Source organism: Acomys russatus, chromosome 13 (genome assembly GCF_903995435.1).
Source record: "Acomys russatus chromosome 13, mAcoRus1.1, whole genome shotgun sequence".
Lineage (NCBI taxonomy): Eukaryota > Metazoa > Chordata > Mammalia > Rodentia > Muridae > Acomys > Acomys russatus.
In genome coordinates, this window is record NC_067149.1 from 19,367,155 (window position 1) to 19,509,209 (window position 142,055).

Consider the following 142,055-nt stretch of genomic DNA (forward strand, 5'->3'; position numbering starts at 1 on the left):
TAGCCCATGGTGAGAGCTTCACCCTGAGTTCAGCACCCCTTTCCCACACCCCTTTCCCGCAAGCCAGGAAAGCTGGCCTGAATGGCCAGGCTGGACCAAGTCTTGTCCTGGATGACCAGAACTTCTGATAAGTTCTAGAAATTTCATCACACCAGGCAGCTGGAATGGTAAGATGAATCAGTAAGGAGCTGAGCCACAGAGGTGGAAGCCTACCATTCCCAGACAGAGGCGTCAGGCCATCATCAGCTTTCCTGGACTGTGCAGTGGACTCAGGGAAGAGTAATGGCTCCCCACCTCCCCAGGGGGTTCATACACTTCAGACTCTCTGAGCACATTGTCGAGGGGCACCTGGTCCCTGTTCACAATGCCTGGGACCATGGATGAAGGACAAAGTATGGTGCTTGCATGGGGCCCTTCAAGAGTAAAGCAGGAACAGTGCTGAAAATCTGAACCTTGTGAAATGTGGGGAGGGGCCTGGGAAGTACATGGGCTGCACGTGGTAGCCATTTTGCCTTATGGAATCAAGTTTTTCAGCTGAGCTTTTCTGAACAAGAATTTGTCAACAAGGAGCTCCTGGTCAAATTGGCCAAAGCCTCAAATGAAATAACTATTTCAAAACATCACCTCAGATGGGCAGAAGCTTCTAGTAGCAAGTATTTACTGGTCCCTGTAGTGAAAGCCTGAGAATGTATGGCTCTAGGCTGAGCTTAAGCATCTGCTATCAGGAGTCACTCCATAGTTTCTGGGATGCTGAGAGCTGATCTCTGTTCATTCCTGGCCTGTCACATGTAAGGTAGTAGCCACAAACTCAGTCTTCAACAAGCACCAGGCATAAGCGTTCTCTTTGGGGTCCCTGCAGAGCCCTTACTTGGTTACTTTCCTTCTCTGATTCAACCATTGACAGCTGGGGATAAACATCTCTAAAAGGGCACACCTGGGCCAGGTGCCCAGCCAGGAAATTGGGGATTCTCTCAGTCTGAATGCATCATGTGGACCCAGGATAGAGACAGGAAGGTTTTGCAGAGGCCCTAGCACCTGGGCATGTACCCAGGCAGAAAACTGAAGTGCAAATCACAAAGGTGTTGTACAATCCACAAGCCCCACCTCCAGCTCCCCCTCAACCACACTGGAGACTCGTGTGTACAAGTACTGCACTTCTGGGCTCTTTAAGCCAAGATCTTAGTTAGGTACAGGCCAGGCTGCTATAATAAAGGGGCCTGTGCTTTAGTGCCCAAGTGAAGGGCCAGAGCACGAGGGCAACCTGTGATATCCAAGATCTCCTTCCACGCACGCAGGGCATGGCCTGTGTCCAGCTAGCTGGAAGTAAAGAAAAGAGCGGGTTTGTTCTTTCCTGAAACTGGTAATTGCTGTTTCTCTCCAGTGGTCCAGAACACTTGCGGCTGTGGCAGAAGGAAATAGGCTCGTGTGCCTATCTGAAATGAAAGGTGGGGGGGGGGGGGGTGAGGGGGGTAGGGTATCTAGTTCCTGCCACAGGTGGAAAGGGTTGAGGTTGAGAGGATGTTCCCAGGACATCTGTTCTTACATTTTAGCCTTGAGGATGGGAGTGTGAGTAGGTGAAGGGCTACAGAAGTGACCAGAGAGGCCCTGAACCTGGACCTAACCACTGACTGTGTTCCTCTGTGGCTAAGCCTTGCTCATGTCAAGTGCTAGTTCCTGCCCAGGTATCCCTGGGGCCTGAGACGCACATCGGCTGGTAGTGCAGCCACTCTGGGGAGGAGGCAGAGTGAGGGAAGGACATGTACAGGCAGGAATCCCAGGTGCTGGCATCTAGAAGGTTGACAGGGGGTGGGGGTGGCGGGGGTGGGGGGCTCAGGGTAGCCTCAGGGGGGCTCCAGGTGGCCGGTGTCCTTTTTCTTGCAGACTCTCCTCTCTTTCAGAATGGATAAATCTGGGAAGGCCTTCTGCCCTGCAGTGGTATACCTATCAGGTGTGTGGGGATTACTGAGAATTCAGATGCTCCACTCCACCCACTGCACTTAGGCGGTGGAGACATTTGTATTTCAGATAAAGACATAAAGTACCAGAGTATTCTGTTCATTGTCATACATGGCTGTCTGGGGTAGTGGTGCCAAGTGTCTTTGGGGGACAATAGGATGGTGGGGGAGGGGGTGTGTGTCAAACCACCCCAGGTGGGTAGACTGGCCTCTGGAAAAAAAAAATCACTGGCCACCATCTCTCAAAGTTATTTCATTTAGCTTCTGCTGCTGTATGAAGAAAAGAGTCTTATGTAGCTCAGAATCGGGGAGAGCTGAGATTACTGGGCCAGCATCCTGGAGAGGGCCCCTGGGCTACACCACATCATGGCAGAAACTCTGTGAGAGGGACGGATCACATGTCCAGACGGGAAGCCAGAGGGGGTGGGGGGTGGCAGGCAGGCAGGGTCTTAACAACAAAGTCTCACTGAGCAGTGCCTGAGAGAGACTCATTAATCCCATCTGAGGGCAGAGCCCCCACAACCTAACCACGCTCCACCAGGCCCACTTCCTGAGGATTCTATCACTGCAATGCTTTAGCCTCCAGATCACCTCTCCCCGGGAGCCCCAGGGATACTCAGGGCTCATGAGCCCAAGGACACTCAAAGGGTATTCAAGCCACAAGAACTGGGAGACAGCAGACTCCCCTGGAAAGTCTTGGGGGCACTAACATCTACTGTCCTCCTTGTCTGCACTGCAGCTGGGGAACCAACAGACTGGTGCAGAGCGGGTCGGAGTATGGACGAGCTAGGACATCTCTCCACAAGAGTCCTGGATCCATGCTTTCTATACCAGGATGACAGCATCTGGGTGGCCACGGTAGCTCTTTTCTCTCCGAGTTTGAGTCCTGATAACATTTATTACACCTTTTCTCCCATAAATGGCCCAGGATGAAGGTTTAGGATGACTAGACTAGCAGCAAACATGAAACCGAGGGCTTAGCACATTCAATCGCCACTTTTACCGTCATCTGCATAACTGCAGTGTCTCCAAGAGAACCACTGAAGCTAAGACTAAGGGCTACTCAGAAAGGACTTTAAGCCAAGGCTGTCTCGCCTCAGAGCCCGCCTTCCCAACGCTTAGATGGTGTCTTGTGGTCTTCCTGAGGCCACCAGGTATAGACGCAGTTTATTCCCCCAAACACTCTGAGTCTTTTGTCCCTATCCAGTTGGCCAGGTGGTATAGGTGATCTCCATGCCTGCTGGCTCTGGCGCCTCAGTGCCCAGGGAGGCACTGTGATCTACGCTGGTGTGAATAACACCTCTGCCCCCTGTGACACCCTGTCTGGGCCTTATCAGACTATAACTTCCTCCAACTTTGTGTCAGCCAAGCCCCAGCCCCAAATTCCTGGTGGGTGATGCATACTCTGTCTTCGATAAGAGTCCTGGCAGGCTCTCGCTGAGCCACAGTTCAGGCTCAGATGACGGAGGTGGGAAACAACCTCTGCTTTATCTGGTGGAAAGACAGCCAGGCCTGGGCTCCTTGTCTGCTGCCTGAGCCTGAAGTTTGGCTGCTTGCTGTCCTCCCTGGACCCGGGACCTGTAGTGGGAAAAGGGTCCATGCTTGCTGTATTTTTTTTCTCTTGGCCATAGAAGGAAAGATTTCATCTGCTGTGTATTCTCATATGCTATTTACTGAGCACACCCCTCTGGGGGTTTGGGATTTCAGCTCAAACCCTTGATATAAGCTTTGATGTCTTCTTGTTCAATTTGCAGTTGAGAAAGTAAGTCAAAGCTCAGAGGGAAGTGACTTGCCCAAGGACACATAGATGCATGTGACAAAAGTCTTACCTGATAAGTTATTCTACCAATGATCATTGATAAATCAATCTCAAAAAGGCAACCAGCTCCCCCCCCCCCCCCACCTCTGATTTTTTTTTTTTTTTTTTTTTTTTGAGAGAGGGTTTCTTTGTGTAGCCTTGGCTGTCCTGGACTTGCTTTGTGGACCAGGCTGGCCTCCAACTCATAGTGATCTGCCTGCCTCTGCCTCCTGAGTGCTGGGATTACAAGGCTGTGCCACCGTGTCCAGCAAAGCTTCTTTTCTTTTTTCTTCTTTTTGGTTTTTTGAGACAGGGTTTCTCTTTGTAACAGAGCCCTGGCTGTCCTGGACTCACTGTGTAGACCTAGCTGGCCTTGAACTCACTGAGATCTGCCTTCCTCTGCCTCCTGAGTGCTGGGATTAAAAGTGTGTGCCACCTCCCTGGGCTTTTACATAAATCTCAAAGCAAGGATGAGCAAGCCCTGGGCTCCTGGGGGGACAGGTGTTCAGGTAGAGGTTAATAGCACTTGTACATGCAAAAGCTTTGAGAGAGGCTTTGAAAGGACCCACAGAGTGAAGGCCTGTCAAGTTTAGAATGAAACCGGGCCAGCCTGGGCCAGACTTTTCCAGTTGGCTTTGGTCCCCACATCCCACTCTGGTACCTCTGTGAGTCCCTGGCTCTTTCTGGCTTCATCTATGTAACCCTAGGCAGCGAGCCTCCCTTTTCTATCTTTTTATTTGCTTTTGCTTGCCTCACACCTATCCTGGGCCACAAGGGTCTTACTCCTGGGCCACAGCTGCTGCTAGGATGCGAGGTGGTGGCTGGAGGGGCATGCATCTCTAGCAGGCATAGGAGGCGTTTGTAGTTTTGGATCCCAACAGGGAGGCTCACTTACTGCTTTCTGTCATACACAGGCCCTGCGTTAGCTGAGAGTGGACAGTCATAACCAAACACTAGGATCTCTGCCTCCTTTTGGGGGCAGGGAGCCAAGGACTCAGTAATGATATGGTTTGAGTTTATATCTTACAGAGCGTTGACCGCCTGTTGGGCACTGTGCTGTGGATGACAGGGTTCTCCACATCTCCCTACGCACATGGGGTCAAGGGCACTGGCTGAAGCACAGACTGAGGAGAACTGAGGTGGGGGTGAGTCCACACTTAGTTTTTGCAGGCCCGTCCCTGGGCACCTCTGGCAAGTCCAGCATACTCTACGGTGCTGTGGCCAGGAGGAGAAGCTGAAGGGTGGTGCGGTACTGAGAGATCTGAGATTCCAAGTGTAGCCAAAGCGTGGAGAGGGGGCGCAGAAAGGGGGCTCAGAGGCTGGGATAGGAGAGCCCAGGCTCTTAGGCTCCCTATGCGCGCTGGAGCCTTGGGCTGGGCTAAGATGTCTTGGCAAAAGCCGAGGCCCCGCCCTGAGGCGGGACCTATGGGGCGGGGCCTCAAGGGCTGGCTTGTCCCGCTCTTCTTCGCCCGCACCGGCGGCGCGCAACCCGGGCTCTGTTTTCACCGACTGCGAGTGCAGGGACCGTGCAGGGACCGGACGACGGACGGCGGAGCAGCGCAGCGCAGTACACCGGGTGAATACGCCCCTCCTCCCCCTGCGTTTTTAAGCCGCTCTCCCTCCAGGTCGGTCATCTTCTCTTAATCTTTGGCTGAGTTCCCCCATCCTCCAACCCTCTAGCCTTGTCCCTCAGGGTCTCCCAGGGTCACCACTTCCCCCCAGAGCAGGGAAGACAGGGCCTCTTGGTCTGGTACAACCCCACCGGCAATCACACACTGCCACACACGCACTCATGCTGGCAGAAGTTACTACAAGCTTGCAGAGGCACAGGCCACCCCAACCCCCAGTCCAAAATCTCTCACGCAGGGGCTGTGTGCACTCACCTCTCCCACATGCCTCTGCACTCGCGTGTGCTTCCACACACACACCAGCCTATCATTCAGGCATCCCTCAGACATGCAAATGTGTCCGTGTTAAACACGGGTGTGTTCCACACGCATAGAAAGTTTGGCCCAACACTGCTTAGTGTGCTGTGCTTATCTCCATCTGCTGCCTCACACACATCTCCTACACAGGCCTGTGTCTGACACAGCCTCCACACTCAGGTGCACAGTCAGCATCATGGTCCCTAGCACCTGTGGTTCTCCTGGTGAGTGGGAGCCTCAGCTTAGGGAGAAGGAGGCGGCTGCTAATGTTAGTCTTGGCTCATTCTTGCTGTGGCCTGGGGGGCCCAGGAGGGGTTCAGTCTTCAGGGGTGGGCTTGGCTCCTCACCACCTCTTGTTTCTCCACTCCGTCACTCCAGTCTTCTAGGCAAGAGTCCGTCCCTTCTTTCTCTGCTGTCCTGAGACTTTTTTTTTTTTTTTTTTTTTTTTTGCCCATCTGCTTTGTAGTGATGGGCACTTGGGTCAGTCAGAAGGTAGTTGGAGCCAGCAGGTGTCCTGTGACAGGCCAGCGAGACAAAAAGAAATTTGTGGTGTGGGTGTGTGTTGCTCAGAGGGTGCTGAGACGGGCCTCTCCAGGAGAGCCTGGGGAACTCGGGTGGCAGCCGAGGGCTGGTTCCCTGGGCTTGGCACTGAGTGAAGCTGGTGCATATTTGTGATGGGATGACTGACAGGAGCTCTGTGCCTCACCTCCCGGAGGTGCCAAGTGTGTGTGGGAGGGTGCAAGACCCCCAAGAGGAAAGGCAGGAATGGGAGTGTTGCCAAGGGCTGGTAGCCCTTTGACTTCCCACCCACCCTTCCATCTAGTATGCAGAAAGCATTTGACGTGAGGCACAGGCCCGCCAGCCCCGCCTGTGACTGGCTCTGCATGTTTTGCTTGGCTCTCAATATGCTTTTATTGTTTTTAAAAATTTAATTAGGTGCCAGCATTTACTAACTGGCAGCTTTCACAGAAAAGTCCGGATTTCCGTCTTTTCTTGAAAAACACAAGCTCCGAGGGCTCCGGATTCATGTGCTTTTGTGGCATGCTTCGATTAGTCCTGCTTGCCTACCTCCCTTAGGGATGGGCCATGTACACCTTCGGTCTTAGTCCCCACCAGACCCTCCTTCTGGGCTCCTGCCTGGCTTTTGGAGACCTGTTCTGGCTGTAGCCCCTTGAATGCATTGCTGCCTCAAGCGTAAGGCCAGGCTAGCTCTGCCATGCCTTAAGTAAGCGTCCTACCATTCAGGGCCTTGAACACTATATAGGTAGGTGTGTTCAGGACTCAGGTCTCCGAGGGATCCTTGTGATTGAGTAGATCTTTTGTGCTGGTCCACAGAGGTGATGGCTGGGTGTCCCCACAGGAAGAAGATCAGAGATCCTGGTGGAACTAAAGTTGGCCTCACATAGCATTTTTTCTTCTTGGATCCTGAGAGTTACTCTGTGAAGTCACATAGGTTCTCCTGACTGACACACGGAGAAGGGAGGCTCAGAAAGAATTCAGCAAGCAGGAGAGAGTTTTCATCCTTTGGAACAAAGCTTCCTGCCCGTCTAGGATTGACTCCTGAGAGAAGGAGACCTTGATGTCAGTGACTTGGAAGTTTCCCGAGTATCATCCATAAGTGACTCACAATAGGCGCTCAATAAGTGCTCCCGGCATGCTTAAGGCAAGGAAACTTCTCCTTGGGGTAATGGTGGAGCAGAACTCAGGGCTCAGGAGTCTGGCCCTTTGATGTCTGATGAGAGTGACAGCCTACTTCACTGTGACTCCTGTGGCCATCAAGTGGAGATCACAAAGTCTGGGTAAATCTGTGGCACCACTGAGGTGCACCCTCTTGGGCATCTGCTGGCCTTGTTCCTTACATTTAGAAGCTAGGCTGTGAGCAGTTTTTTTTCCTTATTCCCCTGGTTGGCCTTGGCAAATGTGATGCCACACAGAGAGGGACTCAGGATACCATGCAAGTCAAGCTCATGTGCCTGCAGGCAGCTGCTGGATGGACAGGTTAGGGTGTGGTGGCCACTGTGTTATTCTAAGCTGAGATTTCTGTGGCCTTCCATGCTCTTCCTCTGCATGTGGCTGATTGTAGGTATGCTAAGGCCCCTGTGATATGTGGTTGCATGTCCATGGCTCCAGAGTGAGCAGTCACTCACTGGCCTCTCACTGAATTTGGAGATTTCCTGCTAGGGAGGTGGTCTAGAGCCGGGGCTCTGTACTGCCCCCCCTTCAGCACCACCCCTTCTCCCCCCTCCTCTCCCCCTGCCACCTCAGATCCCTGGGCTTTGGTCTTCTTTCTCGTATGGTAGAGATTTCTTGCATTTTCCAGTGCTTGTGAGCTTGCAGTGAGGAGGCAGGGATGGGAGTGGCTGTCTAGCATTTTGTCCTGGCCAGGTACAGATGCAGAGCTCATGGGAGCTGAGGGTGGCTGAAGCAGATGCTCTGCCTGCTGCCATGCAGCTGGTTTTTTAACTGGAGGAGTGGGGGTGGGGATTCAGACGAGAACATATTGTAGAAAGAGAGAGACAGCCAGGCATATATGGGAGGGGTGGGGAGGGGAGAGAGAGAGGGGGGGGGAGAGAGAGAGAGAGAGAGAGGGAGGGAGAGAGGGAGAGAGAGAGAGAGAGAGAGAGAGAGAGAGAGAGAGAGAGAGAGACTGTGTGTGTGTGTGTGTGTGTGTGTGTGTGTGTGTGAGAGAGAGAGAGAGAGAGAGAGAGAGAGCGCTTGCGAGCTATGTAGAGGGATGGCCTAGACCTTACTCTTACTCTGGCTTAGGGGTCGGCGTAAGGGGCTCTTTGAGGAAGGGTTTCTAAACAGAGATATGGTAGCAACGGTAACAGCTAGTGCAAGGGGCCTAGGGTGAGATTCCCTTTGATGTCTGTGAGGGAGGAAAAGGGAGGAGGTGGAGCTTTTGTGGGAAGGGGATGGTTGGGACGAAGAAGGTATGGGGTGTGCAGCAGGGAGTTTGAAGTTTTGTGTTTGTTTTATTTTGTTTTTTGAGACAGGATCTTGCTATGTAGCTCTGGCTGGCATCAGCTCACTATCTGTAAGTTGGCCGCAAAGGCCCAGAGATCTGCCTGCCTCTGCCTTTCTACTCTTCCAATTAAAGGAGTGTACTAACATGCATGCCTCAGAAGTTCCTGGAAGTGTTGATCCAGGAGGTCCCAAGATGCAGGTCCCTGTAAAGGTGCTCTGGATGTATCCAGGTTCCAGAGGCTTCATGCCTCTGCAGAGTGGCTCCATGTGGCCATTGAGCCAGGCCTGGGGTTAGTAGGGCAGGCCTCATCTTGTGAAAATACATGCTGGGCCTGACAAGGAACGCTAAGCTTCCTGTGACATGCCGTGGCCAAATAGAGGCCAGCACAGTTTTTTTTTTTTTTTTTTTTTTTTTTTTTATAGCATACTATGCAGCTGTGAAAATTACAGAGTAGGTGCGTGGAGAGATCTAGAAGGTCTGCTGGGGCATGAAAATGGGGAGCCACTGTGTTGCCATGCTGCTGTGCGTAAGGTCAGAATACACGCTCACATGGGTCTGCATATGCTGCAGCCAGTATCCTGAGAGGAAAGGTGTGACCTGTGCTTACCTGGGAGGGGACAGTGCAAGAGAGGTGAGTCTTTCCACTGTGTGCCTTGCTATATTTGGGGTTTTGGGCCTTGTCAGTGTTGTAGGCTGAGGACATACAGGAGAGGCCGGGGGTGTTACCAGTAGCAGCAGAGGCTGTGGTTAGCGTACATAAGGCCCCGGGAGCCACCCCAAGTGACACAGATGGTAAACCTCCAAAACATTACACAAAACTGAAAGCCATTGAGCGGGTGTTCACTTGTGAGTGTTGGGTGACAAGTGAGAGTTGCTGCTCACATGCTTGTGTTCAGGACCTCGTTGAACAGACTGACTTCTCTCTGGCACAACCTGTGAAAGTTTCCACGGTGATTACATTGTATGGTGCCAAAGTCACACTTGGCAAAGTCCAGCCAGTGAGCAAAAAGGAAATCCCTCCCCTCTCCCCCTTCCTGATCTCTCTCCCCCCCCAGCCCCCCTTTCCTCTTGCCTCCTTTCCTGGGGTGTGCGCTCCTGCTTAATCCCTGAAGGCTGTCTGGAATGGGCACTTGGCATTTGACTGGAAGCCTGTGTCCTCACTTGTCCTAGGCACAAAGCCCAGCCTAGGGGGCTGGCTCAGACCCCACTCTTGCATGGTGAGAAGCTGGTGCAGAAAAAAAAAATCCCACTTGGCCTCCTACGAGGTTCACTCGCAGCTCTCTGCCCAATTGTATTTCTTCAGGCTCGCGGCTCACTCAGCATCTGAGCCTTGGGTGTCTTACTAGGAAGTGGGCATTGCAGTCCTTCTCGGTTTTGTCAGAGAAGACATGCCTTCATGCAGCAGGTGTTCCAGGGCACCCACTGTGTGAGGAATAATTCTGAGTGCTGAGGATAACAGTGTGACCTGGGACACTTCTTCCACACCTCCCACCACTTGATCTGGTGGGAGACACAGACGTGACACAGATGGTACACATGTCTCCGTGAGCAGAAGGGTCGATGAGCATGCCCAGGACAGGGACTGAGGGTGGGCTCACCGTTAGGGATCCCACCCTGAGTACTGCTGCCAGGAGAGACATTCAGACAGAAAACTACAAGGAACAAGTGACCAGCATCGGCTACAGGATGAGACCTGTCCCTACCCCATGACTGATGGTTATAGAGTTGGACAGTCATGGGGGGTGGGCGCGGCTGGCCACTGGAGATGCCGCACCGCTAGGACATTCAGATGGGTCAGTGAGAGGTCTGGTGGAAATGCAAGATCCCCATGGCTGCAATCAGGAGAGAGGGCTGGAGGTGACGTGGAGGTCATCTCCCGCCTCCCGCCAGCTTATCTCCTACTACAGTTGGAAGTTGGAGCTGGGACCAGGGTGGTCATGTTGGAAAGGAGAAGTGATGAGACCCTGGGCTCCAGTGAAGGCGGGGACACTGGGATTCCTGCTGGCTCAGAAGTAGAGTGAGGGAAAGAAAAGGCTGGTACAAGACCCAGGGGCCCCCTGATGACAGATCAGAATCCTTGTCTCACTTGAGCCTACATGGTCAAGCTTCCTTTCTGAGGCCTGAAAGCTCCTCTCTATACTCTTAGATTTGGATGTGAGCCTAGCCTTTAATGGCTGAGCCATCTCTCCAGGCCTCTTCTGTACTCTATACTTTTCCAACGGCTGGAGCCTGGTGGCGGGGGATGGGGTGGGGGTGGGGGAGGCGAGACTCTGCATACTGAAGGGGTGAATGGAGACTGTAGGACGGGGGCCTCAATGGAAGCAGCGAAAACTGGTAAGCTGTGGCCACACTAAGGGATGGTTGAGGGTCTAGTAGGCATTTCGTGGGGATGTGCAAGAAGGTGCTCACTAGAGTTGGGGTTCGATGAGTTAGCTCCCCAAGCTTCTTTGCCAAAGCAGATGCACAGAGGGGAGGAAGACAGGGGTCTCCTTGCGGCAGACTGGAGGGCTGTGGGCTGCAGCACACACGGTGTGGGTGCACAGTCAGTCTGGAGGAGAAAGCGGGGAGTTAAGAGGCTGCAGAGCTGCCACAGCCAGCTGAGCCTCAGGGAGCTGGAGAGATTCCTGGATGGGGTGGGACCACCATTTTGATGGGAAGGGAGAATGAGAGAGATTGGGGCCCCGAGAAAGCCTGACTTTTTAAATGGAGTATATTAATTCCAAAAAGGAGGTAGATAAAACCCTGGGAAGGTGGAACCTCAAATTTTGGACAAAGGGCCAGTGACAGGCATCTCAGAATACCCTGAACATGGGAGGGACAAGGCCAGAACTCTGAGATGACAGAGGCAAGTAGACTAAGGCTGCCGCACTAAGGAGGAAGAATGGGCCGGAGCCAGCTCTGTCCACCTCCGTGTCCTCAGTGGTGGGTGCTACTGGCCTGCCTTTGGCATGCTCCCCCTCCCCCCAGGGCCCCTTGAGGCTCAGGCTGTATGTGATTTACAGCCATTGTCTTCAAGCTACTGTAACCTGGAAGCCGTACAGAAATGCCTCCACATGCGGGCTGATTGTTGCAGAGAAAGTGCAGGTCTAGGGGAAGGCTGCTTCCTTCCTCAGGGTGGGAGCCTGACTGTATTGTCCTTGGCCAGGGTCCCCACCCACGTCTTCCAGCCAGTGAGGAAATGGTGCCACCTACCAGTACTGGGCAGAGGCCAAGGGGATGGTGGGATTCTCAGGAGGTGGGGACCGGGGCCCTGACACCATGTGCTGCACCCACAGGAGGACATTGCTTGAGGCCGACCTAGTTCCCCCAGGTCTCTCATCCCATTGGGCCTCAGCGGGCTCATCTCTAAGATGAGGGCAACAATACTCTTGCTCTGCTCACCTTTGGGCACGAGGCGGAAAGAGGCTCTGGAGTGTGAGGAGGGCCAGGCAGTGTGTGGAATGGGTGGGAAAGGCTGGCCACTTGCCTTTGGCCTTAGCCACAGGGCATCTCTCCCAGCGTCAGAGTCTTCATCTGGAGAGGGATTGAGTGACAGGCCCCCCCTCCCTGGGGCTGATGGAGATGGAAGGATGGTCATAACCTACATGCCTCATCCCCAGCGCATGCTGGGTAGGTGGGCAGCACTTGTCATCTTTCACTCCTCTGGTTGCTGAGGTGTCATTATCAAGCTGATCTTTGGCCTCATTGTCCCCTACCTGTTGCCTCCAGCCTGAATGCCCAGCCCTTTTATCCAAGGGAGTGAATATAGAAAGTTCTGGTTTTAGGGTTTTCTCAGCCTTGAAGTACATTGGAAAAACATTGCTCCCTTGGGACCGCTGAGCACCCTCCCTGCTATTTCCCTTGGGTTTGATCTATATTCTGAGAACTGATTCTAAGGTCAGTGAGATGAGCCAGAAATGGGAGGGAAGGAAGGAAGGAAAGATGGAGGAAGGGAAGGAGGGAGGGAGGGAGAGAGAGAGAGAAAGAGAGAGAGACAGAGAGAGAGGGAGAGACGGAGAACAGCGTGGAACATGTGGAAAGGTAGGTAGCCAAAGGTCCTCCTGAGATCCAAGGATCAGGACATCAAGGAAAGGTGGTCTTGAGACATAAAATGTCTTGTAGACACAACATGCCAATACACAGTAGCCCACACACCCCACACACACAAGAAAACACAGGAACACACACCCATAGTCACATGTACCCATAGACAAACACTCCCTCTTTTTACAATTTACTTTTATTATTTTTAATTATGTGTGTCCCTGTGTGCATACATGTAAGTACAGTTGCCCTTGGAGGTCAGAGGTCAGAGGTCAGAGGCATCAGATCTAGGGTTACAGGTGGTTAGGAGTTGCCTGCTGTGGACGTTGGAAACTTGGGTTGTCTGGAAGAGGAGCAAGTGCACTTAACCACTGAGATATGCCCCCACTCTTTCGTTATACACAGACACACACATCCACAGACACACACAGGCCCACATATAGGTTTATGGAAACACCCATGCTCAGCCGGTGTACTCTTATACCCAGCACTTCTACACACAATACAGGTCCTCTCTCTCTCTCTCTCTCTCTCTCTCTCTCTCTCTCTCTCTCTCTCTCTCTCTCTCTCTCTCTTCCTCCCTCCTTCCCTCCCCCTCCTCCTCCCCTCTCTGTCTTCTTCTCTCTCCTCCCTCACCCCCACCCGCCTTCCCCCTACCCCTGCAGAGTCACACACACACAACACAACACAAAACACCCCTGTGTGTTTCTGGGCTCCTTAGGCAGTACCCCTCTCCTCAGGTGGTGTTCCTGGCCCTCTGTAGTGAGTCACTGGGCTCTTTCAGCCTCCATATTACCCCCAATCCTCACAGGGGTTGCAGGGAGGTTGTAGGGGATGGGTTTTTCTTCAGGGGAGAGTGTTGCTGGGGTCCTGGGTCACCTGCTTTGAGCACTCAGGGGTTTGATTTTTGAGCCCTACGTTCAGGAGCACCCAGCTTGGTCCTGACCCCTTGTGTCTGCTTCAGCGTGGTGTCTGACTGTCTTGGCAGGGTGGGAGGTGCGGGTAGGGTTTCTCAGACCCTTGGCCTGATGGTCGTACCATGGCTGGGGCCAGATCTTGCTGGATTTTTCATACCACCTGCGTCTCTGGCAGTCTTGAGAAAATACCCAAATTCCATGTCTGTGCCAATACACTGTTGCTTGGCAAGGACCCTTGGGAGTCGCAGAGGCCAGCTGCCCTCTCCTTTGGCTGGCTTCTCCGTCCAGCTGTGTTGGCAGCTGAGGAAGATGGGTGCAGAAAGCCAGCCAGTCACTGAACAACTCAGAAGGCTGTATGGGCGGAGGTGTGTGTGTGTGTGTGTGTGTGTGTGTGTGTGTGTGGTGATGGGGAGAGAGGAGTAGCTGTGTAGCCAGGGCTGGAGGGCTGGCTCTTACTCTGAAAGGGTGGGAAGTGGCCAGGTGAGGGGAGCCCATCGCATGTGTGGCTATATTCATGACCCGGAAAAAGAAGTAATCTTTAAGTTTCCCCCACAAAGGCCCTGGGAAAGAAGGAAAGACAAAGCACAGAGGGAGTGTGGGCAGGTTAGAGCCTAACCCAGGCCCTGAGGGGACTCTTTCTCCCTGGCAAATGTCTGAGTAGCTCATTACACAGTGGGCTCTTGCTGGACCTGCCATGTGTAAGTGGCGGAGGCCTCTGGCCCTGCAGCCTCCTGTGGCCTATGAGAGACTATGGGCCCATGTCATTGGCTACCATGCTGTTTCTAACCCCATCCTCTAACAGCCAGCCCATCCTTTAGGAAGAGATAGGCTGGCCCTTCTCAGAGGCTTGGATTCCACAGCGTTGGATTTTATTGGTCTTTTTTTTTTCTTTCAGGATCTAGGGGTGTTCGTGTTGTGCTCCTTTCAGCTCTTGCCTGGGAGTATGGCGAGCCATGCTGACTTCCAGCTTTGTGTGGCTTCTGGCATCTGATGCCTTTAGCGGGGAGTGGGCAGAGAGGAGGTCTTCTCTTGTAGTGTCTGAGTCTGCTTTAGATTTTAGGATTTTCCTGGTTTTATAATGGGAGGAGGGGGGAGGCACATTCCATTTTCAAGGCCTGGAGCAATTTTTTAAAACAATCTTTTAATAGGATGGAAATTTTGAGGGGCCCTGTCTGTGCTGTCTCACGCTGGCCTCTGTCAAAAGGCTTTCCACTGCGTTTTCAGTCTCTCCTGTGAGGACAGTGGTGTTCTCCTGCAGCAGGCAAGGGCACTGAGCCACAGCCACAGCCTCTGCCTGTGGACACACAGCAGCAGGGGACCTCTCCAGGGCCAGTCCTCTCGATGGCCTGAGCACTCCTGCTGGTCCCCAGGGCAGGGAGCTGTCTGAGGTGCTGGCCTGTGGTAGCGCCTCAGGCCTTGGTCTGGGGCTGTGCTGGGGGAAATAAAGAACTTTGACTCAGAACTTCCCTTGCTCTGTGACATCCATAGGCAGGCCTGGCTCTTTCCTCACATCCATACAGCCACTGTCCCCTGGCCAGTGACTCAATTCATCCCATACTGATGTACTCAGCCACCACCCACCTCCGTCCTCCATCTCCTCACCCACCCAGCTACCACCCGCCCTCTGTCATCTATGTCCTCATCTACCCAACTGCCACCCACAAACTTATGGACTCGAATCTACCTTGTATATGTTCTCACCACCAACCCACCTGCCCAGCTCCTCATGATTTGCTCACTAGCATCCACTTACTTACTAATTTTTGATAAATTTATGTATCCATCTACCTTTTCACCCATATATCGACCTTCTGATGCACTCACCTAACTAGCCACTCACCCATCCACTGATTCACTCATCTCCCCACCAAACTATCTTTCCACCCACACACTCACCTTTCTACCTGTCCACTCTTTCACTTATCTGCTTATCCACTCACCCAGTAACCCTTACATATATCCATATACCCACCCGACCATTCAACCACCTACCACCCATATATCCACTTATCTATTCATTCGTCTACTCACCTCCCCAGGTACTCACCCATTTTCCCATCCATCCATCCATCCCATCTACCTGTATTCATCCAGTCATCCATCCATCCCTCCACCCAGTCACTCATCCATGCATCCACCTACTCACTACCTACCTACTAATCCCTCCCACCTCTAGCCACTTCATAACCATTTGGGCTTGGTCTTAAGCATGGGATGGGATGAGGGGATGGCAACTTCATAAAAGAGGTATCTCAGGTTGAGGTAATGATAAGAGGAGGGTTTGGGAACCAGAAGAATCTTCTAGTTTGGTAGGAATTGGTTCTTTGGAGGACTCCAGTGGGAGACGGTTTGGGAGATATGAGTGGCTTGGCATAAGGATTAAGGGCTTGAATAGCGATCCTTAGAGTTTTTCATTTCAGTTGGGAGAAATCTTTGTCTCCACAGAATATGCCTGTACGTCTGTTAAGACTTGGGGGCCAGTGACAGCCTGATTGGAGTTAGCTAGCTTGGGTTAGCTCATGGCAAGGTTTGGCTTTTCAGTTAGCTTCAAGTGCCAAGTGGGCCCCAGTAGGTAAACAGGAGGCTGTTCTTAGAAAGAGGGGGTGTGCTGGATAGTCACACCCATCCTTTGTGTCCCACAGAGCCCTCTGAGGAGGATCAGTGGAGACACCCAGGGCAGGCAGGACCTTGAGATAACTACAGAGAGGTCAAGGGTGCATAGTCATAAGCTGGATGGAGCCCCAGGTATGAATGCTGAGATCAGCCTTGGCCCAGGCAGGCTCTTGTCACTGCCCCACCCTGAGACTGCTTCGCTTTGTAGGCTGGTAACAGGGGAAGGCAAAGATGGAGCACCCCAGAGCCAAAAGCAACATTTTCTTTTCTCGAAGGTTAATTAAGAGTGCTGGGCGTTAAGCTGTGTAATTTTTCACCTGCTTGTCCTGGTTATGAGACTAGCAGTTCATACCCATGGATCCAAGGGTCAGCCCTCACCCGACACTTGGCAGGATTCTATTCTTTTTTTTTTTTCTTAGGGAGGAGTGGGAAGGGAGGGTAAAGCCTGGCTATTCCATTGAGAGTTTGTTTTTCCGACATTCTCATGAGCTCACCCCTTGAAGGAAAGCACAGGGGGCTACAGAGTGAGTGAGGAGCTGCCTGGCACCCTAAATCCCACATGAGCTCACCCCGTTTTTTGTTTTGTTGTAAGGCTTAGTTTATTGTTACGTAGCTCAGGTTGGCCCCAAATGCCTGGGCTCCAGCATTCCTCCTGCCTCAGCTAGCTTGGACTACAGGCACGCGCCATCATGCCTGGCCCTGGGGCACTGATTTGGACCCAGCATTCCCCTCCTTCTCTTCTCAGGGTATTGGGGGTGGGTGGGTGCCCCATTCCCTTTCACTCGATGTCTTCAGCCTTAACACTTCTTGGCCTGCCTGTTGCTCAAGTTCTGTGTCCACAGAGGTCTCCAGACCCTTCCATGAGCCCCTGCTATTTCTTCCCATGAACAGCCAGGCTTGTCTGTGACCAATAACACCATGCTGTGTTCTGACTTTGGGTCCCAGAAATGAAGGAAGTGTAGCTTCAGGTAGAGGCCAGACCGGAAGCCATTTGGCAGTCATGAGGCTTCACGTCCCTTCCCGACTGCCCATTCTTTTCCTCTGTTGCCTTTCTCTGAATGACTTGGCTCTCTTTCTTTTGTACAACACCTTGCAGAGGAAAAGCACATGTAGAAAATGTGCTTCAACGTCAGTGCAGAGCAGGAGGGCGGACCCCTGGGTGGCACCACCTTCACGATTCAAGAATTTGTGGCTGTCCCTGGAAGGCACTGTGGCTCTGTGGACCCTTCTTCCAGACTTGGCAACAGGGAGACATGGCTCCCAGTTCAGCCTCCTGCTTCGTTCTATAAATAGGGGTATCCAGCCTTTTGTCATTGTCACCTACAGTTGTGTGGGTTATAGCCACAGATCTGCTGGAACCATGTGGCCTGCAGGCTGGAGTTTGGACATGCCCTCTTGGCAGTCTGGGTTTTTCTAGATTTCCTGCTTTCTAGGACTGGGATTGCCCTAAGACCTTGGAAAAGGATGTGTGCAGCTTCTCTGAATTCCTAGCCTGCTGTTACCCAGTGCCCTTGTGCAGAACAGCGTGTGCCCAGTGCTCTGCCGAGCTTCCCACACACTAGACCTGTGGATCTCGCCTCCCACTGCTTCTCTCCCTCGTCCCCTGAGCACCTGCTTTTTGGCTACCTACTTCCCGTTCCCTGCTGTCTCTCTTGCATGGCACTAACAGTGTGCCACACTGACCCACGCCTTGGGGCCTTTGCATATGTGTTTCCTCTGACCATCGCCGTTTCCCAGACCTTTGGATGACTGCACATTTTATTTTATTTTATTTTTGCTAGATCTCAGGGCTGACAGGGGTGGGGTGGGGAGGTGCTTGCTGAACTGAAGGTCATGGCCCCCCTCCCCACCCCACCCCATCACCATTCAGGTCTGGGTACGTGTCCTTCATCACTTCCTGATTGCCGGTCCTCATTAGAGAATTATAGTTAGAAGAGACGAGCATGTCCGGACCCTCGCAGCCTGTGCCATTGTGTCTGTTCTGAGGAAGTCAAGTGGGTATAAACCTGACCAGTGCTCAACTCCTGACTAGTGGCTCGTGCCAAGAAAAGCTTATTTTCCCAGGGAGCTAATGACTTCCTCTTATCAGATGAGGAGCGCCGGGTCACGTCTAATTTCCCTTTTGGCTCTGGCTGCCAGGAAGCTTACTACTAAGGGCAGGCTTCAGGGGTTAGTGCTTGCTTCCTGTTGGTCTTCCCTGTCTCCTCACTGTGACTCGATCACTCCCTTTTTGGCTTTTGACTTTGGAGAATTTTGTGAGGATTTTTTTTTTTAAACATGCACACAATTGTTATCATTTTTGAGTGTGAGGAGCAGCTACAGTGATGTGCAGCTGTCACCACTTTCGCCTCTAGACCCTTTAATCCTGAACAAAACTCTCTGATCATTCAATCCCGGCTCCCTCCCGTGTCCTGGCACCCACCATTCTGCATTCTGTCTGAGTCCAGTTGCTCTATATAGTTTTGTAAGTGTTCATAGTTTAGTGAGTGTCCATTTTGATCATCTCATCACTGGACATCATGTCCTCAAGGGGCATCTACATGATGGCTGTGTCAGACTGCCCTTGCTGAGGCTGGTGGCTTGCCTGAATAGTGGGCTGTCTTTAATTGCCTCTCTGCCAGCAGGTGGCATGCAGGGGTGAGCGTGGCCATGTGGGATTAGTTTTATAGACACAGTCTTGGCTTTCTGGGCCTTGCATGAACCCAGGATAATCTGTGCATTAAAAGTAGGTTCTGGACAATTTTAGAACCAAGCCATTGTCAGTGATTTTGCATCTGTCTGTCTGTCTGTCTGTCTGTCTGTCTGTCTCTGTGTGTGTGTGTGTGTGTGTGTGTATGTGTGTGTATTTAACTCTGTGTGTGTGCTTGTCACTGTGTGTGTGTGTCTGTGTGTGCTTGTCTCTGTGTATGTGCCTCTGTGTGTGTGTGTGTCTGTCTCTCTGTATGTGCCTCTGTCTCTGTGTGTGTATTTGTAAGTATTCTGTGTGAGTCATGTGTTTGCCTTTGTCTCTCTCTGTATCCATGTGTGCACTAGACATGGCTCTGCATGACTCCAGTTCCCTCTCACCTGGAGACCACAGTTGTCAAGGGTTATCTGTTAACATCTCACACCTATACCTCTCCAGCTGCTTGCTCTTGGCTGGCAGGTGTCTCCTCATCTTGGCATGCTCTAAGGTAGCTCTTTTCTGACTTTGGTAGGCTGAGGGTGGAGCTCCGGGGCCCTTACCCTGCAGTGATTGTTGGTAGCCTGGGGCTGCACTGAGGCTGAGACCCTAATCCATCTGTTCTCTCCTTCCCACCCCGCCCTCTGGAGCTCTGGCCTGGTGAGGCACATACACACCTCCATATCGCAGACTTGAGGTTTGAGGCCAGTGGGAACATGGGACACATTTCTCACCGTTGAGGGTCTTGTGGAACTGTAGGCTGTTGTTGGATATGAAGAGACTGACACACTAAGGGTGACCAGTGGATGGACACAGTGGCCACTGAGGAGAGGGTAAAGCACTCAATGTAGAGGAAGAATTAGCCTGAAGTTTAAGGCCATCCTGGTCTACATAGTAAGCTTTAGGCTATTCAGGGTGACATGGCCAGAACGTATCTCAGACAAAGGATAAGCCTACATCTTTGCAGAATCACAGAGCTAGTGAGGTGAGGTTAGGCCAGGGCAGCTCAAGACGGTATGGACAGTTTGGTACCATAACACCAAGTCCCATGGGTGGAACTGTGTACAGACAAGCTGGCCGCGGGCTTGTGCCATCCTCTGGTTGGATGTGGGGATGGGTCTAGCATTCTTTAGGGTGGCACGCAGGCTAGGTTCAACTGATTGCTCGTGTTCTAGCTAGCCAGAGAGAAGGGCTGGTGTGTTTATTTTCCTGCCATCAGCCCAGCTGTTTCCAAGCCCAGGGTTTTCTGTAGCTGCCTGTCACTAAAAGGAGATTCCCTCCAAGTGCTTGAGAAGTTTTAAGGCATTCAGCACTGGGCTGAGGTTTTCACCCAGAGCTGCCTATCTAGTGCAGGCTGCCAGTTAGAACAGGGTTTCAGACACACAGCCAGTGACTATGTCTTTCATACCACAGAGCTGTACTTAACTGTAAACTAGTATTCATTGCTGCTCTGGAATCCCAGCATGACTGCGTGCTCTGGGTTTCTATTTCCTAGTTCCAGCAGGCTTCTTCTTGTCAGATTCCGAAGTTGTCAGGACTGGAGAAGTGAAGGACTCGTCTCACTGTGTAACTCGAGTCACACGCAGAAGTGCTCCTTTGTTTGTTGACAGTTTCATCTTCCATAGCCAAAACACCAAGCAGAAACTCTCAGGAACAAACATAACAGGTTTGACATGAATTCTGGGGCAAGCGATGACATCTAGTGCCCTTCCAGTGGATCCATTCTGTGTTCCCTACCCTCTTGATAGTCACTTACTAGGTTATAGCATTGCTATGGAGCTTGTTCTTAAGTGGTTCCATGCCACTTAACCGTGGCCCCAAAGCACAGAATGCTGACAGTGGTAATAGATATGCCGAAGAGAGGCATGAAACGCCTGTTGAAGGGGAAGGAGTGAGGTTTGCAGTAGTGGAGGAAGGTGGCTTGCTGGTGAGGATGCTTTCATCTAAAGTCACAACATATGGTATTAGGAGGTGATAGAGGTCTCAGGCATCCCCCAAGGACCCAGGGGTGCTTTCCAAGAGATTGGGGCGGGGTATTTCTGGGGACTGCTGTAGGGGGAGGTCATTGCTTTTGTTGGAGCAGACCCCACTTTTACAATGGCAGGATACTATGTCTTCCTGGGGCCACTCGTGACCTTCCAATGCCCTTGCCAGCTCAGAGTCATGCAACAGTGCAGAGGTTAACTTGTCAATCTGTTCACTGGAGGACTGTGGCTTGTAGAGGGTCAGGGAACAGTGAGGACACAAGGAGAGGCTGTGCCCAGTCACAGAGACCAGCAGAAGTCGAAGCAATGTTCTGAGCATCTGTGACTGGCATGACAGAGACCTGTTCCTCTTGGGCATCCTGCTCACCCCCCAGGGGCCTGTGGGAGAAGGATGAGGAGAGGGTGTCTCCATTGGGTGCCCTCGGAGATAGAACTTTGCTGAGCGGGGCCCTTACCCATAAGGCCCTGTCCATGGTAAAGTCAAAGTGTGCATTTTATAAAAACAAACAGAAAAACTGTGTGTGCATGTGATATATGTGTGTGTGCACATTTGTAAGTGTGCTTTTGTATGGAGGCCAGAGCTCAGCAATGGGTGTCTTCCTCTTTCTCTCTCCATGTTACGCTTTGAGCCACAGTCTCTCAGCGAACCTGGAGCTCAGTGATTCAGTGGGGTGCCCTCAGTGCTAGGATTACAGGCATGTGTAGCTGCACCCAGATTCTTAGATGGGACTTAGGGGTGTCAAACTCAGGTTCTCATGCTTGGAAAGCAAGCAAGGCTGGCCCAGCCCCCAGCTTCCTCAGCGTGCACCCTTCTGTCTCAGGAACGCTTTTGCTTTGCGCATGTTGGGCTGCCTCAGTGACCGTCCTGCTCTCTTCCCTCCCCTCCCCACTTAGTGCTCCATTTTGAAGGTACACTAGGTCCCTGTTTTTTATGCTGTGAGATCTATCAAGGGTTGTGGCTCTCGGGCTGCTGGTGGGACAAAATGGATCTGGAGGACAAGGGGCAGCCAACAATGGCTATGACAGTAGGAGGGAGAGTTGGGGAACAGGAGTTGTGGCCATGGGGAAAGGAGAATTGCCACAATATCCCAGAGGGCAGGAGGGACACAGCGAGGAGTGGACATCCCAGTCTTTCTGTACCTCCCTTTGACTGAGCAGGAACCTGGAGAGCCAAGAGGGGGTCACAGCAAAGTCCAGCCTCCATGGCCCAGAGCTGCACAGCTGGCATGGGCAGCGAGACAATAACTTGCACAGTGGCTCCACAAACCCACAGCCCAGCCCAGTACTCGCTGGCTGTGGAGTGTGTGTCAGCTGCGTGTGGTGCCTTGTAGCGTGGTGGCTTCAGGACACACTGGATGGAGCTATCCTCACATGCTGTTCTAGCTTACGTCCCATCTGCACCTCACCTCTGGAGGGTGGGGCTCACAGGGGGAACTCTGCGAGACCCTGGTTATGTGTGCTTGAGACCTTACTCTGGGGCACTTCATCCATGCATGTAAAGAGAGAACTGGGAAAGGCTTGTGAAGAGCCCTGGAGGCCTGTGGAGTCTACTGGAGGCTTGTGGAGGCTGGAGGCTGCTTGGGTCTCCCTTCCATTCCCTGCTCTGTAACCTTTTTGAGGGATGAGGACTTAGTCAGTTAGGGTAAGCCCTCAGGGATCCAAAGATCCCTCAGATGCTGTACCTGGTATGCGCACAGACTTCCTCTTTTCAGTGTCATCTTTATGGATGCTTCCAAGCTTCCCAAACCCTGCCTACCAAAATAAGACTTCACATCCCCCAGGGTACCCGTGGCTTTCCATCTGTTGCTTCCTCTCCAGGCTTCCGGAACACTTGTTCCTTTCGCTGCCTGACCAGCTCCTGTCTGTCTATAAACTCTGTCTGTCTTTGTGCTGTCCTCCACACAGGGCATCCACATGGTCGTTGTCATGCCCCTGGGCTGCTGGCATACCACATGTCCCTCCCTCACTCAGCAGGAGCCTCTCCTGCGTTTGCCACTCTTTTCCTTGGTCACCTGTTGCCACCCACCCCACAGCCCTTCCTGCTCTCATCCAAGTTCCTCACCTGCCTCTGGCTGCTCCTGCTTCAAGCCTGTGCACTTGCTGTCCCAAGCCTGAAGCACTTTGCCACCAGCAAGCTATCCAGCCTCAGTGAGATGACACCTCCTGTCAGAAGCCTTCCCTGGCCTCTCAAGATAGATAGCAGACTTCTCACTGAACCCTTCCCAATTTCACACACATACACTGTTTTAAAGGGCCACGAGTGCCTGGCACAGGTGGGCACATACCATCCACCCCCATGGCCATCAGCTCTGGGAGGTCAGCCAGGTGGCCCATCTTATTGGCTGACAAACCACAGTCCCTGGACATCCCTAGCACAAATTCCTGGGCAGCTGGTGGCCGTAGCTGGTGGTGACCAGCCTGCCATTATCCCATTGCTACTTTCAGGGTTCGGGCCGTGTTGATAGGCCACACTGTTTGGAGGGTAGCTAGGCAGCCCAAGCATGTCCATTCTCTGGAGAGCTCAGCGCTCTCTCTGCTCCTTTCTCTCACCCCTGACCTTCAGGAAATTCCCATCTTCTTAATGTTTGAAGTGAGGGTTGGGTGTGGTAGCACAGACCCATTACTACCCCAGTACTTGGGAGGCCGAGAAAAGAGGATTCTCTTGTGTTCAAGGACAGCTGTGACTACCTGTCTCTAAATAAATAATAAAATATCCTCTCCTAGAAAGAAAAATATTGAGGCTCAGGTACTATATGCTTTGTATGTATTTTCTAAAATATAGAAAACAGGGTGGGCTTGTCCATTCAGTAAGGCAGGGACCAGGACCTAGCCTCAATCCCTAAAGCCGTGTAAAAATTCTGAGCTTGGTCCCATGGCCCTGAAATCGCTGCTCTGGAGAGGCAGATGGGAGGAGCCATGGAGGGACCCTGTATCAAAGGAAGTGGACATCGTTTCTGAGGATGAAATCTGAGGTTGTCCTTTGTCATTGCACACCTGTGCGACAGGCACACTCATACATATACACATGTGCCCCCACCAGGAACACACACACACACACACGCACGCATGCACGCACGCACGCATGCACGCACGCACGCACGTGTGAGTACTCTCACAGGCAAACCCACACGTGTGCAGACATCAGACGCCATTACAAAGAACTGATTAGTGTGGGAGCCACCCCCGCCCCACTTCAGGGATTCTGCCGTCCAGACGCTGGCTTAATGCTGAATCACTGTGCCTTTGGGGACCTATAACTTCTGTAGGAGTGAGGATTGGTGGAAAGATGGCATTTGAGTGGCTGTGGGAGACTTTGAGGAGAGCAGGGAGTGGGAGTGTGGAAGGTCCTGGCAGCTTTGTGATTGGTGGGGGAATCCTGCCAGTGCTGAGCACAGGGGTGGCGGGTGGGGGCGCCTCTGGCCTCCTCTTGCTGGTAATGGAAGCCAGACAGGCCCTATGTATAGAAGTGGTTCCTAGATCACCCTAGTGCCCCAGGGAAAGACAGGAGGCATGATGGAAGTTGGATAAGCTCGGTGTAAGGCAGGACAGGTGGGAGATATGGCTTGGGGCAGCGGAGCAGTGAGAGCTGGTCTTGGGGATGGACAGGACAGAGACAGTGAGATGCTGCAAGGAGGTGGCAGGAGAGTTGCAGGTTGACTTCAAATTCCCAGGGTTGCCAGGCGTGGTGGTGGTGCACGCCTTTAATCCCAGCACTCGGGAGGCAGAGGCAGGCGGATCACTGTGAGTTCAAGGCCAGCCTGGTCTACAAAGTGAGTCCAGGACAGCCAAGGCTACACAGAGAAACCTTGCCTCACAAAAACAAAACAAACAAACAAACAAACAAAAACCCAATAAACCAAAAACAAATGCCCAGGGTCTATGGGATAGACAATCTTGAGTTCTGGAGTCTGAGGTCTGGGGGTGCAATATACACACGGTTAAATGGCCGTGCCATGCCGGAGGGGGTCTGTTCCTGCACAGCAGCCCTCACTACAACCCCTGACTAGCAGCCATGACTGGGAACACTCCCAAGTGTTTGGGGGAGGAAAATTGTTCTGGTGTCTGTGTGCAGACTTGGGTATGGGAGTGTGTGTGCAGGATGACCCAGGGGTGTGTCTGGGTGACTGGGCAGGGTGGAGTCACAGCGATAGAGTGAGCGTGCACTCAGGCGTACTCGCTTACCTTTATCCAAGTGTGTATGTGAGATTGTGGGCCAGATGACTCAGAGGGCTCAAGTCACCCTGAGCACACTGACGTGGAGCCACATCGCTTCAGCATCTGTGGCACCCGAGTGACACATGCTCCGTGTCCCTGTATCTTCTCTGCATGTGGCTCTCTGTATGTGTGTGAGAGAGAGCAGACCTGAGGGATGCATTGCCTAGAGGTGGAGATGGCTGTGTGCTAGGGGATGCTGGGGCACGGCGTGCACATCACCTCTCTGTGTGTATCTTTGGTGTGACAGGCTTCCTTTCTATCCTTCTAGGGGCCTCTTGAGACGTGATGCTGCTCCAGGAGTCTGCAGGAGTGTGGCTGTCCCTGGCCCTGGTCATGGCCTTGACTCTGAGCCCAGGCATGGCAGTCCCATGGCAGGACTGCACAGGTGCCGAGTGTCCGCTGCTGGAGAACTGCATCGAGGAGGCTCTGGAGCCAGGGGCCTGCTGTGCCACCTGTGTGCAGCAGGGCTGTGCCTGCGAAGGCTACCAGTACTACGACTGCGTACAGGAAGGATTCGTGGATGGCCGTGTGCCAGCTGGCCAGTCCTACTTCGTGGACTTTGGCAGCACCGAGTGCTCCTGCCCTCCGGGTGGTGGCAAGATCAGCTGCCAGTTTATGCCGTGCCCCGAGCTGCCGCCCAACTGCATTGAGGCAGTGGTGGTGGCTGACAGCTGCCCACAATGCGGCCAGGTGGGCTGTGTCCACAGTGGCCGTAAGTATGCCGCTGGCCACACCTTCCACCTCTCCCCCTGCCGGGCCTGTCACTGTCCTGATGCTGGTGGTGAGCTCATTTGCTACCAGCTTCCTGGTTGCCATGGGAACTTCTCAGCTGCTGAGGAGGGGGAGTCTGAGAGGCAGTATGAAGACCCCTACAGCTATGACCAGGAGGTGGCTGAGACAGAAGCCACTGTGGCCATGGTGAGTGAGGTCCAGGCGCCTACAGAGGGCCCACCAGCTGCTCTAGGAGGTGGGAATCTGCCACCATCCTCCATCCGAGCAACGCCTTGGGCTGCTGCCCTCCCCAGACCCACGGCAGCTGCTGCCCTGGGTCCCCCAGCACCTATGCAGGCGAAAGCCAGGAGAGTGATAGAGGACATTGATGAGGAAGAGGAGGAAGTGGAAGAGATAGGGGTCACTGAGCTACCAGCAGCAGGTGGTCCTGGCAGTCTGGAAAGCTTTCCCACACCATCCTCAGCCAGGCCTGGCCTCCCTGTCCAGGAGAAGGAGGCTGAAGCCAAGGCAGGACCCGAGGAAAACTTTATTCCTGATGTGCAGGCCACTCCTCGCGGTGCTGTGCAGGGGGGTGATGCACTCCTGCCTAGGTCAGGCCTGGCTGCTCTCAGTCCATCTTTGGCCACAGACAGTCCTCCTGAGGATCCAGTGCAGTCCAGCAGTCACCCTACCCTATCTACACTGCCGCCTGACAGAGCCCAGGTCTCACCCTCTCCGGAGCTGCCTGAAGAAATACCTCAGCGTCCGCAGTTGCAACCTCGATCTAGACCAGAAGAGGACACAGACCCCAATTCAGTACATTCTGTCCCCAGAGGTGACCCTGATGGTAAGGTCCTTTCCTGTGTCCCTGCAGGGCCACTCAGCTTAGAAGGAACTGTCACTGCCTATGGTCTCCTCAGAGCTTCCCATGGCTGCTCTCTTGTAGGCCAGAGTGGCCTGGGCCAGGGGAGGTCTCAGCAGCTGCCCTTTCATAGGCCTGAGACAGAGGGGTACAGAGAGGTTCTTGTTCTTGGAGGTACAGGGTCCCTGGTGGGCTCTGGTTAAGGGCACAGAAGGTTTTCTTCATGAGAATAGAGCTCGCTCCTGCCTACTGGAGTCCAAGGGTGTCTTAGCAGGAATTACAGGGCTCTGCAGACCTGGTCAGCTGCCCATAAGTGTCCTCCGGCTGTGGGCTGGTGACACAACATGTTCTATTGTGCCTCTAGCTCTGCTGTTTCTTCCAGCAGGAGTCTGGTCAGCCCTCCTTCCTCAGCGCTGCTACTACAGCAGCTCACACCTTATACAAAGTAGACGCTAAGGTCCCTGTGGTGACCCCATGTCCTTCTCAGCTGCCCAGTGGCCTTCTCACCTCCTTTTCTGACCCCTCACATTCCCAGCTTAAGCCCACTAGGGTCTTGGCCAGGCAACCTCCATCCCAGGGACCTTTGCACTTGCCTATGGTGCCTGTGGTTCCATCTGTCTTCTGCTTGAGATGTTCTTGCAGGTGTCTGGATGACTTGGTCCTTTGTGCTGTGCCAGGTCACCTACCCGGGGTGCCTTCTCTGCTCCCCCTCCTTCCTACTTGTAGCTTTGATCTCTCTCATCCAGAGCAGAAATTATAGCCAGAATTACTTGGGCCCTTGCTTACTGTTTTCTGATATTTAGCATCACACTAGCCAGATGTGGTGCTGAGCCCAAGGGCTCCAGTGTCACATGCATACAGTCGGCGCTATATAAATGTTGGATGATGGATGGAACCGGTGGGAGACCCTTGTCTACCTCCTCTCTTCCTTATTCTTCTTCACCCCAGTTGACTCATTGTCTTCTCCAGCATCCCCTCTCTCTGCTGTTCTCAGCTTTGGCTAACATGGTTCCCAGCTCAGTCAGCACCTTCTCCAGAAGCCTTCCCTGAACAGTTGAGTCTACTTTCCCTTCCAACCCATCAGCTCTATTTCTCCCCCTTTTCTCTGTGATGGTACCTGGGAAATCGTGTACTTTCTCTGCACAGCCAGAGCCTCTTCCTTGTTCAGTCCCATACTGTTCCCTCTACACACCCTTGTTAGGGGTTATTTGTGAGCAGGTCCTAATAGCCCTGGGAAGGCAGGAGTGGGCCGGTGTGGCTCTGGGCCCAGGATTTGAGGGATAAAAGGGAGGGTCTGGGGAGACTCTCAGGCAGGGTGGATGTGAGAGACTCTGAGATAGTCACATTGTGACTACGTTCCTATCCTGTTGCTTCCATCTGTGAGTGGCCTGTTCATCTGCTGGGTGTCTGCCCATCTGTGAGGACTCCCATGGTACTTGCTGGTCACAGGGTGTGTTTGGAACTTGTATGTGGGCAGCAAGGGTGCCACTGGGAGATGTGAGGCTCCTGTGGCCCTCATACCACTAGTATCTCTGCTTCCAGCCTGCTTTCCTTCCTGTGACTCCCTGCCCCCAGCCTGCCAGGGAGGTGTGGCTATACGGGAGGCCTGGGACTGACTGGGACTGGGGCCCCAGTTGTTCTCCACCCAGTGCCGAGCCTGGAATTGCGGGGGGGGGGGGGCAGGGAAGGCCTAATGGAGTGCACGTGTGTGGCAGAGCTCAGTGCCCTTGGCCAGCGGTCTCTGGGTTTCCAGAATAGAAACAGCCGTGGCTTTCCTCAGCCACGGCTTCTTGTTGCCAGTGGCTCTGTGGGATCTGGGACCAGCTTTGCTCACCTGGTGGATCTATGTGCCGGTCTCTCTCAGCTGTTTGGGGTTATGGCATCGATGAAGGCTGGTGGGGGCTTGGCCTGGAGTACCCTCATCTACTGCGGGGCCACCCTAGCAGGGTCCAAGCTTGGGCAAAGGCCCAGAAGACCATAGTCAGCAGGACCAGGCTGGCACTGAAGCCTCAGCTAGGGAGGGGGTCTCAGCCATTGGCCTCCGCTCAGTCTTTGGTTAAGCTCACCATTACTACTGCTTCTCATGCTGACTCCATGACCATGGGCAAATGGTCCTTTATGCCTCAGTTTCTCCAACTGCACACAGCATAGAAGCCCTGCGTCAGGGCTGTTCTGAGGCTGCAGTGAGCTTCTCTGTGGCTGTGGCTGGCATAAGCTGAGTGCACTGAAGATTATGAGATGGTACTGATTTTACTCCCGTCTGCTCTTCAGTCACAGCTCTCTCTTCTTCAGCCGGCATTTGTGGGGCCCTGTCTATGCCAGGAGCTGTGCTAGAGAAAAGGCAGGCTGTTCCCTCAGGGATCTAACAGAGTGGAGTGCATTAAGCAGATAAAGGCACAGCCAGCAGGGCATGCAGCTGGAGAGGATGGTTGACAGCAGGCCTTATGGGTGGGGCTCTCGATGGCCTGCCATGCATCTGAGGAAAGTGGGGTCTTCAGGCTGTTATTGGAGGGAGGGTTTGGGGAACATAGATCGGGGGTGGGGGTGGGGGACGACATTGGATAAACGGCTTTGCCCTACTCAATCCTCTGGGCTCACTGAGAGGCAGACCGGAAATGACCCCAGCCCTGTTGCCATGGCAGCGCTGGGGCCTGGGGAAGGTGGTTTTCATCCTTAGTCCAGGCCTAATTGGGGCGGGGGTGGGGTGGGGTGGGTCCTGCCTGGGAGTCAGAATTGTACCAAGGATCCCCACTGCCTCAGCTGGGCTGTCCCTTCCCCTGAGCGTGTCCAGATGTGGACTAAATGGAAGCCACATGCCTACCTCCCCGGGCCATGGAGAAGGAAGGGCTTTGACGTCTGTTTTTGCTGTCACTCAGGGGACTTTGGGATGGGGCTGTCTCTGGTGTGCTGATGTAGCAGAGGGAGCCACAGAAACAGCAGGAGGTGACCCTGACCTTGAAGAGGCTAACAGAAAGGCAGGCAGGAAGGAGCCCCTTTCGTGGGGCCTCACTCCTCAGGGCAGGTGTCTATACATTGGTGCTCAAGTTCAGGTGTCATCTTCTCTGTCTCAGGCACCATCTTCTGGGCACTCAGTGATTAGTAAGCCCTTTCACCCCACGAAAGCCCAGAGGGTTCCAGAGAGCTGGACCTTCTGGCCTATGGACACAGTGACAGGAAATGACAGAATCAGGGTCGTCTGGAAGACTGCATTTCTCTGTCCTGTGATCTGCTTCTGAGACCAGATCACCTTCTCTAAGGCAGGTACTGAACACAAAGTGCTGAGCAAAATCCATGTCTCTGCCCTAGGGGAGCTCTGGGTGACCTGTGTTGCTGTCAGAGCCTCAGTGGCCACAGGTGTGAAGGCCTCAGGGAGGGGAAGCTGGGATGAGGTGGCAGGGCTCTGTGCCTCTCTGGGGGTGGTGGTGGTGGGGTCTGACTTCTCTTAGGGGTGAGGAGGCTTACTAGAGGAGGGAGTGGCCTGTGTTAGCTTCGTGGCCACTGGAGGGCTGTGAGACAAGAGGTTCCAGACTCAGGGAGGTGTTTATAAGGGTCCCTGCAGCCAGTTGGAATGAAATTTTGGTAAGAGGAGACCCTGTGGGGCAGGGCCAGGGCCAGGGGCAGGGCCAGGGCCAGGGTACCAGGATACCAAAACCAGGTTACCATGCCTTTCCTAGGACACAGATCTAGGGCCCAGAGCCAGGCCCCATGGTGCAGAGCTATAGTCCTTTACTTGGGCATTACTGGGGCAATGGGCCTGCAATATCAGGGCCAGCCATAGCAATGTATTGAGACCCTGTCTGAAAAGGAAAAGCCAACAATAAAAGAGCTGTAGCTTAGCGGTGGAGCCCTGCCTGGCATGTGCAGAGCGCTGCCTAATGCTTAACGCGCCACTTACTGAAAAGGTTTGGACTTGTCTTAGCCCATAGGGGTTTTAAACCTTGTGTCGCAGGATGAACAGCGATGTATAAATTGTTCCTTGAAGGAACTTGGGCCTTGTCTGATCCTGGTCCTCCCTACAGCCAGCTCATTAGGCCTACACATAGGAAGTGCCAGGGCTGGTGGGGGTGGTGATGGTGCTGGAAGCAGGCCGGGGTTTCCCCAGTTTCTGCGGTCTCTGCTGTCATTGGCAAGGCCCTGACTGCAGCTTACCAGCTGCAGTGAGTGTGATGAGATTCCTTGTCAGAGTTTCGGAGACATGGAGGACCTCATGCTTTGTGCTTCCACCAGCTTTGGATACAAAACATTTGAGAAAAGAGTTGGAGCTGTATAGACCATGCATTTTGGTCTTTATGATCGAAACAACAGCGTCACAGCTGTTCACACAGCACAGTGATGTGTGACTGTAGTCTAGAGATGATTTAGAGCATACGGTGGCTGTGCGGAGGCCAAGCTGGCTCAGGTACAGGACTGGAGCTCCTGCTATTTGGGGGCTCGGCTGGGGTCTCCTGGATCCAGTGCCGTTAGGATCCTGAGGGATGACTGAGTGGTATGATCCTGGTATCCTGCCCCTGTTTTGCTGACCTGCCATCCTGGCCCTCATTGGTCCACCTGTCAGTTTCTTGGCAGAGCACGCTTCTGATCATTAAGGACTGCAGATACTGGAAATGGGATGATGATGACGACAATATTTTGGTGTTGTTGACTGGTAAGCAGGTATGGCCATGCTGGGCCCACATACCATAGGCTGGCTCCTGGGCAGGCAAGGAGAGGCTGCTTTTCCCACTGAACAGACCAGTTGTTGCTGACTCTCCATCTCCTCTCTGGTGTCGCCACCAATGGCTAGCAGTTAGATTTGGGCCTGTTACTCTGGGTCCCTGTTTGAAGCATGGAGTGACAGCTCTGGGAGACGCCATGAGGATATCCCACATCTATGGAGCCGGAAACTGTCATCCCAGGTCAGGGGCTTTCCTGGAGGTCATAGCAGAGGTGATGACAGGTAGACCCTGTCTCCTTGTAGGGACAGTGGGGTCTAGAACCTGTGACAGACCCACAGGTAGCTCATCTGGGTTTCCTAGGCTCTATCCTCTCCATAGGCACTGATTACAGTTTATGGTTGTCCCCACAGTGAGGGTTTGAAACCAACACTGGGCTCTTGGTGGGTTCTTTAATTGTTTTTTAAAAAAATATTTATTTATTTATTTATTTATTTATTTATTTATTTATTATCATGTATACAGTGCTCTGCCTGCATGTACACCTGCAGACCAGAAGAAGGTTGTGAGCCACCTTGTGGTTGCTGGGAATTGAATTCAGGACGTCCAGACCCACCTGCCTAGGGATGGTGCTGCCCTTCTGCATGCATCAGTCTTCATTCAAGTTAATCCCTCTCAGACATGGCCTCGGGGCTCGTCTGATCAACTGAAATTCCCTCTTGCCAGGTGACTCTAGGTTATGTCAGGTTGACAGTAAAACCTTCCCAGCACAGTTGTGCACCGCCATGCCTTGGGAAGCAAGACCATGGGGACCAAAGTTTCTCTAAATTTTCTGCCATCTCCTTAAGTGGGATGTCTTCATGGTGTCTCCCAGGGCCGTCATGCCACGGGGACCAGGTTACATTAAATTTTCTGTTTCTTTATGTCTTTCTTTTAAAAAGCAGATTTATTGAGAATATATTTACAGCCATAAAGTCCCCCCTGAATTGGAAGGCTTAGTTCAGTGGCTTCTAATATATTCACAGTTATGCAAAAGTCATCTAAATCTAATTCCAGGGTATTCTCATTATGGTCCACGTCCTGCCCCAGCTGCTTTCTTAGCCTCCGGCTGCTACTCAACTCCTTCTGCCCATGTAACTGTGAATTCCAGACAGCCTGGAATAACCAGGAATCTCTCCACCAGGGTTTCCAGGCCGCGTGCCACCCCCAGGGCTGTGGGCTTGCCTCCCTGTCACTCTCCCAAGCCACATCACTTCGAGTTCTTCACAGATGTCCCCCCTGCCCTACATGGTCTCATTTCTGCTGGTCTTGTCTTTGATCCCCGTGGTCTTGTCTCTGCTCTGTTGTCTTGTCCCTGCTCCCTATCGCCTTGTCTGACCCATATTGACTTGTCTGGGCTCCATGGCTTCTCATCCTCAATTGGTTCCTTCCAGACTATCCTAACCTAAAGCTGGAGTGCATGGTGGTCCTTGTGTGCAGGCTCGGCATCAGCAACGCTATCAGGAGGCTGGCCCAGGCCCAGTGACCTGATGATAGCCGCTGCAAAGTCCTCAGCAGGCCCCGAGGAATGAGGAGTTGTGGGAGAGTGGGTGAGGAGTCTCTCTACCCCAGAGTGTCAGCCCTCAGCGCTGTGACAAGGGCTGGAGGGGACACCCATCATATGTGGTCCCCACAGCAAAAGCGTTTCCCCCAAGATCCCCACAAGGAAGGAGGATGTGTTGTCCCTTTTGTCTGGTCCTGCTGGGAGGCTGCCTATCTTGTTTGACTCAACTCTCTCATTGTGTAACCATCAGGTAAATCACTTGGCTGTCCTGTAAAAGGGGTTTACAGCGGCCTTCCTGCTACCCTTCATCTACCACCGGAAGGCAGCACTGACTGGACTCTGCAGGGCCCTCACCCCCATGACCACCAGCTTAGTAGGAAGTTACGTTGGGAAAGAACCTACTTTGACTCTCAGAGTGGATTTTTAGCTTCTGCTCCTCCTGGCTGTGTGACCTCAGACAAGGGACTGACCCTCTCTGAGCCTCAGTTCTGTATCTGAAAGATGTAGGAAGTCCTGTTAGGGCTACTGGTACAATGTGGGTCAGCTCAGAGTGTCTGCCCAGAGCCGTGTGGTGTGCTCCCCGACTTCCCTGCGGATGGGGTTGCTGTGCTCCGGGAGTACAAAGAGGATGGGTTTGCACTTTTGTTTGAACAGATCTCTGTGTGTTCCTGCTGGTCAGAAGCCTGTTCCTTTGGCGACAGAGCCAAGGGCCAGGCCTGCTGGGGTTGGGTCAGGGTATTTAGCTGCTCACTTCCTGCCCCGCCCATGTGTTTGTCATTCCAGCTGCCTCCTCCAGATGTGCAGCTGGATGCTCCTCCCTGCCTGCCGCTCCCTAGTCTGTGCTCCCGCTGCCAGCAGAGTCCTCCCTGCCTGTCTCTCACACTGTACTCCCCTGAGACCACTTTGCCAACTGTGTGCAAATGCCCAGCCTCCTTTCTACCTATAGTGTTGCCTGGCTGAGAGGTGACACTCCGTTACCAAGGGCAGGCGGGTGGGTTATGTTTCGGGTGTTGGCTTCAACTCTGGCTATACAGGGATCTATTTGTTTTATGAGATACTCTCAGGGGTTTGCCATCACTACACCCATTTTAGAGATGGGTGACTGTGACTCAGGGAGTAGAGTTTAAAGATACTGTCCAAGGTCCCAAGGCCAATGAAGCAGAGAAATGTGCTGACCACCCACTTGGCCTTTTGCCCTGGTGCTTCCTTGCCCTGTATGCCATCCTCCTGAGTGCTCAACTATACTGTGCAAGCGGATGTGCCCCCTATTGTCCAGATGGAGGCTCTGGAACTATTTATTACAGGGCAGTGGCTACACTGGGCAGAGCAGCACCGATGCATAGCTGGCAGGCGGCGGGCTCTTCTCTAGCCCCTCGCCTGGGCCTCTCTTCAGAATGCAATCTGGGACCCAGAAAGCCACAATCTCTGGGGTGTAGGTGGTAAAATGTGGGAGGCTGAGCACAGGGTCACAATTGTCCTGCTCATGCCCAGAGAGCCAGTGAACTGGCAGTGGGTCTCTGGTTTGCTTTCAGGCCCTATTCTCTCGTCTTCTCTGCTCATTCACTGACATGATTGTGGGCTATGCCCCTGGGTGGTGTTGGGTTCCTGGAGGTCAGTAGGATGCAGTGCTGGTGGGAGGTCAAATCCCACTTGTTCCCTGGGCCATAAAGGCTGAGCATGACTGCTCTGGGCTTTCTTCAGAAGCCTGGGATCCGGAAGCTCCCATCATGTAAATACTGGCAGTTCATTCAGTTAAAGCCACACCAAGAAAGTGTGCAGGGGGCCTGGCCTTGCTGCTGTGAGTGCTGACTCCCTACTCCTCCACATCCCCAGGCACACCAACCAGAACTTTGAAGAGGGCAGGGATAGGTAAGGAGGCTGCCAAAGGCTAGTGAGCTCTGAGATGGAACCGGGAGTCCTCACTGCTAGCCGGTGTACCCTTGCCTGTGACGAGCCTTCCCAGCTGAGCAAAAGCTTTTTGGGAAGCAGCTTCATGAAGGGTCCTGATTGGTCTGAGGGGACCAATAGGATCCTGTGAGGGATGTGGGGACTGATTGGGTCTGAGGGGATCAGTAGGATCTCATGGCTCAGGGGCTGCTGGCAGTTTAGCAGCCACTACTTAGGCTGAATGGAAACCTGGGGAGCCTCAGCTCTGCTTGGGGAACAGAAACAGTCAGGCCAGCATGTCGTGAGGGTTCCAGGCTTCTGCTCCTCTAGGCCGTCTCCCTGCTGAGCAAAGAACAGGGTAGAAGGCCAGCTTGGAAGAAAGAGGAGAGGGAAGCAGGCTTGGAGGAGGACAGTCAAGTCGGTGCAGTTGGCAAGGGACATGGGACCTTCTTGTGCCACTTCCCAGGTATGGGCATCGCGGCACACTTCCTCATATAGCTAGTCTTTAGGTGCGCACTGGCTGCTCGTGGCGTGAAGTGTGGGCATCTGGAGAGAGGCCTTAGGATCAGGGGAGTCTGAAGCTGGGGCTCCCAACAGGCTGACGTGGGGAGGCTTGGTCCCAGTTCAGTGCTGCGAGAGGTGGAACTTTCAAGAAGTGCAGCCTAGTGGGATGTCTTCAGGTCCCTAGGCATGTGCCCTTAACCATGGGATGTAGGCTTCCTCTCACTCAACCCCTGGTGGGCAGCTAGGGCCCTTTACCATTCAATGCAGACTCATTTGATAATCCACAGAGACACATGGTATATACATATACTCACATTTGTGCTAACATTTCCTGGGGAGGCATGAACAAATGTCTGTTCACCCCAGTTAGGACCATGACAGACCAAATGATTCCACCCAAGTCTACCTTGGTGAACCCATGGGTTTAGCTGGAGTTACAAGAACAGGAGCCACTTAACAGGGTGTGTGTCCTCCTGCAGCAATTGTTAACTATTGGTACATGCTTGGGAAGCTGGCAGGGTCCATGCCCCACAAAGGAAGGTTAGGCGGCCCAGCCTCCAGAGGGCATTGTGTGTGTGCAGTGGACGCAGCTTTGATTTCAAGGCAGCAATAGTGTTGTTGTGCCTAGAGGACAGCCTCTCCTTCCTACCACCACCCCCACCCCCTACCCCCCCACCCCCCCCCCCCCATGCCCCGTCCTGGCTACTTTTATGTCAATTTGACACAAGCTGCAAGCTACCGTCATTTGAAAGGAGGGGACCTCAACTGAGAAAATGCCTCCGTAAGATCTGGCTGTAGGATATTTTATTAGTGATCAATGGGGGGGGGGGAAGGCCTAGCCCCTTGTAGGTGGTGCCATCCCTGGGCTGATGGTCCCGGGTTCTATAAGAACCCTTGAGGGCACTGAGCCAGTAAGAAGCACCCTTCCATGGCCTCGCATCATCTACTGCCTCCAGGTCCTTGCCCTGTTTGAGTTTCTGTCCTGACTTCATTCGATGATGAACAGTGATATGGAATTATAAGCTAGACAAACCTCCTCCTCCCCAACTTGCTTTTGGTCATGGTGTTTCATTGCAGCAACGGAAACACTAAGACACTCACTTACTGAGAGTTACCACTCAGTGTCTTCAGGTAATTGATTCCAAGATCATCCCCCTCTCCATTTTGGGTACCAAAGTTTGAGGATGCTTACATCTCGTATGTACAACCCGTGCACAGAAGCTACGTGCATCCTACTCCAAACACCTGCAGATCCCTTGTTATCATGAGGCAGGGTGAATGCAACGTGGTGATAGCTGCTACATTGCACTGCCTTGCGGGGGAGCAAACACAAGAAGGATGTCTCTGCACCTTTGCTCAGTACTGTAGAGGTCTTTTGGAAATATTTTCTCCGTTTTGAGTTGGTTGAGTCCACAGCTGGCGGGGTCAGTGGATAGGAGGGCCAGATTATAGCCATGTGCATGCTGGAAACATTTCAGTCTTGGCCCTGCATCTTTTGTTGTTGTTTTGTTTTGTTTTTTGAGACTGAGTTTCTCTGTGTAGCCCTGGCTGTCCTGGAACGGCACTCTGTAGACCAGGTTGGCCTTGAACTCACAGAGATCTGTCTGCTTCTGCCTCCTGAGTGCTGTGATTAAAGGAGTGTGCCGCCGCCACCTGGCTTTGCCCTGTCTCTTAAAACTTCAAAACAAAACAAAACAAAACAGATAGAACATCTAACCCAGTAAATTCCCTAATGTCATCTAGTGCTCTGCTTTCTCTAATTGTTCCCGAGGTGGGCTGTAAAGCTTGCTTTGTAAAGGTAATGTCTCATCAAGGATGATTAGCTAGCGCTTGGTTTACCGTGGTGGCTACATCCCCTGGGCTTGTTTTTCTGAAACTCCCCCAAGTGTCTTTTGATGGAGCGTAATGGAACAGGCCTTTGCCAAATATCCCGTGGGAACGTAATGTGCGGACCGCAGTGCTTTGGGTCTCGGCGGACAGCTCGGAGAGAGCTCACACCTGTGCTCCCTGGTGCTGCTTCCAGCTCGTTAGCTCTGACTGCCCCCCCTGGCCCCATTAGAGCCATTGCTCTGACATGCCAATGCCCTTGCCTATTCTTAAGTTTACTTTGTACAATGGGAATGGTCTGTGTCTGGCTCTTTTGGAGGAAGGAAACACATCAGTCCCTATCCACGTTCTTGTACGGAGCAGTTAAATGACTTTTTATCACGGTTAATGGCAGTCCCCGTTGCCATGGCAACCAGAAGGTCTCAGTAGCCTTCTGCTGAGGGAGTGAGTCACAGCTTGTTGATCTTCTCCGATGCTGATGATGCTGACGGACAGTTGGGGCTACACTGCTGCTGGCAGCGTTCCTCTGTGTCTTTGGGAGCGGGAGTTGTCCCCGAGTATTAACTGTGTACCTAGACGGGCATCTGCTGACTGAGGTTTCTCAATGTTTTCCCACAGCACCCCCCCAGAGTTTACATGCACTCAGTTTACATGTATGTACAGGGTGGGGTGGGTTTCCCACTACCCCTATCTCTCAGGCTCATCCCAGTTACAATTGTCTTTCATCTTTGGCCCCAGTGTAGAGCAGTGTCTCCTCTTGGTTTTAGGTCACATTACTAAGAATGGTAGCACCGGGTACCTTTGCTTGGTAGCTGGCCCCTTTTTTGATCTCATTTGTCTATGAGTGTGTGTGTGTGTGTGTGTGATATACCAAAAGCTCAGGCCTCTGTCTGGTCATCCGTAAAAGTGGCAGAGTGTCAGCACCGTGCACTGAGAGCCCGGGGGGAGGGGCCACAAGTGCAGCTGCAGGTCAGCACACAGCAGGGCCGGCCAGGCTTGGGTGAGCCTGGTGGAAGGCATGGGGCGCATGGCATGTGTGTGGCAACAGGGCTGGGAAGACCACGGGGACGGAGAGGTAGACGTAGACAAGCAAGGCTGCTTGGGCTCAGGTCGAACCCCCATCCCGGTGGCTCCTTCTGGGCTCCCCATCACTCCTCTACCCCCCTCCTGTGTATTTGGGGCAGAGAGCAGAGAGGAGGCTAGGACCCTTGCTGCCTTGTCTACTTCACATGCCTTAAAAATATACTCAAGGCTCCTGGGTGGCCCAGAAAGGCTCACCCTGGGTTTTGCAGGAAATGCCACCATGTCCCTCAAGGTCGGTGGGACTCGCAATACTGTGTCATTCTCTGGGTACTGTGCTGAGGCCCACAAAGCAAACATCCTGTTCATCTGGGCCCTGGTGGAGACTCCTGCCAGGAAGAGAAAATGCTCTGCAGCATTTTTCAAGGCCAGGATTCTTCAGGGCTTTCATGTCAGGGAAAGGGGACTGTGCGGGGGTCTTGATGTCTGGGCTAGATTGTTTGGGACACTCATTGTTCTGTGATCAAAGGAGGTTATAGTCTCCGGATCTCTGAATCTATTTACAAGGCATGGGCTCTGGAATAGATAATACTTGCCTCAATATACAGAAGGCTGGGCTCCTCCTGAGACAGCATCTGTTGCTGGGTCTCGGGTCTCCACTCAGATGCCTGGTGCCACATCCATGTAATCCTTTTAAAGACAAATGTCGGTTTATATAGCTCCTGACCTCTGCCTGAAATGCCTTCAGGAATGATTTCATTTCACGCGCACATATGCCTCTGGCTCCTTCACACCTGTGTGTGATTGGCCGGGAGCAGCTTCACGGTCTCATCTCGGGACCGTTCGCTATTTCTGGAATCTTTCCCGTCGCAAATGGCCTCATGCGAGCGCGGGCGTCTGGGACCCTCTTGTCTGGGTTTACGGGGTGTCTGTCAGTATGTCAGATTTCTGGGAGGGGAAGTGCCAGCTCACAGATCTTTGTGTTGTACTTCAATGCATTTAGAAAAAAAAAAAAAACATCAAATTTCTTAGGCATCGAGTATCCATCTCAACAGCATTAAACACAGTCACACTGGAGCGAGGTCCATCCCCCCCCCCCCCCCCCGCCCTCGCATCTTCCCAAGCTGCAGCAACTGTTCTTATGGAACCCTAAGGCCCAGCCCCTGGTGCCCGCCACACTACTTTCTGTCTCTGAATCTGAGTGGAAACATGTGTCGTCTATAGTCTTTGTGTCTGGCTTGCTGCGCTGTCATTTCTAAGTCTTGGGCCTCGGTCTTCGTTATGGGTTTTTCTAGTCCTATTGTTACCTTATCCATTCATTTCCCGCCCCCTCTTCCTGCCCCCCCCCCCCTGCAGACGGTATCTTTCCTCCATGTCATGCTTGTGGGATATGAGCATGCCACACGGTGATTGTGGTCATCATTGGTGACTTGTTACAACATAGGGACCATGGCTTAGGAGGCATTTCTAGGATAGGTCATTTCAGTGGCCTGGGGCCCCTGGGGCATCTTTTTATGTTTTTCCTGATAACAAAATCTCTATAAAATGAGTCTGCATCTTCCCTCTCGGCAGGTGGCAGGTTTGTCACACTATCTCTCTCTGTGTCGGTCAGCAGTGTGAGAAGTGGGGTTTGGTTAAGCAGGTAGGTCAAGGATGCATCATACTGGCTGGCAGGACCCTGAAACCTGATGCTCTGAAGACCGAGGCAGAGTGGTCCAGAGCCAGGACAATGCCAGGCCATGTCACTGTCCAGCAGGAGGTGAGGAACCTCACTCGTCATTAGGGAGGCCCAGCCTACCCAGAGGAGGCAAAAGGGCAGACAGGCATCACACAATGGGCCATGACCCAGTGGCCCTCCCAGGCATTGGCTGTGTTCCTGTGACGGTTTAGTTCATTCAGAAAGGTGCAGCACACCACATCTCACGGTGTGAAGGACCCGCGCAGCCCCTCCACTACACACACGGGCACCAAGGGCTGGTGTGAACCATGGGGTGGAGTCCTCGGTATGACCCTTGCCTCCCACGTCTTGGATGTGGAGTCCACATTAGACCCAGTCCCCCTCATACTCCAAGTGAGTTAACCTTCTAGTGTGAGGTCACAGCTCCAGATGCCTTGGAAGTGAGCGAGGTCGGGTGGGAAAAGCCAGGGGAGTAGTGGAAGTTCACCAAGCACAGGCTAAAACCTGGCCTGAGATCAAGACACTAGACAAGAAGACCTGTGGGTCCATGTGAAAGAGGCACCTTGGCCTGCTGGAGGCTCTGTTCACAAAGCGCTCTGTCAGGTCTGGCTGGATCAAGTTGCTCATGTTGCCTGGAAGGGGAAAGGGAAGAGGGGAAAGTAAGGCTGGGATATCTAATCCTCCCCCTCCTCTGGGCAGAGGGAATGATAACAGTCGGAGTGTTTGGCCCTGAGCCTGGCTTGTTACTGGCGCTCAGCACACTGGGGCTGCCACTGTTATCTCTTAGGGCATTCGTCATATGTTGCCTGGCCAGGACCCCAGATTCTGGCGCAACCTGGTAATCCCATAAGGGTTTCTTAGAAAGGCCTTAGGGAGGGAAGATTCCAGCCTGTAGAAAGAAGTTCAGGTGTTAGGGTTTAGATATGAAATGCCCCGCCAAAGGAGCATACAGGAGAGTTCACACACTGAGTACACTGACCCTCTACTCAATATGCATAAAGGTATGTGCTTCAAATAAAGTGGTTAGAAGCACTTGCTTCCCTAGCAGGGAACACTGATTCAGTTCCCAGCACCCACACAGCGGCTCAAGACCTCCTCTAACTCCAGTTCTAGGGACCTATTGCTCTCTTGTAGCCTTTGCGGTCTCTGTACTCAAGTGATGTGCGTACATGCATACAGGAAAAATAACATAAAATAATTCTAAAAAGAAGAAGGAGCAGGAAAGAAAGAAAGAAAGAAAGAAAGAAAGAAAGATTCCCGTTTTTTTTGGTTCACATGCTCACTGCTGATTTCTTTCTGGGTTTATCTTTTAAATGACATTTTTTTTCCTACTACTTTTCCTATTACTGTATTAAGAAGAACCATCAATTTTGGTTTTGGTCATTGTGTTATACTAATTTTTAATTAGTATTAATTTTTATTAAACTTCATCATTACAACCAAATCCCAGAGAAAAGCAGCTCAAGATAGTTCTTAATGGAATCCCACAGCACCCCTAAGGCTCTTTTCTGTCTCCTGCACAATCTGGGCTACTTGGCGTAGCAGAAACCGAGTCAGGACTTCAAGCGTCTTCAAAGGTTCATTTAGAGACACGTCTTGGCAGAAAGTCTTCAGGTTGGGGAAGAGGCTAAACAAGTTATGGGTCAGCTGCTGCCTGCGCCGTCTGGCTCTGTGGGCTCTGGAGTGAACACCCTGCCCCCACAAGCCCTTGAAGCCATTGCTCTACCCACCCTACAGGAGGACCAACACTTACAAGGGAAGGGCTGTAAATACAGGGCAGGGGAGGATGGAGATTGGGGGTGAGAGGTCCCCTTGCCCAATGCCTGCAGTATGTACTGCCCTTGGTGGCCGCCAAACCCAGCCACACCCCCTCACTGCAACCCACAGCCTCCACCAAGGACCTGATAGAGACATGCTGTGCTGCCGGCCAGCAGTGGGCCATCGACAATGACGAGTGCCAGGAGATCCCCGAGAACGGTGCCGAGAGTGACGTCTGCAGGTGAGTGGCCCAGGGTGGCCAGAACTGCTCTTGCCTTTGCTGGGCCTCAGATGGGTGAGGGTGGCCAAGCCATTTGGCTGGGCCAATCCTGGGAGATTAACTGGGCCTGAGAGTCAGCTGACCCCATGGATCTGGAGCTGTCTTGTGTGCAACTTAGAGTAAGTTCAAAGGACCAATATCACACTGGGGTTGCTGGGGCTCCCCACTCACAGTGGCCATCCCTCCCCTAGCTCATCCACCCTGAATGCATCAGAGCCTGACTCCTCTCTGCCCTCCTCTGCCACCTGTGCTGTGGCTCAGACGCTGTTCTCTGCTTCTCCTGCCAGAATTGGCCCGCTGTTATCTCCCTTTCTCATTGTTTGCAGCCTACCCATTTTTTTTTTTTAAAAAAGGAGAATGAAGTTCAGAGAGGCAGTGTGATTCACCTAGAGTTGCACAGCTCACCAGCAGAATGGTCAGGATTAGAACCCATATTTTCTAATGTCTAGCTTGTTTTGTTCCTGCCTCCTCCTCCCCCTCCTTCTCTTCCCCCTCTCCTCTTCCTCCTCTTCCTCTTCCAGTTCTGAGACACAGTCTTACTGTATAGCCCTACTGACCTGAAACTCCCTATGAGGACCAGATTGGCTTTAAACTCAGAGATATGCCTGTCTTTGCCTCCAAAGTGCTAGGATTAAAGACGTGCACCACCATGCCTGGCCCCACTCTTCTTTCTTTAGAGAAGTTTAAATTCTAACCTTGTCCCTTCTCTTTCCTTTTTGACACTCCCCAGTGAGTTTTTTTGTTTTTGGGGGGGGGGGGGTTGTGGGTTTTGGTTTTTCGAGCCTAGGTCTCTCTGTGTTAGCCTTGGCTGTCCTGGACTCGCTTTGTAGACCAGGCTGGCCTTGAACTCACAGTGATCCGCCTGCCTCTGTCTCCTGAGTGCTGGATTAAAGGCATGCGCCACCACACCCGGCAAAGGTTTATTATTTTTATTTATTTATTATCATGTACACAGTGCTCTGCCTGCATGTACACCTGTAGGCCAGAAGAGGGCATCAGATCACATTGTAGATGGTTGTGAGCCACTGTGTGGTTGCTGGGAATTGAACTCAGGACCACTGGAGGAACAATCAGTGCCCTTAACCTCTGAGCCATCTCTCCAGCCCCGACCCCATGAGTTTTTAGCTTTGCAGCCATAATGAATATTTACATCCCTCTTGAGATGGACTTCAACTCCATCACTGGACTACTGTCCCCTGAGTGTGTCCTACCCAAGTAATGCTGAGTCCTGTCTCCATGACCCATGCTTTGCTGGTTCATCAGCCTCCTCTTCCACAGGTCACACACGTGGGGAGGGGCAGGTAATGACCAGAGACCCAGACACCACTCTACCTGGCAGATCTAATCTGTCCTTTCTGAGGTGGGAGTCTCTCTAACTTTCTCAGGATTAGTAGTGGAACTCTGAATGCCAACACCTTTCCCCAGAGGTCAAGGACACAGCTCTGAGCCCAGTGGGTCCCAGACCCCAATCAAACCTATGTGACTTGGTAGGGGTTGTGTCTGCCCTGTGGCCAGCACTGGCCCCACTTGCTGTAGACCTCGGGTGGAGCTTCCTTTCTCTAAATTCCGCTCCATCTCCCTCCTGTGAGGTGGGGACTGTCACTCTCCTGGGGAGGGAGGACCCAGGAAGACAGGTACTGAAGCACTCCCCTGTTTCAGGATAGCCCAGAGGCACTGCTGTGTCTCCTACCTGAAGGAAAAGAGCTGCGTGGCTGGTGTCATGGGGGCCAAAGAGGGTGAGACCTGTGGAGCCGAGGACAATGACACCTGTGGTGTCTCACTGTACAAGGCAAGTCACACCTGCCACAGTCGTGGCTAAGATGTGTAATATTACATCTTGGAGGGGGATGGCGGCCAGACTTGCCATGTGCCCAGGAAATGTTAAGTCATGGCATTGGTAAACAAGTCCACAAAGTTTGCATTGAACCAATAACCCGGGTGGCATCTCTCTGAGGTAGGCCCGGTTGGGTGTGCTTGAAGGTAGTGGCTGAAAGGGTCTGTGGGTGGAGGCTGTGTTGGAGTGCACAGTGCTTCTAGGATCAGTGTCACTGCAAGCAATGGGGAGTCCTAGGATTCTGGCTTTCTCTGCACGTGGAGGCCGGAGGCAGGCGAGCCCAAGCTGCACCAGGGCCAGGGATGTAACAAGAGGAGGGGCAGACGGTAGTAGGAGAGGACCTTGCTGCAGGTGCTTCTGTGGTTATCTTAATCTCTAGCCCAGTTCCCTTCTCTCAGCCTCAGTTTCCCCATGCATAAATCATGGGCAAGGAATCCCCATCCTTGGGTAGGCAAGGTTCAGTGCCAGCACGTGGGGCTTGTGTTCATGTGGTCTTCAGCAGTGGGCATTGCAGCACCAGATGAAAGACAGGGGTGTTACTCACCATAGCTGGGCCTGTGGCTGGCTTGGCACCTGAAAATGTCCAGCTGGGCTTGTGTGGCTGCTCTGGAGCCAGATGATGTAGAACTGACGGTCTCTGTTCCCGGCAGTCTCTCCCACAATGGGCTGGCTGGGCCTGGCTCAGATAGGGCCCCCTGAAAGAGACTGAAAGCATAAGTATTGCTCAGCTTTCCTTACTGTGACAACATGCCGAGACAAACTTTTCTTGAGAGTGAAAGGTTTTGGTTTGGTTTGCTCACTTGGCAGTGCTGCCTTTGGGCCTGTGGTGAAGTGGCACAGTGTGGCATGGTGTGCATGGTAGAGCCAGTTGCTTACCCAAGAGAGAAGAGACTAGTGTCCCCAAGTCCCCTTCAAGTATATGCCTTCAGTGACCTAAGACCTGTCACTAGACCTGTCCTGGGCCCTGGGGTTGGCATATGCCAACTTCAAACTAGAGTTGGCATGCAAGAAGCCTAAGTTCAAATGGGCATGTGATCAATTTTGTCTCACCCTAGTGACCAAAGCAAGTGACTGGGCACCTCAAGCAGGAGCCACATGCTCGCTATCTGAGTTGCTGAGCTGTCCAGCTACAAACTGTGGATACTGGAGAGGCTGGTCAGCTGGGGCTGGGGCTCCACCCAGTCCACTGCCCCAGTTTGACAATGTAAACCAGATTTCCCTGTGGCAGTTGACAATCCGTACCGGGTGGGTCAGAAAATCGTTGGGAACCCAACCTCTGTCTTTTTGTTGAATTGTCAGTGTGGAGTGTTAGCTTCAGGTCTCTTCATGAGACTAGTACCTCTAACACACATACACTCTAAGGAGAAGGACCTGGGAGAGCAAGACAGGTAGGCTTCCAAGTAGACCCTGTCCTGAACACTTTGTGAAGTCACCAGGATTGCAAGGGCCCTTGGAAAATGCTGTCTTTTTTGCTGAGCTAACAGGATTAGCGTCTGCTTCTAAGGGTGGGGCATGGTGAGCAGGCCTGGGCTTCATTTGTAGTTCTTTCCAAAGGAGTATTTATTCATTCATTAAAGAAAATTAACATTAGTCCTACCCTTCTCCAGACTTGGGATGTAGGGGTGGGACATCCTCCACCCTGGGAGAACACACAGGCTGACAGAGGACCTAGACAATGTTAATCCACCCCAGAGACTGCCCCAGGCTATGCCCACGGACCCCAAATGAGTCACAGGCACACAGACCGTGGGAAGTCAGGCAGGCTCTGAGGGCCTGGTGGTGATGCTCTGTCTCCCTCAGCAATGCTGTGACTGCTGTGGCCTGGGACTCCGCGTGCGTGCTGAGGGCCAGTCGTGCGAGTCCAACCCCAACCTGGGCTATCCCTGCAACCATGTCATGCTCTCCTGCTGTGAAGGCGAGGAGCCCCTCATAGTGCCTGAGATCCGCCGGCCACCAGAGCCCGAGGCCACCCCGAGAAGAGGTGGGTGCTGCCCTCCCAGTTGGAGGCAGCTAGAGGAGGACAGATGGCCTCCTAGGATGCTTGGGCTGGGTGGCCTCGGGCTTCAGTGGGGACCCTGGTCCATTGTTGTGTGTGGTTTGAGGTTTGAGCTCTGTTTTATAGAGTTCTGTGGCCGTTGACTGGATTCCAACCCTGTTTGTGCTGACATGGCAGTTCCACAGTTCCCTGTACCACTCACCAGTCACTAGTGACCATTGTCCTCTTACCCTTCCACTGTTTCCCCATCTGGTGCCACTCATGCCTGCCTATCCCTTTCTCCATCTGATTATCTGTCCATCAGTCTGTCATCTATCTGTCATTCTTGTATCCATCCATCCATGCATATATCCAAACATCTTCTTCATCCATCCACATTCCTATCTGTCCATCCATTCATTGTTCCACTTCCTCATTCATCCCCTGATCTGTCCATCATTCACATCCCCCATTCACCCTCCCTAGTTATTCACCTATTTTCTCACCTATCCACCCACCCACCCACTTATTCATTTTCATCCATCTTTCTGTTCATCTGTCCATTTTCTCACTTACCCATCCACCAGCTCATGCAAGGTCCTGGTTGAAAACAATAATTTCCAAAGAACAAGCTATTAAGCAGAGAGTGGCTCAAGGTAGAGTTGAGGAGGAAACCCAGCATCAGAGGTCAGGACAGGGAGCAGGGGGACCAGGTGGACCACATTGCTGGGAAGGGTCCATCCACTTAACCACCACAGTAACATCGTGTCTTCTCCTGTGTGGAGCTTCTGAGTAGCTTGTGTCTGGGAGATGCGGGTGGTGGGAGAAGACTGTTCTGCTTCAAATTCTATTTGGAGTGGCCTCAAGCATATCCTCTCCTTTTATCTTTAGTTGGGAGGGTGGGTAGAGAGGCCTGCCCATGACCGTGAGCTGGGCATAGCCCATGGAGGTACATGCTGGAGTACTCAGAGACCCCCCCCCGCCAGGCCTTGGTCGGCCTCTGTCCTCTCACAGTTCCAGGTCCTCAGGACAGAGCTGTGGGCACTGGCCAGGGCTCCTCAGAATGGAGCTCAGTGCAGATGCCCTCCTTGTGATATGCCCTTGGCCATTCTGTTCTCTTGTTGCCTGAGGCTGATGACAACAGCTGAGGCATCAGGCCAGAGCAGAGTAGCCCAGCAGAGCAACCCTCACTTCCACTCACCTGCTGCCCTCTGCACAGTAGGCAGTGGGGCCCAGGACCTGGAGACACAGAGAGACCTAGTGTTCACACAGCTATGGAAGCTGCGATCAGACATCACATCTTGATCTGTCTCCGCCCAGCCTAGCACTCTTTCTATTACTCCAGTCCAGCACTTTTGTAGGAACCTTCATCAGGCATGGCCCTGTCCTATTGAAGGGAACCCAGTGATGAAGACTCAGACCCAGCTACCATGGCTTCACTACTTTTCATCCATACCCCACCCACCTACCAACCCATCTGGCATCCCTTGCTCCCTCCTTCCCTCCTTCATGTCTCCAACTTTACCCTCTATTGAGCCTCTGTTGCTTTCCTGGATTCTGTGGGCTCAGCTACCCATTGGCCGAGTTGGCTATGTTCCAAGTGCTGACCAACCACCCCAGTTTCAGAGGCAGAGATGGCAAGCCGGGAGGCCCTGACACTGGGCACAGAGGCTGAACTGCCCAATAGCCTGCCGGGAGATGACCAGGACGAGTGCCTGCTGTTCCCGGGGGAGCTTTGCCAGCATCTTTGCATCAACACTGTGGGCTCCTACCGCTGTGCCTGCTTCCCTGGATTCGAGCTGCAAGGAGATGGCCGAACCTGCCGCCCAGGTGAGCTGTAGGCAGCCCAGGCGCAGTCTTCCCCTGCCAATGCAAGACCTTGCTAGGCTGTCTCTCTTCCTGCTGCCCTGTGTTGATGCTGGCAGAAGCAGAGGAGGATCACAGCTTTGGGAATTCTGAAGAATTGCCTGGAGCTGCCTCTGAAGAGAGGCCTGGAGTGGGGCTCAAGCTTTCGAGACTCTCACCAGGCCTTACAGTGTCCTGAGCACCAGGGCTCTTTCCCTGACAGCTGTGTTGGGAGCAGCTGTTTTTTAGTCGAGACACCCCCTAACTATTCCCTTCCTCTTTTGCCCTTTCCTAGTAGCTGTGAGATAGTGCCTGTCCAAGGTGTGTCTGTACCCTGAGCCTCAGTTTTCTCCCTGGTGAATGAACAAGGTCATTGAGGTCATTTATCATTGCCTGGTGTGGTTGGTTGCCTGTGAGTGTCCAAGGCCTGGCAGAAGATGCGAGGCTGCCCCCTGCTGTATACTCTGTCTATAACAGATGGAGGGGCCCCACAGTTGGACATTGCGAGGGAGTCTGCGCCAAGGTCGGAGTCTGCCCAGGTGTCTCCCAACACTATCCCACTGCCTGTGCCACAGCCCAACACCTGCAAAGGTGAGTGGAGGCATGTGCTTCCTTCAGGGCCCGAGCTGCAGAGGTCTGGGCCCTGTGGTGTGGTGGGGTCTGGGGCTGGGTGTGTGCATGCTGGCCTAGGCCTTTGGGTGTCTCTGCTTTGTGGGAGGGGGTGGGACCTGCCTGATGATGGCTGAGGAGGGGAAGGGACACCTGGGAAGTGGCCCTAGTCAAGTGGGTCACCTGCTCTGTCTCATTCCTACCTTTTGCTTTTTGTTACTCCCTGTTCCCCTATCCCCCCAGGGATGGATTGGCATCTGAGTGGTGGGTGGGAGGAACCTAAGACATAACCTTCAGTTACAGCTGGGACCAGAACCACTTCCTGGGGACCCTGTGAAAAGGCACAGGCATGAGGCGCTCATCTTTTCACATTCTGCTTCCCTGGGCCTGTAGTGGAGACCCAACCTATATCTCAGAGCCGGGGGATGAACAATGTGGCCAGGGCCAAGGCCTGTATGTTCTGACTCCAGGAATTTTCCCCTCAGACAATGGGCCCTGCCGGCAGGTGTGTCGTGTTGTTGGGGACACAGTCATGTGCTCCTGCTTCCCTGGCTATGCCATCATGGCAGACGGCATGTCCTGTGAAGGTGAGTTCCTTTGGGAGCACCCTCTAAGCCTTGCAGGTCTGGTTGGCCTATGGTCAGGGCTTAGCGTAGGGGAGACCAGAACTTCAGCCTCACCTTGGTCATGAGGTTCGGCTGTTGTGACAGAGAACCCCAGCAGAGCAGTGTTGGCACTTCCCTCTGGTGTCACTGAGCATTTGGTATGGCCCCCATCCACCCATGCCACGGCAGAGGTCCAAGGTCCAGGCTCCTGTTTGCTGCTCTGCTGCTTTCTAAGGACTGGGTCCTTCTCAGAACTGAACTTGTACCCAAGTCACCTGGAGGCCTGCTAGACAGTGATTCCCTGGAATTCTGCAGGCTCCCCATGATCCTGATTAGGGGGGTTCTGGGTAAGCTGAGAACTTGTGTTATAACCAGGACCCATGTCAGATACGGGCCATGGTCAACTCACTGATCCCCGAGGGCTGGCCTGATCTGTAAGGCTGAGCTTGTTTTGTGATCTCTGAGTTCGTCCATTCTCCAGCTGAGGTCGAGAGAGGGAGAAGGAAGTGGTGTGTCACTGTGTCAAGGACAGCATCCAGAGGTGGCCTCACCTCCCCCTACCCCACCTCACATGGCTACAGTGGGAAGAGAGGGCCCCAGCCATGGAGGGAGAGTTGGCATTGGTGACAGTGAGCTTCCTCTGCCATTCACAAGTCACAGAGTTCGTCCCCTTCATCTCTGTGACCAGCGTAGGTGAGGTCATGCCTCGGTGGGGCCACTGTGCACTAGGGCCTCTCAGTACACAGTGTACAAGGGGAACAGTGGTTCTGATACCCGCCGGTTGGCTTCCTTGGTGAGTTTTGCTTCAACCAGCCTGAAGGGTCCCAGGATGTTATGCCCTCCTATCTGGACAGAGGTGGGAAAGAGAGCTACAAGTCCAGGTGTGTATGGGCTCTGAATGTCTGCGTATAATGACCAAGTCTGTCCAAGAGAGTACCCACATTTTTCTCTGATGCTCAGATCTCATGGCCAATCATTCTGGAGACCCGGAGGGTGTATGTGAGTAACACTCTCCTGTGAGTCCAGAGAAGACAGCTAAAGCACACAGCATGTTGGCGACTGACTGGCCTTTCTCTCTCTCTGATGGTGGACACAGCTGGCCCAGGGGATAATTTGTTTTGGGGACTCTGACTCCCCCCCAGGAGCACTCCAGCAGGAAGATCTGAGGGATACAAGCCAGGGGGTGCAAAGGAGCATCCGTGAGGGTGGGTGCAGCTCCCACACAGGAGGAAGCCCCACTCTGTACTCAGGAATAGTCACAGAAATTCCCAATCGGGACAGCCTGGGGATTTTAAAAACATTTCCAGATTTGAGTCTCTGACGAAACTTCATAAGCCTGTTCACGGAGTACCTTTTGTGCATCCTTTAGCCTGATGGCCTCTGGAGCCCTTCCCCCAAGTCCCCTCTGTGAACGCTGCCGGCCTGGACCCCCATAGCCCTTGAACTTGCAGACCCTTCTGTTGCTGTTTCCTTGGTTGTTGCAGACTTTGGCATTACAGAGCACAGGCTGTGGAAGCTTGCTGCCTGCAGTGTGTGGCCGTGGGCTGGCTGCCTGCCCTCTCTGAGTCTCACTCTATCTGCCCTTCCTGGGAAACAGGGGCAGCTGTAACATCATTGAGTTTCACAAACTCAACTCAGGTCCAAGGCTCAGCTGTCCTACTGACAGGCACACATAGGGTCTCTTCCCCCTCTATCCCCGGATGCCCCTGGCAGCCATGCCTCTCTAACAGCCTTCTGTTTTTCCTTCCGTGGCTGTCAATAGACCAAGACGAGTGCCTGATGGGCACTCATGATTGTAGCTGGCAACAGTTCTGTGTGAACACCCTGGGATCCTTCTACTGTGTCAACCACACAGTGCTGTGTGCAGAGGGCTATATCCTCAACGCACATAGGAAGTGTGTGGGTAAGCTGGAGCCCCTGCCTGCCGCCTGTGTCACGGCTGTCTGCTCTGCTCCACGCCAGCCCACCACATAGTGCTACATGCTAAAGGGCCCGCCCTTTGCATGTGAGCTCCACACAGCAGCCTGCTGCGCTCTGTGTCACACCCTTGTGTCCTGGTGTCTTGTCTCGCTTGTCCTTGGTGGCTGCGTCCCCAGATGTGCCTATGACTCAGAAAGCTAATGGGATATCTCCCTGGTGGGTCAGAGACAGAGAGGCCAAATGTGGGCAGTAGGGTCATGTAGCTGTGTGGAGGCCTGGGCTGGCAACAGGACCCAGTGGCTCTGGACCTTGTCTTTTCTCAGCTATTGGAAGCTGTTGACACCTATGATGACTGTGGTACATGTGCAGTGTGCACATAGTCTTGGTCATGAAGCCTGTTGCCTCAGACACTTAGGTTATCTGTAGATCTATCTGGAATCTTCTGAGAGACAAGTAGATTGTACCGGGTCCAGCTGATACAGTTCAGCATCCTTTTGCTGGGTGACCCTGAGCACAAAGCACTTTCCCTTCTGAGTCTTCCCTCAACGAACTGGGAGAGTGTGGGTCCTGTGTCGGCCTGCACATGGTTGGGCCTCTTGTCTACCTGTGCCTGTGTAGGCCAGGGCTGAGACTCTGGGGTTCTGTGGACAAGGAAGAGCTCCATGATGTCTTATGTCTGGGTCATTGGTATTCTCAGGGGGGAAACAAAAACCCCGACCTCCTTCATCTCAGAGATAACCCTGAGTAGAGGGAAAGTCGGGCAGACTGGCCAATGCTACTACTATAGGGACCAGGCAAAGGGAGATGTCACTCTTGCAAGGGGCACCCAGGGGAGGAGAAGTAGCTACACTTGTTTCCAAGAATGGGCAGGAATTGATGAATTGGAGAAAGGCACAGGCAGGAAGGAGACAACTGAGACAAAGGTGTGGAGGTGGGAACAGGACAGAGAGTGGCTCAGGGCTTGCAAACAGAGTCCTGTCTGTCTTGCCTGTGCTTGGGGACCATGTCCAGCCTGGACATGTCCTCTTCTTCCCCCTGCACTGCTGGGCAGCAGTGTTGGCTGACATGTTTGCCTGGCTGCAGTCATGGTACAACATGGCCCTCCCGATGTGCTTGCCGGTGGTGGCAGCTCCTTCTGGGTGGGCTGGGTCTGTGTGTGCCGGTTGGGAGGTGTGTGAGCTCCTCCTCAGGATGTCCTCCCTGGCTCGGCAACTAAGACCTATGCTGCAGGGTCCTTAGCAGCTGAAAGATGGGCCTGAGGATGGGAGAGCCAAGATACATTCCATTCAGCAAGATTTATGAGCACGCTCTGTATTTCTTCCCACTTTATTCTGCACAAACTATCAGCACATTCTCCTCCTGTTCCATGCAAATACCACTTGAGGGTTTTGGGGGTTCCCCCAGTTACTCCACTCAGGTGTGCAAACACAGGCAGGAGAGGGGCAGGATCATGCTGGGATGCAGGGTGGCTTTACTAAAGTCCACTGACCACTCTGAGCCTTAGATTCCCACTCCATGAAAGAGATAGAAGGTGGCACATGTCTTTGAAGGTCACCGTGGAGGCCAGGTGTATTAGTCCCCATGAGAAACCCTGGCAGGGGTTTTCTGAGTCACTGAGGCATGGATGCTGGGGACAGCACTGGGTGAGGTCTCTGCCAGGGCTCCCTGATCACCAGCTGGGCTGGACGGCAGGGAGCTGTGACGGTGCAGTCTGGTGCCTCTCTGCAGCAAGAAGCAAGCAGTGGGGAAAAGGTGTAGCTTGGAGCAAGCGCTCTGGCTTTCATCTTTGCTGGCTGTGTCACTTAGTCCATTGACATCCCTTTGGGGATAGAGATTTCCCCATCTGTGAAATGGCCACCCCTGTATCACGAGACAGTGGGTCTGACCCCCCATGATCCTCTGTGGGTGGTGGCTGTTGTCATTCAATACTGTGAGGCCTCCCAGCTGTGGGAAACTCCTGGGGTCCTGGGTGCCTGGCTCCCTGTGCCAATCCAGCTGTAAATCAGAAATCTTTGTGTCTTTGTGGTGCCTGATCTTACCTCCATGGCAAACGTGGCTCAGAACTGTCACTTCCCTATCCCCATTCTTGTCCGTGCCATCTTGGCCTGGCAGGGTGTCTTTCTCTACCCCGTTCTCCTACCTGGTCCACTAGTTATCCTCAGAGATTCAAGTCAAATGTTACCACCCCTGAGGAGCAGCGGGCATTTCAGGACTAGGGAGACAAGCTTCTGATCCGAGCCCAGGGCCTCTTCATATGTGTCTCCACCTGCCTGCCTTGATCTAGATGCTCAGCTGACCGCTCATGAAGGTCAGGGGCTGTGCTGCCCTACTGTGCGGCCACAGGAACACGGCACAGAACAAGTGCTGGTCAGTGTGGCTCTGAGCGAGTAGGCAGTGCCTAGTACCATTACTTGACAGGGACAGGAAGGAGAAGCAGGGCTGGGTGGAGCCTCCAAGGCTCCTTAGCTCTGGCCCGGAGGTAATTAATGGATTGTGACTATTGTTTCCTTTTGCCTCAATTCTCTGCTTCCCCTCCCAGCTGCTCATCCCTCGAGTGTCCTAATGTCTGTCTCTGGCCTCTTCTTCATGCACCTATTCCCTCAAGTGACCTACCTCAGCCACCTGACCACCTTCCTCAGCTCCTTCAGTGAGCCCAGAAGTAGGTCTCTAGCCCATAAGAACTCTGGGACCTTCCTCTGCACACCTGGTCTTGCCAGCTGCCCCATCCCATGTGCGGCACCTGTCTGGCCGTTCAGCTCTAGGCTTTACGGATTTCCTGGTCTCTCACCCTCACCTCTGTCACCAGCGGTCAGGTTACTTCTGCCCTCTCCCACAGCCAGTGGTACCAGCCACCATCCCTCTATGGATAATTACATTTCCTCCGAATCTGTTCTCCAGCTCAGCCAGGGTGCCCTCACACCTATGCCAGGAACCCTGTATGGCTCCCATCCTCCTTGTAACCTCATCTGTTCACATTCTCTTCTCTCCTACAGCCACACCTGCCTCTGGGCTGGCCCCGAACCCACCTGGGCTGTCATATAACTGTTCCTTCTGCCTGGACTGTCAGAGTGGTTTCTGCTGTCACCTCTTCACATTCTTTCTCAGATGTCGTCTTCCGACAGTGCTCCTCGTCCCTGCCTTAAACTTGCTTGCCCTGTCTGCACCCCAGCCCACCTCCCTCCTGCTGTGGTCCCCATAGCCCTCTTGGGCAACCTCACTGCCTATGCGTCTCCAAGTATCTGCTCCAAGAGCAGGTGTTTCTGTCTTGTCCATTCGCCTGTCCCTCTTGCCGAGAGCCCCGCTTGGCGCCTAGAGGGGTGTGATAAATCTTTGTTGAATGAAGGGACATCACAGCTGCGTGCTTCTCCCTGCATGGTGAGTACCTGAGGTCTGAGCCTGGTGCTTCCTGTGTCCTAGTGCCTGGTTGTGCTAGGCCTATGTACCTGGAGCCCCTGCAGGCCCTGACAGCTGCCTCGATCTCCACGCAGACATCAACGAGTGTGTGACGGACATGCACACGTGCACCCGGGCCGAGCACTGTGTGAACACACCAGGCTCCTTTCAGTGCTACAAGGCGCTCACCTGTGAGCCAGGCTACGCCCTCACAGATGGCGAATGCACAGGTGAGAAGGTGCTGAGGCCCAGCCCCACTTCTGCTCCCCAGGCTGACTGCACCCCATAGATGTCCCTACCCCTGCCAGTCCCTTCCCTTCCCCCACATTTCTTCACTTGGATTTCCTTGGGATGGGGGTGTTTGGGGCAGGGAGCTCTGAGGCTATGGGTGAGAGTTGGGACAAGGCCAGCATCTGCCCCTGGCCTTCCTGCCCCCCTGCTGGCCTCTCTGCCAGTCGCTCCCCCTCACTGTACTTCAGTTTTCCTGTCTGCATACTTACTTGGAGCCCCACAGAGGATTGCTTATATTCCTTTCACTGGAAAATTCTAGCTTTCTTGGAAGACGGACTTTTTTTTTCAAGTGTCTTAAGTTTATTTTTTTAATGCCAGATGGGGTTCTGGGTACCAGCAGTAACACTGGTATGAGGTGACCTTTCTGTGGCTTTGTGGTAGAGGATGTGGGGAAAACAGAGAAGGTGGGGTGACCATGGGAGGTGGAAGGGTGTGTCTTTAGAAAGGCTTCGATAGAAGTAAGAGTGTAGTGCAGATCTAGATGACGGGAGCCTGCCTGGAATGGTGTTTTGGGCACAGGGAACACTAAACATGAGACCTATGGCATATGGAGGGAGGGCCGTGGTAAGGGTCCCACGTGTGAACCTCTGTGCTCCAGGGACACGTGTTGCTTGACCTTGGGATACGGTCTCTCATGTGTGTTTCTGTCTGCTCCTCCCGAGTGTGGTGTGACGAGGGGTAGAGAGCCACACCGCCTGGCATTCCATAGCAATGGAAGCTTGCCTGTGCCTCAGTTTCCCCTCAATAATATGGGCCAGCCACGGGACCTACTTCTTGTGTTGCTGTGAGGATGAGGCAAATCAAATCACCCCATATGCTTTGAATAGTGTCAGGGACTGTGAGAAGCTTGGGGCATGTGGTTATGTCATTTTTACTCCTTGGACATGGGCCTCACCAGTGACTCTGCTCTGCGACCTTGCTGGGATGCGGATCTTTGTGACTACTGAGGGTGCAGTGATGGGAAGGGTGCCAGGGCTGCCGGGTGTGATGGCGTGGGGGTCCACCTGCCTCCCACCCCTAATCCCCAGCCTCTGTGTGGCAGATGTGGACGAGTGTGTGACAGGTACACACAACTGCCAGCCAGGCTTCTCGTGCCAGAACACCAAGGGCTCCTTCTACTGCCAGGCCCGGCAGCGCTGCATGGATGGCTTCTTGCAGGACCCTCAGGGCAACTGTGTGGGTAAGCAGGCCGTGGGCTGTGGCTCTTGGGATCCTGAGGGCCTTAGAGCGCTGGTGAGTCTGGCTGGTTGCTCCTTTTTCCCAGCCTCAATGCCTCCATCTGTTGAGTCAGGGGTGGGGTGGGGTGGGGCACCTGCAGAATGGTAGCTGCTCTGCTCGCCACCTTGGAGCTATTTCTCTCAGGGCCTCAGTTTACCTATCCATGGGACCAAAGTGGATGAATGCAGATCATGTGTTTTTGACCCAGATGACTGTGACCTAGAACTGTCTGTGACTCAGTGTCACAGGGTTCCCAACTGGAGTGAAAACAGTCACGTTCACTGTCTACGACCACTGCGAGGCTTCTAGATCAGCTCCACGACATGTTTAGGGTTGAGACATGCAATGTGACAGATGCTGGCCTCCTTGTCCTGAGAGAGTCTGAGATGTTACTCATTCCTTCCAAACATCCAGGACGGGCCATGTCCCCAGAGCTAATGACCTGGATTCTGCTAGAACACAGGTGGCAGAGGGGACAATGACACAGAGAGGCAAAGTGGTGACAATGTCAGGTGACAGGCAGTTTGTGTGACAACAATAGCTTATCACAAGGAGACCAAATGGTGAGGGGTGGGGTGGGGTGGGGTGGGGGTAGTATCTGCCTGTTGATGCTTGACCAAGATTCTCTCAGCCAGCCTGATTGTCGGAGCCCTCCCTGCCAAAGTACTGCCTTTAGGGGCTCCCACCACTATGCCTTACAAGGCACATGGGATCCTTGGTGCCCTAGCACTGGCCCTCTAGGCCAGAGTAGGCAAGGAGGGGAAGATCTTACATATCCACAGAGCTCTTCAGTCATTCCTGTGGGCAGCATCTTCCAAGTACCTACTGGGTTCCAGGGTTCTAGGTGGGAGCAGCCATAGTATTTGCTGAACTGTTTAGTGGGGAGGAGACCAGATAAGCAACCATGTTAATAAAAAAAAAAAACACCAGTAATTAATTTATACTTTGATAAATAATAAACAACCCACGACCTGCCTTGCCTTCCCCTTGTTTTAGCTATTGCACTGGACAGATGTGTACAGATGTCAGCCCAGTGGCTGTGGCTTCCAGAGGTGGGACTCTCAGATGCCAGGTTTTAGGGAGTGGGCCAGTCTATGCCTAAAGCCCAGAGGGGCCAGATGAGTGTAGGAGGGGCCAGTCGGGCTTCCCATCACTTGCCCCTTCTGCAGACATCAATGAATGCACGTCGTTGCTGGAGCCTTGCCGCTCGGGATTCAGCTGCATCAACACGGTGGGCTCCTACACGTGTCAGAGGAACCCACTGGTCTGCAGGCGTGGTTACCATGCCAACGAGGATGGCTCTGAATGTGTGGGTAAGGTTGGAGCTTCCCTGCACCCACCCAGGCTCCCCATCCAGCTCTCTGCTCAAGAGGCCCTCCACAGAGGGGCCGTCCAGACGTCAGGGTGCCCTGCTTGCCTGCCCCCGCAGATGTAAATGAATGTGAGACGGGTGTGCATCGCTGTGGCGAGGGCCAGCTGTGCCATAACCTCCCTGGGTCCTACCGCTGTGACTGTAAGCCTGGCTTCCAGAGGGATGCATTCGGCAGGACCTGCATTGGTAAGGAATACTGGGGTCTGGGGTCCCCTGTGAACAAAGAGCCTGCCCCTCTGTACTCTTTCAGCTCTCTGGCCTGGACTTTTCCAGATGGCTGCCTTCGAGCTGCCCTTCTCCTCTTGGCTCAGATTCCATGCTCTAGCCCTCTTATCATCTTACCCTCCTGTGCCTCTGCACCCTTTGGTGACTCTGGGTGACTCTGCCTCTGGGCCACTTTCCCGCTGGCTTCCCACTCTGTGCCTGCTGTTCACCGTCTCCCCCTGCAGATGTGAACGAGTGCTGGGTCTCGCCGGGCCGCCTGTGCCAGCATACGTGTGAGAACACACCAGGCTCCTACCGCTGCTCCTGTGCTGCTGGCTTCCTTTTGGCTGCAGATGGCAAGCATTGTGAAGGTACTGTCCACCCTGACTTCTGACCCCTGGCCTCTGACCCCATGCACCTGGCTCCCACTTGGACAGACGGCCTCTGATTCCTACTGTGGTCACAGGGAGTCTGGCGCAGGATAACCATGAGAGCTCAAGAGCCGTGAGGGAGCAAGGGTCACATGGTTCCCATAGATGATGCCATCAAGTAATAATGTCCAGGGAAGTTTAATTTTTCTGGCTTTTCATAAACCAGGAACGTCACTACATATGTAAAATGAGCTGCTGTGTACACACATGGCTGGTGTAAGCCTCGAAGTGTGTACTGAGATAAACCAAGTGTGGGCGCAGGCTCTGGTTCAAGTCTTCCGAAGTGTGATGGGCCTGTAGCTAGGGAAGCGACATCACACTGTTCCCACAGATGCCCCTAGTGCAGTTGGCTCAGGTCCACTGGGGAAGGAAGCCATGAGGCAGCTCGGTGAGAAGCTGAGCCTCAACTGAGAGACCATGGAATCTTTGGCTCCATCTTCTTAGCACTGTCTCTCTCACTCCCTTCTACATGGGACAAATCTGCTAAGACTTCTGTGGGACTCCCAGCTCTTTGGTTCTGCTGTGTGTGAGCAGCTTTAGCTGTAGCAGGGGACTGGGACAGTCACTCTTACCCACTGGTGTCATTATACTGTGGGCATGCCTCATGCCAAGTTGGGTGTGGGCATCTTGGAGTGGACAAGGGCCTCTACCTCCCCAACATTCTGCCTAGGCACAATTCACCTCTGTGCTCCCACTGGCTGCATGTTGGAGACTTGGAGGTAAATTGAGCATGGAGTCTGCCACCCAGAAGCTTAGCCTAGCAGAGCGGAGAAGCCACACGGTGACACGTGGCTTGACTTTTGCAAATGGCATGAGGTTCAACAATTAGCCAGTCAGATGTGGCTCGCTTCCTTTCACATTCCCCTCAGTTCCTCAGCCCCTGCCCCCTTTGCCTTATCCATGTTCCTTAAAACCACTCAGCAAGCTCTCACTTGCAAAGCCCGTTTCCCAGATGGCTACATGGCCCTGCCCTCTCTGATCTGACTCTCCCTGGTCACTTCAGATAAGGCTTCAGCCCACCACAGGGCCACCATGAGGCCCCCCCTTCCCATTTCTCTGATGTGTTTTCCCCATGCCACTTGGCATACTTAAGGCTGCTGACTGTCTTGTTCACTACTCTCTTCCCTTCCTTCTTTCCACACGTGAGCTAGCTCTTCCAGGCAAAGATCTTGCCTGCCTTGTTTATGCTTGTTCCCCCAAATCCAGTGTAGGCCTGGCACAGTCTACTCTGAAGCGACTCAGTGGGCAGATACTCCACGGGAGCCATGAACCAGCTCTCCCTCCTTCACCCCACACTTCTCCTGCACCCACCTCCCACCTCCACGTAGTGTCATCTCTCAGGGACTGTGCTGCACCTAGGTGACTCAAGAGTCATCTGTTCCAGCAGTTGTGTGCCCCTAGCAGGGCAGCACCAGGCTTTGCCTTCGTTTGTCCTGCCCTTGCTGAGTGCCCTGCCGGCCTCCACCCTCCTCAAGGGGTGAAAGATATTGGTGAGCCAGCCCAACCCATTACATGGGTTGGGAGGATCCGCCATGGTGAAGACTGTGTCCCCACAGACGTGAACGAGTGTGAGACCCGGCGCTGCAGCCAGGAGTGTGCCAACATCTATGGCTCCTATCAGTGTTATTGCCGCCAGGGCTACCAGCTGGCAGAGGATGGGCATACCTGCACAGGTAGGCACCTGTCCCCTCCCAGGACTCTCATGAAGAAGGGACCCTTTCCTTACATGCCGGGAGCCCAGGGGATTTAGTGTTGGGTCCGAGTTCATATCCCAGCCCTTGGTTTTCTTGCTGTGAGACCTTGGGTTGCTCCCCTCTGTCCTCACGTTCCTCATCTGTAAAGTGAGATAACCCTGAACTCAATGTGAGTACATCGCCCAAGCCGGGCTGGCACCGGAAGAGCCCTGGCTGTACCATCATCATTAGTAATGCAGAGTCCTGGGAGTCACCCTCCAGTTCCAATCCTCATCTTCTATATGGCTTTGAGCATGTCGCTCCCACCGTTGGAGCCTTCATGTCTTCCCTTGTAAATGGCCCCTGGGCGTCCCGGCTGTGCCTGTGGATGGGTGAGGCTCACCAGCTGACCCTTTCTGGCAGACATCGACGAGTGTGCACAGGGCGCCGGCATTCTCTGCACTTTCCGCTGTGTCAACGTGCCTGGGAGCTACCAGTGCGCATGCCCAGAGCAGGGCTACACTATGATGGCCAATGGGAGGTCATGCAAGGGTGAGTGACAGCCTCCACTCTACCAGGCCTTGGGCAGCTCTGTACATGCACCAGGCACTGTGAATTTCCTCCTGCTTAGGGCTTATCAGTAACCCCGTGTGCTTGGAACAGCTGTGCTGAGGACAATGGTCCCTGTATCCAGGCCTGGGATGAGGAAGGCAATGGGTTTCCTGCTATTTAAGCCAGCATAGAATCTTCTAGGCTTGGGCTTAAATCTGCACTGTACCCTGGTGTGAGGAGGCAGGGGACTGCCAACGAACACACTGGAAGCAGAGCCTCAGAGATCTGGGCTGCTGTCTTAAATCTTGGCCAAACTGTCCAGGGGCAGGCTGGGACAGGAGTGTGTGTGATCCAGAGGCCCGGTTGTAGGGAACACATCCCAGGGAGGCCAACACTAGTCTGGTGCGGGTTAATATTCCCCTGCCACAGCTGTGGGGGTCGGGAAGTGGGGGAGGTGGCTCCTGTCACTGAGGATACAAGCCCCAGCTTCAGTAGCTTGTCAGATTTGCTGTAGAGGAGCCGGTCCCAGCATGGATCAGACCTGTGGCATTGTCTATTCCTTTGAGCTGGACTCTGAGCTATGGTTCTCAGGTCAGTGCCACTGACCACCAAATCTGGGCCTGGCAAGCCAACAAGGCAAGGTGGGTGTGGGAGGGGTCCTGACTCCCCCACAGGAGAGCCTTGGGACTTGGAGCCTGCATGGCCTTGCTGTGCAGTGAGCTGATATGTAGCCCTCAGTGGCTAGCTCTCACGGCTCCTGTGTGTCTTGAGGGAGGAGTGCTTTAGCTGTAGGAAGGGCAGCTATAGGCAGCTCTGCACTGAGGGTGGTGGCTCTGCTGCTGGGGGGTGCATGCCAGTTTTGGGTACTCAGAGGTAGACCATGAAATTTGTTCTGAGAGGCGTGCAGAGTTAGGAGCCCCTGCCGCTGTGTGTGGTGGTGAGGTGGGGCTATATATGAGCGGGGCTCTTAGACATACGGCTGCCTGGAACCCAGGCCTCCAGTGTGTGCGGGAGAGGTGCAGGCTGGGTTCCTAAGCCTGAGGACTCTCTTAACAGCCTTACTTTCCCCTCTCAGACCTGGATGAGTGTGCACTGGGCACCCACAACTGCTCTGAGGCTGAGACCTGCCACAACATCCAGGGCAGTTTCCGCTGCCTGCGCTTCGAGTGTCCACCAAACTATGTCCGTGTCTCAGAAACGTGAGTGCCTTCCGCCCCGTGTGATCCGGGGCCCTTCACTGCTGCTGCCGTGCCACAGGCCAAGTGGCAGGTGCTCCCCACTATGAGCACCTCCTAGCTTTTCCCAGAAAGCACCATGAAGAGAAATGTGGGACTATCCATGCAAAAGGAGGGCTGTCACCTCAAAGGGGGAAAGTTTGACCTAGAGCCAGATATAAATGGCCACAGCCCAGGAACCTAAATTCAGGCTGACTCAAATAGCATGTGCATGAGTGCATGAACAGTTTTATGACACTTTTATGGTAAAGGAACAAAGATTTATAAACGAACATACTTTTAAAATACACCGGTGGACACATGCAGGTTGCACAAAGTGGGGAAACCTCTTGCCTATTATTTGGGGGACATTCTTAACATTAGTTAGTTAAGTTAACTTACCTGTATGTAGGTGGAAGCTAGGAGTCTGTGCATTTCCAAAGGATTTACCTAGCGACACACGCAGGTCACAGGCAGAGATGGCCAGCGAATGATTAGTGATGGAGCTGAAGATAGCCCAAGTTAATTTGGTTACAGGACCTGTAACATTCCAACTCTCCAGAGACATAGGTGTTATAACTAGTTAATCAGCCTTGTAGAATCTTTAACACAGACATAGTCTTTGCTGGGAACTTCAGTTCCCAGCCTCACCTCCCCACGCATGTACGCATGCACGCCTGGGTAAAAAACTCCCAGCATTTGACCACAGATCCTTACCATAGACACTCATTACTTCCTGAGGGGTTGTGGGAACCCACAGACAGCAGACCCTCACCGGTGCAGCTTCATGGGGCAGCCTCCATGGCCGGTGGTACTGAGCCTGTGTTGGGAAGAGGGGTGTGACGGAAGAGGGAATGGGAAAAAACGAAGGAACAAAATGGCTACAAAAGCTGCCGACAGGCCTGCTGGGACCCTGTGCTGGGCACTGTTAGCCCCCACCCCACCATGGGAGTCCATCTCACAGCTGTTGGAATTGAGGCCCAAAGGGGTAAAGCACTTGCTTGTGCTGGACTCCTCTGGGTAGAGTTCGCGTTTGGCCCCCGATTCCACCGATTCCTGAACCAGCTGCTGGGGTGTGTCCCATATCTGGGATGGGGAGAGGGTCCCCAACCACTGACCAAGCATTCTCCTCCCCGCCCCCCCCCCCACAGGAAGTGTGAGCGCACCACATGCCAGGATATCGCGGAGTGTCAGACCTCGCCGGCTCGCATCACACACTACCAGCTCAATTTCCAGACAGGCCTGCTGGTACCAGCGCACATCTTCCGTATAGGCCCTGCTCCTGCCTTTGCCGGGGACACCATCTCCCTGACCATCACCAAAGGCAATGAAGAGGGCTATTTCGTCACACGGAGACTCAATGCCTACACTGGTGTGGTGTCCCTGCAACGCTCTGTCCTGGAGCCCCGGGACTTTGCCCTGGAGGTAGAGATGAAACTGTGGCGGCAGGGCTCTGTCACTACCTTCCTGGTCAAGATGTTCATCTTCTTCACCACCTTTGCCCCATGAGGTGCCATGTGAGGTGCCACGCGAGGTGCCACGTGAGGCAGTCCCTCGGGTGGCACTTGGGCCCGTGGGCAGCTGTGCCGCTCCTGAGTGGCTTTTGCTGTGACTCTGTAACTTAACTTAATCGTGCTAACCTGCTTGGTCTTGGTTGGGTCTCTGCCCCGGAGGGAGGGAGATGCACCCCAACAGGCATAGAATACAGGTCAAGATCACCCGAGGCTGATGATGGCCTGAAAACTGGAAACAGCTGTAGGGGGACTCGGAACTCCACTCCTCGACTATGGCTAAAGCTGACACTCCATTCCTAGTTTCACTGTGTTTTTCAAAGAATAAAAAATCAGCTGTGCATGGTAGCACAGGCCTTTAATCCCAGCACTGGGGAGCTAGAGGCAGGCAGATCTCTGTGAGTTCCAGCCAGCCTGGTCTACACTGGGAGTTCTACCTGCCGGAGCTGTATAGAGAGACCCTGTTTCAAAAAGGAAAAAAGAAAAAAAATCACTTTAAAAGTTTTTTTTTTTTGTTTGCTGTTGGTGTTTGATTATAAGAATAGCACATATACATTATTAAAAATGATCAAATAGCACAAAAATAGCTATTCAGCCTCTTTGTCTCCTTCCCTTCGTAACACATTGACCTTTGACATTAGCACTGGAATGTCACAGGGTCCCCAGCCTAACTGGTGAGCTCGGAGTGCAAGCCACAGGTCAGCTAGCTGGCCTTTTCTGTCATGGTTCCTGCCTGTCCTCCTGCCCACACTTGCCCTCTCCGGCTGCCTCTTCCTTCCCGGATGTGGACCCCAGCTGCTTGGCAGGTCACCTTGGATGTGATGGTGGCAGGTCTGTGGAGGACATGGGCGGGGTTGAAGGAGACCAGTTTTCTTTGAGCCCGCGTGAATTTCAGCTCTGTTAGGCTTCGACTAAGGAGGAAGTGTGCAAAAGGGGGAAACTGATGCCTGAGAGCAGAAGGGATGTTCCTGAGGTCTACAGTGAGGGCCAGAGTGGCATGCCCACCTGACTTTGTGTCCTCTGAGACAGGATTTCTTTCTGTGAGCATCCTGGAACAATTACATGTGGCAGCCATGGCACATGGCTATTACATTCTATTATAATACACGTGGCACAGTGTGTTAACTATGGCGTGGTAGCTGGGTTGCGTCGAGCAGGTCTGTAATCCCAGCTTACTTGGGACACTGAGGCAGGAGGATTGAGAGCTAATGGGTGGTACCCCGTTCCAAAGAGTTAACAAAAGGTGGTATGGGCGGGGGCGGGGCTGAGGATGTAGCTCAGCGGTAGATGTGGTTGGTGTGTGTGTGTGTGTGTGTGTGTGTGTGTGTGAGGCTCAGGGTTCAACCTCCAATACCACAACAGGAGAACCCAACCACAGGGACAGAGTAGACGCAGCTGAGGGCTTCACAGGTCACAGCACTGCGGGTGTCTGTGCCACCAGCTCTGCCTGGGGACAGAACATTCTTACTGGGAGTGGTGGGCAGGACCTGAGAAGTGGCCTGCTGGGGACAGTGGCACATAGCCCCCAATGAGTGGGTACTCTTCCAGACACTGCAAACTACATTTTGGTGTAAATTCTCCTGTTTTTAAGCTGTGATTGAAAATTTTTAAAACAAACAGAAGTCAGGCATGAGGGCTGGCAAGATGGCTCCATGGGTAAAGGGACCTGCTACTCAACCCGATAACCCGATTAACTCCCAGGATTCCCATGGTGGAAGGAGAGAACTGACTGACGCCTCCAAGCTGTCCTCTGATCTCCTCTGCACCACAAGTGCTCGGGTACACAAACACACAGAAGTGCATGCAAACATGCACGCACACATGTGTGAGCACACACACACACTCTCTCTCTCTCTCTCTCTCTCTCTCTCTCTCTCTCTCTCTCTCTCTCTCTAAACAATTTTTAAAGGAAAACAATAAACATGCGAGCTGGCGAGATGACTCCGTGGTTAAGGGCACTCACTTCTCTTACAATGGACACAGATTTGGTTGACAGCATCCACACGGCAGCTCACAGTTATCTGTAACTCCTCTTATAGGGGATCTGATGCCCTCTTGTGGCCCTTGTGGGCACCAGACACACACCATGGTGCACATGCACACATCAGGTAAAGCACTCGTACGCACAAGAAAGAAGAAAAATCTTTTTTGGGGGGGCGTTTGAGACAGGGTCTCTCTGCGTAGCCTTGGCTGTCTTGGACTTGCTTTGTAGACCAGGCTGGCCTCGAACTCACAGCGATCCACCTGTCTCTGCCTCCCGAGTGCTGGGATTAAAGGCATGCGCCGCCACCGCCTGGCTGAAGAAATAAATCTTAAGTCAGGCACAAGCCAAGCAAACCCTACAATCATAGCTCCTGTGGAGGGCCGTCACCCAGAGGTTTTTGCTCTGCCCTCCTTTCTCACTGTCCCCCTCCCCAGGGGTGTAGCATTGGTTGTTTCCTTGCCACTGGCCTACTCCTCACGCTCTCGTTTCTCTGGACTTCAGAGTCCCAGAGCTAGCAGCTCTGCTGTGACAGCCATCTGCAGGACAAAAGGCTAGATGGAGTTCCATTGACGAACACATGAACACATTGGGACACCCTGGAGGTATAAGTCACTCCCTGGCTGGTAGCACCTGCTCCTGTTCCCCCACAGCTTGGGCTACCCTGCCAGATCATGGTTACTTCCCCTGAATCTTGTCCATTAGGTGCCCCTTTGGAGCAATGTCTTGGCTGCACGTAGCAGTGGAGAACAGGCGTCTCAGGAGCGCCTGACTGCAAGCTGGTTCCAAGTCATGCTTCTTAGCAGTCTCTGTGGCCTCCATTCCCCAGCTCCAGTTGCAGAAGCATTCCCCATCATACTGGTCATCCATCCTTGTCCTACTGCATCCCAGGAGACGCAAGATTACCACCTTCATAGTGGTCCAAGCTCTTCAACCCCCACTGCATTGCTTCCCTGACTTCCATCTGCCAGGGATCGCTGAGATGCCCTGGTCCAGCAGAACCTCATGGAGGCATCTTGGCATCATTGTCTGAGAAGAGTCCCTGGCCATCTCCTCATGTACATGTGACTTTGGGTCCCAGGCTTTCTCTCAGGCATATCTTTTTTTTTAAAAAAAAATTTATTTATTTATTTACTTTCCACCCTGATTGCAGCCTCCTTCTTCTCCTCCCAGTCCCCTCCCCTCGCACCCCCTTCCTACTTATTTATTTATTTATTTTGAGACAGGGTTTCTCTGTGTAGCCCTGGATATCCTGGAATCACTCTGTAGACCAGGTTGGGGTCGAACTCACAGAGATCCACCTGCCTCTGCCTCCCGAGTGCTGGGATTAAAGGTGTGCGCCACCATGTCTGGTTTAGGCATATCGTTATGAAAGTGCAAGACCATGGCTTCAGGGAACTCAAGGCCAGATTCCTCATGGTCATCTTAAGGCCCCTAGTTTGAAAGATACACAGACACACACACACACACACACACACACACACACACACACACACACACTTTCCCACTTTATTTATTTAAGCAGAGTGGAATCGAATTTATATGCAAGGCAAGTATTCTACCATGAAGCTATTTCCTCATTTTCTTTTTCATGCTCAGATCAGGCCTTACTAAGTTGCTTAGACAGGCTTTGAACTTGACATCCTTATGTCTCAGTCATCTGAGTAGCTAGGACTGAATGCCGATACAGAATGATGGTTTGAGTTGTGTGTCCATTGGCTTGTGTATTTGTTACTTTTCTGTTGGTGTGATAGAATACCATGAGCAAGGCAAGTTACAAAGGGCAGGTTTCTTTGGGATTACAGTTGCAGAGAGAGAGAGAGAGAGAGAGAGAGAGAGAGAGAGAGAGAGAGAGAGAGAGAGAGAGCAGTTCACCATGGTGGGAAGTATGGTAGCACACAGCAAGCATGGCGCCCTGAGCAGCAAGCTGGGCAAACAAGAAAACAGTACTTAGTCTGTAAACTCTCAAGGCCCACCTCCAGTAACATACTTCCTCCAGCAAGGCCACACCTCCTAAGCCTACCCAAACAGCGCCACCTACGGGGGAAACCAAGTGTTCAAATGCTGAGACCATGGGGGGATATCTCCAACACAGGGTCGTTACACTGTATACGACTTTAGATTCTCATCGTTTCTCTGATCTGAAGATATTCTAATTCTTCTGGCTTTTTTGAGGCATAATGAGCCATATTAGTCACCCCTCCATGTGCTATGCCATGGCACACCAGAACATTCCCCCTCAATCATTTTGTACCCCTCACCGAATGTTCTTCCTCTGTCCTCCCCAGACCTTGTTCTCAACTTCTGTGAGATCAACTTGCAAGGACTCTGCTTATGAGAGAGCTCTCACATTGCTCATCTTCCCGAGCCCAACTCGACTGTCCTCTATACTTGGGCTAAAGTAGAACTGTTTAGGGCCCTTCCGTGTTGCAGAGCAACTGGAACTCCATTGGTTCACCCACTTCAGAGAATACCTCACTGTGCTGTCCAGTCCAATGCCCTCTGAACTGATTTAGGGATGCCCCTCCCCCATTGGATTGTGATCCACCCCCTTGCCCTTTTCTATCTCACCTCTGGGTTTGTCCACTCTGATGATGACCTTTACTTTTCTCCTGGCAGCAGGCATTTCTTTTTCTTCTGGGGAGGAGACTCCAAGGGCAGGAGCTGTTTTTCTACTGTGGAAGCAGTCTGAGGCTGGATGGGGGCTTGGCTCACACTGGCCCAATCCTGTCAGAGGATTTTGAGTTTCATTTTTATTACTTCCTCCTTCCTTCCACTCCATCAAGACAACTCCTTGAGAGTTGGACTTGTCCCTAACTCCACTGGGAATAGTCAGTGGGTGTGTTGCACACAATATCTCAGATTAAGGCAGAAGGATCAGGATCAAAGGCATCTTCAGCTTGGATCTCTTATGCTGGGGAACACTGAAGAAGACCACGTGCTTGTTTCAGAGCATCCCAGACCCCTCCCAGGGTACCAAAGCTGAGCTACATGGTCTTGGCTGGATCTCAGCAGCTTTGGAGACTAGGCATGAATCACAGTGCCAGCTGTTGGTGTTTGTCAAGGGTCATCCTCACGAGTGGACTGCAGCATAGGGTCCCAGGCACCAAGACCATGGGCGCAGGCTATCACAGGGCTGCTGACCTTGGCTGTGTTGCTGAAGTCTGCAAGTCAAGTTTCTAACTGTCAAGTGTTTTCTTCTTTTCCCCACTGTATTAGTTACTTTTCTGTCACTGTGACAAAGTGCCAAGACAAAAACAACTCTGAGGAGAGAAAAGTTTATTTTGGCTTATAGCTCTAAAGGAGAGTATCTGTCGTGGTAGGAGAGGTATAGCTCCAGGAGTATGGACTCCCTGGCAATTAGGAGGGGCTTAAAACCTCAAAGCTCTGTCCCCCTCAAGTGATGAGCTTCTCCAGCAAAGCCCCCACCTCCTGAAGGCTCCCCAAACAATGCCACCAAGCAGGGCACATGAGCCTTTAGGGAACATTTCTTATTCAAACTATGATACCCATTGTCCTCTGTTGTCACATATTTGTACTCAGGTGACAGCCACTTGGACAGAAGCTCAGCCAAAGCAACCAGAGGCTTGCAAGTAGCATCGTGTAGGGGCACTATGGAGGATGGAGACCTTAAGTTGTGAGGTCTCAGTTGGATCTCAGAGTTGGACAGGTGGCACAGCCTAAAAGTTCAGTCAGCATTTTTTTCAATTAATTAAAAATTCAATTTTACCTGCATGAGTGTTTTGTCTGCTTGTACCACAGGCATGCCTTGTGATCCCGAAAGACCAGAGAGGGTGCCGGATCCCTTAGGACTAGAGTTGCAGATAATTGTGAGCAGCCAATGGGTGCTGGGAATTAAACCTGGGTTCTTTGGAAGAGCAGCCAGTGATTTTAACTGTTGAGCTTTCACTCCAGCTCCAACTGATATTTGCTTTTTGAATAGTCTGTCCCTCGGCATTTTTTTTTTTTTTTGCTTGTGATGCTATGTGTGTGCATCCAGGCACTGTCGTTGGCTGCAAATTTTCTGAGGGCCACCCCTCCCACTGGGCCCAATGAAGTTTGCCTAGGCTGCCCTAGGTGCCATTGGCAGGCTCAGCCACAGAGCATGGGGTCTGTGCAAAGATTCTTCTGCAGAGGACACACATGCAGGGGTCCATGCTACCTGCAGGTGTCTAAGCTCCACCCTGTCCTTGCGCAGGGCTACCCAGAGAAAGGTGGTATACAGCTGCTTATAATGTGCTTTTCAAAATGCCAGGCTAAGGGGTTGCAGAGCTAATTTGCTGTTGGTCTGTGGTGGGCAGGGGTGGGGAGTGTCTACAGCACATGGACACCTGGGGCATTTTACCTAAGCCACCTGGGTATGCTGTTAACCAGGCTTCGTTCTGCAGCAGAGGTAACAGGTAGCCCCTGGCTTCTTGACATGACATTTAGAGAAATTCGGAGCAACATGTAAACACTGAAAAAAGTTTACATATTCTTTTAGGCCTTGACTCAGGGAGCCCCAGGCTTCCTCTTTCTCCTGAGTTTCCTAAGTCAAGCTATTTCCTGCAAAGTTTCTAATCTGTTGGCTTCTTATGAAGACACGTGTTTTCTGAAGAATAGCCCTGTGTACCTACAGAGCTGTCCTGATGAGGACAGGGCAACCTCTTCTGGGGGTGAAGAGTGGGGCGCACAGGAGGACTGGGGCACGAGATTGGGGCCTATTCTACCATGCAGAGTTCTAGTGCACAGTGGAGCTAGGGCGCCTCCTCGTGGCTACAGTGCAACCTAGCCAATTTGCTAATAATTAACGGCTAAATCAGATTTAGGCGTATAGTGTTGGGGGAAGCTGTTTTCATTGGCACGGGAGGCGTTGAAGCCTCATATCGTGGCCTGAAGTGGCTTGGGGAAAGAGTTTCGTGTGATCCGGGGACAGAGGTTTGTCCGGACAGTCGGAAGTTAAGTGGCATGACCAGGAGAGGGACCCACAGTGCTGTCTCAGGCAGAGCAACCTTCCTTAAACCTTGTGTCTGGACTCATAGTCACCCTAGGGTCAACTTCTCTGCCCCACCTGGGACCAATAAAACCCTATGTGCAAGAGTCTTCCTGGCAAATAGCCCCTTGGAAAGCCCTGGGGCTTTCCTGATCTCTGGGCAACACACACTATGCCCAGAGAAGCCAGGAGACTCCCAGCAGCCCTGAGTTTCAAGCTCTGTGCTGGGGGCTCAAATTTCCTGTCACCCACCACAGCTTAGCGGAGGGTTCAGGCCCCATTTCCCAGAGACGGGCAGAGAGGGCGTAGGCTTACCAAAGGTCATGTAAGGATTCAAACTCTATGAGGATGGCCTAAGCCAGGAGAATAAGAGAGGCCACAGACTGGCAGAAAATAATTGCAAACGACACAGCCGATAAAGGGCTATTGTCCAACACATACAAAGGACTCTTAAAACATGACAATGGAAAATGACACAATTACAACACCGGCAAAAAGCTGAGCAGACACCTCAGCAAGCAAGCACGCAGATGGCTGATATGCATGTGAAAAGATATCCTGTTTCTGTCACTAGGGAACTGCCAGTGAGACCCAGCTGCCACAGTTCCCTCATGTGAGCTTTTGCCTTCCCTTTCAGTTATCCACAGTCAACAACCGCCACCCCCCCTCCCAAAAACATCAAAGAGAAAGTTCCAGAAACAAATAGTCCAGGAATTGGTGAGATGGTTGGGAGTGGGAAAGGGAACTTGCCTAGTGACCTGAGTTTGATTCCAGAAGGTGGAATGAGAGAGCTGACCTTATCAGGTTAACCTCTGACCTCTACAGGTGGCACACATGATGGCTCAGTGAGTAAGAGTGCTTGCTGCACTTGCAGAGGCCTTTCAGGAGAGGAGAATATGGAGGTGCTCCTCTCACGTGAGGAGGAGGTTGGTGTGCTCCCCTGATGTAGAGATGGTCAGCTCCCAGCACCCACACAGTGGCTCACAACTCTGGTTCCAGGAGATTTTTCTGGCCTCCATGTGCATCAGGCACACATGTGGTGTACCGACATACATGTAACCAAAACACCCATACACATAAAATGAAAATTATTTTAAAACAGTAAAACATTAGAAGAGGGAATTCATAATTTTCTGGCTTCCAAATAGCATGACACAGTGTCATGCTTCCTCACTCTGTTCTATTGGGAGTGTGTTGTTGCCTTGCAATTCTGGGCATGCATCACTTGGGGGTCTACTGTCTACTTTCAAGACAGGGGTTCTCTGTGTATTCTTGACTGTCCTGGACTCACTCTGTAGACCAGGCTGGCCTTGAACTCACAGCAATCTGCCTGCCTCTGCCTCCCAAGTGCTGGGATTAAAGGTGTGCACCACCATCGCTTCTCGGCCTTTTGGCTAAGATCAAGTGCAGTATCTGTTCTTAGTAGTTTGTTTGCTTATTTTTAAATTTTAATTTATTGTTGTTTCAAGACAGGGTCTCTCATGTGGTTCAGGCTGACTTTGAACTCACTGAGGAGTTGAGATTGGCCTTGAATTCCTGATCCTCCTGCCTCCACCTCCTGAGTCCTAGGGTTATCGGCATGGCCACCATACCCAGCAAAGTGGCCCTTGTTTGATTTAGAATGGCTCCAGAGAGCAAGGGTAGAGATACACCCCAGCACCCTAGGTGTGCTGAAGAAAGAAGCCAGGAGTGCTCCCCTCAGTGTGAAGGGGCGGGGCTGGAAGTGTTCCTCTGAGGTGGTTTGAATGAGAAATGTCCCCCATAGGTTAAGCATAGAAACACTTGGTCCCTAGTTGGCTACTCTGTTTTGGGGAGGGTTAGGTAGGATGTCTTTGCCTGAGGAGCTGCATCACTGAGGAAGAGCTCTGAGAGCATGTGGCCTTTCCCTGTATCTAGCTCTCAGGCTTTGTGCTTGTGCTGGAGAGGAAGATCACTCAGCTTCCCACTCCTGTCGCCCATGCTTGTCGAGTGCCACCATACTTTCCCACCATAACGGACTCTTAGCCCTCTGAAGCCGCAAGCCATAAACCTCTTTGTTCTGTAAGTTGCCTTGGTCATGGTGTTTTGTCACAGCAACAGGAATGTAACTGATACATCCCTTCATGGGTAGAGGACCCGGGCGTGCTCTCCTCAGTGGAAGAGAAATGAATGCTCCCCTCATATGAAGACCTGTGAGAGCTCCCTCAGGTAAAGAGGAAGTAATTTCTCTGAGTGAGGGGAAGTAGGAAAAGGAAGAGAGGGGAGAGAGAAGTCAGATTGCTTTTGTTACGATGCACCATAGCATTTGCTCCACTCTATTTTTCCTGTCTTGTACTACTGCTCTCATCGTGTCTTACCATGCTTCACTGACAAAATCATAGGCATGCCCATAGAAGAAAAACACAAGAGCCACGGGACTCGGGGCCATCTGCGCCTTTAGGTGCCTAGTAGGGATCTTGGAGTACATCCCAGGATAATGAAGGACACGCCCCCTTTCATCTTTAGTGAGATTTGAGTGACTTCTCAACAAGGAGAGACCTTGTTGCTTCCCCAGCACTGTGACCACACAGGTTGTTGAAGAGTTCAAAGGGTGGCTGGGGCCAAAACAGCTAGGGATGAGGTGGAGTGGAGACAGAAGGCGGGAGAAGGCAGAGATCCCAGGGAGAGGCAGACACTCTGGTCTCCATCACTGGGAGAGTCCAGGGTACCACCGAGCCCCTAGGACCAAGGGTCTTAGACGCCCTAACATTTGTCACTATTGAGGTTAAATCATAGGGATACCTGATGCTTGAGAGCTGTAACATTAGTCACTACAGGAGCTGAGGGGCCCAGGACCTGAGACCCACCCAGGAGCTGTGACGCTAGTAGGCAGTTGCTTGCTGCAGCTACTCATTTCTAGAAGCCTGGCATTAGGATACCTGCCCAGTGTCAGGGCCACTGGGGATTACACCCCATGGTGATGGGCTTGCAGCAGGAGCACATCAAGCTCTCAGCATCTGTCTAGCTTCTAAATCTCGGAGCAACAGGGTCCTGGCTCTGCCATCTGCCAGTCCAGTTCCCAGGGCCTCCGGTACTCAAAGATTGGAACTGCTCACCCTGGAGGGTTTCTCTTTGTCTGCTCAGACTTATATCTCGGTAAAGAAGGACCCTATTGGCTGACTCTGGGTGCTTGGGTGCTGCCAGAGAGCTTCAAGAATCTCACCCATCTAGCTTGGAACCTGACATCTTCATGGCAGTGGCCTCTCCAGGCCATGAGGAGTGTGTGGTGACAACTGGCGGCCAAGGAAGGGATTGCTAGCAGCTGGTGCAGACTGGGTAAGCTTCATTCTAGCCAGGGTAGGGCTGGGAGGTAGCTCAGGGGTACATAAGCAAGGGTGGGCAGAGCCCAGATGATGCCTTCCGCCTCTTTCCAAACTCTAATGAACATGGCACCTTTCCTTTCACAGCTGCTTTGCCTGTCACCTGGCTCTTCAGAGCTCCCATGCCTCATTTTCTCTCTCTGTATGTGGAAATTGCATTGGCTTGAGACCTGCTGCTGGAGAGTGCTGTATGGGTTAAGATGCCCACTGGAGCCCCGCCATGGGCCTCTTGGTATTCTGATAACTGTAATTTCTGTGTAATTGGCATTTAAGAAACTCTAGGTGTGCCCAGCTGCCAGCCCACATGCACACACATGCCCATGGGTGTATACATGAAGGGGAAGAGGCCCCCTGGAAAGGTGACTCCTGCATGTGGCCAGTATGGGGTGCTGAGTCTGTCAGGCCACCCACGTGGGAACAGACAGTTCTGACAGCTGCATTGGGGCGCTGCTGCAAATGGGGCTTGCCCTGCACTGGATGCCTATGCACCAACCACCTTGGCCGTTTGTCTCCTTTTTTGCTTCCCTGTAGCCACACTTCCTATTCTGGACCTTTTTCTTGGGAGAGCCTGGAAACTCCTGTGCATCCTGCCATGCTCGGTTCTGTCTGTCCTCCGCAGGGTTGGTGCTTCCCCACTGCCTTCATGATTCCTGCAAGTAGGAGCATCTCACGGTATCCGCAAATGAGCCTCCCCACTGAGTCTCCATCGCCCAGCACCAGGCGCATTGTAAAGAGGACACAAATAAATGCAGAGTGAATCAACAACTCCACAGGCATGCTCTTGCCAGAATATGGAGCTAGCTGGGGCGCTGGAGGTGGGGGTGGGGGAATGGGGGAGGGGGAGGAAGGCAGTGGCTTTTTACCATCATTCAAATTGCCAAAATATCCAGAGTGGGCCAGGACTGGAGGAAAGGGAATGTTGGTGGAGCAATTGGAGTAAGAGTTGCCCACGGATCCTCTCCCTGACCTGAAGTGCATGCTTTTGGCTTGTTGGCAGGGGCTGCTGTTAACCCAGTAATGAATGGGCGGGGCTCAGCCTCCGAGGCCCTCTGTGGAGAGACAGCCTCATCCTCACTTCTGTCCATTTTATCAGATTGGAAGCTCAAGGCCAGTTCTGCTTGGATGAGGCCAAGGTTTCTGTGGCTGCCCTCCCTATTCTAGGACGTTGACCCTGTGAAACACAGGAAGGGTGGGAACAGGAAGGGACAGTGGGGCTTCTGAGCTGGCTCTGGGGCTTTGCCGTCAGGGTCAGGGTTTATGTCTGAAGTTCCCACCCACAGCCCTCATCATCAGGCCAACACCCCTGGGCCAGCTGAGCCATCTCTGAGGGAGGCTGACAGAACCCTAGGGATGGTACCCGGGCTTGAGGCTTTCTGAGCACCATTCCTTCCTCCAAAGATCAGGCCCAATGAGAAGAAGGGTCATCTTGTCACCACTGGGGAGACAAAAACTCCTGGGGCGGAGGGAATGCCTATCAGCATTGAAAGGGCAAAGTGTGCCATGACTCAGGTTTGGGCTATTTTGGGTATTGTTCAGTGGGGGAGGCCTCAGCTCCTCCACTGTAAAAGGTACAGTCTTGGTAGCCATACCCTGGCCTATTCACTGTGTGCCACCTGCACACTGCAATTTGTGCATTTGTCCTCCTGGGGAGTCCTTTCCTAACCACATGACTTTTTCTGGTCTGTTCCTTGCATAGCACCCCACTTGTGGCTCCAGTCACGGGTGCTACAGATGAAGCCTCTAAACAGGTGGGGTTCTGCATGGAAGAGAATGGAGAGAGAGGTGGAAGGGGGCGCTGTGATGACAGTAAGCAGATTCCAGTCACTGGCACCAGGCATGGCACAAAACAGGCTCTGTTAAATGTCTGTGAAGGGTATTATCAACCCTGCAGAAGCAGCCCAGGGGGAAGGCAGGTCTTTCTCAGACAGTCTTGACAGTTGTGCTTGTCAAAATGTTCAGGCTGGGGCCAGAGCAAAATGGAAGGGTGGTTTGGGTGGCCATGAGAGGTTCGGTTGGTGACAGTGAGAGGGGTGGGTAGGGTGGTCCAAGCTGGAACAGGAAGGATGAGAGATAGCTCACTGTCCACCCTGTTGCTTGAGCTAAGACTATGTCTCCTCTCTCACTTTTCCATATTCTGTCTAGTGGATGCCAGGACATTCTAGAACCTGACCTCTCCTCCTTCTCCTTTCCCAGCATTCAAAGCATGGTAAGTTCTGCAGAACGAACCCTCAAGACATTCCAGAACCCGAACTTTCCCTCCCTAAGCTTCCCTATTCCAGACCATCCGGCTGTGGGTCATCCTTGTGTGTGGACCTGGCTGCCCTGGCTTGACCACTGGCCTGCTTCTCTTGCTGCTGGCCTCCAGTGGCCCAGCATGCACTCCTGAGGTACATCTGTGGACACAACCCATTCTCTGCCCAGTGCCTGACCACTTGGGCTAGGCTACCTCTGGCCACTTTGGGATCCTATGGTTCCCTGGAGCCCACCTCTCTGACTCACTCTTCCTTTGCCTTTGCGTGGCCCCGTTGCTTGGCAGACTAAACCGCTGCCTAGCTGGTCGGGGACCAATTCCTTTGCCCCAGATGTTGCTTCCCTTCCCACGCCCCCATGTCTTTTCTCAGGTATGCCTTTGCTGACCACTAGGCCTTACATCGATGATGACTTTCGCCACGACATTGCACTTTGTCTTCTTAGAGAAGCGTAACTTTCTCAGAGCCTGTTCACTTAAGGATATTATTCCTGTCCTCAGTGTGAAGTAACAAGGCCTCTAGGAAACAGGTACTGAGGCATGATGGGCTTTTAGTAGGAAACCTGAGTGTCTGGAGTAGAGGGGAAACTTGTAGCATGTTTCTATCTCTCCCTAAGACTCAGTTTCCCCATCTGTGTTCTCACAGCCAGTAGCATCACATTGAGCCCCTGCTTTTATCCTGGAAGAGGGTTACCATGGAAACAGTCTTGGCTCAGGCTTAGGAAGCATCCAGCCCTTTGTTAAACCCCTGCCTGCCTTCAGCTACCCCCTCCCCCGCTGCTTGAGGTCTCACTACGGAGAGACTAGTGGCCTAGGCGGAGCCGCGCTGGGAGCGGGCGTCATTTTGGCAGTACTTTTCCCTTCGCTCCTTCCCAAAGGCTGTTTGCGTCACCGGCTTGTAAAGCTCTCGAGGACAGGGTAGTGTAGCAGGAAGATCAGGCCCCAGGGCACTCGACTCATGGTCATATTCCCAACCTACGTGGTTTTAGGGTCCAGCTCTCCGCCCTTTTCCGTGCCCCTGGCCCTGGCATTTCCCGCTCTCCACTCTGCTGTGATAAGCAGGCTAGGTGTCGCTGCCGGCTCGCGCCCACAGGGGCAGGATGTGGGCCTGGTAGGTGCACATCGTAGTCGTCAGCGAGGCCATGGACAGACATCCCCGGGTCCCTCCTCAGGGCCCCTACACCCGGGACCGATGGTTGCTCATGGCGGGCTGGGAAAGACAGAACTGCAGCCACACTAGTAACCCGGAGCTCTGACCTGCAGCCTGGATCGGAGCCACAGGGCACGCATGCCGAGGCTCTCGGGAAGAGCCCGGCCTTCAGCCGCTGATGGTGGCGGCTCAGCAGGCTAGCGCTGGTCCCTCCACTAGCCAGGCGCCTTTGGCCGGGACAGCTAGGGATGCCGCCAGGGGGTGCTGCGAGCTCACGGTCCGTCACTGCGCGTGGCGGCTGTGCAGCAGCTTTGGACGAAAGACACAGGTGCCAGGGAGCTCCACGCTGGTCTGCAGAGAGCAGAGGCTCAGGCCTTCGAACTTTCCACCCGGAGGTCACAGGCTCTGAGTGTATAGCCCTGCTGACTGCAGGTCTCGGCTCTAGAATGCAGAGCTGGTGCGCCCTGGGTATCAATACAGAGCAGAACGCAGACCCTGCAGCACCACTACCTTGGCTCTGCCCTTTCCCAGCTGTGAGACCTAGGCCAAGCTCCTTGACTTCTCGGTGTCTGGGTTTCCTGCCTTGTGAGATGAGATTGCTGCGAGTAGCAGGCTCACAGGACTGCGATGCGGAGACCTGGAATACTCCCAGATATACACGTTCCTGCCCGTCACAGCGTGGTTGCCTAGTGGATTCGGCGATGAGGGGACTTGGCTGTAGAGGCACAGAGAAGCCGGCCCTGAGCAAGTGGTACTGTATCTTGGCAGGTACGCTCAAGGCCCAACTGACATTTAGACCAAACTTTTCTCCTTGTGGGAAGACAAGACCAACGAGAGGCTCTACCAGGTTGACTTGAAAGACAAATTCAGTGCCAGGCCATCCTTGTCGTCCTGGAAGAGACAGTCACCCTCAGTTCCTGTGCACCTGGTTGTCCTCCTGAGCCATACAGTCGGTGCCCGTTAGAGGCTGTCCACTGGAGTGTAGGCGTGACGGCGGGCAGCATCCCGCAGCGGATGTGTGCGTGCAAACCGTACATCCAGAGCAAAACCAAACTGCAGCCATGGGATATGGGGCTTGTGACACCCCAGGAAAGAGGGCCTGAAGCTGATTCTGCTTAAGTTCGCAGGGCCACAGGTTTGTAGGATGATGAAGAGAGCCCAGTCTGGGTCTCAAAGCGCGGTACCTAGGCCAGGTTCATTTCTGCACGTGGACAATCAGTAATTCCACAGGACGGCTTTAGATGGTGACAATTATGAAGATGATTGGTGTAGGGCTAGGGGACAGTGTTAGAAAGAGATAAAAAGCCAGAGAACACTGTCCCAGACAGACAGATCTGCTAGGACAAAGGACGGGAAGTGGCTTGCGTACAGGGAGCCAATGGTAACCTGGAAGGACTCCAGGGCAGAGCTGTGCTGGTGCCCTTTACCCACACACTCCAGCCTTCTGCCACACTCTTGGAAACGGTCACACTTTCACAGCTGGAAGCCCAGTCAACATTTCTGACCACACGGGGGCAGCAGACCGACGCAGCTGAGAGAAGGGACAGGTGGCATGGCCAGTGGGGGCTTTTCCAGAAGCCAGGCTGAACTCCGCAGGGCTCCCTCCCTGTTCCTCTGTCCTCAACCTTGACTCTCTACTCTCTCCAACTTGAGATGCGTCTCTCCGAACCTCCGTGCCTTCACCTGGGAAATGGGAACTTTCAGACTTTTGTCTTGGGGAACAGACTTGTAGCACATTTTGCTGTGTGGCTGTGGACAACTCACTCACCCTGAGCCTGCTTCCCCAAGTGCATTGATGAGAATGAACCTATAGTGTGGGATTTGGAGGCAAGATTAATGACCCAAAAAAACAATGCCTGCCAGGTACCCAGCACACTAAATTGTAGTTCTTGACAATACAACAGCACCGCCATTTGTGACTTGGGGCTGAGTGCGGAAAGAAATCCATGTTTAGGTGTTCGAGCCAAAAGCTTGGCAGAAGGAACCATGTAGTCATCTGGTTTTCATTAGGAGAGAGGTGGTCAAGATCCTCTAGGACTGCCCATTGACAGAGGGGACCTTGGGGGACTACAGTGAGTGGCAGAGCCAGGCCTGGGATTCCCACCTGATTCCTGCGGGTAGATTACCCTGCCTGGGTACAGGACCTTCCTTTGATGGGAGGTTCTCAGGTTGTGGCTTATTCTTGATACTCAAGGGCCCCTGTGTCAGGCTGTGAGGGAGGAGAGAGCTTTGAGTGGCCAGTCCTTGGAGGGGAATCCTCCTGGGGGATTATGAGAACTTCTCATGGGAGCTTATCTTTTCAAAATCCAGGATACTGATGCTTCTGGTGGGTGGGTGAGTCCAGAGGGTCACAGCCCTGGGGCAGGGGGAGGGGAGGCGTGGTGGGGGAGGGATGCTCTGCCTCTCCCCTGGGAGTGAACCTCAGCTGCACTTTTTGTGGAAGCATGTTTCTCTCTCTCTCTCTCTCTCTCTCTCTCTCTCTCTCTCTCTCTCTCTCTCTCTCTCTCTCTCTCCCCTCAAGCCCTTGAGCAATGCCCACAGCTGGATTGGAGTAGTTGCGCCAAGCCTTGGACACCCGCTACATGTCTCCAGGGTTATTTTCCTTGGGGTGAGGGTGGTATTTACAATGAAAACAGCCATTGAAGCAAATCGCAAAAATAATGTCAGTTTCCACTTTTGACAAAAATGGGAAGGCAGGTGGCTTCTTGTCTGCGATAAGCGCATCTGCTTCTGCAGTAATTACCATCTGAGATAATTATGAAAAAGAATTCAAATACGCAGGGCATGCGCGGGGCCAGGACGGGCGTTCTTTCTCCTTAGTCCTAATCTCTCCTGCAAGTTGGAGTCTTGTCCCAACGGGGACAGCACTGGGCGGGCTGAGGTGCAGGGTTAGGGTGGGGGAAGAGCCAGGCTGGGCAGCAGCCCCTCTCCCTGTTCTCCCAGGCCTTGGGGTCCTTATCTGTAAACCAGGTTGGCTCCATGAAAGCAGAGTGAGGAAATAGAGCCAACGGGAGGTGAGAAGCCTGGATGTTGTGCACAGGCACAGACAGATCTCATGACTTGATCTTCTTTGCTTTGGGGGAGCAAGGAAACCCTCCTCCAAGCTTTAGCACAGCCCAAAGAGAGATGGAGCTCACTTCCAGGATGCAGAAGTCACAGCAGCAGGTGCCCAGAGCCTAAAGAAGGGTAGTCCAGCCTTAGGGACTCCTGGTCTTGGTCTGGGATAGTGATGGAATGGGGCCAGAGGTGGGTCCAGAGTCCAGGGCAGGAGGCTAATTCCAGCCCGGAGTCTAGACCAGCTTCCTTGTCCCAGCTCAGCACTAGCTGGACCACAGCAGGTAACCCTTGCCCCTGAGGTGTCCGAGCAGCATGTGGGTGACCGGTTGGCAAGCAGAAGGCATCCTGACAACCTGAGGTTGTATTGGAGAGTGAATCAGGAGACAGGAGTGCCTGGTCTCGGTGGAATCTGTGTCAGTGGCTCAGCCAATGAGACACAGGGGACAAAGTGGGGGCAGTGCAGAGTCCTGATCAGGCTCACCATTCCCTTCACTGAGCCTTGGCCTTGTAAAGACCACATGGCCATGAAGGTCAGGAAGAAGGAGGGAGCTGGCCAAGGAAACCTTGGGGGGACAGGGCTTTGTGACTCGACAGAACAGGACAAGGTAGGTGCTCCCGCTCCAGTTGTGCCAGGCTTGGCCCCAGTCATTGCCTAGCTGCACACAAGACAGCGTTTGCCTTGGGCCTCATGCAGTGGAGGTTGTGAAAGACGCTCCAATGGCTTACACAGGACAGGAATGCCTATCTTTTCCGTATTTAAACCTTCCAGTGGGTGGCTTGGCCAGGTAGAGGGACCAGCATCTTTCTAGCTCCTGATTCTACCAGCCAAGGGGGACACCCAATATGGCTGCCAGGTTTCCAGCCTTTATATCTTAGTTCTACAGAGCAGATAAAAAGAGGGCAGAAGGAACGAGAGCCAAGTGGAGGTAACAGTTATATCCTTAGAAAGGCTCCGGAAGCTGATGGGGGGGCGGTTTGCTAACATCCAAGTGTTTGGAGGGCTGATCTCAGAACAATCCTAGATGCAAGGCTGATGATCCAATGGCATCTGAAGTGGAGGGCTGGGGCATGGAGCCTGCAGCTGTCTCTGCTGGAGTGCAATCGCAAGGCCTTTCTGTGTAGACTGGGGTCTGAGGAGTGGACTCATACAGGCTGCCACATCCCAGGTTTCCTAAAACAGGAAAAAAAAAAAGCTATACAGACCAAGGAGCAAGGAAGGCCCTGTGCAGTACTGAGCACCCCCTTTGGGGATGGTGGTCCCCTTGGATGGCAGCCTCCCTGGCCATGGGCTGCTCCTTTGGCTCATGGGATCCACTTGCTTGCACACATGCCTGATGTGCAGCCTGCTGGGGCGGGGGCAGGAACACAGGAGGGGCACCCAGGAACGCCTGCACTTTGGATGGAGCTCTGCTCTGCACAGACTCCAGAGGGCAGGCTCTGCCCTGGGCCTGGGCTGTAGGGGAAGCAGCTGCCGCGGGGCCGCCAGGTTGAGTGGGCAGGGGTAGCTATCTGCATGGGAGGCCAGCTCCCATCCTAATGTTCAGGTTCTGTGTAAGACCCTGGCGTGGGTTCTGGGCACGAAACCAAGCAGGAAGTAAAGTAGGGAGATGACAGTTTTCTGGTCAGTGACTCACTGGTGCCTCGGCCAGGGGCTTTCTGGGAAGGAGGTGGCTTGACTAGAGACCTGTGAGATGAATGGGGACAGCCAAGCCTCTGATCAAGGTGTTCCGGAACACAGCCTGTGCAAAGGCCCTGTGGCAGCTGGGCCTGGTATGTCAAAGTTATAGGCAGGGCAGACAAGGTGGGGTCCACTGGGAGAAGGGAGATGTGTTGGGACTTGAGGCCGTGGAAGAGCACCATGGACCTCCAGGCCACCTATCTCTCTCCTGAGGCCCATGGCCTCCCCACAGCCACGGTTCCCACTCAGGCCTCATCTGCTCCCAGGTGCTTTTGTTCTTGCCTCAAAGACCACCAACCTCCCCTCCCCCCAGTTGGCTTAGCTTGTAGATATCCAATCCTGCAATATAGACATCAAAAACTGCGGTGTAGACATTGGCTATACAATGTAGACACTATGCCCATAATGTGGGCGCTCAGTGCCTCAGCGTAGATTCAGAGCACTGGAGCGTAGGTGCCAAACTTTGGAGTATAGACACCTAATCCTGGATTGTAGATGCCAAGCTTCCGTGCCTGAGTAAAATTAAAGGGGGAGCTGAGGAGACTGTGGCTTTGTGGTTCTGTAGCTGAGAGAGAGCCGGGAGCATGTGGTTGCTGGCCCATTGCTCTCGTCACGTGGCTCTGGAGTTGGTCCCCAGGGCTGTCCTCTACTGATGCAGTAACTGCACTTTTGAGGATGGAGACCACATTGCCCTGGGTTTCACAGAGCAAGGGGCCAGCGCGGTGCCTGCTGTGTCGCTCACAGCAACTAAGAGAATAGAGGCCTCTTGTGCCAAACCCCAACGGCAAGACGAGCAGCCTCACTTGAGGTTCTTGGTGACAGTGTCCCTACTTGAAACTGAGGCTCGGGAAATGGAGCCTTAAAGCTTGGGTCCAGAAGGACAAATTGGAGCCTACAGGACATGGGATAGGATGATGTCCCAGTGTACTCAGCTGCCCTGCTCCCATCTCTCAGGTCTTGCCAGGTGTCAGGCCCTGTTCAGAGAAGTTCTGTAGCGGCCGCATGGTGGGGAGGAAGGCACCGGGTAAAAAGATAACTTACCTCATCCTTCACAGGCCCTTTGTGGTACAGGCAGGCTCTAACCTGCCATCACCTACTTCACCCTCCACACACAGTCTAGGTGAAGCTGGGAAGAAAGCTGCCTCCTGGACCTAAGTATAAGGTGGGGAAACTGAGGCAGCAATGTGTGTAGTAGTTGGGAGCTATTGATGGCCATGGGTGGGAATTGTTCAAAGTCAATGTCAGAGGCATTCTTGGAGATACAGGGGTACCCCTAGGAACCCAAAGAGGTGATGGCTTGCTCAGGGTCACACAACACACATCTGGAAGTCAGTCCCCATGGATCTCCTCCCAGACGAGCTGCGATGGGGTGAGGAGGCTGGCAAGGAGAAGGAAGGAGAGAGGCTCCGTCTTCCAAGCAGACTTCTCATGGCTAGCAATCACGTCATCGGCCGGGACACCACCGCCCTCCCAGAGTCACTGTCCTGTCCTTCATGACCTCATCTCTTGGCTGGGCCCCAGCACAGTGCCTAGTGCCTGGAATCAATACCTCTTGGCAGCAACCTAGTCCCCTTGTCTTCCTGCCCCGCATCCCAGCACATCGACCTACAGGCCAGCTCCTGCTCAGCAAGGGAAGGCAGCAGACCCTCTCTCCTTATCTACTGCCCTGAGCCCATCAGGTAGAGCACGGCTCCCTGCCCCTCTCTCCAAGCCAGGCAGCTCAGCTCTTTGATCCTAGATATCCCACCTAGGTTTGCCAGGTGACCCAGCTTTAGTGTCCCTGTCCTGCCCTCCTGCTCTTCCCATCCTGCTAATCATCATGGCATGACCATGGAAAACTGGAGTAACGATGTGAGGGATGAAGACAAGATGCAAGTCAGGTGTTCAGGAGAGGTTGGGGTGCTGCCATCCCCCACAGCTCCACATGAGTGACCTTCTCTCATCTCTATGACACTCGCATGACTGGGAGTCTCTTTTGCTTTTCCATTTATATCTGGGCAAACTAACCCCTCCTGAGAGGCCATAGTTAGAGGTCACATGATTCACGGGTTAGAGTGGAAAGTCCTCACGTGGAATTTGCCATGTTGTGCCTAGGAACTCTGTGTTACACTGATGGCTGTGCTTAGTACACGGGAAGAGGCTGGAGCAAGCCTGTCTCTACAGACCTCACTCTCACTGCAAAGCACAGTACATACTTGGTTCTCTCTCCACTTGTCAGTGACTCGTTGGGGATGGAGAGTGTGGCATGGAGCTGAGTCTCTGGAAACTTCTGGTAGGTGGGGGACTGAAGCCCAGGATGAGGGGAAAAATAGAGGCTGGTAAGGAATCTTGGGGGAGAGGAGGGCTGGGGCTCCACCCTGGCAGTGAGGCCGAGTCACTGTGCTGTCCCCCATGCCAGGGAAGGTGAACCGTCTCTCTGCTCAAGACTGAGAGATGTCAGCTGGGCTAAGGTGGGGATGCTCTGAACCATGGGAAAGCCACTGGGCATAAGGTCAGTTCTGACACCAGCGTTGGGAAGACATGGCTCAGTACTGGGTACTCAGGAGCTCAGACCTTGTGGTACAGAGAAGCAAACATGTCCTCTGGTGGTTACCTAACCCGAGGCATAGAGCCCACTAGGAGGGAGGGGTTTGCTACTTCCACTCTTGAATCTTCAGACCCCCCTAAATGCTGTAGCCAAGATCCTTGAGACAAGACAGGTGCAGTCCAGGGTGCTGTCAGAGAGCGCAGTCAGGCAAGAGACGCCTCTCCTGAGAAGCAATGGGAGGAACTGGGCTTCTTGGCTTCAGAAGCCCAGGCGTTACTTTGCACAAACATTTGCAGAAGACAGGCATGTCTGTGGGCTAGGACCCTCTCTGCCTGTCATCTGACTGGAGGAGGGAGGTAGCCCTGGCTAAGTAAGGCCTTTCCCCAGCTCTAGTTGCTGGGAGGGAGGTGGGCTACCTTGCAATGTCTTCTAGCTCTATGTCCATATACCCTCTCATGAGCTCACCTCCCTATCTCTTTTCCTGTCACTTTCCCACCCACTCATCTACCCATGCATGCATCTACTGGTGAATCCACCCATTTCTCCACATACACACCCCACCCATGCATTCACGCATGTATCCATACCTCCATCCACCTGCCCATGCGTGCCATGCATCTATACCTCCATCCATCTGTCCACGCATGCATCCATGCATCCAGATGTTTATCAGTAGGCTGGGGACTGTGGTAGAAGCAGACACTATTGTTATTGCATGCAGCAACCCACCAAGTGGAAGCTTACATGGACAATGAGCATTCACCCAGGGGGATGAAGAGCAAGGTGGATATCCTGCTGGTGGAGATGGGATTTAGCTGTCAGATGAGGTGGCTTTGATGATGTGGACCAGGAAAGGGCAGGGCAGTCCCTGACTTCAGGCTGTCGGTGGTGGTACAGACTCCAGTCTCTAGCCTTGGAAGCTTCCCAGAGCAACTCATGCGTGGGGACCAGATTGGTTTAACATCTTACTGGCATTGGCGGTAGCATGACCAGACAGGGGTCCTGAGTCAGGAGCCGAGCATGCTACTGTAAGAGGGTGGAAAAGCAACAGGTGAGCAGGGCTGGGTCCACCCTAGCTCCTCAAAGCAAGTAAATGCCCCTGGTATCAGGTGGTAGGCATGCTGACATGTTGAAAGCTAACGTGTTGAAAGCTCTGGGCTTCTAGTGGATTTGACCAGCATCTACGTTGCCTCCCTCTTCCTCCCTCCTTCCCTCTGTTTCTTCTCCCCTTCCCCTCACTCTTCCCTTCCTCCCTCCTCTTTCTCCTCTCTCTCCCCCCTTTCCTCCATCCCTTCCTTCTCTTTCTCCCTCCGTTTCGTTTTTCTGAGACAGGGCCTCACTTTGTTGTAGTCCAGGCTGGCCTGGAAGTCCAATGCTCCTCCTTCAGCTCCCTGATGCTGAGACCGTACAGCCCACTGTCACCTCCCACTTTGCCTTCAGAGGGAAGATCACTGTTTAGGTGAGGGGAAGACAAGAGAACTATTACCCTATGCTTCAGGGTCCATGCAATCAACATGGTCAGTTAGAGAAGAGCATGCCTTGGCTCGGGCACAGTGACCAATTCTTGGGGATGATTACATGACTAAAACAGATCAATGAGGGGCCTCCTGCACCTGGTGGTCATCTTCCTTCCCGTGGCCTGAGGAGAAGCCTGAGGAGGCTCAGAGGCAACACCACCAAAAGGCTGCTCGGGAACTGTTAGTGTCTTCGCACCTCCATTCTTCAAGTTGAGCACTTGAAGCATGGCCACTGTTACTTGACTGTTTGGGACCCACTCAAACAACCCTGTGGGGTAAACTGAGGCCCAGAGCCACCCTATGACTGGCCTAACTCTCTTGCTTCGCTTGGTCAGTGTTCACAACCTGTGGGGGCAGGCTGAGAGCAGAGAAGTGGCCTCCATTCTACAGTGCTTGCAAGGCTGTCATGTAGCTCATGGCCTCAGTCTACCTCCTAACCCTGCTGAAGCTCCCTATACCCATTCTGGCCTCAAGTTAAGAAGCTCTCAGGGCACCTTGTCACCTGTCATTAGTGGATCAGTAAGAAGTACACAGAGGTTTGGACACCGAAAGAAGCGGATCAGACACTGTGTTCTTGATGCAGCCCTCTGCAGAGGGGGAACATTGAGATCAAGGGCTTTTGGGAGGGGACTCAGCTCAGACTGACTGCTGGGTAATGGCAGGTGTCCTGTCCTGCCATGCCTCTGTTAAGGAGGTGATCTCCTGGAGCTGCCCAGCTACCCCTGGGTGCTCTGTCCCCTGGCCACCTTCATGGAGGAAGTCATCTACGTCTTCATGAAAGGGCTATGATCACAGGACAGGCAGCTTGAGGAGATCGCTGACACAGACTCCATCACTTTTTTGTGTGTGTGTGTGTTTGTGTGTGCTCTGGATGAAATTCTCCTTCCCTACACACTGTTCTGGTGAATAAAAATGCAGAAACCATGAACGAGGGGTAAAGAGCCTGGTAGATGGATTGACCGTGATAATATCAAAGCGTTCATTTCTGAGCTCATTCCGGAGCTGTCAAGGGTCTGGAGGACTTGCCGTAAGCCATAAATAACCCATTTTAATAACGGAGACTTTGATTCCTCTCTGGGGGGGGGGGGCTGGAACACTTCTTGGGATTCGGGTGGCAACTTGTCAGGGCGCCAGCGTGGGGTTTCTTGGGCACTTATTAAGGGATTACATATTTTGGGCTTGTGCAGGTCTTCATGGTCTACTGGAAAGCCTTGCCGCCGACAATGCCGTGGCCCACAGAGACGGACTGTTAGCGGAAAACAAACCTCCTCCCACCTCGAGTTCATTGTTTGCTAGTTTCGCCCTGAATTTGGTCGAAAGCTATTAATTATTTTCTTCATACACACATAGCCTTCCAGCAGCACTGTGACTCGTGGCTAAGTCCATGGACAGTGCTGAGATTTCAGAGTCTTGGGTAGCAGTGGCCCTGCTGGAGACAGCTTGGGGACCCATCAGGTTTCCTCTGAAATGTACCTCTGAACACCCAGGCTCTCATCTTGGTGACGATCTTCTATGTGATCTGGGCAGGTCCTTTTCCTGCTCTGCGAGGAAAGTATTATGGCTCTGTGTCCATTTTGTTTTCCATACACAAATAGGGATGATAACACCTCTTCCGTACAAGAGGCGCATAGGCCCTTTTGAGTCAATCAGTATTTGTCAAGGCAGCTCTGTGCCCAGCTCTGCTTTGGATACCAAAGACCAAACAGCACAGGTCAGATGGACACTCTCCTTATACCTGCTTGGGCCCTGCAACACATTGAAATTTGTGTTCCTTGCAGGGAAGGAAGGAGAAAAGTGGGGGTAACATGGCCATTCCTTCTCATTTTCTGCCTATCAAGACTGGGGCTCAGATTTGGCTCTGAGCTGCTGCATGCTCAGGTAAACGGTTACATTTCTCAGCCTTCCTTATGGCAGTGGCAGGCAGGTGCTATCCAGTGAGCTCTAAGCAGAAATTGCTGGAAAGGCTTCTCATAGGAGTCTTACATTGCTTGCCTCCTTATTTCTGGTTCTTTCTAGCATGGATGTAGATGTGGTGACTGGAGCACAGCAGCTTCCTTGGAATATGGAACACCTAGACGAAGGCAGAGTTGAGTGAAGTCCGTGGTCCCGACTACATACTGGAGTGATGGAAGTCCAGCTTATGTGGGTCCTGGTTTTTTTTATCTTGGGAACGAAAGAAGAACCACCTTCCTGTTTTGAGCCACTACTGTTTAGGTTTTCTGTGCAGTCAGCTAGCTCCACAGACAATGACAGAGACAAACAAAATTGGGGTCACGGCAGAGTAAAAAGCTAGGAGGAAATCGGACCGGGCCGAAAGTGAGCATGCACACGTATGGCCTCATAGCCCTGTCGGCACAGTTTTTATTTTATTTTTTTTTGGTTTTTCAAGACAGGGTTTCTCTGTGTAGCCTTGGCCATCCTGGACTCACTTTGTAGACCAGGCTGGCCTCTAACTCACAGCGATCCGCCTGCCTCTGCCTCCCGAGTGCTGGGATTAAAGGCGTGCGCCACCACGCCCGGCTGCACAGTTTTAAAAGTCTATCTGGAGTATGGGCTTTGACCTTCATAGCCACCACAGATCATAAGAGAAGAGAAGTCAGAGCTCCCAGAGACAGTCACAGCGTTTTATGGCACTGAGTATTGACTATGCCACAAGTGGTGTTTTCCCCAGTTCTTGGTAGAGAGTGGGCACTTGGTGCATGTTGGTGGATAGCACAGTTGTTCTTGCTTGTGAAGATCTCTGGACGATCCATATTTGCATGCAATTACTTTGCCCTTGTACCTGGGTGTGCCTCACCCACTACAGGGACATCTTTTGTAAATCCTTTAACCCACTCTGCCTCCAACCATGCCAAGGCTGGACCCCTTTCTCCATCCATCTCCTCTGTACCCCTCCTTCTCCTGGGTCTTGAACCTCAAACATGCTTAGATGATTTGCACCTGAGAGCAAAGCTTAACCTCTCTCCTGTTTCTTTTCTCCGTTCACTGACAAACTTCTTGAGGAAATAGCCACACACCGATGCTGCCACCTCTGCATCTTCCATGGTCTGGATTCATTGAGATGGCCAGAAGGACTGTCAGCCGTCTTTACTGCCCTCAGGTCATCATTCATTCATTCATTCACTCATTCATGCATACATTCATTCGGTAGGCACCTGTCATTTACTTTTGGCTGCCGGGCACACCCGTGTCCATGGTACACTTCATGCTTGTGCTGTGGCAAAAAACAACGGGGGAAGGAGATACAGATGGTAGAGAGATGCCGTGTCCTAGAAAGTTGCCAAGGAAACCTCACCAATAGGGGTGAGGGATGGAACTTGGGGTCTCTTGAAGGGAGTGTATTCTGAACAGTGGGAACAGCAGGTGTAAAGGCATTCAGGTGGGCGTGGGAAATCTGAATGGCTGAGATTCAGCAGGGAGAGAGGTGGGAGTAGTGGGGAGCTGACAGGGCATGGGGCATCGGAAGCAGCCGTGGAGGTTTGTATCTTATTCAGATGGCAGTGGGGGAGCACTAGGATCTAGCTGGAGTTTCTCTGACCCCCTAGGAAATGGACTGCAGGAATGGGGGGTGGGGGATGGGGGGGGGACACAGAGGGCTGGGACCATGGCTCCTCTCTGATCCTCTTTAGGCGCCTTTGTTCATCTTCTTCTGTGGCTCCACAGCTCTTTGCTCCCCTGGTCTTCTCCCCATCTGGACTGAGAGGCTCTCCCCTCACTTCCCTGGCATCTTCACCTCCAGTCTCCCCTGATAACCTGTCTCCCACTCACATGTACCCTCCAGCCCAGCCATGCCTGAACATTCAGACTTCACGCTGCCTGTGTGGTTCCTGCTGCACTCCATTTGTTTGTGCCCACCACCTTGTCTGCTTCTGTCCTCCTGTGTCAGCCTACAGTGCTGTCATCTTTGCCCCCACCGTCAGTGTTTGCTTAGGAGGCATTTCTGCATCCTGCCCACCTGGTGAACACCGGTGTATCCTTGCGTGGGTCACTTAGAATGTTGTGGAGCCCCTCACCAAGGACATCAACTTTTACCTTACAGGATCAGGAAGTGAATGGGCTGTGAGGACTGGAGGCATTCAGTCAACCCAGACATCAGGGACTCAGTTCTTTCCATCCTCCCACGGAGTTCCTCAGGGTGTTTTCTGTTCCCTTTTAGGGTTGTGCCTTTTTTTGGTCTCAAAAAGACTTCCAAGCAGCAACCACCACATAGGCTCCAACTAGAAAGTGCAAGAGGGGGCTGGAGGGATGGCTCAGAGGTTATACAGAGAGGTTTTCTCAGCACATACTTCTGTTATCAGGGTGGACACCTGTTCCCAGAGGCCTCCAGAAGAATCCCTTGCTATCACTCCTTGGCCAGTTACAAATAGAAGGTTCTGAAAGGAGCATCCTCCGTTGTGTGTGCCCGATGTCTAGCATCCCCTGGGACTATGCAGAGAAAGGCATGGCTGTTGTGTGGGTACCAACCAGTTTACTAGGGTGATGTCTGCTAGAACATCCTCTCCCTAGAGGTGCTAGAGCCTCACCCCACACCATGCTGTTGTCAGCATGGGCCTTGGGATCAGCATTCCTCAGCCACCGTCTTGCCTTGTCACCCTCCATCTGAATGTAGGACTATCATTTCTATAGGTTCAGAGCAGGGACGGACAGATGGAGAAGGGCCGCCCTGTGGGGGAGGGGCAGGGAGGGGACGGGAAGGGTCCTTCTGCATTTCTGCAGAGCGGCCACCAGCCACTGAGCAGTGGATATTTGCCTACTGTCCCAAGGACTGGCTTTTGATTTACATACCCTCCTGGCTATCCAGCAGACAGATGGCCTGAGTGAGGGGCCCTTATTGAGAATCTAGCACCAGAAATGCAGTTACTGCCTTAGCAAGGGCTTGGCAGGGCTGGGCAACCATTCACCTGACCATCACTTCTTGGAAATCACTCAGCTGAAAACGAGGAGCAATGCTCTAGAGATTTGGCCTGCCCAGAGCCATTTGTCCATGAAACCTATGCCACCAAATCCCATCTAGGGCTCACTGGGCCACCAGGGTCTGGGATCTGGGAGCTGGAGTGGAGGTCTAGCTAGGGTCACCACCCAGGCAGTTTCCCCATCCAGACATGAAGACTGGACACTTGTCATGTTGGTGACCCGTCCTCCACCACTCTTCCCTATCTTTGGCATACTCTTGACACACACATTCTACACACACACACACACACACACACACACACAGACCCTGACACCAACTAACCTTCCAATCAAAGCCTCACCAGACCCTCATCCTCACACAGCTCCTGTATACACACTCTTGCACGTGGTCACACTGTCTTACAGTTCTTGACACACCCACACTCTTCCCTGCAAACACTTCACTTCATCTCATGTTATCTCTATGTGACCTGTTAGTGTGTGTGCACATATGCAATATATGTGTGCATGCACGAGGAGGTCAAAGGTTGGTGTCCTGTGTAATCTTCTATTGCTTTTTTTTTTTTTTTTAAGTTTTCTACTATTTTGAGGAAAAGTCTATCGCTGAACTCAGAGCTGGCCAGATGGATTGTAAGGTCTGAAAATCTGCCTCCTCACCACCGTCCAGTGTAGCACTAGGGTTACAGGTGTGCATGCCACACCTCTAGGAGATGCTGGCGGTCTGAGCTCAGGCCCCCACTGTTTTTACACAACAAGTATTTTGAACATCTCCCCACCTCTCACTGTTTCCCACTTGGAAGTTCCTGAGCATTTTTTGCCTTTTTCCTGTAGCTTCCTCAAAGGCCTGAACTATCATAGTCTTCACCCACCCACCCACCCACCCACTGACCCCCATTCACATGTGTGCGCACCCCCAGTTGCACCCTTCCTTCCATTGCCTCAGAGACTGCTCTCAGGCATTGCCTCTGCCCTGAGATCGTGGGCAAACACACTCCTCATCTCCCTGCATGTGCGCACTCATGTCCCAAAGCTGGTCACTGCTCCCATGTATAAACCCCATGTGTGCATCCACATAAGAAAGCCCTTTGATCCCCGTGTCAGGGTGCACTTTACCTCTCTAGGTAGCCCTGAGACATGAGGAGTCCCCAGAGGCTCCAACTGTTGCCCTCTCCCCATCTCCACAAAGCCATTTGGGGATGGAGAGCCTATGATCCAGTGGGAGATGAGAAAGCCACAGGAAGTCCACTGTGAGTCCCTATCACAGAACTAGGTGGGTATAGAAGTGAGCACCCAACACCAGGGGTGTGCAAGCAACTGCTTGCTTACTTCTTGATAGAGAATGAAGGGGGCTAGCAACCCATCCTGTAGAAGGGTCCTGTGGGGGCCCTTAGTCAGGTGCTTTGGGGTCCTGGACTGGCAGGGGATGGAGGGGCTGGGCAGGTCCAGGAAAGGGGTAGAAGGGGCAGGTGAGGGTGGGGCTGCCTGGCCTAGAGGGTGAGGGCTGTCTCGCCGCAGCTGCCATAACTCAGTTGGGATGGACAGGTTCCTTTCTCCTGCCTGATTTATTGCCTGCTTTGGAGGGGTGAGGCCCATTCTTTGAACTTCAAAGGGCCAGGGAGTGAGCTTGTGCTGTGGTGACAGCTCAGAGAGTTGGGGGCTGGCAGTGTACAACCTGCGATGCTACTGGTCCTGGGTCTCCGGCCGCTAGTGGAGCCTTGTTCAGCGTAACCCTCTCATCAGCTGCAAGTGGCCCCAGTGCTAGCCCCCAAGAGCATCACACAGGATCAAGTCCCTTGGCACACTCTAGAGCTGAGGGCTGGGACATGGGGTCTCTTCCAGCTTTGCAGCCGGGCCAGCTCTGTTTAGGAGAAGGGGGGCGGGGAATCTCCCTCTTATGCTTTTAGGGTCATTTATTTCGTTATACTCATCACCACTTGTTTTCACAAGGAACGCCTCTCAGTTTTGTTCTCTATTTTGCAAATGGCTATATTGAGATATTAGTCTGTCTCAGCCACCCAGAGAGGCCTGGAGCCTCAGCCCTTGGTATCGCTCTGAAGCTGCCTCACAGCATGTGTCCCTGGGGTAGGAGCCAGGGTATATGGCATTTGCTGTTTTCATTGAGGGACCAGCTGGCCTGGGCTCTGCCAGGAGTGGTATAAATACTACCACCTTCCCATCCAGACCTCAGTTCCCTCATCTGTGGGGGCTGCACACTTGGCCTCTCAAACTGGAAGAGAACAGAGCCCCATGTAGCAAGAAGCGTTGGTACCCAGTCAACCTGCTGATTTTTTTCCCCCTCCATGTGGCCTTCCCCATAAAGGCTTTCCACCTTCTCTTTTAACGCTGAGGCTGGAACTTGGAACTTCCTGGCTACTGGACAAGCACTCCACCATGGAGCCACACCCCAGCTTTCTTCTTTCTTGTGAAGAATCACAAACCATCGTCATCCCAGTGCCTCCATCTGCAAATTTCAGAAACTGGAATGGAGCGGGGAGTGGTTCTCTTCCATAGAGGACATGATCTGCCCTCTTTCCCCCTGTCAGGACCCTGAGTGGTCTGGATTGTGACCACTAGTTCACCCGAAATTAACCTGCATTGGAATCCCTTTCTTACCTGCTGTGTGACCGTGAGCAAGTTATGTATCATCTCTGAACCTCAGGGTGGATTGGAGAGTGCACCTAGGAGAGGCCTTGGCGTACTGTCTGTTAGGCAGTGCCATGGTTGTCTGCAGCTGAGCCTGGTGATCTCAGGACCTCACCCTCATGCTAGTCAGATGGAGGCCACAGATGGGAGGGGGATTGCTGGTGCTAGTAAGTCAGACAGAACCAAGGGAGAGCCTTAATTTTGGCACTTTGCCACCGGGCTGTGTGACCTCTCAGGCCCCATTTCTGCTTGGTGTTACTGCTTTAAGTCTCATGGCAGGTGACTATGGGGTCTAGGGAGTTCCTGCAGGGAAATGACTGGCATGTAGCTGTTGGCTGGGGGCCATAGGAGAGGGCTGGGTCTTAAGAGGGCCTGCTGGGACCAGAAACAGGGCTAGTGTGAGTAGCCCTTTCCAAAGGGAGACAAAGAACACAGTCAGCTCACAGCTAATCTAGGTGGGGTGTGATACGGGGATAGGGACAGAGGGCAGGAAAACGGGGAGCAAACCCTGCAATCTGTCTCTGAAGCTACTATGGCACAAGAGGACACACTTGTAATAGTGCCCCTTTTGGGTTGATAGCTACATTATCTTTAATATGTTCCTGGGCCAGGGGGCTGGGCGCTGGAAGACGTTGGTCCTGGATTTACAGCTTCAAATCCTGTGTTCTGGATTCATGAAGACTAGGGATCCAACTCAGCTCGACTACTGTGTGGGCCAGGGATTTTTCCTGCACTGCCACCCCCACCCTCAACGTTCCTTTTAGTCTAAGTGTGTCCTGGTTTATTGTCTTCAAAGGCCAAAGCAGTTCTCAGGGGAGGATGCGAGGGCAGTCATCTCAGCTCCCCACTGGAAGGTGGGGAGTCGGAGGACTTGAGGCTAGAACCTAGATATTTCTGTATCTTTGAGGGTGGAGGAGACCACATTTTCTAGGGGGCGGAAGGGGATCTTCCAGGACTTTATAGTGCTGTCGCTAGGCAGATGCGCACAGATAAAATGTTCCTGGCCTCACAGAACAGATGCCTCAGGCAGCTTGAATGTGTCTGACGTGGCAGCTGTGGCCCTGTTGGCTCACTTAGAGAGGAACTGGTTGTATCAGAAGGGTGGCCCTCAGTGGGGAATGTGCACTGTCTTTTAGGAATGATTTGGGGGTCATAAATTTTCGGTGGCATAGCAGTCCTCCGAGTTTTCATAACGTTGAAACGTTTGGACTTGCCTCAGAGGGGAGGGCTTTGCTTGATAGCTCACCAGCTCTGGAGAACTGTTATTGCTGTAAGAGGGAATTTTTTCCCCCTTAAGGTGGAATCCTCAAATTTCATGCTCTGCTTTAACTTGTTTTATTTCACCGGGAACACAAATAAAAATAGCCCACCAAGCTATATGGATTGAGTTAAAAAAAAAAAAGGTCCTTCCTTGGGAAGGGCAGAATGTCTGTTGAGAGTTTATTCTGTGTTGGCCTCAACCTGGGCTCTGTGGAGTAGGTCTCTTAAACCAGGTCCCTGGCTCTACTGGTCCCTGTCCAGGGATGGGTAGGGCAGTCAGTGCCCTCAGGCTGAGTCTCTGTGATGGGTGTCACTGAAATTTAGACATTCCACAGAGTGGAAAGGATGCAACCTCCAGTGCTCCCCAGTTTTGCTTTCCGTGGGAGCTCACACGTCCTGAATCTACTCTCAGGGTTCAGGGTTGAAGCTTATCTCCAGTGTCTAAAGCACTTTTCAGCTCAAGTGGGGACTCAAGTGTGAGCAGGATTGCTGAGAGGGGATGCTCAACATAGTTGGTTCCGGGGTTGACTGAAGTTTCCTAGGCACCTTGGCAGCTCTGTTTCCATGCCGACCATCACCTTGCCACTCACAGGCATTTTCCCCCTATTCACCAGCACAGCTCTCAAAGGGTGTCAAGGGAACCGCTCTCTGCTTCTCAGTGGATCATTTGCATCAATTTGCATATTCATTAAGTTCTCTGGATTCTCCCAGAATAGGCCTGCTGACACAGTGAGCTCCTTGTCTCTCAATCTGCAGGACAGGATAAAAAGGCTCTGAGTTGAGTCACACTGGTGGCAGTATGGGCTATGCTGGGCAGCACAGCTGTTGCTGAGCATGGATCTTTGCAGGCAGCCTGGCATGGCCCTACATAGGCCTGAATATGTGGGGTTGAGCAGACAGGGAGGAGGGAGGATTCCAGTCCCACCCATCAGTCAGAACGTTCTTTGGGACACAGCTTGTCAGGATGGATTCCTTTGTTTTCAACCCATTGTGGTTGAGGGGGTGAGGTTCTTCTGTCTATGAATGGGAGGTGAGCACTTTTGATAGAGCTGGGGTTGGGAGTAGAATAAGAGATGGCACAGGCTGCATGCCTGATCCAGAGATGGGGACAAGGTGTGGGTGAGTGTGCTATTTACTCAGGCCATGATGACACCACAGCACAGAGACCTACTCCTCAGATCCACGGAGCAGGAGCCAGAACTCAAGAGGCCCTTAAAGAGGGCTTCTTTCAAGGCCTCTCCTTATGGCCTGAGGTTGCTGTCTTCCTGTGTCTTCAGACACCACCTGAATGGCAAGAGGGTGTGTGCTAGCGACCTTGTTTTAGCTTAGCTACTCTGCAAAATTCCTGTCTCCAAATACAGTCTTAGATGAGGCTTTGAGGGCTAGAATTTCACAAGTGGGGACACTGAGGAGAGAAGGAAGAAGAGACTGAGCTGGGGACAGCGTGAGTCTATAGCACTGACAAGCTGAGGGTCAGGTAGACATATGGCACAGTCCTCAGTGTTGGCAGCTTCAGGGTGAGTAAGACATTCCAAACCATGTCCCTGCATCAAGTTGAGATGCAACAGATCAGGGGCTTTGTAGACCCATGCACTGTTCCATAATCTTTTCAGTGGCAGCTGACTTGCATGTGGGTCTTTGTGAGCAGGTCAAATTCAGGGAACTCCCAAGCCTTCCACTCTGGAAAGTGTGACTTGTGCTTAAGACCTGCCTATTTGTTTGGGGGTACAATCCCAGGGACCAGAAGTGAAATATAGAGGTGAGGCTGGGCTGGGGGTGGAGGCTAATCCAAGAATATACTGCTGAGCTGGTCACTGCTGTGTGGAGTGGGGACACTGCTAGGGCCCCTCAGAGAAGTGTGGTAGGTGCCTCAGGATCGTTCCCCAAGAATAGAAGAAAGGGCTGAATGCAGTGGTGCATGTCTGTAATCTCAGCACTTGGGGAGGCAGAGGTAGGCAGAGCTCTGTGGGTTCAAGCCAGCCTTGTCTACAGTGTGAGTCCAGGACAGCCAAGGCTGCACAGAGACACCCCGTCTCGGACACTCCCCCCAACCCCAACCCAAACCCCAACCCCAACCCCAAAACAAGCAAGGAAACAAACAAAGACTAGAAGAAGGGACACCACATCCCCTGGGGTGAATGTTCATAGGCTGGACAGTCCTTTTAGTCCTTTCAGGTTTGCTCCTGTATCTCGTCAACATGCCCCTGGTCAGCTATGTCACACCCATGTAAGATATGCCAGGTTCCACTGTTATAGAGCTGGCTATGACAGCCATAGCTGGAGCAAGGATGAGAAATAGGAAACAAGAGGGTCCTGGAACATTTTCCAAGCAGGGAAGGAGTGTAAAAGCAGATATTAGGTTCAGGGAATCCAGGTCCTCGCAAGTGTAGACTCTTAACAGACTCCTGTCAGGGCCTCTTCCACGCTCGGGGCTGAGCTGTGCCAGGCTGGGCACATGGCCATGAGTCTGATGTGCTTACTTCCAGGTGAGGAATATTGGTAAGAGACTGCACCAGGCACAGGGCAGGGACTTGTCACTTCTGCCTTGGCTGAAACACAAGTCAGAGATCCCTGGAGGCTTCCTGTGCCTGGACTCTCTTCCCATTGGTGGAAGCCAGAGGCAGTAGGGACTGAGGTTAGACCCAAACTCCTCCCTGGAGAGAGAGGCATCCTTCAGGCTCATGCATGGCAGTGACAGAGCTCTGGCCACATGACCATATAGACAGGACTGTTACTGCTGCCAGATGCTCCTGGGTCTGTCCTGGAAAGATGTCTTCACATCTGTGGCCTGACTCCATCCCTGGCTGGCTGGCTGGTGCCAAGGTGCCCTAAATAAGAGGAACTCAGATCCAGAAGACCTGCATAGAGCCGATGTACTCCTTGGCCTTGGCACAAGTGAGGAGCGTGGGGTGTGGGGCCGTTTGTTACCTCTCTGTTACTCACTCAGAAGTGAGCGCCACCATAAGCTTCTCTACAGTGTAGCTTTGGTGTGTAGCGAGGCACAGTGTGGAAATGGAGAGTCTTTGAGATGTGGCTGGTGTTAGGAGGTGGCGACAGGTTTGGGGTGAGTGTGGCCTGAGAGGATTGGAGGCAAAGCGCGGGGCACTGAGCCTGCGGCTCTCACTCACAAAGACTGATGGAGAGTGGGCCGTGTGTCATTACTGTTGAGAAGAGCAGAGCTGGGCAGGGAGCAGCTGGTCTGAAGTAGCAACAAAAGGAGCAAAGAAGGGGCTCCAGGGGGGTAGAAAAGGCTGCGACTTCTGGACCTGAGATAGTGGAAGACTGAAGTGAAGGAGTGACATCTCCCTCCATGATGTGGCCTTGGGACCGTTGCAAAGAAGTTGAGAGGAAGAGATAGGGAGGCAAGGAGATGGGGGGTGGGCAGGGGGAGAAAAACACAGGGCTTGACAGTCAAGGAACGACTAGCAAGTGCAGTTTATGGCTTGCAGAATGGACCAGTGGCAAATAGATGAGGAACTTGGGTGAGCTACGGGTTGTATCAGAAAAGAGACGGTGACTCTGCTCTAAGGGGAAATCGGTTGCTACTCTCAAGTCTCTGGGAAGTCCACAGCATTGCAAGAGAACACATCTCCTATTCCATGGGCTGTCACCGTGGAAGAACAGACAAGAAAGGAAAGACAGCCATGGATGTAGGCTCAAAGGCATCTGTAGCTTTCCAAGACAGCAGAGCCTGGGAATAGCCTCTCTGCCAGGATGAGAACCTCTGTGCATCCATGAGGTAGCCCAGCACCGTGGACCACTAGCTGCTGGATGGCCGCCATCGTCTCCTTTTCTTGAACGGGAATTTTCCTGAGCTTCACGCCCCTGTCCCATTGTCACCTTCTCTTCCTCCCTTCCCCCCCTCTCTGTGTGTGTTATATGTGTGTGCATGTGCATATACGTGTGTGCATCTCTCTCTGTGTAGGAGTGTGTGTATAAGGGGCAACAAACTTATAACCTCTATAGCCTAAGGTGTCAGACCATGCCTTGGCTGCATGGGACTTTGGGCTCTCCCCCCCCCCTCTCTCTCTCTCTCTCTCTCTCTCTTTCCTCCCCCACTCAGAGAGGCTGGGGTTTCAGGGTTTCTTTTATTTGTGTCTGTATGGATGGCCCTTGTAGATATTTGGTGCCCGAAGGGTGGACTGTGGAGACACTAGTGTATGGTTGTGTCTACGCTACTATCTTTCTTTCTGGGCACTACATGAATCATGGCCACAGGAGTATGGGTACTCCTCACTGTTGCAGGCCTGGCTTCAGATCTTCATTTTCTTCTGCTGGGTGATGGCAAGGCAGACTTGGTGGCCACATGTACAAGATGGAAGTGTGAAAGATGAAAGGACCCTGGGTCTCCTTAGCTACTGTGTGTGGTTGCCCCGTACACCCTTCACCAGGTGGTGACATAAGTGAGCAAAAATAAATAAATAAATAAATAAATAAAATAAAAATTAAAAAAAAGACCCTGTAACCCAGGGGTGCTTAAACTTTTCTACTTGATAACCCTTTTTACCCAAGAAAGCTTTGGTGTGTAGTGGCATAGCATGGAAACTAAGTCACCACACACTGCATGCATGACCTCAGGTATACAGGGATATAAAAATAGTCACACAAGCTGAGTGGTGGTTGCTCACGCCTTTAATCCTAACACTCGGGAGGTAGAGGCAGGTGGTTCTCTATGAATTTGAGGCCAGTCTAGCGAGCACCAGGACAGCTAGGGCTTACAGAATAATCCTGTCTTGAAAAAAAAAGTTACTCAGATAAAATATCCACTGATAGTAAACCATACACACTTCTTTTGGGAGTACATGTAATTTTACCATCTGTTAAAGAAAAAAAAACAAAAGAGCAGATTTGATTACTAATGAGATGCTATTCTTTTTAAGTTTTGGATAAAGATTAAATCTTGGTTGACTGTTTTATACTGGAAAAACGTAGGGCATCTTCAGTGTCTTCAGAGTTGATCAATAATTTGACTTTATAGTCATTGATGCTGAGAAAATCACTTCATATAAATGTGTAGGACAACACAGCAGAAATGTGTTTAGGGTCATTTCAGAAGTTGTTGCAAATTCTGCTCCAATTCCAAGCCATAAAGGTCATTTAAGGAGACTCAAGTCAGCAACTCAAACAATTTTAAAGGTAAAACATTACAAGATACAGTCTGAACTTGTTCTTCATTTGTACGCAGGAGAAAGACAGTGGGGGAAATATGGAGTCTTTGTTTCCCATAATGAGGCTGTTATGCTTCTGTAAAAGCAGAAAGTTTTCTTGTGCAGAGAAGCCATGCCATCCCTGAGTCCAGGAAGCACTGGGTAGTGGTGTGCGGTGTAACAGATGCCCGGTGCAACCTGTACGCATGCTCAGGACCAAGGCTGTGGGGAAGCTGTGCTGTACAGCCCAGTGAAAGCTAGCAGAAGCACCTGGCTTTAGTAAGCTTTGGATTTTGAATTGAATTTTGGCAGTGATGTGTTCAGAAAGGCTTTTCTGTTACCGATTTTTTTTCCAACACTCATTTTCAGCTACACAAGCCTGTGTGGGTTGAGACCCACAGTTTATGAAGCTCTGCTGGGTACTCTTTGCCATAGCATTAGGGTATCACGGTATTTGAAAGGTTGTTAGCTTTCTAAGGAAAATTTGTGGCTAATCCCATCTCTCACAACACTGCCCTAAATCCTTCTTTTAGGGCCTAGGTGTCAGTCTGCTTTGTCCTCCTTCTTGCTTTCTTGTCTCTGTTTTTCCGTCACACTGGCTTTCTGTCTTTTCTTGAGTGATCCTTTAGTGTCTTCTCCCCCCAATTCTGTTCTATTTCTTTGAAGAATCTCCTGCACTATCAGTCTATCATCTGTTACTATAACAAAATACCTGAGCTTGGATGCTTTATAAAGAAAAGAGGTTTCTCTAGGTCACACTTTTGGAGGCTGAAGTCCCAACAGCATGGTGCCAGCTCTTGAAAGGATCTCTGACTGGGCTGCATTATTGCACATAGCTCATGGAAGTGTGTGTGGAGGAGAGCTGTCATGTGGCAAGCAGCCAAGAGCAAGAGGGGCCAGGGCAGCATAGGCAACCAGATGTAAGCACAGGAGACTGGGGGGGCAGTGGTTGCATGTCCTCTGGTTGGTTGGAATGATATCCCTTGCTGCTGAGTGGCTGAGAGCAGCGGCAGGTAGAGTTTGGTGTGCTATTTGAGAATGAGAGGAGATGCCGGAGAGCAGAGCAAACTCCTAGGATTGGCCTGGAGCCTGTGTGGCTGCCGTGCATGCCATGTACAGCTGAGCTGGGAGAAGGAGGTATGTGCAGACTGAGTGTGAAGTGCTGCTGCAGGGAGAAGCCCACAGGCACTGCATGGAGAGGCATGGGGCAGAGAGCCGCTTTGCTGTCTGCCTTCCCTCCTTTCTCCGCCATGTCTCTAGGTGCTCCACGTGCTGGTGGCCGAGTGGAGGTGGAAGTGGAGGCCGTTCCTTCCTTTCTCAGGCTGTGTTCCTCAGAGGCCCTGTTCGTCTCCTCGGTCCTATCACACAGGGCCTGGGCTTGGCTGCCATAATGAAGAGCCCATCAAGCACAGAAGCTTAAACAGGACAGAGTGAGTGAAAGGAGACTTGGGAGTGTTGACAGTCTCTGTTCTGGTCCAATAAGGTGTTTTAGGACTGGGAGGTGAGTCTGGCATCCTCAGAAACTTCCTGTGAGTTCAGGGTGACCGTCCTCAGGCTCAACTTCCCCCCAGCCAGATGAAAATGGAGATGGGCATCTTGCAAGCACATGGCATTGGCTTCTTCCCTGCCTCCCTGAGGCTACTTAATTAGCTGCAAGGGAGGCTGGGCAATGTAGTCTCCTGGACCTGGCTAGGCAGCAGGCAGCAGGCAGCAGTGTTACCAGACAACATTTCCTTATTGGATGTGTGAGGGCTTGTAGATGAGCTGTGGTCTCTGCCTTGCAGCCTGGCCTTGAAAGTGCTTATATTTCCAACTGACAGGTAAAATTTCTGTAATTTGAGATATCAAATAACATCATCAAAACCTTTTAAAAGTTGTTTGAACTTCAAGGTTGTAGATTGTGTGCCCAATGGAGGTCCTTTGGGGTGTGTCTCTGGCTATGACTCTACAATCTTGAAGGCAAGATGGAACGGTTGTGTGTGTGTGTGTGTGTGTGTGTGTGTGTGTGTGTGTATATTCCATGACTGTGTACATCTCTATGTATATACTGGTTTATATACACACACTGTATCTATCTGCCCAGGGCTTCACCTCATTGGCTAACCTGCCAGCATGCTCATTTTTTTTTTTTTTTTTTTTACCATTTCATATTCAAATGTCAGCTAAATCACCTACACTGGGGATGAGTGGGCCCAGTGTCTTGTTGGAGCTGATTAGTGGGTGAGCTCGGTACTCAGCTATAATGGTCATCCCTGGGGAAAGCCTGGGGGGCTTGCCTCAGCTCAGCTCCAGATACCCCACATAATTCAGTCAGTCAATCCTAAAACACGGAGTCCCATAAATAAGAACTAACATGTACTTGTTGGAGGCCTACTGTGTATTCGACTCAGTGCTGTGCCACGTTCATATTTTCCCTCCTTTTAGCTCCATTTTTGCAGATGAAGAAACTGAGATAGAGGACAGTGCCCAAGAGTGGACAGCTATCTGGAAGGGTTTGAAGCCACCCCCTGAGCCACTGACGGTTGCTCTCAGCTGCTGTGTTGATGGTTGCTTGCTCTCATATGGCCTATATGGTGGCGGGGAGCGAGTGGGTCAGGAGAGAGCACCTTGGAGCCATAGGTACCCTCCTTGTCTCTGGTTAGCCTAGTCTCTGCCAGGTTGTCCCTTCTTCCTCTGGGCTGCTTTTCTGTCATGCCACTTGCCTTGCTTCTGGCCTTCGGCTCTGTGTCCTGGTGCTGTCATGGTCCCTCAAGCCTGGCTTCCCTGTCTCTTTGAATTGCTGTAGGCTCCCTCTCTGAAATGGAACCCCTCCTTAGTTTATGCCTCCATGTCTCCTCATGGTGCTTCTGCGAAGCTTGGTTTCTCCTGGCATTCCAGGACCACTGGCATCTGGTAACGGTAGCAGCCTGGCCCGTGGATGTCCAAAGGCAAGTAGAACAGACAGAGGGCAGCTCTGGGCCAGGACTGAACTCTCCAGATGGGCAGACGAACAAATGATGCTACTGGGTGCTGCTGCCGTTCTTGTGTGTGATGCAGCCAACTGGAACTGCCTTAGGTACCAGTCTTGCATTTCCTCGGGGCCTTTCTGTCCACAGCTGTATCTGACCCACCCCTGCCTGCAGAGCAAGAGGGAAAGAGGTGTGATCCTGAGGTGTGTTCTGGGCAGGCACAGAAGAAGCCAGAGATCCTTGGACAGAGGAGCTGGCTAGTATCTTTTCTCCATAGTCAGGGCAGAGACAGAAAGATGTGGTGGGCTGAGCCTCAGAGTCAGAGACATCTATCCTCTCACTGGGGGCCACTTCTTCCAACTAGGCCCCGGATCCTACAGAGTCTACCCCCTTCCAGTCAGTAGCCCATCAGGGTATGAGCCCATCGGTGGGTTAATCAACTGGTGAGGTTAGAGCAGTGATCCCCAAATCCTCATCTCTGAGCATTGTCGCTTTGGGGACCCAGCCTTCAGCACTGGAGCTCATAGTATACATTCCAGATTTAAACAGTAACAGCCCCTGGCAACCCCTATGCATGATAGAGTCTGTAGGGAGAGAGGCATATCCCCTACAGAAGAATATATATGTTCTAGGTAAAACGGGACAACGTAAGGCCTAGTGGCCTGGGCAGAGGCAGTGCCTGGGGTGGGCTAGAAAGTCAGCAAGGGAACATGCCAAGACGGCAGGTTCTTTTCTGAAGACCCCAATCACCTGGGACTCTAATGTGATGCATACAGGTCTTCTTTCTCTGGGATTCTGGGGCTGAGAGAACTAAGGCCTCTTAGAGCAGTGGCTTTTTAGCTGGCTATGTAGTGAGGAGATCTGGCTTCTACACTGTGGGACCTGGGTTCAAATCCAGACAGCTATTTCATGTGTGGCTACGCAGGCAGGAGGAGGAGGATGCGGTGTGGTCACCATTCTTTCTAGGGGTGACTCCCAGGGGAGAGGCAGCTAGCCTATGCTTGGGGTCTGCACATCACACACCAACTCCAGGCTGCTCTGTATTCATGCATCCCAACTACTTGGAGATGACATAGGATTTTTAGGGTGGGCCAACTCAGAGCCCTGGATCTGGGTGGTAGCTAACCTGGTCAGCCCACCTGCTCTCCCTTATCTGTGCCACCAGGGTGAGCTCTCCAGCACTGCTTTAGCCCAGGCCTGTGGTCAACTATCAGGTAAGGACCCTAGGTTTTGGGGGGTGTCTGGCAATGGGCAGGCCTGACTTGGCTGGGCCCTGGAAACAGGCAGGGACATTTGGGCATTAATAGGAGCCCCATTGGCTGAATGAGCTGCCCCTGGCACCTGCGGGGAACAGGTTGATGTTGGAGAGTGGGGAGTGGGCTGAGTGCCCAGGAATCCAGCCCACTGCCACAGCCATTGCCTGATCACCCTCGGTCAGTCGGGCGCCACAATCGAGACTTCTGCTGGAGGAGGGGGCATCGCTCTAATTTATTTCACGCTTGTCTTAATTTCAAATTTACTTTTTCATTTAATTTTTCTTTGGATCTGAGCTATGACCACATGGTTCAGAAATCAAAAGTTTAATAGGTGTGGGTAAAGTCAGCCTCCAGCTGGTATCCTGCCACCTGGCTGCTCCCTGGAGCCATGGCAACAAATAACAGCGTTATGTATGGGGTATCTTTTTTTCCAGGTAAAGGCACTTGGCAAACACACGTCCGTCACCCATAGCAGGCTTTGTGTCTCTTAACCTTGGTTTCAGCCAGCTTTCCACTTAAGTGTAACCAAGAACAGCATGCCATCTTTCCTTTCAACAGAGGTAAGGGGTGGGTGATGGGAGTGATAGCATCCAGGATAGGGTGTGGCTGCTGCCGCCAGCCCGCCCTAGTGTCTCTTGGGCCTGAGATCAAGTCTTGATCTTCCTCATTTAGGGATCTTCCTTCTTTAGGAGGAGCTAAGCACCCTAGGAAGCAGTGCTGGGGAAAAGACCATGGGGGCTAAGAAGATGTGGGGAGGGGACAACCATCTCTCTTCACAGCCCCACTGCCAGCACGGCTGCTCATCACATCACTACTGACGACATTTAACCTGCCCAGAAGTTTTGGGGCATTGCATACTCTGATTTCCTCTCATTCGTAGCATGGTACAAAGTGTCGTGACTTTCTGAAGTTTCTATCTTGCTTTACGGCACTTGCGGAACACCTCACTGTCTCTCTCTGTTCAAGGCCTCATGGCTTGCCACGCAGACTTTCATAGACTGTTCTCTGTGCATTCCACCACTGGGTGGGGCTCCCAAGAGTTATGGGGTCTACTTGATTTACAGTCCTCCCCACCCAATTGATTTCCTTTTGATCTTTTGCCTGGGTGCTGTAGACATTACCGAAAGCAGGAAGTTGTAATTTACAGTTGTTTTGGTTCGGTTGCCTACCCTCACCTTCAAGTCGTCGGCCAAGTTTTCTGTCAGTTAGGTGTACATGCACTTATAGTTTTTGGGTCATTCTGATGAACTGACCCTCCCTCACCTTTTATTTATAACCTCTACGTATATTTTTTGTTTTTACGTTTGTATCTTATATTTTTTAAACTATGTATATGCATAGTGTCTGTGAGTGTGTGTGTGTGTGTGTGTGTGTGTGTGTGTGTGTGTATGTACATATGAATCCAGTACCCATGGAGGCAAAAGGCATGGGTGAGATTCCACTGTGGGGTCACAGGCAGTGGTCTCCTGAAGAACAGGCTTCTAGGTTCTAGCCCTGCCTGGCTTCTGGCTCAAGTCTTGCTCTCTGTTTCCTGATCCGCCACAGGTGATTTGTTTGGTCGCTCGGTTTGTAAGCCTTGTCTTCTTCGCCTTGCCTCACTGCCCTGGGTAGACCTGCAGTATTGTATGGAGGAGCAAGGTAAGCCCACTCCGCTCTTGTTCCCGCTGTGGGAGGAAACACTTGCAGGTTTGCCTCACGATGGCAGTCGTGGCTTTGTCTTGCTTTCCCCTTCCTATGCTGAGCCTGGATCCACCTACATCCACTTTGCTCAGGGCTTTTATACCACAGAGGGATGCCAAGTGCACCAGACACTCTTCCTACGGTTGTTGAGATGATCAAATGATTTTTGTCATTCTCTCCTGTTAAGATGCCATGTTATGTTGAAACCCTTTTTTTTTTTTCTCCCTGTGAAGAAACCTGTGGTGATCCTCTGGATGAGCACTGAGTTTGATCCATTAGGAGTCAGTTGGGAATTTCTGTGTCTTTGCTCACCAGGGATACTGATCTTTTTTTTTTTTTTCTGTACCCTCTGGTTTGGGTAGGAGAGTTAACTGTCTTTACACAATGGGTCTTGAAAAGGTTTCCTCCCTTTCCATTCTGTAGAATATGCTGAGAAGCATCACATTAGGTCTTTAAAGCTTTGTTGAGGGCCTGAATGGAGGTTCTGTCAGCAAAGTACTCACTCTGCAAGTACAAGGACCTCAGTTTGAACCCCTAGCACCCACACAAGAAACATCTGTAATCCCAGTGTGGGGAAGCAGAAGAGAGCTCACTGGCTGGATGGATCAGCCAAGTGGTGAGTTCTAGGCTCAGTGAGGGACCCTGTCTCCAAAAGTAAGATGGAGAGTGACTGATGAGGACCTCTGGCCTCTCCCAATCCTACACACGAGTTTGCTAAGATCCGCTGGAGAAGCCATCCAGCTCTTGGCTTCTTTGAGTTGGGGAGGCCTTCTTATTGTCCAATTTCATTGTTATTCATCTTTTCAGGTTAAGAAGAAACTTATTTCGGTTTTAGGAGATCATTTGTGTCCGTAAGTTTGTGCCTTTATTTTAGGTTATCCAACGTTTTAGAATATAGTTTTTATAACAAATCTTTAATCACTCCTTTAATTCTTTAGTGTCTGTTGTAATGTCTCCTTTTTCATTTGCGTTTTTATCTGAACTTTCTCTCTTCTTCCAGGTTAGTCTAGGTTAAACTTGTTAATTTTATCTGTTTTTGTTTTATTATCCTGTTGGTTGTTAGTCTTTCACTTAATTCTGCCCCATGTTAACTATGGGTTTAACTTGTTCCTGATTTTTCTAAGGGCTTGAGCGTAACTTTGAGTTATTTATTTGATTTTTAAAATCTGGGCACCATTGCTATACACCTTTTAGCACCTCTTGTGCTGTATCCCACAGGTTTTTGGCATATTTCCATTTTCATTCCCATTAGGAAAACCTGAATGTCCTCAGTGGTCCCCAGTGCTCTTCCAGCACGTGCTGGTGATCTCCACCCATCTGTGGGGATTTAAAGTTCATTTCTGTTAGTGATTCCTGTTCTCCTTTCACTGGGATCGACAAGACACAGGATATGATTTCTTCCCCCCACTCCCTGCTTTTTCCTTCAATGCTGGGATTGAAACCAGGATCCTCACAGTTGGTAGGCAAGTGCTCTACCACTGAGCTACACTCCTGGGTCCCAAGGCTAATTTTTTGAGTTAGATAATGTGTCTATGTGCTGATGAAAAGAAGACGTGTTCTGAAGCCGGGCGTGGTGGCGCACGCCTTTAATCCCAGCACTCGGGCGGCAGAGGCAGGTAGATCGCTGTAAGTTCGAGGCCAGCCTGGTCTACAAAGTGAGTCCAGGATGGCCAAGGCTACACAGAGAAACCCTGTCTCGAAAAACAAAAGAACAACAACAACAACAACAAAAAAAACCAAAACAAAAAACAAAACAAACAAACAAACAAACAAAACAAAAAAAAAACCCAACAAAAAAAAAGAAGACATGTTCTGTAGCTGTAGGGTGAGAAACTCTGTAAATATTTGTTGAGTTCATGGTGCTGCTCTGTTGAGTTTCTGTCTGCATGGTAGGACTGGGTGCTGACAGACAGTACTGAGGACACTGCTATACTGATGCCTGTGTCTTACATCAGGTCTATTAGTATTCATACTGTGCATTGTTTATATAATGTTATGCATCCCAGCATGGAGTACTGACGAATGCAGGTTACGTTCTCTTGATGAGTTAATCCCATGATCATAGAAAGTCCTTCTTTGACTCAGAACAGTTTTGATAAAATAAGTATATTTTATCATATATAAGTGTGGCTCTTCCTGCTTGCTTTTGGACTACATTTCCCCAGTGTTTTTTGTATCCTTTTAGTTTCAGTCTCTATGGGTGATGTAGGCAACATGAATGCTTGTGTACACACATACACACACACACACACACACACACACACACACACTATGGATGCATTTAACCAGTCTGCCTTTGAACTAGAGAGTTCATTTACATCCAAGGTTACTATTTAAAGGTCTAGGGCATGCCACCTCAGGTGTGTTCTTGTTCTTCTAGCTTTGAGTTCTCTCTGGTCTTTCATTTCTTGTTAATCTTTGTGGCCTGATGACTTACTGTGCTGTTAACACAGTAACCATCTGCCTCTGCTTCATGTATCTGTTCTTCTGGTGAGACTAACTGATGATGTTTATGTGTCTTTCACTTCTGGGTAGGTTTTTTAAAATTTCTTTTTAATTTCTGAAGACTGTTATGCTGGGTTATATTGGGTTTGTTGCAAAAGGAATTAAAGTTTTTGATAGTGAATTTTAAATCATTATAGCTGGTGACGGTTATAACATGGTACAGCATTTGATGTTTCTCATGGATTTGCAGAACACATGTTCCAAGTCTAATGGCTATGGATTGAGAAAGCTGCCTCAGGATCAGACTAGCACGAGTCTTTGACATGGGCACCATCAGAAGTAGTGAGGGACATAAAGGATCTAATTACTTCACGAGGAGAGGAGATGGCAAGATCCAGAGTACCCCACTGGGACATACTCAGGCTTGTCCACGGTGTGGGGTAGGACAAGTGAATGGGTGGCTGGCCTGGGGAACTGCCTTTGGCACAGTGTTGTTAGGGTATTTTTCTCTGCTTTACTGTGGTCATGACTACCCACAAGTGGAAACTGAGGCCCCATCTTTGTGTACTTGCGACCCACTTTGAATTTAGTAGTATTACTATTATGAATTATTATTTTAGTGTGTGGGGGGGAGGCCCAAGGTTGATGCAGGAGTCTTGTTCAACACCTCCCTCTTATTCTTTGAGGTATGTTCTCTCAACTTAACCCAGAGCTGGCTGATGCAAAGAGTCTGGCTTGCCAGCTTGCTCTGAGACTCTCCTGCCTCTGCCTTCTGAACTCTGAAGGTACAGGTGGGTCCACATGTCCACCCTGTACTTATGTTAACTCTGTGTATTTGAACTCCAGTCTTCATGCTATGGGCAAGAGTTTATCAGCTGAGTGTCAGGTCTCATGCTTGTGCAGTGAGCCCTTCACTGATTGGTCCATTTATCGACTCTTGAGTTGATTATTATAATCATGTTTGTGGTTCTGGAATTGAACCCAGGGCCTTATAGTAGTCAGGAACTTTACTGTTAAGCTATACCCAAGGCCTACTTTGTGTTGAATTTTGTATAAGATGTGCAATTAGGAATATTTGTTGGGAGGGCTATGTATCTGCATTTTCCTCAAAGATCAGTTGCCCACAAGAAAACCAAAAGAGCCAACTATCAGAGCCCAGAGGGGCCTGTGAATTCTGAAGCACCAACCAAGGACTATGCATGGGCTGGACCTAGGTCCTTTACATAGAAATAGCGGATGGGCAGCTCAGGCTTCATGTGGGTCCACTAGGAAAGGGAGCAGGTGCTGTCTCTGAAATGGACTCTGTTGCCTGCTATTTTGATCACTTCCTTTTGATGGGACTGTCTTGCCAGGCCTCAGGGGAAGAGAATAAACTCAGTCCTGATGTGACTTGATGAGCTGGGGTGGGTGGATAGGGCGCCTCCCCTTTTCTGAGGAATAGGGGAGGGGCATGACGAGGAGGGTGGGACTAGGAGGAGAGGAGGGAAGGGGTTATGGCCGGCATGTAAATTGAATAAATAAATGAATACATTTTAAAAAATGACCATTTTCCCACAATCAGGGATATTTTGGAGTTTTCTATTCTGTGTCTTTGTTCTGAATGCTTGTGTGTCACCTGTTCACCATAGTCTTGGTTAGCATAGCGTTGCAGTTAAGTAGTTTGCTTGATACTTTCTTTCCATTAATGTTTGTGTGCTGGACCTTCTTCATTCTCATTAAGCCAACCTGTGCTGTTACTGTTCTGTTGTGTTTGCAACCACTGTGTGAATCTGTCTTTTAATTTACATCTAATCTGGTTTGGTGGAGCATGCCTTTAATTTCAGCACTCAGGGAGGCAGAGGCAGGCAGATCGGTGTGAATTCAAGGCCAGCCTGGCATACAAAAGTGAGTTCAAGACAGCCAAGGCTACACAGAGAAACCCTGTCTCAAAAAACCCCAAAAATGTTTACCATTTTTGCTGGTTTTAAAAAATTTTTATTGCTTCCTGGGGATCTTAGTTACTCATGAAGTCATTTCCTTTTAGCCTGAAAGATTTCACGGAAAACTTCTTTTAAGACAAAGCAGTCAGCAATGAGCTGAGTTTTTGTTTACCTGGAAATGTTTCTGTTTGACTTAAATTTTGGAGGATAGTTTTGCTGGATATAGAAGTCTTGGCTATGTCATTCTGCTTTCATCATTTGGATGTGGCTCCTCTCACTCTTGGCCTCCTGTTTCTGGGGAGAAGCCAAGTACACTATGGAACAGGACTTTCTCCTCCCCTCGTCTTGCATTAGATTTTCTTTTTCCTTTAGGTCACAAGAGTTTGAGGACGTTTCTCTGCATGGGTCTTTTTGAATGTTTCCGGTGGGATGTTGAGTTCAGTGGATATATGGTATATTTGTATTTGGGATGTTTTGGCCATTTTGTCCCCATTTTCTGTACTGTCTCTTCTGTCTGTACTGTTTGGAACTTGTTATATACCCACTGGCCTTTGAGGTGCTGTTCATTTCTCTTCAGTCTTTATGTGTTCAGTTCTTCAACTTGGGTGCTTTTTATGTCCTCTCTCCACAATTGCTGATTCTTTTATTTGTGGTCTCAAGTCGGCTGTCAAACTAATCCAATAATTTTTGTCTCATTTCAGTAATTGGATTCTCCAACTTAAGAACATCATTTTAGTTCTTTTTAAAAAGTAATTCATATCTCTAATCAATATCTATTTCTAGTTATTCATTATTGACATACCTTTCTTTAATTCTTTAAATACACTTTATATGAACATATTTTTTTACACGTTCTAAATTTTTTTTTATTAATTTATTCTTGTTACATCTCAATGGTTATCCCATCCCTTGTATCCTCCCATTCTTCCCTCCCTCCCATTTTCCCCTTATTCCCCTCCCCTATGACTGTTCCTGAGGGGGATTACCTCCCCCTGTATATGCTCATAGGGTATCAAGTCTCTTCTTGGCAACCTGCTGTCCTTCCTCTGAGTGCCACCGGGTCTCCCCCTCCAGGGGACATGGTCAAATGTGAGGCACCAGAGTACTTGATTAGTTTTCTAATTGTGAGGACTTAGAACAAGGAGAGGAAAATACCAGGGTTCTACAGCTCCCCCCAAAGGCCACATCCTGTGACCTCATCTTCTCCTCCTAGGCTCCACCTCTTACAGGACTCATCACCTTCCAGTGGTGCTATGCTGGGGATAAAGCCTTCAACACTAGGGCCTCTGTGGACACTGTAGATGCAAACAAACCACAACCAGTCCTGCCTCAACTGCTGCCTGCTAGGGGTATCTTCTCCATCACCCCATCAAAGAGGGGGTTTGCCCTGGTTCTGTATCATACCTACCTTTGGGTTTTGTTGCTGTTGTTTGACTCTGTGAAAGGAAAACTGACAGTTTAGGAACTGGTTTTCCTGTCACATGGGACATGCAGGGCAGATACCATGATGCCAGGCACAGCTCAGATGGAGCCATGAGTGAGTGAACATGAATGCCTGCCACCTTCATATAATGCCTTTATAGAAGCCAAAGAACCAGGATGTGACAGATAGGGACATCTTATGGATATAGACTCAGATCCATCTAAGTCCCTATTCTGTGTGGTTTGTTGTTGTTTTTTGTTTGTTTGTTTTTTGAGTCAGGACTGAGCAACAAATACTGAATTCTCTGCTGTTTTGGATAATCACAGATCTACTATAGAATATCGTATATAATCCAAAAGGTCCTTTCAGAGAGGGACAGCACAGGGGCAGGCTGAAAGCGCTGGAGAGGCAGGGTGAGAGGTAGGAGCAGCAGCTGCTACTTAATGGTGTGTCTTCTGAGGCAATTATGTACAAATACAGCAAGAATATAACATGCTGTCCATCATGTTCATTCGATCTAACAATATAGAAATAACAGCATGCTTCATTTTTAAAGATTTGTTTTATTTAATAATTTTAAAGGTTTTAAAAATATGTATGTGTGCTTTGCTTGCATGTGTGTAACTACACTATGTGCAAGCCTGCTCTCTGCAGAGGTCAGGAGAGGGCATTAGAGCCCTGGATCTGGGGTTACAGACAGGTGAGAGCCACCATGTAGGTGTTGAGAATTGAATGTGGGTCCTCTGTAAGAACAGCAAATGCTCTCAACTGCTGAGCCGTCTCTCTATTCCTTACTTTCATTTTTTATTTATGTGTATGTATCTCTCTCTGTCTCTTTTTGTGTCTCTGTCTCTGCCTCTGTCCCTGTCTCTCTGTCTCTCTGTGTGTCTCTGTCTCTGTCTCTCTCACACACACAGATGCCCTCAGAGCCCAGAAGATGGCAGTTGATTCCATGGAGCTGAAGACACAGGCAGTTGTGAGTTCAGTGAGGACTCGAACTCAGGTCCTCTGGAAGAGCAGCAGTGTTCTTAGCTGCTGAGCACCCTCTCTGCTTCCCTCCTACATTTTTATTACATAGTCGTTCTTCACTGTATGTGAAGTGTTGGTTTCAGGATCCTCCATGGATTCCAAACCCCACAGCTGCTCTCTCATATAATGTAAGGCATTTATTCGCACAGGAGCTCCAAATGTCATCCCATAGGCTCGTAGATGGCTTGGAACATGCATTGTGAGACAAACGACTTGCAGATTGGGGCTCTGCTGTATTGTTCAGGAAATGCTGACGAGAAGTCCAGACATGCTCAGTGCTGATACCAGCTTTTAAAACAGTATTTCATCTGCAGTAAAGTGAGTTGCAGATGCAGATCCTGGGCTGCAGAGCATTATGTAGCTTAGCATGCATGTAGTGTGCATGATGTGCCACTGGGTGACAACTTATGAGTATAGCCTGTGATTACAGGCGTGAAGGGGTATAGCAGCTACCTGCAGCAAGCTATGATCTTCTAACCTCCTGCAGGCAGCTGAGCGCCAGCTTCCTGTGTGATGAGAGGTGTCTTTGACCCTTGAGACTAAGATCAAGCTTATTGGTAGCTTCAGTCCTGAGACCATCATTGGGTCCCTGGGACTCAGCTCTTTATCTGCCCAAAAGAAAGGCAAATTGTGGGTGACTTCATGCAAAAAACTGAGGAAGTGACAGTTGATGAATACCCTTTGGGCACCACTGGCTTTTTACCACCACACCATGAGGCCCACTTACTACCTTACAACTTCTGAGAAACAGGGTACTTCTTTGCTTGTGACTCACGCAACCCTTTGTTGTACACGTACACGCTGGATTTCTTACAATGCCACTGCGGTATACATGCTAGGGGAAATGCTGCTCCCTGTATTGTGTAGCGATAATGACATGGAGAAATGCTGCTAAATAGCTGTTACGCTGCATTGTGTTGATAATGACAAGGAGAAAGGTCTGCACGTGCTCAGTGCAGGTGCAGTCTCTCACAGGCTTATTTTCCATCCATGGCTGCTCAGGGAACCCTGGGGTATGTGGGGTAACCAATGCTCAAAGTTCCATAGCCAGAGTTGGTGCAGCCACTCCAGTCCAGCTCCACACCTCTCTCCTAGCAGTAGTTGTCTGTCACTCATGCTTTGGGGGTGTGTGTGGAGCTGGGGGGAGGGAGGCTGGAATCTTGCCAGGGTATTTCTGGACTTCGTAGACGAGGCTATTCAAAATGGAACAGAGATGCCAATGGTCTCTACAGGGAGGGACACTGCTTCCGGTCCTTGCTCCACACTGTGTTCTGGTGCGTCTGTGCAGCAAGAGGTGGCTCTCACTGAGGTCAGCTGCTGTCTGCATCCAGGTGTGGAGCCAGCACTTGCTCTTTCTCTAACACACCCTCCTCCAGTCTTGTTTGTATGCTGTGGTTTTTCCTGAACAAACAGCTTCATTTGTTTTCAGAAACCAGTGTATCCTCAAGGAATGAAAAAGCGGAGTGTGTGTGATGGCTCGTATGTGGTCATTCTGAGAGTGTGAGTACGGCAAGTCAGAGACTGCTGTAGGCTCAGCCCCGGTGGCGTGAATATACTTCGGGCTTGTTTTCGGAAATCGTTACTTCCTGCAGCTCATCTCAGGCTGACCTCTGTCAGGAAATGTCGAAATGGCGCCTTGAGCGTGTCCTGTGAGCATCTGCACCTCCCTGGCCCAGTGGGACCTCTCGGGGGAGGCTGCCATTATTTATGGAGTAATCCCTGTGACAGGGGAGCGTCTGCCCAGGAAGCATTGGTGGTGTCACATCCCTAACCCGACTGACATCGCAATGCCTCAGGGAGCTTTTCTTCAGGAGAGGATGGGGTCAGGAGCCCCTATGGAGACATCTCAAAGCCATAATAAAGATATCAGGAGGGTGATCTGTCAGGTGGACGTGGCTAGGCCATTGAGGGGGCGGGCAGACGGTGCCGAGAAAGCCGGGCCAAGAACCAGATGTTGCGTTTCCTGAGAATAGACATGTCAGGTCTTCAGGGCTGTCAGGTGCCCCCTTATTAGTCCATCAGCCTTACGGAGGCCACAGCACACTGACATCTCACTCAGCATGACACCTGGCAGGGACCCAGGCCCACAACCATCCACTGTGGCCAGTTCTTCCCTCTTTGCAGAGGTGGGGGCCTAGAGAGGACATGACAAGCCTCGGTGGCAGAGACCGGAGCAGGTGCCAGCCCAGGCAATATCATGAAGCTTCAAGCTGTGGCGATCACCTGGGTGTCACCGCCCGTGAGTCCCTGGCCTGCGCTGCCCTTCTTTACTTTGGAATCAACTTTTTTTTTCTAAGCACATGTGCTTCTTAGCACATGGACACACACAGGCACGCATGCAGATGTCCATCAACCTGTACGGTGAGCGAGAGGTGGCACTAACACATCTCAGGGTACTTAGGCTGTGATGTTTGCTAGCCTGTCTCTTTCTCCGGGCCTCACCTCTGTCTCCTTGGTGAGTAGATGGCAGGACCAATATGGAGAACACTAGAGATAGACAAATGCCAAAGGGGAATTTTCTTTGTAGTGCTCAGGACAGAAGAAAGGATTATCTGTTGTGCCAAATTTATTTAAATCCAAGCCTTGTCCCATGAGTACCTGGGCACAAAGACACTACCTGCTTAACACTCACACAGTTGACTGTTAGCAGAAGTCCACTAGGTTTTAGTTACACGCACACACACACACACACACACACACACACAGTGGTGGTGGTGACTCTTGGATAAGCAGCGTTTCTCTTTTCCACGTGGGTTATAAGATTCTCAGGTCTATCATGAGTGGAAGGCTCAGTGGACACTCAGCACGTGGGCCCACCTTCATTTCTAAAGAGGGCCTCTGTGCTGTAAAAAGAGCCATGCACTAATGTTTTCTCAGCACCAGCTCACAGTGGGTGGATAGAAGCTGCACTGTGCCTGCCTCAGGAATATCCACTTAGCCCAGAGAAATTGAGGCCAAACACGTACGTCATCCACTTAAGCACCAAGATATGCTTGAGACAGCCAATAAGATGGTGGCTTTTCACTGGCACTAGGTGCCACTTGGACTCAGACTTGCCTTGGGACCTGGGAACAGAAGCCCGGCAAGGACAACCCACATCCAGAGTCACTCAACTTTCCCTCCATATCAGATGCAGGGAGTCGAATCCAGTCCTGGAGAAAGCAAAGCCTGCCCTTCGAGCCCCTGGGAGAGGCCTAGTAAGGATCCCAGGCCCCGTTGGAAGCCTCTGTGGAAGAGCAGGAGGGAGGCGGACATGAGCGCTCACTACACAGGCCACAGGCTTGTTCCTCTCGCAGGGTGCTCCTCAGCCTAGACGCTGTAATTACGCTGGGTAATAACAGGTCCTGTATCTCCTGCGCTTGTCAGGGGAAGAATCCATCTTATCACTAATTGCAGGGTTGGCGGGCTCTGAATGTCTCTTTCCGCTAGCCTGGGCCTTTCCTGGGGTGAGGTGGGGGGAGCAGTGGCAGTGCTTTCTGAGTTAACACTGCCTGGGCCTGGGTACAGAGAAGGCTGGGGAAGACTGAGGCAAGCCCATAGGAGTATCCTAAGAGGTGAGGCAAGAGCCTCCCTTATCCTGGTGGGAGCCTGCAGCTCTCTGCCTGAGCTTCTGACACACCAACCTCATCCATCTTTCCTGCTTTGTCCCTTCTTATAGTTGGAAAGCATGCGCCTGAACTGGAAGCACGCTTCCTCCTTTGTTTTGCATCCCCACTGATCCCACTGTCCAGAGAGACAAGACAAAGCGCTCCTGTGACGGCCTACAGGCCAGCATCATCAGCATCATCAGCTTCAAACTGTAAGCCTCCACCAGCTGGCTGGCCTCCCCCCCCCCCCCCCCCGCTGTTTCCGGAGTACCCAAGGCCAGCCACATTCTCACCCAAGGCCTTTCTGTGAGCGCTGTTCCCTCTGGCTGTGTATCCAGATGGATCCCCTCCACTTCCTGGCATCTTGAGTCCTGGTGTGGACGCTCCCTTCTTGGGAATGCACTCCAAAGCCCTCAGCATTCGCTGCCCACCTGCCCTGCTTTGTCTTGTTTTGCTTGTTAGCTCATCATTTCTAAACCACCATATATTTTGCTAATTACGGTCTCCCCCACCCCACAAGGCTGTCAGCCTCATGAGTCCAGAGGCTGTTTGTTGGCGAGGGTGGGGGGGGGTGGTTCACAGCTGCACCCCTAGTGCCTCCAACAGTGCCGGTCACGAAGAGGAAGCACACTAGTGTCTCGGCTGGCTCACCTCACTGCTTGCTGGTTCCCTGTTTCCACTGAAGTTGTTGCTTTCAAGGAGGCTCTTGCAGAGGCCCTCCCCTGCAGGAAGCCTGCCTGGACTCTACCACAACTGCCAGGCTCTGTTGGAGACAGTTTCTTTCTCTGGTCACTTTCCCGTGTCTGAATCTACCGCCAGGGACTCCTCTGGGACTGGGTGGTCCTCCTCTGGGTCTCTAAGTACTGCCTGAGGCTTGATGACCCAGTAAGAATGAGAAGTGAATGGCTAGGTGTGTTGAGGAGCAATACAGGAAAACAATAAATAATAGCATCTGAGTTTAATCCAGAGCACTTTGTGACCAGGCCACGTGCTGAGCTCCCACCCGTACCCAGCAGCCTCATCTGCAATGACCCACAAGGCAGCCCAGAAGGCAGTGCTTTCACCTTTCCCACCGTACCCCCTTGCAGTAGTTCCTTTAACCAGTGATGTCCAAAATTTGGTAGCAGAGCATGATTTGAATATAATCTGTCTCTTTGAAGTCACGTGTAAGCGGGTTGAGAGGTGGCGGGGCCCTGAAAGGTGTTGGATTAGGAGGGATTTATGATGTTTTCATGGGATTATGTTAGTGACTGCAGTAGTGGATTGTTTTCAAAGGAGGCTACCCATTGGGCTTTGTCCCTTTCGGTTTGTTCCCTTGTTTTGTTTGTTTGTTTGTTTGTTTTGTTTTTTGTGTTGTTTTTCTTCTTTTTGCTTTACCACCAGGTGCAGCCACATACTCTTGGACTTGCACCTTCGGCAGCTGCGAGCTCCTTTATGAACACAGTTTCTAGGGTTCTGTCACAGTAACAGAAGATGGCCTACGACTTTATATATCCTTAGGTGGGGAAAAGTTCTAAAACCTACTTCCTGTAATCTCTTCATTGATAAAGCATCTACTAGTTTTAGTTCATATTTGTGAAATGTGCTTGTATTTATATTTTAAGTAGTAAATACTGACCATTTCTCGTTGGAGGGCGTATGGAATGTACAGAGAAGAAGACAGAGACATCCACACATGTTCCCTCACACAGTGGCTCCTCCACAGCCTCTAGGACGGTGGCCATCCTGAGGCCAGTGCCCAGTAAGCTCGTGTTCCAGATGCTGAGAGAATAGCAGGAGCTGTGGATCTCAGCACCCAGGCTGCTCGGGTGTCACCTTCACTGTGTGCTCTTGGGGAAGTTGCTCATCTCTCTGAGCTGCAGCTTTCTCAGCTGTGAAGTCTGGGTGAGGGCGTTAGCCCTTCACCGGAAGGAATGCATTCACAGGGCCGAGTGTGCAGACAGGAGATCCGGTCTCAGAACCCACCTGAGGGTTTGGAGATATATATGTCTCTGGCACAGGAAAAGCAGACTGGCAGTTAAGAAGCCATTGGGGGTCTGCCTGTAACCAAATGTCACGGCTGTGATAACATGACTGAGGTGTTATCCGCACCTCTAAAGTGCGTGAAGGGACTTTTCTTTTTTTCCTTTCCCCTTTCTCTCCTTTCTTGGGGTGCTGGGGACTGATCAGAGGTCCTCATGCATGCCAGGCACACGTTTCCCCACCAGGCTGTACCCTGAGTGTTCAGGTCACTGCAGAAGGACCAATGAGAGCACAGCCTGGTGCCTTCATTGTTGCTTCTTCCCCAAAGTGAGGCTGAAGTGGCCAGTAAGAGAGTTAGGCCAGCAAGCTTGTCACCAGGCAGGCTCCTGTGCCACCTGCTAAGAGCTGAGGCCCCACTGGGTGACAGTATGAGGAAAGTGATCAGACTGATTCCTGCACCCAAAGTCATCCCCACAGTGTGTGTGGGGGTGGGGGTGGTGGGATGTCAAGGTCTGCAAGCTGAGATCCAGCCCCAGCGAGGTCTGGCTGGCAGCATGGCTGTCCTCCCTCTTCAGCACCATTCTGGGTGCTGGTGGTTTGAGTATATAGGAAGTATTTCTTCCAGGACCTTAAATTCAAGTCAGAAAGGGAAGATTTGCCTCACCAGATCAGAGAAAAGTGACACCAAGTGGCTTGCTAAATATGTGTCAAAGGGTCTTGAAGTGAAGCGGAGTGGCCTCTGCCTTCACATGGTTCTGGTGTCAGAGCCTAGAGCCACCTGGATGGCTGGGCATTGAAAAAAAAAACCGAGTCCACAAACAGCCAAAGGCCACGAAGCTGTTCAGCAGAGCCCCACGGCCTCAAGGCTCTTCACACATCCAGCTTATCGGCCTCGACCATCTGACATCTGTAGATCACTGGCCGGAGCAAAGCCAGATTTTAGACATTCTGGGAGGTCCATTGGGCCTTCAGAGTAAATATGATTGGGGAAAAGTGCAAACCTTGTGTTCTCATGGATGTCTCCATCACAGTGAGCACTGTGCAAAGCGCCCTGGAAATCAATGCCAGATTCTGCATCCCAGCACCCCCAGATGACAGGCAGAATCTGATGATTCAAGAACCTCCTGTGATGTCATCAGAGCCCATCAAAATTTGGCCAGGTGTGTCTGAGAAGTAGACATGAATTCAAACACCACTCTCCTCACTTCCTCATGGGGGCAAAGGTTGCACCCTTAGGGGCAAGTCCTTAACCTTAGCAGAACTCCAATATCTCTTTATCTAGGTGCCTGTCCCATGGCTGTTGGTACCTACAGGGTCTTCTTTTATAATTTTGATAGTTTATTAATGTTATGGATTTAGCATGTTAGAGAAATGCAGATTCCCAGCTCTGCATCTTAAAGATATCCAGATGCACCCCTCTTCTTGAACGGTCCCCCAGGAAAGACACTGTCCAGGTGTCTGTGAGAACCTTTGAAGCAATACTTCTCTGCAGAAACTCATATGGGGAATCCGAGACACAGGGGGCTCAGTGGGCATCTCCCAGAAAGCCCTCTGCAGAGAGCCTAAGGACCACACTCTGAGAGACAGCTCTGGGACCAGCTAGCTCCGGCCTATTTCCTGGCATGTTGGGTGTCCTTAGATTGTTAAATGTCTGGAGGGAAGGGCTTTAATATCACTGAGCCTCTGACAGAATGATTTATCACCCTATAGGTCAGGGGATGGGGAGACCTGCAAACATCTATGGAATGTCACCAGTGGTGTTTTCAAGGGGGCCCCTCACTAACTGAGTAGATAGACACAGTAGCACGGTAGCAGCATCAAGCTGCAAGGAGCCAGGTGGTGTCCCATTTTGGGACTAGATTGAGAGAGCCATGTTGGCAGCTGGCAAGTCAAGCCTGGCTTCTCTTCTGGCATGTCTTGGCTCTTGGCTTTCATTCATTCATAGATAGTTTGTATCCTTTTCCCTGTTTGTTTTTTTAAATTATGATTCATTCCACATTCCAGCCAACTTATTTTAAATTGTACAGTTCCGTTTTTTGTTGTAATCACTGCCGTAGCCAGAGAACTTTCTCTCTGAAAGTAACCCTGCTATTAGCAGCATCCCTCACTGCCACTAGCAACCACTGATATATTATGTGGGTTGATAAATTTGTCTGTTGCTAACATTTCATGCACACGAAAACATATACACACATATATACAGACATGTGGCCTTCGTGCCAGGCTTTGGCATAGCTTAGTGTTTTCGAGGTTCTTTGTTTCGGCATGTGCTATCCTTAATGCCTTTTTATGTCTGCATTATATTTCATTGCATGACTCAACCATTAATCAGCGGATGGATAGTTGACTTGTTCATACATTTTGGGTACTGAGGACAGTGATGTGCCAAATACATACGTATAGGCTTTTGTGTGAACCTGGGTCTTTAATTCTCTTGAATGAACAGCAAGGAGTGGAATTGCTGGGTCCTGTGGAAACTTTAACTTGTAAGTTTTGAGGACCTGCTTGACTTTTCATGAGGGGCTGCACCACTTCATGTTGCTACAAGGAGCATGTGAGGTTCTAGCTCCTGCATTCTTACCAGCACGTGTTGCTGTCTGTCCGGTGATGACAGTCATCCTTGTACTGTGTCCCATTGTGGCTTGGATTAATGGTTCTCTTATGGTTGGTGTTGTACATTTTGTGTTTATTGTTGGTGGGTTTATCTTTTTTGGAAAAGTTTCTATTCAAATTTACATTTTATTTTTGGTTGTTTTTATTTTTTTCCCTGTGGACTTGTGAGAGTTCTCTGAATTTTTTTTTTTTTTTTACCTTCACAGGTAAATGCTCGAGTTGTGGCTCAAATCTCCTTTGAGGCTCAAGTCTGTAATTTTGATTAAGTCTAATTCATCGGCATTTTCCTTGGGTAACCTGTGCTAAAGGATCTATTGCCTAAGCCAAGATTACAACCCTTTTCTTGAATGTTCTTCTTAGCACTCTTATTTGACTTGCACATTCATGGCCTTGTCCCATTCTGAGTTAATTTTCATATGTGATGTGAAGCTGGATCCACATCTATCCGTTTGCAGTGTGGATGGCAGATGCTCTAAAAACATCTGCTGGTACCCACGCTCCCTTGTCATACAGCGACTGATACAGGGCCTTGCTATTCTGCCCTGCAATGCTGAGCCGGCTTCACTTGCACCTATCTCTGAGAAGACGTCGTCAAGCTTCCCAGATCGGTTCCTTTTCAGGACCATGCTAGGCATTCTGGGTTCCCTGCATTCCCCAATGAATAATAGAATCAGCTTGTCAATTTGCACAAAAGATGCAACTAGATATTTTTTTTTTTTATCTGGATTGCATTGAAAGGATGGAGAGAGCCACTGGCTTAGTTGCCATGGTGACAGTACCATTTTTTTTTCTCTTTTAGTATTATGGTCATGCGCTATCTTTTCCTAGTCGTGTTTGATAGTGGTTTGATAGCGTGTATGCTTCAACACCTTCTACTTGTGGCATCCCAGTGTGGCTTATTCTTTTCATGGCTTACTCCTTTTGAATCTTTTGTGAGTAGAATTATCTCTGGAGTTCCTGTATTTTGGAAGGGGAGAGGAAAGTTTGGGGCCGGAGCCCAGCCCTGGTGTGTCCTCGGGAAGTGCGGTGTTCTGTGCTGGAGCCCCAGTGCCTCTCTCTTCCACTTCCGTTGCTCGCTGCTGCTGCTGTGTAAGGGCACAGCTGGGCTCTGCGTGCTGATCTTGCTTTCTTTTTTATTCTTATTTTTCCTTCTTAACTATTTTTTTAATTATATTAGCTCTAATTTTCATTTCTTTCTTTCTTTTTTAAAACCAAATACAATTAATCTGTCAGAATCACCAGGTACATTCTGGGGGGATTTTGTTTCGAATTGTATTTAGGGTTGAACGTACACCTTTGCAACATTAAATATCCCTCCCCATGATCATGAACCATTTCCACGTTAGGTCACTGTTAACTTTCCTGGTATCTTGCAGTGCACTTAGCTCTCTGACATCTTCTGTGAATTCCTAGGTAATCTATATTTGTGTATTTTCTTGATATTATGATGATCTTAGAAGATAATTTTCAGGATGTGTTTGTTTACATATAGCATGTAATGCTACTGTCTATACTAGGCATATTGTCAGTAACTTTTCTCATCTCTTGTGCTGAGTTTAGTATTGTATCTGTTGATTACTTATTTTATTTGTATCTCCCCTTCCCCCCCAACCCCACCCACCCAGTAGATACAACCAAGGGTTAAAGTTAAAATTCTTCTGATTCTGTGCAGCTGAAAGCAAGAGAAGGAAGAGGCCAAAGGAAATAGCAGTTAAGTAAGATGCATGCCTGCTTGTGGGATCACCCTAGACTCTGATCACTGGGAGCTCTGCTGTGGCCTGCAGCACCCTCTTCTGTGTTGGCTGTCCTCCACCAACAGGATGGAGTTTAGTGGCTACCAAAACATGTCTTCCCTGGAGTGAGGTGGGGCTGTGGAGTGTTGCAGCAGGAATCATGCTCCAAGACCCTACTTTCTCCAAATAACAGTTATGGGGGACAGTTACTGGGGTAGGTCAGAGCCATGCACTATGTGTGTATGTGAGTGGGGGACTTTATGTTTGCATGTGAGCTAGAGATTCGTCCTTGAGGATTTTGAAGCCCTCTGCCTTGATGCAGAGATTTCAGGGGCTGCAGACCTACTGGCATGGTGACTGAGTGGGAGACATAACCTGCTAGCCTTCTAGACAAGAGCCTGAACTCCCAATCAGGAGCTAGGGCTTGACAAGAGGAAGGTGGGGCTATGCCTTGCAGAATTCCTGGTCCTCCACTCAACTCCACTGCTATCTTTTTTTTTTTTTTTTTTTTTTGGTTTTTTGAGACAGGGTTTCTCTCTGTAGCTTTGACTATCCTGGACTTGCTTTGTAGACCAGGCTGTCCTCGAACTCACAGTGATCCACCTACCTCTGCCTCCCAAGTGCTGGGATAAAGGCGTGCGCCACCACCACCCAGCTAACCCTATCATTCTTATACCACCCCAGGGCTCATTCCATCCTATCTACCGTGGTTGTTGTGTTCTCACTGTAGTCCCGTTGGGTGCTTAGGAGTCTGAAGCTCCAAGAGATGGATGAGCCCATTCAGTCACCTAGCAGCAGGTGGCAGAACAGGGGCAGATCCCAGAATCCAAGCCCAACTAAGTGGCTCTGCTCCATACAACTTTCCAGAAACAGAGGAAGCCCCAAAAGAGAGAAAGAAAGAGGAGAAGTATTCTGCTCACGTCCCCTCTAACTGTCCAGGTCCTGGCTTCTTCTAGCCTCTCAGCCCTTCTCAATTCTTTCAATTATATTTGTTTGACCCAGTCTCAGGCCAAGGAGTTGTTAATACCTAGACAGAGGTGTGATCTGTATCTGCTTAAAGGCAAAGGGAGCTTTCTTTCTGCCCTCATAGCCATGGCACAGGGCTTAGTGCATGGATGAGGCTGAGAACCTTTAGTAGAAGCAAAAACCACCTGATGCCTACTCTCCTGCATGAGAGAGTACCTGTGTTTAAAATGCCACAAACAGACAGCCTCACCATGATCCTTTGTGCAGGGTGTTTCTGTGTCTCTCATCCCAGAGACCAGGTGCTGAGGGGTAAAGACTCTGTCTCCTTGTTTCAGGTCACTGCACAGGCAGTGGGCAGCTCAGCTAGAACTGAACTGGATTGTATACTCCAAGGCCTGGCCTCTCGACCTCGGTGTGTGGGCACGTATGTGTCGTGGGCTCTCTTGCTTCCCTCTTTATCATCATCTCAGATGGTCCTCAGCTTGGGAATCTGCACTGGGGAGGAGCCTAGCACAGCACTAGCTGCCTCACGGTGGCTCACTCTCAGGCTACCAGGGTTCATTCTCTGTTTCTGAGACCTGCTGCTCTTTGTGTAGAACATTCGCCACTGTCCAGCCTTCTCCACAATGCTGTCTGAAGCAGGGTCTGGCCTCTCCGAGGGCCACTGCTGCAAGTTACCTTCCAAGGCAACTTTCTCTTCCCTAGCTCTCTCTCTCTCTTAACCTTGCTGGGTCCTTAGGATGACTTCTGCCTCCTGTTGGGACTCTCAACCTTGGTGATTTGGAATTGCCAACTGTGGGTTCAGGGTGCCGGTCCCCACCCATCTCATCCTAGGGTCACCTGCCAGGTGCCCCAGCTGTGCAGGTGGGGCCCATAGAGTTATGCCTAGGCAGCGTGGCCAGGCTCCATGGAGCTAATTCTCTTGAAAACGAGCTGACTGCTGAAGTTCAGAGCTGATAAGAAAAATGCCTCAAGGTCAGTGACACAATGTGAGGAAGGAGGGTTCTTTTTTCTTTTTTTTTTTCTTTTTAAATGCATTTAGAATGTTAACAGTAGATAGATTCTATTTTGTCTTTCCTATTTAAAGAATTCAGACTCATCAGTGTGACAGTGTGGTGTTTAATTCAGGGGATAGGTTCAGATTGGGCTTGGCTAATCTGAGTAGCCTCGCTCCCTTTGACCAGGCCTGACCATGGGAAGGATGTGTGACTTTTTTTCGAACAGAATTTAAAGGAAAGACTGCTGGGGGTGGGGGAGGGTGCCTGGGAACAGTTCTCTCCAGAAAGGCATATGCGTGGAGCAAGGCCTTCCTACTCTCCTTGCTTTACTGTTAGTTACCATGGCTGAGTGTGATATTGGAGTGAGGGCAGCTGTCTGTGACCATGACAGGAGAGGTTATGACATATGAAGAGTGACGTCTTTGAGCCCTTGAACCAGCTTGAAGTACCTCCCCCATGACCTTGGAACTTCTTGTTCTGTTGCAAGTTAGCTTTGGTTGCCAATGTGACACAAGCTAGAGTCATTGGAGAAGGAAGTCTCAATTGAGGGTTTGCCTAGATCAGATTGGCCTGTGGGCATGTCTGTTGGAAATTCATTTATTTGTTGTTAATGGGTGTGTGAGAGGCCAGTCCACTGTGGGTGGCACCATTCCCTAGGCAGATATAAGAAATCTAGCTAAGTATGAGTCTGGAGTGGTCCAACATCAACATTCCTCCATGATTTCTGCTTCAAGCCCCTGTGTGGTCTCCTGACCTTAGACTGAAATAAATCCTTTCTTCTCCCAGTTCATGTTAGAGTGCTTTATCGTGGCAGCAGAGGTGAAACTAGAGCAGCCACCCTAATGTTTTAGGTGAAACCTCCTATCAGCCAGTGAAATCCAGGTCCCAGGTCCTGAGCATGGCTCAGGCAGCTGGAAGGGCCAAGTGGCTGCCTCCCTGGTACGTAACCTCTGCTTCCTTCAGCACCTTCCGTTTCCCACAGGATCCAACACCACTCTCATCTCTGTACACCACGGAGGGATGAGTAAAGGCCAGGGTGTTGCCTGAGACCCTGCAAGCCCATGCCTTCCTGTGGACAGTCTTCTGTCTTCAGTGGTCTATCTTCCACAGGAGTAAGCATTTCCCCAGACTCCTCTGCCTGCTTGTTCTGTGTGTGTCATCCTCTGTGTCTAAATGTCCTGTCTGCTAGCTCATTCCTTTCTGGCAAACACCTTCTCACCATGAAGCCACAGTGTGAGACCAAATATCTCTGCAGTGAACTGGCAGCATACCTCTGTGCATTTCTGCTCCTGCCCACAACTCATCCTGTTGTCTAGTTGTTTGTCTTGCCATCCATCAGATTCTTTAACCAGGGCCTGTGGTCTCATTTCTATGTGTGACCCCTGTTCTTAATTCTGGGACAGAAGAAGCTGAAAGCAAGATAGTGAAATGAGACAGGGCAGTGGGTGAGTGGATGAAAAGATGCTCTCACATGCCAGACCCAGGGCAGAGGCAGGAGGGCTCTCTCCATGTAGAGTATGGTCCTGCTGATGCTGGTACAGTGGCTGCTGCAGGGACAGGACTGACTGCAGGGTTGGGCTTCAGCTTGCTCCTGGAAGGGCAGGTGGAGGCCTGCCCACTGGCCTCCTGCCTCCTCTAATCTCCTCTCCCTGCATCTGGGCTGCTGCAGGCCGGCCCGCCCTCCCTTCTTCTCCTCTGCCTCTGCCAGCTGAGTTATCCCTTCTGCCATCTCCTTCTCCAGATGCTTGGGGGCTGGGGCGGGACTCACGAGGGAGACAGGTGATGGCCCCACCGCTTTGGGAAATTAATTAGCTTGGTTCTGCAAATCACTTTGAAGATTAAAAAAAAAAAAAAGCAGTGGTTGTGAGAGGGGAAGTAAGAAAAAAATGTTCACTTGTCCTTTATTGGGAAGGTCACTACCTGAGGCTTCATTTCTCTCAGTATTAGGGCTTGATCTATACCCATTCTGCCTCATATTTTTTCTCTAAAAAAAACCAACTTCTGGAAACCAGGCCCTCCTGTGCACTGTTTGGGAAAAGGGTATTTGTGTCCTCTCTGTTGGCCTCCTGCTGACAAGAGACTCCTCTTGTCCTGGCCTTGGGCCTCCGACCTACCTGAGGATCTGACTAGAAACCCTTAGTTATAGCCTGCTCACTCAGCATGTGTCTCAGTGTGTGTATGAGTTGGCATGGAAGAGGTTCTCTGCAGGCGAAGCTCACAGCCCATCCTTCCACCGTGGACAGGGTAGAAAGAGTCCTCACAGCTCAGGTGGAGGCAGGCCTGCAGTCTGGGCCTGGGAACCCAGCTGCCTCCTTAGGGACCACCCAATCAGGCTGCCTGCTGCTTCAGGGCAAACTCCTGCTCAGAGCCGAAAAACAGCTGAGAGCCCTGGGTGGGGTGCATGCCAACTTCCTGAGCCCTAGGAAAATCCTCGTGCTTAACACCAGGTCCCAGGGAGGCCACATGGTGGCCCAGAGGCTTATCCTCAGACCCCTGGGCTATCCTTTGAGATGCCCCGCTTTGTCTCCCTGCCCTTGCTTAAAGTAGAAACTGAGGCTACAGAGGCTAGCTTTGGCTTAGACTTAGCTGAGTTTTCTGCTTCAGGCCCAGCTGGGCAGGAGGAGGGCGGCTGACTGGCATGCAGGTGAGGTTTGGCAGAGCAATGGTCTGGAAGCTTTCATAGGGCTTCAAAAGTTTGGCATAGGCATATCAGGAGGGATGATGCTTCCTTTTTGGGGACCCCACCCCCACAGGTCTTGGCATACATGCTAGGCAACAGGTGGGGCTCAGAACCATCTTGTTTATGGCTCCAGGTGAGCACTCATGGGCCCCCCACTGAGGGGGCAGGGGGAGGAGGCTGGGCTTCAGCCAGGATGCTCCATCTCTACTGCTCCTCAGCTGCAGCATCCTGGGAAACCAGAGCTCTCTTTCATTCTGTTTTGGGCCCTCTACTCTCCACTGGGGTCTCTTTTGCATAGGAAGATGAATTCCAAGTGTCTAGCAGTGCCAGGCCTTGAGGGACCCTGTAGGGTCCTTTGACAGAATGGCCATGCTAGAGCTTGGTTCAAGCAAGGTTCTTGCCTCTGGGAAATAGAAGCAGTCACCAGCATTGCTGAAGAGGTGAGAGGACAGGCAGAAGCAGCCATGGTGTGGCTCTGTCATGGGGTCTCTCATGACCCTGTGCAAGCCCCTGGAGCAAGGTGGTGAGGGGCTATGAATCTGTCCTCTACAGGGAACCTAAATGGTTGCCTGCTTACTCCTTTGGTCCACAGACTGGAGGCATCTGTTTGGCAGGCATGGGCCAAGCTGTCTATACTCTTGAGGAGGTGTGAAGTTAATAAGGGACATTAAAACACGCTGGCAGGGGTTCGGGGGTGGGGGGCGGAGCTCCCATGTGCTGAGCACTTGCTGTATTTCAGACAATTGACAGTTAACCCAGATGATGCTTTCAACTGCCCGAAGCAATCTTTTATGACCAAGTTCAGTTTTAGGATGGGCCTGAGCATACACGTACAGCTGGCATGATTCAGAGCTGGGTCTGTACCTGGGCTGGTGGGCTCCGGAGCCCTTGTTCATAGCTACTGAACCATGCTACCTTTCAGAGAAGGCTGAGGGTTCCCAGGCAACAAAGACATGTCCTCCTGTCATAAAGGAAAGTGAGGGAGGACTGCAGATACCCCAGTGTCATTCCCGGACCACACCCCACTGCTCTCACCAGCAGTGGTGCCTCTGTGCCTGAGGACAGCTAAGGCTCTGAGCTCCTAGCCTTGCCCCATCTGCAGACGCTCCTATGTCACGCAGCTCTTTCTGCCCACAAACCCAACTTCCTCCTCTGGTCACCATCCCAGCTCTAGGGCAGCCTCCACTCACCAGGGAGTTCCAATGGGTGCCAGGTTTGAAAATGGGGCATGTGGAATCCCCTTTTGACTTTTCCTCTTTGAAGTCTTAGGTGTGTGGTACATATATGCATACACGTATGGGCTGGGCAGCCTAAGGACATTGCATGGTTCCACCCCTCCCCACCATGTAGACCTGTTCGTAAATGAGGGTGCCCATAATATCAATAACCCCCTCCCCCATTTCCTCCCTTCTTTTTCTTAGTAGCATGGAATTTTCAAAGTATTTGTTTATGTTTCTGCACGCAAATGAGGACTCTAGTTTCTAGTTTCAGGGTTTATCCCTTACAAGAGCTCAGTAAGTTCTCCCTGCGTCTAGCATAGATCCCTCTTTTGTATTGGGGTTCACCACAGGCCATGCCCTTCAAAGTCGCAGATCTCTCGAGCAACTGCCTCCCTGGGGTAGAGAACAGGTTCTTTTCTGGCATCGTCTCAGAAGACTAGGCTCTGGATACCCCATAAAATAAGGGCGAGGGGATGCTAAGCTCCCCCTGTCACTGAACTGGAAATGCCTGCTGGTAGGGGAAGGTGGCTTTGTCTGGTTCATTGCTTCCTAACCATAACCCCAGTAGTGCAGGTGCAAACAGGTGCTCTGTACATGTTTGCTGAGTGACTGGGTGAGTATATTAAGTGGGAGAAGGGGAGGCTAGGCTGTGTATAGGATGAAGGTAGGGAGTAGGGGGGCTCAGATTGGGGCAGGGTGAGCGGAAGAGGAGTTCCTAGTGGGGTCAGAAGGCTCCTCCCTGCAGCCCTACTCACATGGCCAAGGGAAGTGGAAGGTGCCAAGTAAGATGCTGAGGGCAGGATTTCTATGGAGCTATCCATCACCTGCAGCTATCTGAGCAATGTGGAGAGAGAGGCTCAAGCCAGAGGGCGATAAGGAAGCACGGGTGGCAGAAGGCAGCAAGCCCTTCTCTGCAGTAGAGAATCCAGAACTTGGCACTGGGCTGTGACCAGAGTCCCCTCCTTCCTTCCCTCCCTCCTTCTGTTGCCTCCCTCTCATCTCTTGCTGGCCTGGAATTCCCTGCGCAGCCTAGATTGACCTTCGACTACTGTGATCCTTCTGTCTTGGCGTCTTAGGTGCTCGGACTCCAGGCATGTGCCACCATGTCCAGTTTCCATTGGTTGACTTTCAGTTTGAGGGCACCAGCATGTGCCCTGGGGCAGATGGGCTATGGCTGGATGCACTACTGTTGTCCCAAAAGTCACAACCCAGGTGAATAGCAAAAATGAGGCCACATACCCAACAGTCTAGAATAAAGGTCTACACAGGGACAATACATACTTTCCTTAAAACCTAAGCCAGGGTGTCAGCACCTTCTAAAAGGAAGAGGCAGAGTTTCTCCAATGGCTGCAGAGCTGACTGGCCAGTGTGTCTCTGGCCTCCTGCCCTCTTGGTCATGGTGCCTTAGCTGCTGACTCAGGCTGGTCCCTCTGTCTGGGTTACTCACCCCCTAGTTGGCTGTTTGAGTTTCTTCCTCGTCTTTAGACCCTACTCAGAAGTCACCTACTCTGGGCCTTTCCCTGGCTTACCCCTTTCATATGAGAATCACCCACTTCTCATTGCTCCCAACCTGCTCTGCTCTAAGGCAGTCACCAGTCACGTGTGCCTCCTTGACACTTGATGGTGGCTCAACAGGATCTAGACCTGCTGTGAGTGGGAAACAGGCATGACTTTGAAGATCCGGATGCCAGCCAGAGCGTGACAGCCCAGGGGCCATCTTGTCTGTGGAGTGGTCAACACAGTGGCATTTGACGTGACATGATACCTCATGCTTTCATCTGTCCCACTTTGCTTCTGTCTCACTGAACCATCATCCCTGTGGTCCTGACTCTCAGTCATGGCCACATCCAGATGTCCCTGTTTATCTGTTTTGTTGTCTGTCCTCCCAGAGATGCTGGCTCCCCAGAATGGGTTTGTGACTTATCAGCTCTCTGCTATAGCCCCAGAAAACCTACCCCAGAGGGGCTTTAAGATGGCACAAAAGTTCCATGTAGTCTGCAGAAATGGTATTTGGAATTCTGAATTTGGGTCATTTCCAGGCTGTCAGTGCTGGGCAGGCAGTGGGTGCAGCTTGCAGCCAGAAGCTGGGGTCCCGGTCCTTTGGCATGCGCAGCTGCTCATCCAGACCTGGGGTGCTCTGCCCTTAGACAGAGCCCCTCTGAAATCCCAGAGAGCCACAGCTGTAACTCCAACACCATAAAAGTCAGCCTGGTCTACAGACGGAGTTCCAGGATAGCCAGGGCCACACAGAGAAACCCTGTCTCAAAAAAGTGAAATAATAAATAAGCAGATAAATAAATAAATAAAATAAGAGAAAGGGCTTTGGATTCCAATGAAATGAGAGGAATGGTGAAGGAAAAGGTGGAGGAGGGGAGTGGCTGCTGTGGGGTCCAGAGGAAGGCTTGGCTATGGAGGTTATCAAAGACCAATTTCCAGAGAAAGGGCCCAGAAGTGGCCAGTTGCCTTTAGGAAAGGGAATGCTTGTGGGAGAGAGTTGGCACAGGTGCAGAGGAGTCCAAAGTGGCTGAGAAGGCACTAGGCTGTAGCACTGGTGCTTGGGCAGTGGTGGCAGCTGGCACAAGCCTTGTTGGGAATCTGGCTATGTCCAGAAGGACTTGGCATGCTGTGTCTGGGATAGAGGAGGGGGCCATTGCTGGAGATCTGTTCAGAAGGGACCAACTATCTAGCGGATTATGAGGCATGGAGGATTCAAGTGTCTCTGCTGACAGGGGACAGCTAGCTATAACTCGCCCGGTGCCCTGAGAGTAGGTGGCCTGCTGCAGTTGACAGAGGCTCAGCATGAGGACAGATGTACATCCCAGCCTTCCTCTAGGGAGCCTGGGCTTGTGTGAATGCTGAAGGTGGCTTCCTGTGACCTCCCTGACTGCTCCAGGCCTCTGCTCTGCCCCCAGGGACTCAGTTAAGAATGCTTGTCGCATACAATTCTGAAAAATTACTATTAACAAGACAACGTGTGAAAGTTCTAGACTATATCACAAGTCTAATGGAACTGTTTAAGCACTGGGAAATACTCAAAGTTTTTATGCAGCAGCAAGTTGAAAATGCTGAATCATTAGCTCTCCAGGACTGTAGTTTAGTAAGAGGCAGATGTGACTAATGCTATTTTTTTTTTAAAAAAAAGAAAGGTCAATTTTAACTAGGTGGCACCTAGATCAAATACAGGTAAGCCCAGAATGGGGTCAGGAAACATTTTGCCACAACGGGTGAAAGCAAAGTTCCAACGATGAGCCGGAGAAGACCTTGTGCATTTACCATTTTATTTGTTATCACATCTCATTCAGACAGTCAAAGCAAAGATTTCACTTTGTCTTCATCTACTCAGTATAACCCTCTGTAAACCCTGTCCGATGAGAGATTGATACCGAATAATAAAAATGTCACAGCTTAAAAAAAAAAAATCCCTATTTCCTCAAACAAGATCCCATGAATTAAGCCACCTGGCTGTTCCACATAGCCTGACTCTGTCCTGGTTGCCTCCTCTGTTGATCCCTGCCTATCTCTGTCCTTCACATCAGGAAATGCAGAGAGGGACAAAGGCCTGCCCTGAAGACCAGAGGGAGAAGTGACCTTGGACCATCTCTGGGCATGTGACACCCTTGTATTCAGCCTCAGTGTCCTGCTCCAGGAAGAAGTTTGAATCACTTAGGCGTTTCCTTCTAGGGGCCATGAGGACTGCCCTGCCCATGATGCCTGAGTGTCCAGCTGCCCTTGGCTTGTTGGATGTGTGTCCTTCTGTCTGGGTAGCAGAGTCTGAGTGTAGGCCAATTAGGGAGGTAGAAGGATGGGCATGTCTGGACCATTATGAAGATCAGGGGCAGCTAGTCTGGAATGACCACCCCCCCCCCCATCTGTCTCTCTGTCTTTGTTTCTCTCTGTATGTCTCTGTGTATCTCTGTCTGTCTGTCTGTCTGTCTGTCTCTATCTCTGTTTCTGTTTTTCTCTGTGTATCTCTGTTTCTGTCTGTCTGTCTCTATCTCTGTTTTTGTCTCTGTCTCTCTATGTCTCTGTTTCTGTCTGTCTCTGTCTCTCTGTCTGTCTCTATCTGTCTCTCTGTCTCTGTTTCTATCTCTCTGTCTCTGTCTCTCTCTGTCTCTCTGACTCTGTCTCTCTCTGTCTATGTTTCTCTGTCTCTGTCCATGTCTCTGTCTCTCTCAAGATTGGGGCAGCAGTAAGCCAGGGGCCATTAGCACCTGCATGTAATTAGTGATCACTTCCTGGGAGTTATTTTTATCTTAGTCTTTTATTGGGTTCCAAATAAATGGAGCCAGAGCAGGAAGGCCTGGAAATGTGGGGAGTTGGGGGCTCTGGCTCTTACTGCCACCCTGTCAGGGCACCTGGCATCGTTTCCCCAATCCAGCTGCTCAATAGGTCTCACAGCTTCCTGGGAAGGCTGGTAACCTTGTCTAAAGCAATGGCAACCTGGGTGTCCCCAGGAGGAAGGGAGGGAGAGAGGGAGGGAGGGAGGAAGGGGGGGGGGGAGAGTGTTTTTGAGAGTTGCAGAGCTACAGAGTGCTTAAGGCCTTGGCCAGGCAGCCAGGTGGTCTGTGAGTGAAGGAGTTCAGCAGGGCAGATAGGCATTGATTGGGTAATGGAGGAGGTTTGCTCAGCCTCTGGGCAGTGTGTTCTGGGAGGGGCTGGTCTACTGGTATAGTGTGTGAGGTGCTGGATTGTGAATTCTGTCTACACGAGGCAGGTATTGGGGAGGTGAAAGAGGTTGCTGCTGGGGCAAAGAGGTTGAGTAAAAGAGTGTGTGTCCCATAGGGGCTTAGGAATGCAGTAAGGTGCTGAGTCAGCAGGCATAAGAGTGGGCAGCTGTGTGCCTGCAGGGCCATAGGGTGTGGGCTGTCTATGCATGACTGAGTGTGAGAACATGTGTGTCTGATATGAGCTGGGAGTATGTGTGCATGTGTGACATGCGGGTGATGTCTTGATGGCTGTGTGAGTCTGTGGATTTTTACAAGAGGCTGGGCAGGTAGCTTAGTGAATTAAATACAAAACTGAGTGCCTAACAAGGGCAGATTGGGAATCTAACCTGAGCCAGTATGTGAGCTCAGAACCCCTTGAGTGGAGATGACAACACCTGGTAAGACACACCTCACCCACACCTGCTATCCCTGACTCCTGATGTCCTAACTTGAGGTTGGCATGAAAGGCATTCAAGTTTGCCGGAAGCCATACATTGATGTGACTTTGTTCTGTGTGGCCACTCTGTCACTTTCAGGATGTATTTCATGCATTGTATGAGGTATTCACCATCTGACAATATGAATGCTTTGTGTTAGGCACATCCGAGCTGGAATGGTCTATAAACTCAAGGCCCGCTCCTCCCAGAGACCCAGTTTTTTTTTTTTTTTAGCATGTCCCCATCTCCCAATGGCTGTACAATCTCCCAAGCTGCTCCAACACCCTAGAACCTGTGAAGCATCTCTCACCCAAACCATAATATTCTGCCCTGTCCCCCATAGGCTCATGATTGTCCCAATGGAAAATTCATTCTAACTTCAAAAGTCCCTGTAACTTTATACAATTCCAGCACTACTGAAGAAGCCACAGTCTCTTATGAGACTCAAGGCAATCCAATCTCTTAATTGTAAGCCCATGTAGACTTTGTCTTTTAAGTTATACACTTCTGAAACAAAATGCACAGAGTAGACATTTTCATTTCAATATGGAGGAGTGAGGCCACAAAGAGGAAAGATCAGACCATGGCAGGACTGAAACCCAGCAGGGAGGACACCAAACTCTGAAGTTTTACATCGAACATCTGGGCTTCCTGGTGAGACAGAAACATCTGAGCTCTGGTGGACTTGGGTAGCTTTCCCCTCCAGCCATTTTGCCTGTAGCACATGTGACTTCTCTTTCTTGTCAAATGTTCCTGGCATATTCAATGTCCTGAGGCCTGGGCTGTAGTTTGGGCCTTACCTTCACAATCTTACTCATAGTCCATGCCGGGGCTCCATGTAGAGAACCCAGCCCTGGTGCACATTGCCTGGCCTCGTCAGCTTTCTGAAACCTTGGTGTCAACCTCATTAGCTCTTGTGTCCTGAAAGACCAGCACCTTCCAGATGACACTTCTATGACCAGTTCAAACTGAAGTCCACACCTCTTGGACTATAGCCACATGGCCTTTGTATGCCTTCATAATGAAGCCTAGAAAATAGTTCCCTACGAGGCCTTGCTTGAACAGGGTGCCCCAGAGCCTCTTCACTCTCAGGTGCTTGCCTGCCTTTCAGATGAATTTGCACAGTTACAGGCTGGAGCCCTTGACGGGTGCAGGTCTTTCCCTTGAGGCACATTTCCCGTTGTCCCAGTGTTCCCTTATAATGGTGCTCATCTCTGTCAGGAGTACTTTCTGTGTTTGCCTTGCCTGCCACTGTAAATTCACTTGTGTTTCCCCTTTGTGCCTCCTGGAGAAGGCTGGTCACTGGGAGCAGAGCTGGCAGACCCTGGCTCAGTCTGTGTAAAAGGGTTGTTCTGCCCAATGTGGGGCCTCATGGCCATGCCTTTCTGCACTGTGATGGCGTGTATTCCTTTAAACCCCGAACCTCTATAAAATATTTCTTTCCTAAAGTTGCTTCTGTCAGCCACAAAGATGGAGAACATGGCTGTATTGGAAACCAGGCAAATGGCCATCTGAGTTACATCCCACCAAAGCATCTGTCTGTACTCTACATGCCTAAAACGTAGAATGAGGCTGGAGTTTAAAGTGAAAGACACCACAGTGTCAGGCTGTGACTTGGTTGGTGAACATCTGTCCTACCCAGCTTTACAGCGAGAAAGGTGGACCACAAAGTTCTGAAAAACCTGTAACCCCAGCTGGACATCCAAGCATACGGGCCTATGGGTCATAGGGTAAATAGTATCACATGGCTGACTGTAGAAGGAGCTGCAGGATTAATGCAACATTTTCTTACAAGGGAATCCTTGTATGCAGACAGTTCCTGGCCTAATGATGTCCCAATTTACCACTTCCCCAACTTTACAACTGTGCCCGAATCAGTATATATTCTGTAGAAATTGTACCTCTAATTTGGACTTTCTGCTTTTCTTTTCTAGTGTGGCAATGTACAGCATGGCAGTCTTCTGAACACTGGGCAGAGCAGCAGGTGTCAGTCAAGTGGTCACTTGGGTGGACTGCTGATGAACTGTGAGGTAGGGTGGGTTGTATGCATTTAATTTGCCTCCACCTTAGGGTATTTTCAAGTTGTGGGGTGTCAGGGCGGGGGTTGGCTCAATGCTCATTTTAAGTAGAGAAGCAATTGTCCATTGCTCCATTACCTTTTATTGCCCCCTTTGTTTCCAGCCTACCAAATCTGACAGGAGAAGTGAACACCTTGCTATTTATACTGTAGACACTAAGGGGGCATGGGACACAGGGGAGATGAGCTGGCATGGAACAGGTCTCATTCCCTAAGGGGCGTGTGCTTGGTGTGGCCTCCGTGGTGAGGAGCAATCACATTAGGTTGGGTGCAATGGGGTGTCCTGGCTATTCAGAAGTGTGGCTAAAGCAGATGGGTGGGATGAGGCTGGGCAAAGTGTGGCTGAGCCGGTTTTCTGCTCGCCTAGGCATGGCAGCAAGGTGGCAGCTAGGTGTCCCAGGATTTTCTTTCTCCTGTTGGTCTCTTGATGGGTTTTCCACGAAGCAGTGCTCATGTGAGAAACGGAAGTAAGGTGTGCACGAGAGCTTGTGTGGCAGGGCCAGGTACAATAGCCTGAACGGGCAGGAAAACCTCTGCTGAGTTCTGCAGGGCTCTCATGTCCTCATGGTCTTTGCTCCTGTCCCAGGTGGTCTTGGGCACCCTTCTGTTTCACTTTGCCAGCTGCTCCCCTAAATGATCATAGCTGGAAGACATCCCAAGATCCGCATAGATCATGATTTGCTTAGTAGCACACCTTCCAGTTTATAGACATTTGGGCTGGTTCTGAGGCTTTGTTACTGGGAGTTGCAGCCCACCATAGCAGTGACCATCATCCAGGACGCAACAGATCGTCAAGTGAGAGCCAGCCGGGGTGCTGGTAAGTGGCCCACAGGGCCTCTGTCTGCATGAGGGTGGCTGAGAAAGGGCATCAGAGTCGGGGGAGGAGCAGATCTTATATCTTTGTCATTAATACCTTAGAACCCAATTCATAAAAGCATCTAATTACAGGGAGCCGGCATTTCATTGTCGTTTTGGTAATGACCTGCAACTGCATACAAATTACAGGCTACGCCCCTCAGTGGTGCTCATTTTCCTGCAATGTGCAACTTTCCAGCTAGCGTCTGAGGCTCGGGTGAGGCTGGGGCAGAGTACACTCCTCTCCAGGCCGCTCATAAGTCTATCTACCAAGATAAATGGCATGAAGCTGCGGCACACGCACTGCCTCCTGACCCCCATGAAGTACGGTGTTCCCAAATCTCCAGGCTGGACTGCATCAAGAAGGACCTAGGGAATGCAGGCTGAGCCTGTCCAGCTGGGGTCAGAGATCCCAGAGGCAGGGGCATGGATAATCTGACTGCTTCTCGTGTCCCTGCGGGGGTGTTTTGTCAGTGCCTGTCCCTTCACCAAGCTCTTAAAAAACCACAATGGAAGCCCTAGGGCAGGCCGTATACTTTCTCCCCCCTTCGCTTTGTCGTCTTATGCCACCTCGGTCCGTTTCACCTCATCACTGCCTGCCTGTGGTCTGATTTACCAGCATGGTCTAGAGGCAGGGTTTCTGGTCAGAGGGACAGGGCTGTGGGGCAGGACAGCCCTGTGGATGTCTACAGTCTGACTTCACCCTGATGTGAGCAAGGAATCCCTTCTATGACCATCTCCTGTGGGTGCGTGAGAGAAGATGCCCAGGTTGGGGTACCCAGGCAAGAGGCCCGTAGTGCAGACTGCAAGTCTCAGTCTAGCAGCCTCCTGGGGGATCTTGCCTTTGTAGCTACCAGGATGTCTTCTTACATAATAATGGAGTGCTCCTCCTCATAGGGCTGGGCAAGAAGCCTGTGGAGGGATATTAAATATGAAAAAATAAGATGCCAGACAACAGATATGGTATGGAGTTTATTGTAGAAACATGGGGGGCACCCAGGGGGACAGAGAAAGAGGGGGGAGAGGGGGGAGAGGGGAGGGAGGGAGGGAGAGAGAGAGAGAAAGAGAGAAAGAGAGAGAGAGAGAGAGGTTGAGAGAGAGAGAGAGAGAGAGAGAGAGAGAGAGAGAGAGAGAGAGAGAGAGAGAGTGCAAGGTTTTTGTATCCTGGGCAGGTGAAGCAGTCATAGGTTGCTAGGTGACTGGGGGCAGGTATGCTAATGAGGCAGGTCACAGGAGTGCCTACAGGAGGTGCTCAGTGCCTGAGGTGAGCAATGGGCACAGAGTTTCAGGATGGAAGTCAGGGAAAAGTCATTTGGAGCTGACTGCGGCCCCTAAAGAGCCTTGCCTAGAACTGCCAGAGGCTCAGGCCCCATCCTTAGCACTGTGCAGACATGCACTTTCTAAGTGCAGCTTTTTACTGACCGGGCGTGACTTTGCATGACTGCAAAGTCAAAAATCAAATTGAGCCATCACAAGCTGGGGACATACAGCAGTAATAAGCACATAGGGCACAAAGCCAAGCTTTTCTCCTCAGCCCCTTGAGTTACCCAGAAGCAGCCGCCTTCGTTCCTTGTCTTTCACTGTGGCTTTTCTGTGAGTTCACACGCAGCATGCCATCCTCTGTGAATGACCCTCTGATACGCCTATCCACAGCTGTCCTGCTAATTTGCTGGTAGCCTTGGACACCCTGACACTTCTAATGTCACACTAGGCCTTCATTTGGGGCTGCGTGGGTTCTGAGGTGTGGATGGTGTGTTTAGCTCTCTACCCCCATCTGGGGACATGTGGGGTGGTTCTGGATTCTTGAATATGAGCTCCCTTGTTCCCATGTGCCTGCGTGCATGTGTGTGTACATATGCATGTGCCTGCGTACATGTGTGTCTAGGGTGCCTTGAGGAGCCCCTGATACAGCATGCATTTATGTCAGCACACCATCACTAGGAAACCTGGTTCTCAGCCGATTTCAGACTATGGTTCCTCCCTGTGGACCAGGAGCTCCAGGCACAGCCAAAGTGCGGGCGCTGACTGTACCCCAACATTCATGACTTGGTTCCCCGGTGATACTATGGGGAGATATGTTGAGGTCACTGGGGCGTGTATTTGAAGGGCGTATGGCATTCTGACCTCTTCTCACTGTTTTCTCTGCTCTCCATTGGGAGTGGAGCAGTTGTCCTTTGACGTCTGTCACTTCCATGGTAAGCTGCCCAACACCAGTCTTGCCCTGTGTATCACCCTCCCGCTCCCGGTCCCCACTGCTTCCAAAAAAAACGCTGACCCAAAGAAAACTTTTCTCATTATAAGCAGGCTTCTCTCAGGTATTTTGCTTTTGTGCCTGAGAGTAAATAGAGGTGCCTCTGGGATGGGCATTTATCCCCATCCACCCACCACAAAGCAACAGTGCTCTGTCCTGCTCTACATAATTTTTTCCTATAAATGTGACATTTCTGCTCTTCAGAATGAAACCCAAAGCACTTGTGTCCCTAACCCCACTGTTAGCGGGAAGGACGGCACTGAGATGCAGGGGGTGGGGGCTGTATGCTCTCACTTGAGGGCTATGGGGAACTGGCTCAGGCCAGAGGGCAGTGGCCTACACTGGCCTTCTGAGGCTGCCCCCACCAGGGGCCTTCAGCCGCCCTTGGCCTAATCCCGTTTTCTGCCCAGCTGAGCAGTGGGAAGGCTTAGTTCTCACCCATTTTAATGCAAAGGAGGCTGCCTAGCCAGCTTGTTCTGAGCATGGTGACAGTGGCCATGAATGGGGACCCCAGTAACGGTGACAAAAATGTGACAGGGCCCTCCATCATGGTATTGTACGACAATTGGGACATTATAGTTGGTCCTGGAACCCACTCAGGAGGGGGCGGGGCCTCCAGCTCATATGCTAAGCAGGGCCAAGCCCGCCTCAACCACCTTTTTCGGCCTGGCCAGTGACCCCATTGTGTGAGGCTCCTTCCCTTCCCTCCACCACTGTTTGGACTCAGCCTTGGCAAAGGTGCTGGTCCTACTGCCCTGCTGTGTGTCCTGGACTGGTGCTTTCTTCTTGGGACCTTGACTGGCAGCAATAACAGTGAAACTGTGGCCACATGGGTGGAGGGTTCCTGGGTGTTTGCCTTCAGCTGTATTTTTTTTTTTTTTTTTTTTTGCAGCCCCTGGGGAAGGGAATTGCTTGCTCAGGCTTTCAGATAAGGCCACTAGCTCTGGCAGCTGAGAAGCCACATACATGGTGTGTAGGTGTGCATGTATACATGCAGGAAGCCACTTCAGTCAAATCTCTTGCCTCTGTATCCTAGTGTGTACACGGCATGACCATGATCCTCAAAGCAAAGCAGGCGTCCTCTCTGGACAGGGGTGAAGAGGACAGGCAGGGAGGGGCTCCTTCCTCTCTTCTGCTATGCTGTCCTGCCCGGACCAGACCAGACTCCATTGATCAAAGAAGTCTCCTTGCCCCTAAACCATAGCCAGCGTGCTCTGCCAACCCCCAGCTCCTTTCCATTTGCAGCTGGACAGCTTCCAGGGCCGGAGTTGGGACAGGCAGTAATGGACCACAGACTGAGTTATGGAGTCATGGAGACAACCACAGAAGCAGTGGACAATGAGCCCCAGTGCAGTGCACCTGAGCTGTGGGACACTTGTCTTCCTGCTCCCTGGGCTCATCTTCTCTCTCTCTCTCTCTCTCTCTCTCTCTCTCTCTCTCTCTGTAGCTGAGCAGTTCATTGGCTTTCTAAACTTTGCAGAGTTAGTGACTGATGCTCAAAGGACAAAGATACGGTCACATAAGTGAACTCTGGAGACTCAGGCCTTACTTCCCAAAACCAATCTTGGGAACCCTCTCTGCAGCCTGAGGCCTGGCTTCATCCATGGGTTCCCTACTGTGCCCTTTCTCTGACCCAGGATCAAGTCTGCTGTATTAGGAGGCTGGCACAGTGTGTGTGTGTGTGTGTGTGTGTGTGTGTGTGTGAGAGAGAGAGAGAGAGAGAGAGAGAGAGAGAGAGAGAGAGAGAGAGAGAGAGAGAGAGAGAGAGAGAGAGAGACTTTGAACATGTGGCTTTTTAGGTCAGAAGTTCCTTCTCCGCCTCTTACTAAAAGCTCATGAGATAGATGTTCAGGGGACAGGACAGTAGAGAGGGGTGGGAGGATCTAAGGCTCAGGTCTCATTAAGTGAGGTCTGTGCCTACAACAAGGGCTGTAGTTTTATGGTTTGTACTGTCCAGATGATTCCTGAATCTTGTCCCTGGGGCTGGTGGAGAGGAGCCCACTAGAGCTGGGAGGAGTTTGCCGCTGTCACCTGGTAAATGGGGGACAATGTCCTCCCCATCTGGAGAGCATGGCTTATGCCAGTTTCTGAAGGCTTCCCTGGGGCAGGAGGAGGTGGGGTTGTGGCCCAGAAGATAGGACTGGGCCCCAGTGTGCAGTGCCCAGAGAAGCAGACTCCAGAATGGTGAAAGGATGCTGTCTTCCCAGCATGCACCTCAGGACCAAGCAGGCTGAATGGTGAGGCAGAGCTCAGGCAGCTATAGAAGCTGGGGGTGGGACCCTGGAGAAGGGATGCAAAGGGCCTCAGGCTTGAGTGGGAGCTCAGTTCTGGGACCCACAGGGCCTTTCCCTCCCAGCATGCTCTAGCAGGAGCCCCCCCTCCCTCCTGCTGATTACAAATTGCTCTGTGATTTTCTCCCATTACCATGGTGACGGCAGGCCTAGCATCTTAAGCAGCAGTAGGATGCAGCTGGATCATTTAAGTCCAGGGCTCTTCAGGCTCCCTCTCCTCCTTTGTCTTCCCTGTCTTCTTTCCTCCATTTATTCTCCACTCATTCATTACTTCCTCCAATCCATCCATTCATTCATTCATTCGTTCATTCCCTCACTCATTTCATTTTTTCTTCACACATCCTCTCCATTCATGCATTTGTTCATCACTCTCCTTTCCCTATCCATCCTCCCACTTCACAGCTCCTGGCAGCCCTCAGACTGCTAATGATGGCCGGTGACTCACCAAATATCCAGAATGTCAGATGTGTCCCTTGGCGTGACAACCAAGCTTTTCCCCCCTCAGCCACAAGGCTTCAAGACTCCAACTTTGCTTCATCCTTGGTGGCTGTAAGAAGCAGGTCTCCCCCCCCCCCCCCCCCCCCGCTATTCTACTGTGAATGCACAGAGGCAACTAAGTCCTCCATACCCAGCTTCCTGGTAGCTGAGTGCTATGTATACCCTGGCCTTTGATGGCTACTGTCCCAACATCTCAAAAGCCACAAGTTCCCGGGAGGGAGCCGCATAGCCTCAGCCCACTCTAGTGTGGAGCTGCCCAGATGTAAATGGCTTTTCAGAGCTGTTCACTTGTGCCCTGGCACAGCTGGTTTTCACAGCCTCTCCCTCCCACCCTGCCCTCTCTCCCTTGCTCTGTACCCAGGAGACTACCACTCACGCACATTGGGGCTTTTCCCTAGGTAGAGGCAGCAGGGAGAGGAGCGGACTCTTCCACCTCCCTCTTCTATCTGGAGTCACTGTCTTTGCCCCGAGTCCCTTTGCCTGCCTCCAGATCTGAGCTCTGTGACCCCCTCTCTCTTCTGTCCCTGTCGCCTGGGATGGCAATGGCTGTACGCAGCTGTTTCTCAGTTCTGTGGGCTCCCTGCTCTCACATCTTTCCCTGTTTCTTAGTCCAGTCTTCATTAGCTCTTCTCCTGCCCGCCCCAGGCCTGAGCCTGGCCTCATTCTGGTGAGGTGGACGTTGGCTTTGTTTATTTGTTTGTTTGTTTTCCCAGAGGTAGGAATTCTGAAGCTAGATGATTGGGCTCTCTTCCCCCCTCCAGCAGACCCCAGCCCTCCCTCTCTAAGCTACGTGGCCTTGGGAAATTGTTTTGCCTCTCTGTGGACCATGTGTGGTAACTATAATGCCAGCCACAGGGGCTGCTGTGAGGACTCAGTCCCTTAGCACCACTGAGCACACAAACCAGCAAGTACTCATAGGTAATAAATGTCAAATAAGTACTCATTGCTTCACCCTGCTGCCCTTGCCACGTTCTCATGAGGCATTCTCACCGTGGAGACCGGCAAGCCTTTCATCCGAGAGCGCTGGTTGCTAACACAAGGCTGAAGGTCCCTCCATCCTTTGCTTTCTCACTGCCTCATCCTCCTCCCTCTTCTCATCACCTTCTTTCTGGCAGCGAGGCACAAGCAACTTTTGACACGGTGTGACTTCATGCACAGGACCCTGTGACTTGCGACCATCCCTGTGGCTGCACATTGCTCACTTCTCCACTCCCTTCTGCCTGCCATGGCTGTGCTAGAAGGCTGCAGGCTCCCTTGCCCATCCGGCCTGTAACTGGAGCTGTGGCGGTGTGGCCGATTCCTGGTGGCCAGATCGCACAGGTATCAGTGACTGCCAGTGCCCCGTTTTCCTTCACACAGGGACACAGTTAACAATGGCTGACAGTCCTCACAAGGGCCGGGCTCCCCCAGGGAGAGGCCCTCCAGCATGCTATCAGGCCTCGCAATCTCACCTCTTAAAAGGCCTACCCTCCCTGATGACATATCACACAAAATGGGGCCTTCAGCCATTGCCAGGGACCGTCTGCTGCTCTGGGAATGTGGGCCGGAACCTGGGCCCCCGTGCCAGCTAGTCCTGCGCAGCTTGCCCTTTCCCTCCGTGTGAACCTGCCTCTCAGAAC

General features: G+C 51.7%; 1 protein-coding gene and 1 pseudogene across 1 annotated transcript; both read left to right on the plus strand.

The window, feature by feature from the left end:
- The first annotated feature begins 25,329 nt into the window (after positions 1-25,329).
- Positions 25,330-62,448, plus strand: Fbln2 (fibulin 2). Its single transcript, XM_051154909.1, has 16 exons — positions 25,330-26,619; positions 41,633-41,744; positions 43,443-43,572; positions 45,418-45,598; positions 47,213-47,422; positions 47,915-48,028; positions 48,532-48,633; positions 54,060-54,194; positions 55,298-55,435; positions 56,643-56,786; positions 56,903-57,031; positions 57,295-57,420; positions 59,037-59,153; positions 59,577-59,705; positions 60,781-60,904; positions 62,071-62,448. Exons 1-16 carry the CDS (start codon positions 25,347-25,349, stop codon positions 62,426-62,428), a joined length of 3,522 nt encoding a protein of 1,173 aa, XP_051010866.1. The 5' UTR covers positions 25,330-25,346; the 3' UTR covers positions 62,429-62,448.
- Positions 62,449-70,757: 8,309 nt separating this feature from the next.
- On the plus strand, positions 70,758-70,936 carry LOC127197806 (uncharacterized; annotated as a pseudogene).
- Positions 70,937-142,055: the final 71,119 nt, after the last annotated feature.

Bases quoted from the DNA above. Each gene is read 5' to 3' on its own strand.
- Fbln2 (XM_051154909.1), top strand. From the start codon at position 25,347: ATGCTGCTCCAGGAGTCTGCAGGAGTGTGGCTGTCCCTGGCCCTGGTC. The intron at 26,620-41,632 runs GTAAGGTCCTTT...TGCAACCCACAG, and splicing joins CCCCAGAGGTGACCCTGATG to CCTCCACCAAGGACCTGATA. The intron at 59,706-60,780 runs GTGAGTGACAGC...TTCCCCTCTCAG, and splicing joins CAATGGGAGGTCATGCAAGG to ACCTGGATGAGTGTGCACTG.